General features: G+C 39.6%; 5 protein-coding genes and 1 pseudogene across 9 annotated transcripts; 3 read left to right on the top strand and 3 right to left on the bottom strand.

Annotated features, from left to right (window-relative positions):
* Positions 1-27368: 27368 nt before the first annotated feature.
* epm2a (EPM2A glucan phosphatase, laforin) lies at positions 27369-35124 on the bottom strand. Its single transcript, XM_026319514.1, has 4 exons — positions 34751-35124; positions 33581-33755; positions 30471-30715; positions 27369-29459 (listed from the first exon to the last, which is right to left on the bottom strand). The coding sequence occupies exons 1-4, from the start codon at positions 34995-34997 to the stop codon at positions 29176-29178; spliced, it is 951 nt and encodes a 316-aa protein (XP_026175299.1). The 5' UTR covers positions 34998-35124; the 3' UTR covers positions 27369-29175.
* Positions 35125-36284: 1160 nt separating this feature from the next.
* LOC113137567 (hydroperoxide isomerase ALOXE3-like) lies at positions 36285-38209 on the bottom strand (annotated as a pseudogene).
* A 2740-nt stretch (positions 38210-40949) lies between these two features.
* Positions 40950-45952, bottom strand: fbxo30b (F-box protein 30b). Its single transcript, XM_026319021.1, has 3 exons — positions 45809-45952; positions 42250-44340; positions 40950-41782 (listed from the first exon to the last, which is right to left on the bottom strand). The coding sequence occupies exons 2-3, from the start codon at positions 44299-44301 to the stop codon at positions 41588-41590; spliced, it is 2247 nt and encodes a 748-aa protein (XP_026174806.1). The 5' UTR covers positions 44302-44340; positions 45809-45952; the 3' UTR covers positions 40950-41587.
* A 4377-nt stretch (positions 45953-50329) lies between these two features.
* On the top strand, positions 50330-73334 carry grm1a (glutamate receptor, metabotropic 1a). Its single transcript, XM_026319020.1, has 8 exons — positions 50330-51059; positions 53939-54188; positions 65235-65470; positions 66656-66902; positions 67538-67706; positions 68206-68332; positions 69858-70794; positions 72530-73334. The coding sequence occupies exons 1-8, from the start codon at positions 50330-50332 to the stop codon at positions 73332-73334; spliced, it is 3501 nt and encodes a 1166-aa protein (XP_026174805.1).
* Positions 73335-75376: 2042 nt separating this feature from the next.
* rab32a (RAB32a, member RAS oncogene family) lies at positions 75377-88018 on the top strand. Its single transcript, XM_026319370.2, has 3 exons — positions 75377-75794; positions 83835-84112; positions 86556-88018. Exons 1-3 carry the CDS (start codon positions 75581-75583, stop codon positions 86703-86705), a joined length of 642 nt encoding a protein of 213 aa, XP_026175155.1. The 5' UTR covers positions 75377-75580; the 3' UTR covers positions 86706-88018.
* A 1178-nt stretch (positions 88019-89196) lies between these two features.
* Positions 89197-122416, top strand: adgb (androglobin). 5 transcript variants are annotated; one of them, XM_026319083.1, is made up of 35 exons: positions 89197-89359; positions 89781-89937; positions 90089-90181; positions 91327-91398; positions 91594-91770; positions 93752-93891; positions 94807-94887; positions 96610-96773; positions 98471-98547; positions 99377-99551; positions 99945-100038; positions 100301-100448; positions 102701-102746; positions 103766-103877; positions 104075-104138; positions 104305-104412; positions 105224-105326; positions 105534-105672; positions 107732-107846; positions 108683-108850; positions 109262-109400; positions 109748-109879; positions 110846-110939; positions 111644-111775; positions 112017-112170; positions 112538-112725; positions 112994-113160; positions 113956-114137; positions 115432-115543; positions 117756-117913; positions 118956-119111; positions 119271-119319; positions 119434-119533; positions 121674-121857; positions 122037-122416. In XM_026319083.1, exons 1-35 carry the CDS (start codon positions 89289-89291, stop codon positions 122238-122240), a joined length of 4455 nt encoding a protein of 1484 aa, XP_026174868.1. In that variant the 5' UTR covers positions 89197-89288; the 3' UTR covers positions 122241-122416. The 5 variants fall into 5 exon arrangements, with proteins under 5 accessions (XP_026174868.1, XP_026174870.1, XP_026174869.1 ...); XM_026319085.1 differs by having other exon boundaries at positions 109745-109879; positions 113956-114113; XM_026319084.1 differs by having other exon boundaries at positions 109745-109879; positions 119446-119533.
* The last annotated feature ends 7478 nt before the right edge of the window (positions 122417-129894 follow it).

Here is a 129894-nt window from a genome sequence, read left to right as displayed (position 1 = left end):
TCTCTATAGTAAACCCATTTCTCAAATTTATTCATCTATACAGCACAAGTGCTATACAGGAAAATAGGGGAAAGTCAATAAGGATGCAGATAATAGCAAAGAACAGGAACCTGGGGCCTGGAACGAGGTGGCGTCTGTAATTTTAGTCTTGTCATCATTGTGTTTGATTGACATTACCTGAGATGACCAGGGGATGGGGACTCACCTGTCAGGTCAATGGCAGACAGACCTCAGCTGTCACTTTGTCAGAGAGAACCAGCTGTGAGATTTAACGGACATATATACTGAACAAGATCTTGCAGGAGCATTAGACCTTTTCCACATAAGACATTTTCATACATTGTAGTATAAAAAGCACAGATGTAAATAATAAAATTAATGACGCCTGAATCCTATTTAGTTGCTTAATTTACAGGGTCTAGCATAGTTCATGCTGGGTCACTTGGACACCAAGACACACCGTGAGTCTTTAATGTTATTAGTAACACTGGTGGATCATACTTTATGATGGTTATGGATAAGATCAGTCCAGTGATAAAGTCCACAACAGCTACAGTTCAGCTTTAGTTTATCTACAGAATATGTTTTATATTTCCTAATAAAAATTGGATTTGAGTGCTTCCATAACATTACCTTTCCTCAGAGTGCACACTGGAAGTTTTCTGTCAGTAGAAAGAAAACTCAGATTGCATATAGTATAGGAGTAGTGAGCAGACAGAGCTAAGTGACAGCTGCAGCTGGAGGAGCCCTTTGTCAGATTTGTGAAGGTAATAACACAGAAAATACACGGGAGTACACTTTCTTGCACAGAGTGTAGTGTAGACAATTTTTTAAATTATTTTTTGAAAATGGGTGATTATGTTATAGTTCTAAATGTTAACACATAATTAGGACATTAATAGTAGATTTCTGCAGCAGACTGATCAGGATGTTTATAGAGTTCATAAATCCTTTTTTTTTTTTTTTACCCCATTGTCCAATAAATAAATACTTAAGAGGTTTAATGTTAATAAGATTATTAGTTCAACACACAACAACAGTAGCTACCAGCAGATTTTTCAGTTATTACTCAATATGTTAAAAGCTCAGTATTAACCAGGGACACACACTGAGGAAAATTTGATATTTCATGGTGAATGACATGAAGTTACTTAGAAACTGAAAAAAAAAATGTTTCAAAAGACCCTAACAGAGGTGACAGTCTAAACTCCAGGGATCAAGGATGGGACTATTTGCATACATGTGTGTGATACAAACACATAAGAATACTTAAGATGATCTGATTCTCCAACAACACCAAGAACCATGCTTCATGGAGATCAAGCATATTTTTTTTGACAAATTGGGTGCTAATGATCAAAACAACTGACAAAGACCTTTAAAGAGCCCAACAAATTCAGCAGGCAGGTTGATGGGAGGAAAAGAAGTTGCCATGTGTCAAAGAACATATAATTACCAGCTGAGAAAAAAGGGAAAGATGTCAGTGATTATTGTAGGTGGATTTGTATAAGAGTGGTTTGATATGCTCATTTAACCTGCCACTAAGGAGATTGTATGGCTGTATGTTTTTATTTTTCTTGACTTATTTTAGCTGCATCCTAAACTCTCTGCTTCTCAATGAGCTTCTCTGACTAAACTTTATAATACATTGTAGGTCTTCCAAAAACAAGGCTGTTAAGATGCAGCTATTTTTTTTTTAAACCAGGTAGGAATTAAATTAGAAATTGAAACAGAGAAACAACAGTGATGCTACAATATAAGAAGAATTAATAATGTAGCTAAAGAGACAGGAAAGATAAATAGGAAATCATGCTGACAGCTGGTTGTGGTCTGTTTTGATTCAGTTCATTTTAATCAATCCTATTGTGAATAACTGAATAGTGATTCATATTCCTCACTCAAGCTCTTCCCTTTGTAGTATAGTAGGTGAGCTGAGACAGTAACTGTCTTTGCAAGTTTTTGATAATAACTGAAGGAGTAATGCTTTCAATTATCTGCAAGTGAGTACAGGAGCTATCATTCATTTTGATTTTCTCTAATTGTGTTTCCAGTGCTGCCAGTTAGAAATGATCCTGTGTGCACCCTGAGGGGCTAAACCCCATGCTATGATGCATTTCTGCCCACTCCTTCCCACTTCCTTTTCCTGCCTTTTTCCTGTTCATCATCTTCTCCAAATATACTTTCTGTAGATGTTCCCAAGCTTCCTCGAATGGTCCTGTTAAATTTTAAGCTCCTTTCTTACTCCACACCAGCCTGCCTTTTAAATTTACTATTTGTCTTTCTCTTATATTGTGCATTATCTCTTCTTGATGAGGATGACACCTACATCACATCTTTCTCTCTTCTCAGTACTGCAGTTTCTTATAAAAAAAATCAGCAGAATTCAGCTGTCAGACAGCAAACACAAAGCAATGGTACAATTAGAAAGACTATGATGCATATTTTTATGTGCAGTGAAAAAATTAGGAAAGAAGTAATTGTGATTTACTTCATTGTGAGTGATGTAGTCACTCTTTACATATCATTTTGTTTATAAAATGTAATTGAGGTTAGCTGTGATCAGGCCCTTGACCTTATAGCATGAATATTGTACAGTATTAGTTCTGTCCTAAGGTGTGGGGAGAAGTATTTTATCTTTTTCTGCTACTGTCTGCTTTTTTACTTATTTATTTTTTGTTCTCATTAAAGGAAATGTGGGAGACTCAGCAGGGTAACAGACTTCAAAATAATATGAACATCTCATGGCTGCAATCTGAGTTTTCCCAATTTCACCCTCTTGCTCCCAATACATGTTTGTATTTCATTACTTATGGATAAGAAGAGTCGTCAGGGAAAGTGTTGCCCCACTTTGTTGGCTGAAGTAAAGCTTCATAGACCCTTTCCATTGCCGTAGTCTGAATGAAATAGCTGAGAATCTAGCTTCTGCATGGGATACAGATTGCAGGATGAAGCTTGACACGACATAGCACCTTGTTTTTGTTTCCAAATCCGCAGGTGAACAATCGGTGCTGTGCATTGGCATCAGCAGTGCCAGAGCTGCCAGCTTGTCTTTTATACACAGTTATCTGCAGGTGAGGGAACAGCGAGCATGGAGAAGTGGAGCAAACAGCTAAATATAACATAAACCTGTTTACTGCCCGATGATCAGCAGTGTGAATACCTCTGCGTTACACCTGGCTGTGAATGGGGGACATGTTTGTATTTTTAATTGCAGTAATACAAATGTGAACACAGTTGCTTATATGATGTGTGCTTTTTGTGCAATGCAGAGCTTTGTGCAGTTGCAGGATTGACTGTTGTTTAAGTGTGTTATGGTCTACAGCTTTAGGGAGTTCTACTTTGGGAGATGTTTGTTCAATCTTTCCATTAACTTTTGAAAACAACATCTGCTTTGGAGAATTCCTTGTCAAGCACTGGATCTTGAAGCAAGAACCATTTAATATTGGCTCCTGCTGTGAATGAACAGTCATAATACACAGTTTTATGGGAATTTTAAAAATGACAAACACTGAAGGCCAAGAAGTTTTGTCATGCCGGGAGATTTTTCAGACAAAAGTTTAAACTGACAAAAAAATCCATATCAAATCAAGCTAAAGTTTTTGGTACCTAGTAGCAAATAAAAAAAAAAAGTATGTAGATGCATAAAATTTGCACTTTAGCAAATAGTCTTCATGGGAGACTTTAGTTATGGATTTTCAGGGAGAGTTTTGGAAAATGATTCCAGCTTTGTAATTAAAATTTCATCAAGTAATGAAGCGGACCAGAGGCTAAATGAGCATAAAGGTTAATCATCTGCTCAATAGCTAGAAGGTCACTTCTTGTGTACTTTGGATTATGTGAGATATTAAGTGTGGAAAGGCTGCTAATATTGGCTGTGCACTGACATGAAACTAATGGACATGTTAAGTGTGAGCTCTGACAAGCATTGTCAATTAAAGGTTAATTGTTAATTATTACCAATAGCACAGCAGGAAGGAAACAAAAATGGTTTATAACATTGAGATGGTGTGAGATTGAGCTTGTTTGAGGGGCTGAGAGAGAGAAAAAGTGCCAGAACTATGTAATCCATGTGTGCGTGCATGTGCCTCTGCATGCATTCTGCAGTCTTATTAATGCTACGTGCTTATTATCATGCAACCTTTGTGCCTCCGTTCAAACCTATTGTAGGGGAAGTGATTGCAGGTGAATTAGCCAACCCAGAGAGTCTTATTGGGAAACATTTCAGTAATCACCTAGTGGTCCTCTGCATTAATGAGTCTGTCCTTTTCTTTTCCTTTTTACTTTCTTCCACCTCATTTTTTTTAAATTGAAATTGCATGAATGTCTCCGACATTTCTCTCATTTTCTTGCACTGATTCCTTCATTCTCCTCACCTTTTCTGCCATTGCACCACTATCTTTTTCATTGCCCCTCTCTCATTCTCTCACTCACTTTCCTTATCTTCATACTTTCATTTTGCTCTTCAGTATATGAACAAGAAAATAGACAATCTCACTGTTTTTTTTTTAAGGCCATCCTTGAGGAATATATTTCTTTATATATCACACTGTGAACCAAGGAAAGTACATTGTTTCCATGATAGTGTGTAAAAGTAAAAATATGTATCCATAAATGCCTTCATAACTGCTTACAGTAGTCATTTTCTAAAATGATGTTCCATTTTTGTGACTATAAACACAAAACCACATCAACAGTCCAAAGTGCTTTGGCCACAAGCTACAAAAAGGCTTTGAAGCATCACATAGTCACACAATAAAAAAACAGTCTGCTAAGCCTAAGCTTCTAAATTTTGCTTTGTCTTCAAATAATACAAACAAAACCGAATATGGGTACTAGTAAGTACCATAACAAGTGGGAGTCTTAAATACCTGAAATTGGTATTATACTTTTTATTTTCTTGCCTGGTGCAATCTGGTGATGCAACTCTTTATGTAGAAAAGCCTTGATATATGGAAATCTATTTTTCTTGTGAAAGAGCAGTAGTCATGTTTGACTAGTTGCCATGGCTTGCGAGATAATAGACTTGCTGTCAAGACTTAAGTTTGCATGAATTATGGCATGAATTTGCCGGAACTGATTACCAGCACATCTGAAGACTAATTATAACTTCATTTTTTTTGAGGTACTCTGAATTGGAATCTGTTCAATTCACTCGAAATGAAAATAAAATTATACTCTGACTTTAATGCATGAGTCTGTTTTACAGGATACAACCTCATTTCTTGTTTGTTACATAATAATCCACAGATTCACCTCTGCATCCTGAAAGGTAATTCTTCCCCTTGGTGTCCTATCAAAAACTGCAGACCCATACACCTCCGTGAGGTAGATGCCAGTTGCTGTAACATGCTCACAGTGTGCGGTCATTATTGATTTAGTCTAATCCCTCCCTGTGAATAGGATTTTCTCTGTCTGACGTTGTACAAACCACTGTTTATCAAAGACAGCAGAATGTATCACAAAACCCAGTTGAATTCATCAGACCAACAGCTAACACTGATCCATGCTAATCCAGCCAATGACAGGTCTGTCAGAGCAGCTTGCTATGGTGGCGTCTGGTGTTCTGGGGTGGAAAGGACGGCCATTGTTAAAGGCGGTGACCACCTGCGTATAGATAATGATTTCAAGCCATTTTAAAATTTTTCTACTGTGCAACTGATCACTTTCTGGACCCATGAGCAATTAGCATTTGTCTGCAAAACAGTAATTAAGTAAAACCTCAGAAGTAGCTTTATTGGCCAAGTCTGTAGCTCTGGGAAATTGTGGATCCCAGAAACCGGAAGGTTTCCACAGTAGATACTGTGGTGTTGAGGATGGTGAGAGGGGAGGGGGTAGGGGAGTTTCTCCAGAAATCATCTATCATCTCTGCAGTCTGGAGCAGGTTCAGCTCCATATGGTTCTGACTGCACCAATGGACCAGCTGTTCCATTTCTTGCCTATATGTGGACTCATCACTGTCCTGGATCAGACCAAAGACTGCGGTGTAATCCGCATACTTTAGGAGCTCCCAGAAGGGTCTCATGATGTGCAGTCATTAGTGGAGGTAGAAGAGTAGTGGGGAGAGAACACGAACCTGGGGGCACCAGTGCTGATGGTCCAAGTCTTGGATGTGATGCTCCCCAGTCTCACCTGCTGCCTCCTGTCATTCAAGCTGGTGATCCACTGACAGGTGGAGCCTGGGCACTGTGAGCGGGGTGAGCATCTGGAAAAGGACTTCAGGGATGAATGCTGAGCTGGAGTCCACAAACAGGATCCTTGTGTATGTCCCTGGGGAGCGAAGGTGACGCAGGATGTTGTGCAGTCCCATTTTGACAGCATCATCCGCGGACATCTTTGCCCGGTAGGCAAACTGCAGGGGGCTTGTGATGTATGTACACTTTTTTTTTTTTTAAAACCATATACAGTACCTCTTCAGTTTACCTCTTCTCACTACTAAATGACAAATTGTTATCTGCTCCCAAGTTGAGGACACTTCAGGGGCTCTCTTTGCCCATATGTGTGCAGTGCACACATTGTTTGTGAACACTGCAGTGTGAAAACCTGCTTACCCTTTTGTTAGCATGTTTATGTTTTTCAGGCAGGTTGTGGAGTAGCATGGTATTAGGCTCAGCATGTGATGTGTGCCAGGAACCTGCTGCCTTATTTTACTGTTTTTGTTGTTTCATGCTAATGTGATGGCCTCAATTGTGCTTGTTGCCCATTTCAGAGAGAAAAAATGAGAAGTGATGTTACATACTCCATTGCTCTGCCCATGTGCCTCATTCTTCTCCAACAAACTAATTATAACTGCTGTGTTTTGGTTTTTTGTCAGTGTGTATGCATGCTGCCGTAGGTTGTGTGCACATGTGCGCGTGTGTACATGGAGTGCTGATGGCCATGGATAATGATAGCGATGTTTTTCCTCTCTCTTCATTTTCTAACCTTGTAAATTAGTGTCCTTGTTTGTCTGGGAGCAAATCTACTGCACATTGTGACTGTCTAGCCACATGGAAGATGGGCCTCAGCTGAAATAAAACCAGCATCCTCTGCCTGCACAAGAAAATAATTGATTTTGTGTGTGTGTGTGTGTGTGTGTGTGTGTGTGTGTGTGTGTGAGAAAGAGAGATCAGTTTGGAAGATGGATCACATGTCAAACGAATTTTGACATTAATATTGGGATGCTAGAGAAGACCTAGTATAATGATGTGCCACCATGTTGCATGTACTATGTAATAAACAGATGCAATATAAGTGGTGTTGTATATGTGTTGTGTGCCATGTGTTTATTGCTGTTGCTATTGAAAACTGATAGTTGTTGCTTTTGCTGGTCCACATTGACTGAGGCAGTATTCATTTCCTGTTTACCAGTTGAGACTATTTTCCAGAAGAGTTAAAGGCTTTATTGAACTTTGCTACTCTTTTAAGGTTCAGCATCACTCTGGGAAAGAGAGCCACTATAAAGAATCATTTTAAATGAGATGTATGTATGTTTTAGATGAAGTATTATGTGCCTTATGTGCCATAGTAAGTCCTAGCCCAGTTACATTGCCCAGCAATGGAGACTTGAGACTTGTGGGCTATGTTCTCCAGCTCTTTGTTTCTGAAAGAGTCTCCCTGTCTCATACTTGAATGCACAAGGAACAGGAAAACCCCCCTTAAACAATAAAAGGTTAAATATTCTGCATCGTGAAAAAAAATCTGATTGCTTTAGTGGCATGCCGGTTTTAGTTCCCTGAAGCACTTCATCACTCAAGCTAAAACACACTAGTCAGAAGAGCAATACGGAAACACTTGACATTGCTGCGCCCGTTTTGCATTTTCCATTTAATAAATGTGATGATAAAGGACAGGATAAGGATAAACAACCATAATAGAACAGTTATCTCAAGAGAAAATACCTTTTGCCTTTTCTGTTTGAGGAGGAATTCTACCTTATACCAATTTCATGGAAACACAAGAGATCAAGATGTTTAGTTGATACTTTTTGCAAACAGTTGTTTGGATACAATATAACAAACTGTCCTTTTTTTTTGTTTGTTTTTTGGAGCCTTAATATAAGTGTGGATGGTGGTGGCAGCTTTGTAGATTGGAGAGAAAGCCTAAGGCACTGGCTTGCCTTAACAATCCAATTTACTTCCATGGAAGAAGGCCAGAATACATCATTACCACTTATTGCCTGTTCTGTATGTATCTATCTTTGGACTCCCCCAGCTCTTTCCCTTAATGAACAATTCATCTGCAAGGTAGCAGTTTCAGGCTTTGTTGATGCTGGGCTACTATTCCATTTAAAAAATTCAATCCAAATAACATTCTTTGCAGGCATTATTGCAGCAATCCTTTATTTGCTTTTTAGGTATCATATTCGTATTTGGCATGTAGCCTCAATGACAGGAGGCTATTGTGCCCTTAAGCACAATATCATCAAAAATGTCATTCTTGCCTGAAAAGTGAAGTTAAGCTGTCTTGCTGTTCCAAACATTGTAATAACTGTGGCAGCTGGATAGCACTGTTAAATGTCATGATGACACCTGGTATTTTGGGAGGGAAAGAACAGCTTTTGTTAAAGGGGGAAGGCCACCTGTGTACATATAATCATTTCAGGCTATTATGAACACTTTTAAATATTGGACTGTTCACTTTTTGGCCTGTGCAAGAAAATTTGTCATTTCTTTGAAAAACAATAGAAGTTGAGAGTAAGAAAAGCCTCAGATATACGCTGAATGACTTACCATGTGTACCATAGTATAAAAAGAAAAACATAAACAGAAAGGCAGAAGTAGTCTATACACATTATCAACACCAGTGACTTAAAGGGTTAGCTCCACCCAAAATTAACTTTTATTTATTGCTTATCAAATTGTCAACAATTGAATGTATTTTAAAACTATTGTAGTGTAATACAACAGTACTGCAATAAATCCTTTCATCATAAAGGTGATAATTTCCACTTATGTTGAAACTGATTTTGCAGATTCAACTATATGATCATTTTGTGTGTTGTATTGTGTTGTTTTAAACTGACGTGTGCTCTATTATTACGCATCATTTGGAGAAATAAAATATTTTTTATGAAATCAGTTTTAGTAAGTTGTAATTTTAACTTTGCTAAACATTTAGAGCTGCCCGTGTTTTACGCACAATGTTCATTTTGTCCAGGTAGACTCAGTTTGTTTGACATTTTCATCATCTAAAGCAAAAAAAACAACTTAATTTATTCATTTTATGTCCAAAATGACAGTGATCCTCAATCCAGAATCCTCAACAGCCATGTTTTTACCCATTTAAGAGTTAGAGATTGCTACCATTAAATGCCATGAATATGTAATTGGAGTCTGTACTGTTATGATGAGGAAATTATGGGGAAATTGAATTTATATGAGCATACACACACATAGTGGCGCACACACACGCAAGTTTTTAATTGCATCTATTATGTACCTAAGCCAACTTCTCCTAGGCCATGACAGCCCAGCGAATATGATGTGATAGGGCTGTTGTCTCTGTCCAACACTTCCAGTCCTGTGAAAACAGGAAGGACGTAATAATTACAATGACTTTATTGTACTCACTACAGACATTATTCTGACCAGTAATGGCATTCCTCATACCCCTAACAGCTGCTGTGAGGGTTGGATGCAAAAGTTAGAAATTTGTTCTTAATACCACTTTTGAGCAATTTAATGAGATTAGGCCAAAAATGGGCCAGTGTGACTATTCTAACAACCCCCAACCCCCCCCACTTGGTGTCTGTGCTGAGATGAAGTGAGGCGGATAAAGGTTTCACAAATAGAATGAAACATTTTCACAGCAAACTGGAGCCATTGGACTAAATTACAAAGCCAAACTCTGCTGCACTATAGTAAAGTACTCTCATCCTCACACATGTCCTTTTTTCCCTCCATCTCTAAATAAAGCCAGTTCTACCCACTGTGTGAACCATTTCAGGGATACTTTCCCACTCACTGATCCATATCTTGCTGAAACAGTCTTTTGAGAAATGATGTGAGGAACACAAAATGCCACTTAGTGACCAGAGCAGTTTACAGAAGCGTCTTAGTCGAGGATGAACTAAGCTGCTGCATGTAAAGTGAACTATGAAACTGTATTTTTTTTTTTTTTTTTAGTTGATTCAAGTAATTTTAGGGAAGTAGATGTAAGATGAACTGAAGCACCTGAATATAAGGGGGCTGAAAGTTGTTTGAAAAGTCAAAATTTCTCTCATTTAAGGAATGGAGCCTAAGGATTTTGCACTAAAATGACAAAGCTGTTCTCCAATCCCTGCATTACCTAGCACTATTGTGTTTGAGAAGCAGAGAAAGAATGAGTCACTGTTTATGAGTGCAGTGGGTTCAATTTTAGGTTGATTTTTTATTTTTTATTTTTTTTCCCATTTTACTATGTTCAGTGCCAGTGACTGTGGGGACTCAACATTCCTTGTGATCAGATGCTGTGGCCACCCATGTAAATCAATTAATTTGAGGGTGCAGATTTGGTTTAAGGTAAAGGTTAGTGTGGGGCAAATAGTTATGGTTAAGGTTATTGTAAATCTCCCAGAACTTAATGTAAGTTAATATTAAGTTCCTATAAGGAATGAAAAGAAATTTGTGTTTGTGTGTACATTTTGTACTCAGAACTGTTTCCGGTGCCCAGAGTTCATACTCACCTGCAGGGAAAAGTAGAATTTAAGTTAAGTTTGTGGCTGACTGGATGAATTGCTTATCCCTCTCTGGCCTGAGAAAGGAAATGCATTTATTTTAAAGGTCATTTACTACGAGCTATTGAATTTCACTGAACATAGAACCCAACACACACACACACACACACACACACACCCACACACCCAAGCCTCAAACTGAAAAACATAAACAGATGTGGTCCAGTGCGGTCACATCCTGATCAGATCCACACAGATGTCTGCAAGGAAAATTGCTGGTGTCAGGAAGAATGAGAGGAAAAGCATTAGCCTGCTGATAAATACAGAGGCACATGATTTGAGATGTGAAGAGGACAGGTAGAATTGAAGGTATAATCTCTCACAACCACGAAATGAGAAACTGGGGATGGAGGTGCTGAATATACAGGGGACAGGAACTTTATATCTCTGTCAGGGTTAGAAGGTGAAAGACTAGAGGGACTTTATACCACTTTGTAAAGCGGCTCACTACTTGTCCCGTCACTGTAAAAGTAAGTGCATGTCTAGAAATAGTCTCATAACGTGTTATCTATTTGTTACCCAACATGTAGGTAGATGGAAAATTAGCAAGACATGACCATACACTTGTCTCTGTCGTGCCCCCAATGAAATGTCTCGTAAAGGATGTGAGGAGGGGTTAACCTCTGGATAGTCTGCTAACCTTCTCTCCTGAGCTTATTTGCACTTAATGAACACAGCCAATCGTTAATTCCTGACAAATGGACACCAGCCTGCCCAGCAGGCACAGAGACACATCTGTTTTGAGCTCCACATATTCACTGAGCTGATGATAATAGGAAGAGAGTTATAATCAAGTTCGTCTTGATGTTTTAGAGAATGTTCCACTGAATCTGCTGCCTGGTGCAGAATTCATAGCAAGCCATATGCCCTTGCACATTCTCTGTTTCTACTAATTGTATTTATGATAAATACAGAGCACTTAAACATGGCATTCTTCTTTTCAACATCCTCTCCTATAATGAGGTACCTGGCTGCTTAACTAGTTGGTTAAACAGCCCATGCTGCTGTAATGGCATATTACAGGTGTAATTACTGCATGATGTGCTCATGATGATCTGAATACTGAGCAGAGAGCCTATTCACAAGCTGAGTGAGAAATCCTTTGCAAGAAGGAAAAATCAATGTATGTCATTTATGTCTTGACCGAGACCCTGTCTGCCATATGCAGCATGTCGAAATGAACCAATTTACCATGATGCTTGAAACTGAAGTCAAACCTGCATGTCGAACCATTTTCAAACTCTGTGCCTCCACGCAGAGCTTTGACCTGCACAATTATTCAAAGTGGAATGGATTCAAATAGCCCTCTGATGAAAGTGGCACAGGCTTTAAGTGTAGGGGGGCAATCATGGCACAGAATGAGAAACTGAAGTAGGGCAGCCGTTTGCTGCAAAGAGATGAGGATCCAAGCGGAATAAAGAGATCCTGCTCAAGGCCTGAGGGCGAGAGCAGAGCCACTGTCCTGGAACAGAGGGGCGCATTCAGGACACTGGCACATTGACTTGTGCTTTTATTGTTTTTTGCATGGAAAGAGGGGCAAGAGCACAGAAACTCACACCTATGGGGTTATTAACAGTATCCTTTGCTCTGCCTTTGATGGTACTGTGTCTGGCCTGAACTCAGATGTTTCTTTCCTTTATCTTCCTCTCGGCCCATTGTACAAAAATCAGCTGTAACTGTGTGTATTGTGTGTATTATAGAGGTTTTAGATTCGTCCCAAAACAGTGTCAGTGGCAACATGCTGAACCTTTGTACAAAATGGAGCAGTGCCAAAGTTGCAAAGCCTGAGGCTAAATGAGAGTAAATCAATATTGTTTCTTTTAACATGGTGGAAATCATTTGTAAGCCCATCTCAGAGTTTGTTGCCTAACTCCTGCCTGGTTTTTCTGTTATCATTGCTGCTGTATATGTGCAAATATACTGCCAGTATGGACATTTGGGACCTTGAGATGATTTAACTTAACTAAATTTTGAAGTTGGCTAATAGCTAGTTCCCCATGTGAGTTTCAGATTGGCTTGGCTAAGTGTGTCATTTAAGCACAACTAGAGCTTATTACACAAGGATTTTCTTCAGTATTGACAGCAAAATTATAATTGACAATAAATGGTAAACAGGACCAAACAGTATCTGATTCCTGGGCAGTAATCCAACTTCTAACAGCAATTTCAAATCTCACCATCTTTTAAGGTAGGGCCAAAATGTAAGTTATAAAATATCATGTCAGATTTTTTTCAACAAAAATCTCTCCATGTTAGCGTCAGCCCTGCTGATTTACATTTTAATTAGACTTTAATAAGGTTGACACAGCACAGACAGCAGGGAAATATATTGTACATGTATGAAAACAAACTCTGTATTGTGTATTCAGTCAGTGATGTTGTCACATAAATATGCCTGGTAAATTATCGTAAGTGTACAGCAACAAAGAGAGACAATTAGTTAAGCTTCACAACTGCCAGATCAGTGGTGACATGACATTTAATTCCTGGTGTTATAGTGTGGTGTCACAGTAATGTACAAGCTGGCATCCGCTTATTAAAAGGAGACATTGTGGTGTGTCTTCTTCTAATGTGACTGCCTATTATTCAGCAGCATCCTGCATCACTTCCTGGAACATATTTAGGATTGGGTCTGATTTCCTCCCTAGAAACCATAAAATATGATTACCATATCTATTTTTTCCTCTCACCCTGGTTGCTGCAGAGCATGATTGAGTATTTAAGAAGCTTGGGGATAGACAAGCTTCACAAAGACATCAGGACTATGCATTGCTGCAGAGCTCTGATAGATGGGATGCATCGGGATGATTTGTTGTGATTGCAAATACGTGGCATTTTGCAGAATGTAAATATAGAAATGCTGAAACAAACATGGCAACAGATTTGAACAATTTCAACATTATTATTTTTTGGTTTTTAGGGCAACACACGATATGGGGCCATTACGTTACATTGCATTTGATAAAATTTGTAGGTACATTTTCTAAAGTTTTTTTTGGATTCAGAATGCAAAGCAGTTTCTTTTGTTGCAGAGTAGTCTAACTTTTTTTTTTTTTCTAAATGCATTCTCCAAATAATTTTTCTCAGTGAGGTTTAGCTGTTCTATATTGCACCTCTCTCTGAATCAGAGAATACAGCATCCTCCCTGCACATCCACTCATGGCCTTCACAATGTGGCTCGTCAAATGTCTGTTTAGCTGTTGACACCAGTGTGAAAAGGAAAAGGTCACATGTAAAACAGTTTGTTTGGCATGGCATGTTATGGTATTTTTGTCATACCAACCTGTTTTTAGTTTATTTTTTGACCATTTTGCACAGGCTTTGTGGAACGATTTTCCATCCAAAACCAAACCTGTTCAGCTTGTGTGTTTGTGTCCACGTGCTGTATATGAAAGTATGTGTTTTTGTGTAAGAAAAAAAATAATAAGAGCAATTAGCTATATCTTACTTAAACGTGTGTTACCCAAAACAACAACCTCCTCATTTCTCTGGGCTTACACTTTGAAGCCATCTGCTCTGACAAGCATTCAGCTAGAGTAAAATTGTACAATATAAGTTTGTGTATGTGATCTGGCTAAATAATTGTTCATTTACATTAATGTAAGGTTGTATTTCTCTTTCATTGTGGAGCAGAAGTTGTGGCTGAAATTACATAATTACTGCTGCAACCAACTCTAGTTGACGTTATTGTTGTTCAAAATTGAAATCTTAAATCACATACACAACTTACAATGTATAATGCAAGACGTGATAATAATGTCTCTCTCTTTGTTAAACAGTCATAAACCTTTAGACTCTGGAGACTACTCAGATACCCCAAATACCACTGCTGCAGCAGGAACAAGCTACAATAGAATTGGCAGACCATGGAGGGAGCATTGAAAATTGGCTTCAGTCTGCACTGAGGGAATGAACAACCTCAGTCTGTGCTGTGACTATTTCCATGTTTATCAGTAGTGTGGACCCCATGGTTCTTCTTTTTACCTTAATCTCGGAAACACCGCAGTATTTAGTAATATAACTCATTCAATCTCATTTCATTCATTCATGTGTATTTCAGCTGCTTAATGTGTAATTGTACTATAGGTAATGTCAGATACTGTATATCATTAAGTACAATTTACCTGGTCACGGTGACAAACTGCCAAATTCCAGAGCATTTCTCACCTGAAGAATACATTATCAAGTAGAAACCTTTACTACTACTGCTCATGTTTGCTCCAAAGCAATTGCTCTTGAAGATAATATAAATCTCCAGCACAGATCATGAAGCTAGTTTTCTAATATGTCACTAAATACTGTAACCTAAATGAAACGCGACTTGTATGTCTCGTATAGGATAAAACAAAGCAGGTACGTTATATTTGAAAATTCAACTCACAACATACTTAAGCAACAACAGTGTTTACCTCTGTAGCACACTGTTAGCAGTGTTACCCAGCCATTTTAATACTTGGGCATGCAGACACGTGAGCATTTCTGTGAAAGGTTGTTGACATTATAACACCCTGTAGATCACCAGCTGCTCTGGTACACAGACTGACTGTGATCTATCACCAGTATTACTGTTCCAATGTGTTTTCTGATACACATAACATTATCTCTGGTGTCATCTGCTCCTAGAGACACACACACACACACAGACAGACACGGCACATAGTCTCAGTTTCATTCAGTAGTGGAATTTGGGTAATTCTTTCAGTGTGTTTGTGTATGTGTGTGTCCATTGTGCTGTGTGTGTTACGGGAACTGGATGCTGATACGTGGGTGGCAAATGGGACAGATGCTTTCCTTGTCAGCCTGCTCAATATCCTCCCTTTCTCACCGTATTGTGTCCATGAAAACGAGCAGCAGACAGATATTAAAACCTGATGCGATCGCCAAAAGCCCTCGCAATCACACACTGAGAAATCTGAAAACATCTCAGAAATCTGAATGACAGAGATTGAAAGGATAATAAAATACATATACTGGCAAAAAGGAGAAATGTGAAAGTTGTGTAGTTACTGATAAAACTTTCCTCGTCACTGAAAGGCACTCAAGAACAAAAATATCTGATAAATCAACATCATCTTCCCTGTATTTTTCCAGTACCAGCACATTGATCTGTCTTATCACATTTTATTTCAAGATATTGACACAAATTTTTTATTCAGTAAACAAAATCTACAATGGGTACGAGAAGGTCACACCCCATTGGCAGATTTCTTTTTTAAAGAAAAAGAAGTAATACTAAAATTTTTGAGTAAATACCATATTTTATTAAAAACTAACAATTCACTGAGACTTCTATGTTGTAAAGAAATATGTAGAGACAGGAATTTATCAAGAAATAACAGACTAAAGATGTCTTTCACTGGCAAATGAAATTTGGTATTTAGATCTGGGTCATAGATGTGTGATGATTTTTTTCATAGTAAAGTCTAAAAATGTTTTACTCTTATCTGATTTGATTTTTATATGTACTGAACAAAAATGAAAATCTCTTTATAGTGAATAAAAATCACAACTGCAGATCTGAATGTGCCACATTGTCTGCATATGTGCGAACAAGTAGAAAATGCTCCTTTGTCTTTTTTATAGTACGTTCAGAAATAACTCCCTGCAGGAGCCTAAATGCTATGCAGAGTTTTGAACTTCCAAGGTTACTGGTTCCCTCTCCTAGTTGTTCTGTCACTTTCCATTTTGAAACTTCTACCTCAGTCATTCACCAGTATCTTCACTTACTGTACATAAAAATGACCAAGCCCAATCAGTTGTACAAAATCAGCCCTCTCTTCTCATTCTTCCAGCTCTTTGTTTCCTCCCCTCTCTCTTTGGGCTCCATGGTTCCCAGCAATCAGTGCCAAACATCGTCTCTGCCCCCAAATTACCGAACTCAAGTCAAGAGCACTCATTTCAAGCACCATGCAAATAGACAAAAGCAGTGCCAAATCCACCACTGTGGTACATCTGTGTTGGTTCTTTGTTTCATCTGTGTGTGCGACTGTCATTCCTTAATCAGACTTTGATGTGTATTCTGTCAATGAAACATGCTGGGTAGTTCTCTCTCCCATATAAGACTGGCTCTATGTGGATCCAACTTTTATCTTTCATCCAGCTCTTGCAAATTTTTGTCTTCTCGTGTCCTCCCTGTGCAGTAGTGGCGTTGTTTGGACAACACTGTCAACCTCAGATCCGAGATTGTGATTAATGAATGTTGATTGATTTCAAAGTCACAATTTACATCATTCCCCTCCCATATTTCCCTTAGCATTAATCTACTGTTAATCACCTCTTTCAAACTAAGATCCCAGTAACAGAACTCTAAAAGGGCAATTGTTATTTTAAGGCAAACACAGCCCAAACCCAGTTTGCATAATGAAACCCAAGGTTGTTTGTGGCGAGTGTGTGAAGCCATTAAAATTCTTAATTCATTTCAGTCCTGGTTTGATTTGATGTAAAATGCAAAGGTTTTGATTAATCACCAACCTTGCTCACCAAAACATCTCTTTGTTATTCTTTAAGAATACGAAAACTAGAACTACTTAGAGAAATTCATTCAGCTTGCTATGTTGCCTGCAGGATATTTTTAGTGCTGACACACAAGAGTGTTTATTAAATGAAGCACCAGGCTGTTGAGTACTGTTATGTAAGAGTGCATAACTCTGGAGCTGTTGTTGAAATGCCCAAGGTGATAAAACCTCAGCATATCGTAGTGGTGTGAGTGTAACATTATTTTGAAAATATAGCCCATTTGCACATGCTGTTGAAATCAGGGCGATATTTGACATGGCAGTGGGTTGAAAAACAGGTGGATGGGTGGACATGTCAGTGCAGCATGAGTACTGAAGTGGTAGTAGAGATAGATGCAGTCACTTGGGTTTCATCAGCACTGTCAGTTTTCTAGGATTCACACCTGCCCTCTGCTTCTTCCAGAGAGGAATGCATCATAAAGATGAGGCTGAGGATGTGTTAGTCTGTTGTGTGCAAATGAAAGACGGGCACTTTGGGAGGAGGTTTTATGCCTTGAAAGTTTGAAATGCAGTAAACTAGAAAACCTTGGTGCTTGACAAATCTTCTGAGAGAAGACAGTCATGCCTGAACTGAGTATTGTCTGTGTTTATTTGTCAAGGAGTATCAAATTGGTGTGGTTAGTTTCTCTAACACGGGCCAGACTTTTGTTGAGAAAAGTAAAATGTTCCCATAAATCTGTTCTTCACTTGGTAATATTTTTTTTTCCCAGATCCACTGTGTATTCACACAGTGAAAAGCTTAGGCCACAAATGCAGACTGTATACTTCTGCATTTGTATGTGAGTACTGAATCTTAGCTTATCAAAGCATATCTTACTTTATCTTATCTGAGTCATTTTTGTAGTGTGGGTATAGCTGGGTATATTAAACACATTTTTTGGAAGTACTTTTAACCATTAAGTTTTGGCCTGATGTAATCATCACCATGACCTCGACAACAATGAACATTTAAAAAAAAAAAAAAAAAAAAAAATTTTAAATCACATTTTATTGGCAAAATAAGCTACTGTGAATTGCTGAACGTGTGTGGATGGTGGTTGGGGGTGGTTCGAAGCAAGAGATGGTGAAGTTCATGTTTGAGTGCGTCTCTTTGTGTGTGCTGTGCTGCATCGTTTACTCTGCCCACTGAAGCACAGACTCGAACGGTTTCCAATTTTCTACCTGTGAGGATGCCAAACTAAATTAACAGTACAAATAAAACAATGAGTCAGTGTTGTCAGCCCTGGCACCCAGCACTCGCATTCTTCCTTGACTCTCACTGTCTTTAATAGACATTATAAATTATCTGTCTATTTAGAAAATATAACTTTAAAGGGACATGTTTTCAGCTTGGCAGTTGTGGAATAATGTCTAATGTATCTCAAAAATAGAGGAAAAGGCTGGAACATAACACGCATTGGTTGACCAAATGTGTATATATATATATATATATATATATATATATATATTTTTTAATCTGTTAAATCTGTCATTTAACTTCTTCTCTTCCATTTTAATGAGGACAGACTTCTTTTTCTTTCTTCGTTTTCTTCTTTCCTTTTTTTTATTTAATCAAAGATGTTGATATCCGAACTCAGGGCTTCAAATAATTTTACACACTTTGTAACTATGCACTGCATATTTGAGGGACACAGAAATCGTTAGTGCTGCAAAAGGAAATAGGTGATTGACAAGGAAATGTTTTATTCCAACTCCATCTCTTCAAGGTGAAAAGTTGACAAAAGTTGGCAGAGGCAGACTTCATTGTGCTTTTTTAATGGGCTGGAAACAGGTACAAGGATGAGTGAGTTGTCTACGTTATTCATGGTGCTCACTTGGTAATGGCCATGTATTATTAGGGGAGACAATGAGAGTTGGAAGCCAATAATGTCAGTATTCAGAGAAACAAGCAATCTTCATATGGCTATGCAAATTTATGAATGTGGAAAAATTGCAAATGCCCCTCAAAAAAAAAAAAAAAAGAGAAAATGGAACCATTTGTGGAAATGTGAGGAACATAGAGAGTTTGAAGAACAGGTTCACTGTGACGCTGCCTTTACTGTCACCGTGTGCTGTAGGCTATTATCTGTCCAAAGAGACATCAGTCTGCTGGAAATGTGACATGAAATTACCCACAATCCCCTTCTGCCCTCCCATCAACTTGGCAGTTTCACAGCCCCCCAGAGTTGCAGGATAATTTAGGTACGGATTTCAAGTGAAACTGTGTGCAACTGTGTGTGCATCTACGTGCGTGTGTGTGTGTGTGTGTGTGTGTGTGTGTGTGAAGGAATGAGAAAGAGATAACTCGTATACTCAGGTTGAAAGATTGACACTGAATGAAACTTTCTGTCTGAAGTTAAAGACAGATAGGGGAAGTCCAACAAGAACAAACTTCTTCCTGTTGGTGTTTCATTTACACATCGGTCATTATAGACCAGTCTGATTTGGTTTGACAGTGCCTCATTAACAAATATGTAAACTTCACCAGCAGTCCTCCCTTAATATGCCAGCTTTCCTAACAGTATATGACAACTTGTGGTATCATATTAGTCTGTCTTGCAAGACTAATTTCCCTCTGAATATCACCTCCAGGCTTTGCTACCATATTCTGGCTTAACAACCACATACTAAAGCCTCTTAGGTTGTGCCTTACTAATACCTTTTGGGACTTGATGTTACCAATATATTCCTCAAGTAAGTTTTGAACACCTGGCTTGGTCCCTAGACTAAAGACAGGCCTCATCTACCTCCCATCTGTCTGGCTGTGGGGTCCAGATGTGCTGATGAGGAACTGTAATGAAGGAAAGGTGGAAACCAGAAATTCAGCATAAGTGATCAAAAGTATAAGTGATCAATACCAAAGTGTACCAGCTAAAACTCTCATAGCCACATTTATACCAAAAACAGTTATTTGTTTCTGTTTTAGAACATTTGTATTCACTTACAACAATTTTACAAATAAGTTTAAGTCATTGTTTTTGGGGCACCATGTTCTGTATACAGTAGCTAATTACTTTTTTTGTCTTGGTCTTACTTTATTCATAAGCATTGGCTCATGTAGTTCACACTGGACACAAATTCTATCACAGCTTCACTGAGCAGCTATAAGTATGGACAAACCAATCTTCTCTGATAGCAGATAATGAATGCTGGCCTGTCACTGGTGATTTATATGTCTGGTGGTCTGGGGTACTGGCAGCCATATGTCTGCTCATCCCCACACACACAAGACCATCCTATTAATGATGTTTGGATGCATCAACCAAAGGCACTGTAAACATATCGAATCGACTCTTAGTGGTATCGACAGTATCGGAGCTTTTTCACTTTTCAACTTCTAGCCCTGGTAAACAAGCATAACAGTAAAGCCTTGATTTGTGAAAAAAAACTCCAGTAAAAGGTGGTTTTGCCAAATCCAGTATGACAAATGACCACACTTCACTTGTATACTTCAGATCACTTAGGTTCAGTATGTGTGGGATTAGACTTTAGAGAGAAAATCAAATTAGCTGGTGGACAATCTAAATTTCCCATTGTACTGAGTAACTCATTATCTGATTAGTACCCTAATACCATGTAAATGATAAGCTGCACATCATCAGCTCACTGTGCTCAGTGATTATCTCAAATATATATAATTTCATCATCTATACACGCTTAATCCTTATTCAGGGTCACAGGGATCTGCTGGAGCCTATCCCTATTTTCTTCAGGCAAAAGGCAGGGGTACACCCTGGACATGTCATCAGTCCATCACAGGACCACATAGACAGAAACAACCTCACACACTGACACTCAATCCTATGGGCAATTTAGAGTCACCAATCAACCTGACATACGTTTTTGAACTGGGAGAACATGCAAACTCCACATAGAAAGGTCCCTACTGGGTTTCAAACCAGGAATCATCTTAATGTGTTCTTGACAGTGTGCCATCGTGCTGCCTGAAATATATACATGTGCATATAATCTTACTTAACACCACTGTGTAAATGCTTATTTTGATGGTCTGATCAGTTGAGGGACCTTCTTTAAGTAAACAGAGACTGCTTTTCAGCAGCTCCTCTGTGGTGAAAAGAGGTCAGTGCGTGCGTGTGTGTGCATGCGTGCGTGTGTGCGGCTCCGGTCCATCTGTGTTGGGTTGTTCATTGCAGCGTAGTAAATGTTATCTCTCCTGGCAAGGAGTCCATGTCGAGTAGTGCAAGTGTGACAAAACGAGTTTGAGTCACGCTCTGTTGTCTGTCAACACTCTTCAGATCACCCTCCTTTCCACTGTGGCAGGCTGGGTCTCTGTGGTCATGGACAATCCATGCATACTAGTCCATCAGTAGGAATCAGGGTCACTATGTTGGATCATATTTTTTAATGGAATAGCAGCCTGTCCTAGGATGAGTAATGAAAAATGACATTCTGGGACATGGTTTCATCAGAGTTGATCATCTCGAACAGATCCCAGGTTTAGATACTACAGTTTTGAGATGTCATAAGGAGTGTGCACAGAGATTAAGCTGATTGTATTCCAAAGATAAAATTAATAGAGTTTTGGCTGAAATTAGGCATATTGATCTTGTTCTTCTACCAAATGGTAACATGTGCTGCTATACTGTACTCTATATATTTATATTGTACAGAGTTGGGTTGTGTCAGGAAGGACATCCGGAGTAAAACTTGTGCCAAATCAACCACGTGGATCAATTGATTGACTGTGGTGACCCCTAATGGGAGCGGCCGAAAGACAAAAAAATATATATGTTTTACAAAGTTGTGGATACAGTGAAAAAAGTTAGGGAAGATGTAAGTGAGGTCCAAATTAGAAAAGTCATGGCAACCTCCTGTGTGCACAATGGGTTTAATCATTCTTTGGATTTGGCACAAGGTAAAGCATAATTCATCTTTATGCAGGAGCAATTCACTTGTCAGCAAGAGAACAGTATTTATAATCAAACAAAAGTTAATGTTCAGAAATTCAGAGTAAACCACTGATACATGACATGGTAGCCTTTTCCTGCAGAGTTGAGCTAAAATTATGGACCTGTCTTTCACTGCATCATTAAGTGCTCACTGATCTCATGATTGCCATGTTAACTGAGCTTCAGCTTTGGCATCTGCCGTCACTGATTGAGACAAGAGGGAGAAACTAAGGAGGCAGGCCTCTTTGTCATGCATGGCCTTACAGTCTCTATTCTCTTTGTCTGAAGGCTGGCTGGTCTAATTGGGTGCTGAAATGTCTTCAAACGAGTTCCTTTCACGAAGTAACTTATACCTGTCCAGCCTTAAGTTCAAGCAGGTTGACATATGAATACAGATTGTACATGTATGCACACCACACAGACAGCATGCTTATTACATTTTAGATAGAGACATTTCACTTCTTTGTTACATGTCACCGCTGTTGTTGATGGATTAGTGGCTCAGGAAACAATTTACAAAAATGAACTGAAAGAAAAAGCATCAGCGCTGACTTGGAGAGGACAGACAACTGATTGATTGTTTTGTCAAACTGTCAAACATGCCTATCCACCTCCCGAATCAGATGATCAGTGAAACAGTTTTGAATGAGACCATCACCAATGATTTAATAATACTATCTTAGGAAACCTGAGGCTCAAATTTATTATCCTGTAAATCTGCAGCATGACACTGAAAAGAAGCACAGTATCTTTTCCCCTCACATACAAAGAGCTTGCATCATAAATCATTTAGGCAAAAGTAGTTGCAGTGATCCAGTTTTGATTCATATTCTAATCAAAACCCTTTTAGTTTGATTAGAACACAAAAAACAGCAGAGGTTTGATATTGGTTTAACAAATCAAAACTTGAACCCAATCAGCTAACCATATTAGCCTACTTATTTTTGAGTGTTGGAATGTACTTTAATTTACTAAAGACAATTGTGAACATGCTTTTGCCATATAGATTTATAGTTATAAAGTCAAACATACCAGACAGCTAGTTATTGTCTTTTAATAATGCTATATTGTAAGCGGTATTAAACCTTTGATCATTTAAGTAAAATGTAATAGCCTTGGACTACATTATAGCTTTTTGTGGGGAATTAATTATGTTAAATAATATGGATTTAATTCAAACTCTGAATTCTATTAGACCAGGGATGGGCAACCCATGTTTCTCAAGGGCCACTGCCCCGCGTGTTTCTAACTACATGGGCAATCTGTGCATACAGACCACAGTCAGGTAGTTCATTTCTATATCTTCCAGCTTTATCATTAAAAGATCTTTAATGACCAAACATAAGTCATGCAGCAGCTTCTCAAATGCTTCCTTCATCCTCATCCCGTTTTCTTAATTCCTTGTATGAAAAATGATATATAGAAAGTGAGTGTAATACAGAGTTTAATCAGGTCTGTGTGCAAAGAGCCAGAGCAGAGCCCCAGGTAACAGATGAAATTATTGATTTGGGATATATCTCTTTTAGCCAGGTCCAAGGTTGTTGAACCTACATCTACCTGTGAAGTGTTGTCAGTCTGTGCTGAGCAAGATTAATGACACCCTGCCCATATAGACCTGCCAAACTTGACTCAGTGTAGTAACATTTCATGCAGTTCATACATAACATAACACCACATGGGCACAAAACACAGCCCTTACCATATTATGCACTGTGGCACAGTCGCTTTGTACCCATGTACATACCAGAATTATGACACTGATCGATGGCAGTAGCAGTATGGAAGATGGAGAGAACCACAGAGGTATTGACACCAAGAAATGGATTTTACGGGAAGCTGTTCAGTACAGTTGCAGAGTGACTGGCTGTGGTGGGGACTTCCCACAGCAAATAACTTATTCATCCATTTCTCATTTTGTCTCACCCAGCACTCATCCATTCTCCATGATTAACAGCAACGCGCTTCAATTGAGAGCAGTTTTCTCATATCGTAAATGGAGGTAATATTTACACCCACCAATGCTCATCTATACTGCATGAAGTTGAAATTAAAAATCCTTTTGTAGTCCATAAACAGACGCTACAGTCATCAGTTATAACTTTAACTTCACACACGCATGTCTGTCAAAACTCACACACAAACGCTTATAGCTGTTAGCTCTTAGTTACATTTAGCAGCTTTCATCCATCTAAGCATGAATTTTAACTACAAACATTCAATCCATCCAAAGAAATGTTTTTAAGATCAATTACTGGCATTAAGAGAAACCTGGAGGAGATTGTTTACCAGAGCTGATTGAAAACTAAAGCATTAAGGAAACTGATTCTAAATTTAACAAATTACGTTTTGTTTGAGACCTCTACTTACAATCATGATGAATAGAGGTAACAAAATTTTAAATGACAAAAATAAAAGCAAACCTAATAAAAATTACTCATTCGTCGTTAATCTTTGCTTGTAGCATGAAATTTAGACATCTGTATGCATATGCTCATTTGATTACCAATGTAAAGTGTCCAAAAAATAAAGCATAATTTAATATGTATATGAATTATTTATGCATGACAAACCAAATGTGTCTTTTTGTTGCTAATTAGATTAGAGGTTTATGGTTTAATGCATCTATAAGGACGAAATCCATAATGGGGGAAATGCACACAGTAAAAGGCAACACAGTGTCCTTCACACAAGTCTCTGCAAGGCTTTTGATAGAACAGAACATAAGTGCATCCAGAGTGAAGGCAAAAGCCCACCAGCTGATTAAGAATTAATTTGGGTGCATAGTTTATGTGTTATTGGAATAAACAGTTTTCAGAGTGTATTTACAGAGTTTGAATGAGAAATGTCGGATCTGCATATGTCAGCCCAGTTATTGTTATGATCCCCTGGGAACACAGGCTGGATATTATTGACTATCAGTAGGGCACTGCCACTAGTTGCTTGTGCAGTGACTCACACTGCAAATAATGCAATAAAGTTCAGCCAGCCAATAGACCAGCTGAACAGATGTTGTGTGGTCACTCTGCACTTGAAGTGTAACCCACAAATACATATATTTTTTTCCCAAATACCTACAGAACATCATACAGAATAAATGACATTTTTATAATGGAAATCTTTGCAAAATTTAATTGAGCTCTCTTATAACTTCCACCAGACTTTTTCAACAAACCTCACTTCATCTTCTTTGTAACAGCTTCTGCAAAAGCATTTGTCTGAACTGCTACAGTGCAGGTGAAGTGTGAAGAAATGTCAGCATTTTCTAACAGTTTTTGCTGGTTGGGAAATGTTGACCATTCTCCACTGTCAGTCCACACAGAATTTATGTCAAGTCTTGAAAGATGGTGTATCTGGAGGAACATAGCATATTTTTGCTGTACACTGCTGTCCATCTTCATGCAAAAGGTTTTCTAGCTTACAATCTGAGATTTATTTATTATTCAAAAAGATTACCCTGCCATCCCCCTGATTTGTTGACATTTTTTCTGTGTTTCCAGCTGACAGTACTCATGCCTGTTTGTCTTGCACAGAATGCCTCATAGTCAGATGTTGTTGAACTTAAGAGAATAGGACAGAATGGAACCTTATTGTCCACCAGAGGGGAAAATTGTCTTCGGCTCACTAAAATATATGCACTAAACACATGACATGTAAAACAAGTAGTATATAAAAGAAACGCACACATTTTATTGTAATGAAAGCTCACTATAGCAGAAAATTGTACAGCAGTAAATTGCACAGATAGACCTCACTCCTCTCCTCCAACACGGTGGGGCTGCTGCATGTTCGAAAAAGCCTACATCTCTTCACTTTTCTGTCTGCAGTCAGTCCTTGACAGCATGGCTGGAGCTCCACATAAGACCAATATCAGTGAAAGTGTTAGTGGGTTTTTCTTAAGCACACAGTGATCCCAGAACAGGCAAATGATATAGCTGGACTTAGAATTGATTAAATAAATTGACCAGCGGTCCCTCAGACCGACGTGATGAATAGCAATCATTTGTGGCTCTTTGTATGTGTGACTTGTGGGGTCTGTGCAGGTGAAAACCTTTACCCCTCAAAGAGCAGAGTTCATGTTGAAAAAAAAAAAAAACATGCATCTAAAGGCTTGTTGGACAATTTACTCTCCAAAGCTGAATTAGGACGTCTGATTATATTTACATATAATTTCCGAGACAGACAGAATGGGAAGGAAGAATTAGAAGAAACTTATGTTGAGATGTTCTGTTGTGTTTTATTATCTATAATAAGTATGTATGTGGTTATTGCTTTTGATGTGAGTGTTAAACAGCTGGTGTACTGCAGAAGCACATATAAAGAATCTACATTTTATTGTATATTTGTTTTCCAATATTATTCTACCAAACCCAGCAGCCACATGGAGCAGGATATAAATTGAAATGAATCTGCCCAGTTTTGATTGTTTCCAACTATCTTCTGCTCTTGGTGTTTTTGGGTGTGCTGAGGGAGTGAAAAAGTGGGCTTTGTTGAAGTTGGGGACAAAATTGGCCTGGTAGTTAAAGTTTGGCCAAGTTAACTGTTGTGCAGTGTCCAGCAGATTCCAGTAGTATACATGGACAGTCTCTTCTGCTCTTTGATTTTATTTCCAATTAGTAACATAGCTTAGGTTAGCATGACAGTCACGGGTAAGCTGCTCTCCTGTATAGCTCAGATGGATTATCACAGCTCATTATGGAACATTTTACAGCAGTCCGTCACAGCCGATCCTGTGTGTTCCACATGATGCCTAGTGTACTTGCTGTCTTCAATGGACTGATGGGCTTCATTTTTACAGCTAACAACAGAAACACTGGTGAGATTTGCCATTTCAGCCATTGTGTTGATGGTATTTGGCAGTAAATTGTGGGGGTAGTAGCACTGGTATTTCATTTTCATCTTGATCATTATCTCTGCACAGTCAAACAGTGCAGCATGTGTGGAAAATCTGTATTTTCTTTTGAAAAAATGATGTATATTGCATTTTGTCCAGGTTTTATGTTAATGTGTGCAGAATTTACCGTTTTATGCTTTTATTTTGGTGACTATATACCATATACTGGACATGAATACTGAGGCTCCTATTAAAAATGTCTAATACTGTCAGAATATTTCTTGCTTTCCACCTTGTATTCATCAAATCACCAAGCACTTTACACTGTGCGTTACATCCTTAAAAGGTTGTTATTCTTAAATGTTTATTTCACTTTATTTTTGTTTTTTGTTTTTTCTTATTTCAGCTTTTTAGTAGACAGAAAAACAGGAAACTGTCAGTCTAAGAGTTTATAGATCCATAAAGGATAAAGGTATAAACAGTAGGTGTACTGCAGAAGCAAATATAAAGAATGGGTTTGTGAAGCTCTAAATCAGTAGAAGGAATGTGTCTGTAAAGGGAGGAACAAAAGGAATAAATACGAGTTGAGGGCTTGGAGGGACATTGCAAGCCAAAGCAATAGGTACTTCACAAGTACACAGTGGGCTCTATTGGCACATTCTGGATTAAACAGAACTTGAGAGATATTTGTGCTTCATCTCCTGCACCATAAAAATCCATCTGCATAACAGTTGCAAAGGCTTTTTAATGCTTACCATAATAGTGCAGGTGATTGGCAGATCCTGGGAATCATATGGACCACAAATGCTTTATGATGCCAATCAGAAGTAGTAACTCAGTGGAATACATGCGACATTTAATCAATTACATTTGTATTCATCAAATGACAAATCACAGCACCCATGCACAGAGAAAAAGGTATACACACACATTACTTTCCTCAACCCAGTCTTCTAAAAAGAAGAACAACACATTTATTTATCATTTCTGGCAATATTTTTAGAACATTTCAAAATTCATGGTTAGTTGCTTCTTGTTTCACATGCGAATGGCTCGATCCACCCACCAATCCCCACTGAAATCCATAGGATGCTGTGTTCTGCAATGACCTATACTGTAGAAAAGTAACATGAATGTGTATGACTTGTGCTTGGGGGGGGAAAGAATCTTTCCTCCACTCTAATACACTAACTTGCTTAAATCAGGGACAGGTAGCAACAACACAGTATCTTAAAAAGTAATATATCCTCAATAAGAATCTAGGCAGCAGTTCAAAATTAACAGCATTCCAATAATCACTTATTATGTATGCATTAGAATGGTGTTGCAAGGATATTGTTTTTGTTTTATTTAGGAGATGGTTTAGAATAGCATCTGCCGGATAAATAAAGACGAAATGCTATCGGGCTCTCCGAGAGAGCAGCTGTATTCTTCACTGTGTGTGAGCTAAACATATCTTTGCCAGAGAGGGAGAGGCATTGTCGTTTAGAAATTGATTTCTTGCTTTGGAAAGGAGTGCCAATTCCATGCAGCATTAAGAGCGCGTGGCAAAGATATCATTTTTGTTTCTGGAGCAAAATAGGAGATTGTCTTACATGGTACACAATCATGCAACAAAAAAAAAAAAAAAAAAAAGAGTTCATATTTCTCTAAATCTTTCACCTACTTCCCTCTCACCTTAAATGAGAAATCTCACTTTGCACGATGTGTCTGATCTTGTTAAATTTTTTTTTTTGTAGCAGTTTTATCATTTTACTTAATGTTCCTCTCATTCAGTGCTGTTCAACACATCAGCTAAAATCTGCCATCTCAAAATGGTAACTCTATTTATTATTACAAAAATGCCAAAAGAGCAGTTCTTGACACCTGCAGTCATTTAATAAAAAAAGCTACTACCTGAACTACCCGTCCTAAGCTTACTCTAACTGCGCAATTTTCAGTGGTATGTACTAATGTAAATGGCAGACATTAAATGCTACATCACAGTAGGATTAATTATTTGCTCGGGGATGAACTAGATTTTTAGATCCACTCTGCTGAAGTGGGTCGTTAGATTTAAGTAGAAAGAAGTTTTTGTTATTATAGGTGATTTAACCTTCTGATACCCTCAGCACTCACTATGTAGTATATTTTTATCATGTCAAGAATCATTTATTCTTCCAACAGTTCATTCCAGTGGCACTTTCTCAATCTGTTCTGCAAATTCTCCTTCATGTTTGAATTCTTAATACAAAAACACTCAGGCTCTCATGTCTCTGGGTAAGAGATGGATGATCGCAGATGTCCAAATTTCTGAATGAAGTCTGCCTGAGCTTGGACTAAAGCCTCCTCATCTATGTACACCGCTGACCTCCTTGCTGCAATAAAGTACTGCACCTTCCTCAGGCTCCAGCCCAGGACATACATTAGCAGGCCACACACGGCTGCCGTCGATCTGCCGACTCCAGCATTACAATGTACATAGACGGTGTGACCGTTCTCCAAGAGCCCATGAAGCAAGAATACAGCCTGGGGCAACATCCTGATACGACCTACGTTAGGAGATAGTAAGACACAATACATGTAGAGCTGGTGATATTCTGTTGTTTTTTGGTTTTTTAAATCTAATCTCTTAGTACTTTCTGACTTTTCTACTCTGTGGCAGAGTATTTACAAAAACGGTATGTGGAATCATCATCAAAATTAAAATGTCAATGAAATTATGTGACTCATTCACGTTTTAATAGGTTTTTGGTCAGAAATGCAAGTAATATACTGTACGATCACCTGTGTAAATGAACTTGGATATCACTTAATTACTTTTATTTGGAGAAGAAACTTTAAAGGCTGCTGGCAATTACCAGTATATTTCATATATACAGTTATCAATTCTTATGCAGGTTGCTGAATACCACAACAAAATGCAAAACCGTCAGGAATAAACGTATCATGAGGTGCACACTAGATCATATTACATACAAATTTCTATTGACAGAATGTCTCCAAAAACTGCCTTTGGTAGTTTTAGTTGCACTGTGATTTACCACAGCAATTTTTTCTTTGTGTAAATACACTGCAGTAGCATAAATAGCACTTTGTGGCTGACACAAAAGATAATGCAGAACAATATTGTAGTGTATGACTGTTTCATTCTGCATTAAAAAAAAATCTTGAAAGGTGCTTTCTGATAACTGTACTGTAGATCACAGATCTTTTTGTGGCATATTTCTCACATTTGTCTAATTCTAGAAACTGTTAAAAGTGTCTGTCCTCACAGAATTTCTGACCTTTGAATTATCTGAATGGAAGCTTCAATTATCTTTTCAAAAGAAGAATACACAGCACAGTGAAGGCTGTAATAATAACGAAGTTCAGAACTTTTCAGACAGTACTGCATTTCCAAGTGTCTGCACTGCCAATATGTGTCTGAGGAAGATATTGAGACTGCTTGAGTTCACAGCTCCAGGCTGTCTCTGTCCCCCCATTTTGTCTTAAATAAACAGTATTCTTAAAGTACTATTGAACACAGTACATAACACATCTATCTACAGAATTCTTCATACCCTCAGTGCTCATATCAGGTGTGGGTAACCACACATACACCAGGCCGCTGTCTTTGTACAAATACATCATGGTCTCTGGGGTCATGGGTTCTGCGGGATTCCGCCTGCAGCCGTGAGAGTTGTTGACCACATCCCAGTCTGTCTGGAAGTTCATCACTGCAGTAATGCCCAATTCATGCTTCATCTTGACTGTCACGTGTTCTACCTGTCGAGGGCAGCTGCCTAGCCAAATACGTGGCAAAACCCTGGGACAGTAAACAAAAACACAGTTATTGATTATTTGTATATTTGTGTTATTGTTATACATCATTCTAAAGCTGTTGGTTGGTTTCGTTTTCACCTCTCCCCGATTCTTTCCCCTACCTTTATTTATGCCTTCCTCTTAGCAATGATTTTTTTTTATTGATCTGCTTCCCCCCTAATTTTCTTCCTGACCACTGTGGTCTGAGGCAGACTCCATTTAGCACTCATTAGTATGCATAAAGTCAACAAATGGAGGAGGTGACGCATAAAAGGAAGGAAGGGCACAGTTAATCTGTGATGTCTGAGTGACACCGCAGTGAAACTCCTGACCTGCTGTTACTAAAGTACTTTTTTTTTTTTTAACATAAAAATCCCTGCATCGTGTCAGTTATGAAAAACGTTAATCTCATTTAATCCTTTTACATAGTTTTTACACGAAATTGTAACTTAACCAAACATACATAATTATATCTTAATGTGAAAAGGATGTCAGTTTGTCTCTAGTGTTTAGTTCTTCCAAGTTAATTTTAAAAATGGGTTCCGAACTGAAAAACATGTTGTAATACCCACTTGTTTAGTTAAATATTAATGAAAATATTACAAAAATGGCTGTAGGTCCCTACTCATAATCTCCTCTGATTATGAGAGATGTTCTAGTGAGTGAGTTAAAATCTCTTTGAATCATCTGAGTTACTGCAGAGGTGAGTGTACTGTATGTGATCATTTGGGTTCCATTGATGGAAAGTCTGAAAGACTAATTTAAAAAGCTATTAATAGGAGAGATACAAGAGCACAGTGCTTCCTACTGAACACGGGTCCTTGACATAAGCCTTGTAAGGTCTTCGGACACAAATTAAAACCTGGTGGTAGCTGCCAAGTCTGCTCATTTTTATGCAAGTTATGTGCTCGTTGCCTCAGGGGTACTGGGCTCACTTCTACTGTGTTTGGTATACTATGGCACACAGTTTGTGCTTTATAACAGAAAGACATACAATGGTGGGTTTTTAGAATATGCTGTATGTTGTGTGGGCGTTTATCAGCTTAAGTTCATTTTTGATTTAAAGATGAATATGCATGCTCCAAACTTTCACTTTTAAATTGTTTATGTTGCAGCTAACCCTAGATATTGAGGTAATTATCTGTAGTCCACCCAGCAAGTCTGTCACTACAGCTGTTTCAACACTACTGCAAATTCTTTGATAAGAGTTCAGCTCCATTTTGACTGGAGCACAGTGATTTTTAAGGCAGCCATTCAACCTGCAAGCTGAATGAATTGAATTTAGCCAAACGTGTCACAGAGAAAGACTTTAATAGACTTCTGAACAAGAAAGAGACTTTAAAGAAAACTAATGATAAGTGCTTCCTTTGGCACAAGAATAATCATCAATCACTTGTACTGTACAAGTTGCCTTGAAAATAAATGAATTCCTTTCCACTGATATTGCCGACAAGGTTGAAGAGGTGATAATACAGGTGATAGCAGGCTACCTTTTCTAAAGGACAATCACTTTCAAAGTGACATTTACCAATTACAACTAAAAGGGCGAGAGCAGGGTTAAAAAACAAAGGAGTGATCAGGTATAAGAGGGTGACTGAGCCTTTGCCTTCCCTGTAAGAGAGAGAGAAGAGGTTAGTACTCAGGTTTTATCATGAAAGGGTACTTTGACATGACTGCCGGACCCTCTTTCTTGGACACAGCACTGAAGATGAATTTCCTCTGACAGACATAAAAGCAAGACAAAGCAGAATTCAAACTTACACTTTGGATATAGATTATATCACTTTACAAGAGAAGATTGGTTAGGTTTGAAAACTAACAAAGATAAAATAGCTGATGCAGAAAAAAATACAGCATCACCATGGAAATTCAGTGGCCTCGAAGACCTCAATATTTTTCGCATTATTAAATTTGGTACATAAATCAGATTTCACATAACAAAGGCAGAAAACTATATTACTGCAGTGAGGGGAGAATGATGGCTCTCCATTTGTATTTACTGCAGGCTATGAGAGGGGTATTTGGGCAGGTTGTAATTTGTTTTTTGTTGAACTACAGATGTGAGATAATATGTGAATGAGAAAAATAATATCAGAAAACCCTCAAAAGTGTAGTTGAATATTTAGAAAAATATGTTTTCCTGCTTGCAGAAAGCTGAGATCTATATTATTCGCACACTGGTACAGAAAAAATGAGGCTACCTTCAGTTGCCAATTAGGTTACCTTAGCATAACATCTAGAAATAAATGGAAAAGACCTTTCCTCACTATCCGAAGGTAACAAATTCTGCCTCATTTAAAACTTACAAATGAACAATCTTATTTTTTAATCTGTACAAAAGTATTAAACGGACAAGTTAGGATTTTATAGGCAGTTAGTGTGTGTTTTTTAGCCTGGCACAGCCAGCCAGTGGCACTTTTGTTTATGTATAGTATATGTTTTATTTCAGCTGTTTGAACATTAATTATTCATCTTCCTGCTGTAAAAAGTTAATGAGATGAAGTACAGACAGAGTCCAGGTTTCTAAGAGGTGTCATGTTTCATTCATTTCATTGGGCTATGAAAATGATAAAAATACATTGTAAAATATCAGTTTGACCTTTTTTATGTTTTAATAGTTAGTTGGCCCACCCACACCAAATCCAAATCCAATTTTTCTCTCAGATCTAAAAGAGAAAAAAAAAACAACCTGAAACTCTAACACTGGCAGACATCTTGCTAAAGTGCTCCTTGGCATTTTGCATTCAGGGTACAGCACTGACCTACTGTATGCCACATTGGCTACCATCAGCCAAAATGGGTGTTTTCTTTTCTTTAAGAAATGTAGACACTCAACAACATCATGCAAAGAAGGTTTTTAATGTATTACCTGGAAAAATGTATGGCCCTCTGACCAGCCACACTGAAGTAAAAGTTAGTCGTGTGCTTCATTTCATCAGTGTGTCCTGTTTCCTCTATCCAGTGACCAATCGGGTGGCAGTACACTCCATCCACCATGTTCCTCTCATCATATGTACAGCATCTGTCATGGCTCGGACCACTACCTGGTGCCAAAGACGACAACCATGGTGCAGGTTAGTGGCCGAATACCTCATTTACTGTGTATGTAGGTAATGTTATAGTGACTTTTGCACGTAAGACCTAATCTACATTCTTATGGAGTTTTGATGTTTTCTCAGTAGAGAAAACAACCATGTCGGTTCGCAATATTTGCGTGTCTCCCTGGAAAGTTAGTTGGTGGGGACTCACTAAGCCTGTTATCTCAGCAGCTTGTGGTCCAGCTCCTGAGATGACAGGCCAGTCAGTGGGCTCCATAGTATTGGGGACAACAGTCTTATGAAAAAGCCCTTTGGTAATTTAACACAGGCTTTATTGCCCATAGTGTTTTGAAATTTGTTAAAAGTCCTTCTGGAAAATAACATTTGGTCTCAGAGTTAAAATATAATATTTGTTGCTGCCAGTTTGCCTGAAGGGAAGTCTGAATATAACAAATACATGTTTTATTGGACAGCTCTGCCTCTGTCTACTTTGGGCAGATATATCACATTTCAAGAAAAATAAGTCTATAAAAATGTAAATAAACCAAGCAGTGCAGTCTAACTTAAAATGTGTTTTACTTTTTAATGTACACAGATTGTAAAGTATTTTTATTGCACTCCCTGTCAAAATACAATCCCTGAACAGACTTTGTATCAGTGTTTGTTGCATTTTTAGAATTAGAACACCTTAATTTGTTTGTGCATTTACTTTGACATGTGGTAGGTCCTTAGGGGCCACCGTACACCCTCATAAAAACACATTTATTATTTAAGCACACAGATGCGCTTGAATCCAAGAAGCAGTGAGCGTTTAGTAAATAAGTGTCACTTTATCGCCATCATGCGGCGGCTAACATACATTACATAATATGAGCAAAACATGGCGGCGTTATTTTTGTCTTTTGCTTACGTTACCTTGGATGGAAATGTATTTAAATCAGTGTGGCGTCTCATAGGAAATATACTCATGTACTTAACGTGGCGCCCAGGATCATGTGTACCTTCCCAGATATACGCGCCCCCGAGTCTCTTGATGAACTTGAACCACAGCGTGTCTTTACAGGGCTCTGCCAGCTGCACGTCGCTGATCCACAGACTCGGTTCCTGTGTTGACAGGAGCTTCTGTGTGGCTCTCATCGGAACCGCTCGGTCCGGGTCCCAGTGGCCCATTTCCTCACGCGAACCTAAAACAAAGACCTCTACATCTGGAGACTCCGGAGTGAGAATCACACCGAATCTAAATAACATTGTTGCAGCCGTATTTAAATGGCCTCAGTCGTGATTGGGTTATAATAGCCTGTATTATAGCTCTTGTATTAAGTCCGTACACCACTGCATGGTGTAGTCTAAATATAACCGGCTCTCTTCTTGGATAGTGTAGTTTGCAGCAAAGAAAGGATAAAAAGAACGAGTTCCCACTCTGCCCCGATTGCCGGACACCATACTTCAGATTATGCAACACTGGTGTAATTCAGATACATCTTCAACTAAGAATTATTCTGACATAACTGTATAACTCTATCATATCTATCATATTTTAAATTCACCCATTCACTCAGTATGATGTTTTATTAGGCACGTCAAAATAAAACTAATTTAGTGTGTCCATGTATTTGTCCAACCTATTTATATCAGAGGTTATGGTAAATAGATGAAACACCCCTCTGTACAATGCAGTACAAGCAATACTCTCCAAGGTGACCATGCAGTACAATATCAGGTAGAGGAGGCTACACTGTGCTGACACTGCACTGACAGTCATCAGGAAAGCTATCTATTTACATTGTATGGGTACTGTTAGAGTAAATTATATATTAAAACATGAATCAAGTTGGATCAACACTTTTTTTTTGTTTCATAGTACTGAACTCTATAAGTATCCAGTAATTATAACATGCAAGTACATTTATTTTCCTTTCCTTTAGCCACTAGTCCAGCACCTACCTTCCTAAATTCCCTCATTTTACTTTGGCAGAAAAATATGCTTCGGTCCTACTTGGGCATAAGTGCTGCATCTCACTAGTTTCATGTGAGATTTTTTTTAAAAAACACAGACAAATGTATTATGAGGAGTACCAAGCAGCTACATTTCAGCACATAAAGTCAATATCATTAGTCCAAACTGCTCATTTCAGTCAACAGAAGTCTATGTAATACAGAATACACAAACATAACTTACTTAACCTCCTTCTTCTGTCAGCATGCAACAACCCACTACTGTCGCCTGACCAAACCCAAAGTTTAATGCACACCCAGCATGCAAGATAGGCATAAAAAAATGTATGGATGTTGTTGAGAAAAATGACTCTATCAGGCTAAGTTGCTACTCAACGTATAGTTGGTCCCTATGTTACCACACCACAGGCCCACTCCTTATGATACAACTAAAATATTGTGTTCTTCTTCTCAAGCATGCAACACATCACTAATACCTTGCCTATTGTTAAATTTAAAGCATAACACAGCTCCCAGCATACAAGAGTTGTTAAGAAATTCATGTATGCAATAGATGAATACGGGATGACACCCTCAAGCTTAGATAGTTATACTGTTCTCTATTTCAGTGGGGTTGAGATACGTGTAGGGTACGTCAAGCTGCGAGTTTCTTGTTGTAATTGCTTCACTGAGGTGGGACAACTCTGCTTGAAATTCTGTAATTATCTGGTGTTTTGGGGCAGGCTCATCGAACTGTTCTTCATGATGTGAACCCAAGGGAACCTGCAGAAATGACAAAGATAACACAGTAATTCAGACTTACACAGTATTTTATTAGTATGACATGTTTTGAGCAGGTTGGAAATGTAGATGAGCTTTAATGACACTACTTTTTGTGTGTTCATAAACACCAAACTTACCCTGTCAGTATATTTTTTTGAAAGCACCCAAGAGTGTCTTCATGCTTGACTGCCCCTTAGTGGTTGGAGGTGGTTTGCGCAGCAGGAGTGTGACATTGAGCACCCAGGATTGGTGGTCAGATTGTATTATGAAAAAAAGGTTCAGTACGTATGATTTTGTTAAAATTCCGAGTCTCACAAAAATGTGTTTTTGCTCAATGCAACTACTGCCGTCACTGTGCAGAGTGATGTGTGACACTGTTTAAATCTCAGCTAGTTCAGCCATGATGAAAAAAATTCTGATACAAAAAATAACAGGAGAAAAAACATTCAATACATTTTAAGTATTTGATCTATTGTCAGTTTTGTTTACACCAGAGGAAGTTTTCCATTTTCCCGACTATTCAGTCTCACCTGCCCATTGTTTACTGCAGCATGCTGTGCTGTCACTGTGAAGATCACCATGGTGATGAACTTGATCACTTCCCCAACAGTATGAAGGTCTGCTGGGCACCCTGATAGTAGCACCATTATGAGTTAATCTCATTTGCTGTCTGCATTTAAGGATTTAAAATACTATAGGCTGGCTCTGAACATAAATTCAATACCTGAGGCTTCGTTTCCTAAGAAGCCATGGGTGAATATCTCACCAATCCATTCATGCAGTTCAGTGTCTTTTTGCACGTTACTGTCTGAGGGATAATAGTACTTCACGATTGCCTTCACAAACCTGACAAACACAGAGCAAACAGATCTTAAATTCTGTGCAGTCAAGAAATGAAAGTTACACTTGCAAAATTGTTAAATTTCTGAGCAGATGCTCAATAGTCTTGAATCACTCTGGAATCTATCTGCAAGTGGTTGCTTTAAAAAAGTATGTGTCATAAGTCATTAAACAATACAGAAAGCACATTACTACAGATCATAGCTATAATTTCATACTGCCATTTTTAGTAACCTGTTGATGATGTTCCACAGCTTCAGGCCATCGTCCCTGTAGTAAAAGTTGGGGATTGACTCCAGTCCTCGTGCAGTGATGTTTTCTGGCAGACAGAGGGAGCTGTAGGTCATTTCTGAGAGAGCCCCTCACATCCAAATGAACTCTAATTATCAGAAAATACAGAAATAATAAGTATTGGATTACCGCAGGAACCTTAAAAGTATCAACATCTGAATGTTACACATACATATAAAGATCCATACTATACTGAAAATCCCACTGGATCCAAAAATAGCATTGCGGGCAATAATATTTATTTGGAGAGTTTTCTGGAAATGAGGGATCATCAGCTGAAAGACAAGATAAAATATTAAATTCAAAGTTAAACCTCTAAAAATCATCAGTAACATCAAAAGAGCCAACCAAACAAACCCTCACCAAATCACCTTGGTTAGGCCAAATGTATAAGCTCCTCTGCAAACATTTTGGTTCTAAAACTAAAGTAAGGATGTTTTTCTTATCTTAGCTTATAACTTACGTGTTTATGTGTTTTTTCATTTTTAGATGTTGTTCAGCTCAGTTTGTTCACTTCTCCCTCCGGTTCCAATTAAAGTGACATATATGTGGTCAAATGTTTCCTCATTTGTCATGTCGCCTGTTGTCACCTCTAGCTTGTAGTCAGCCATGGTCATTCAGCAGCAGTTCTCTATGGATTGGAATAAAAAAAAATTAAATGTCTAAACATTGTAAACTATATCAATACCATAATATGCAAGCAAAATCTACATTACCTGAATTTTCGTTTTCGTAAAGTTGATCTTATCTTATCTTTGTCTTGCTATTCTCAAATTTGTCACCTTTTTTATGTATCACCATCTCATTCTCCTCCTTCTTTTGGTTTAGCAGATCATTTATTTCTTATTTGTAAAAATTCAAACCACTAGAGATGGTTTATGTGTATTCTTTTTCGTGGAAATAATATTTTATCAAATTCACATGCAGATCATACCTACCTTGTATGACCCGTTTATGTAATCTATTTCCTTTCCAGTTTTGTCTTTTAACTTCTGGTTGCTAGTCTCAGCTACTTTAAATCAATTAAGAAAGTCTTGCTCTATTTCCCTGCAGGCACAATGCCTGTATTAGTCAAAATGCAGGCATTGTGCAGTGCAGTGCAGTTTTTCTACACTTCTTGATCAGATAGATTGGTTATAATAATAAAACTTTAGTGATCCCTGACGTTTCCTTTAGTGCTATTATCAGGTCAGAAATTTAGTTTGACCAGTACGTTGGTTTATGACAAAATACCATAGCTGTATAGCTGTGAAATGAATAACATTCCCATGACCCTCAGCTGTTGTGTTTAGGGCTTATGAGCAAATGTTTGCATGCTAACATACCAAAGGTTCACATTATGTCTGCGTGATATGAGCATTTTAGCAATGTCACTGTGAGAATTAGCTGAAGTTAGCATTCAACTCGAGGCATGGCCTCACCACCTGCTTGCGTGTACACAGACTTTTAGTTTTCACGTTTCTATTTTTAATAATGCTAATGTTCATTAAGAAAGTATTATATATACAGATGAATAGAAAAGAGTGGATTCAACTATGATCTCACAGAGTTCATCCTAGTGCAGTTAGGCAACACATTATGCAGATTAAAATTCAGATATATAGAAATATATGTAAATTTATAACCACTCCAGGAGCTTTAAGTCTATTAGCTTTTAACAGCACAAAATGCAATCATACTGAGTGAGGAACCTTGTTGAAATGTGGTTTTGCTTCAGTCCCTTTTCACCATAGCAAATACACATACAGCAGCTCTCTGTGGCGCTTCAGTTGTTAAGTAAAGGATTTGAAGCAAACGTACTATATGTTAGCCAGAAGCACTGCAGTTTTCTTTCTTCTCAGAAAGGGTCAAGGGGAAAGGTTTCACTGTAGTGGGCCTGAAAGAATTGGATCATTGGAACAGCCAATGGGTTCAGTCAGAGTTTACTGCCACTTCAAATCAACAGGCAACTTGGATGAGCTGGTGCACCGCACAAATCATATTTTCTCACTCAGGAGGTCCTGAAGCACTCTCATGAAGAGAGCCTTGACTTCTACACATGGCCTCTCAGTCAAGTAGCCAGTCTCTGCTTCTCTCTCCTGCAGGAAGCACTGCAGTAACTAATAATTAAACCATCCACTCACCAAACCCAATGTAACTCAAGCACACATCCAACCTTTTCACCTTGATAATCAGATGTGACAATCCCCTGTATAGCAGAAATTAGAGAAACTTTTGAAACCCCCATTATACCTTATAGAAAGCAGTACTGCACTTAACGCTTGTGAGCTGTAGTTACACTCTGGACCCAAATAAGATGGTTCAAATTAGTGTGCATAGGTATATGTTATTGCATTGTAGTTGTAGTGGGTTATAGGAATGCAAAGCATATATTTTCATCTGTAGCTGGATTCAAACATCTGCTAATACACTTGAAATGCAGAATAGGACATTATTCTGTTTTTGTGAGTACAGCCTTTAGTGCATGCCAATGAACTAAGGCTTGGGGGATATGTATATTGAATAGCATGTAGCTTTTATTGCTATTTATGTAATGCTGTGCTAGCCAATTTGAAAAATAGTAGAGCCCTGTTACCATAACAGATACACATACTGAGCTCTTAGTGGAGCTATGTGCTAATAGTACAAAATAACATTTTTCCTCTCACCAGGAAGGAAAATAAGAACAAATAGAGGTTGCCCTATCTTGGACCTAAAGGAACAGTTTTTTTTTTTTTTGAACAAATGATGGATTCAGCCTGTAGTTTACCACTATTTCAAATTAATAGAACAGGTATGGTGCACAAATTACCCAACACATTAGCAGAACCAGAGTAATGTCTTCAAACATGTTCCTGAAGAGTCTTGCATGTTATGTCGTGTTAAATAAATATCCCAGTGTGTTTTTGTAGGTGAAGGTCTACTTGACCACTGTTTAAAACGCAGCTCAGTCAGTTTGAGATGACTGACTTGGCCAGTCAAGGAGATTCCACCATTCTGAAAAACATCTTTAATTGGTCATGGTAATGAGTTGTCCCCGTTTTTCTCTATTCTTTTCTCATCTGTTTTTGAAGCTCACCAGGGTTTTGCATTTTGTGGTGAATCCTTTAAGGCCATGTCATGAACTCTTCTCTTCACAAGAAATCTTCTACTTTTCCCTTGCATGCCTGCCATTTTTCAGAATATACCCATCTGTTTGGAAAGCAGATAGGTTGCTGCCCTTATAGATACACTTACACCTACAGTACCTACACTGTTGCAACAGCAACATGGCTGTTCATTCTAAGATGCTAGCATTTGTAACTAAAATTCAGTACATAGTAACAAAAGTGTTATATGCAACAACCAAGGAAAACTTTAAAGACAAACATGTAAAACTCTATAATGATTTTATTAAATAGTAGCAAATCACATGCATCAGGCATTTGTCATATTAATATCCATCTGTTTTGACTCGCATCCTGACATCCTATAAACCCAGACAACAAATTTGCACTGGGGTAACACCCTTCTTAGGGAACAAAAATACTAGATCATTCAGGATCACAGGTCAACATAGCAGGAATTAGCAAGTACTGTGTAAAGTGCAGGAATAACTTATGTCCCAAAAAATAATACAATATAACCAAAACTTAGCTTTTTTTCCCCCACAGTTAGTGCTGAAAGGCAAGACAGTGAAAACATTTAAATCTATTTCCACTCCACCACTATTATATAGACTTATATAAATATATTGTGCATATGTGTCATCAAGAAAATATACTTTCTGACCACCATAAGGGTGTATTTCCTGCAAAAATCCATGAGAACCTAAATGCTTAATTTTTTCCCCCCCTTCTATATCAACACACCTTTATTGTGGCAAGTAAAGTGTTATTTTATTAAGGCCTCTTCATAATCTAGTATAATACACAAAGTGTTAATTTTCAAAAACAGAAAATCTTTAATTGCAACATCCATATAATACCACAATGCCTCTCGTGCAGCTACAAGAGATCAGCCTTGTTTGGTCAGGTGTTAACATGACGCAGGACGCGGCGTAGTGAGTGGCCATCTCGTGCAGTACACATTGCAGGCAGGGGTATAGGCTCTGTCTTTTGCTCCACTATGTTGAAGAGGCACTTTTTAAGATGGTCTGACATGCTGGGGAGATCAGTGAAACCCCACGACAACACGGGGCTGAAGGCAGTGCTGAATCTCCACACCTGCAACAGAAAGTAAAAAATAACAGTGGAATAACAGCCTTACTTGTCAAAACATTTTGCAAAGTTGTTTGTTGATTTGTCACTTGCAATTTCTCCCACTTTTCAGTCTTTGTGTTAGAATAAGCTAACTGTTGCTTGCAAGCTACATATTGTAATAATAAGAAAAAAAACTTTATTAATTAGTATATTTTACTTTATTAATTTGGATGCTAATTCAATTCAATAAAATTATGGGATATTTAAAGGTTTGCTTTTGTAAAACCATTAATGTAACACACTAGCAATTTAGTCGATTTTTTTGTATGTCTATAATATTGAAATACTGTAAATCTATAGTGGCACATCATTTGGACTGTTGCCTATTACAATAGTTCATAAATCTAGGAAATTATTTTGTGACTTTTTTTTTTTAAATTGTACAAAACAATGGACATACAATATGTTTACAGTACTAGTTTTCAACTCACTCTATTTTTGATCTGCCATGACACAGTGCTATGAGGACCAGGGCCTTGTCTTCGCTCCCACTGCAGTTCCACAATGCCCCTGGTCTGGAGGAGACGGGCACACACCTCCCTCATAGTCCGTGACACCAGTGACAGCTGGCACAGGCTAAAACTGTCCAGGAACCTGGCTATGTGCCACAGTATCTCAGTGGGCAGCCTGCTAAATTGGTCAGTCTGGGAGACATTTGGAAGTTTTGTCTTTGGGCAAAGCTGAACCCCAAAGGACCTGAGGTGCCGGTCATGGACCACCCTGGCCCCTTGGGTGGATGGGTAAAACCTCCGCTGGGAAAATGTGCAACCATAATATGCCAGGGGGCAGCGGTGCTCCATCCACCCATTAAGACCAGCGTGAATGTCACTGTGGACATTCATAAAATGGGAAGAAAACTGGTCCCGGCGGAATGACTGACCACACACAAAGGGGAACATGTGTTGGTAGCGAGGGTTAGGAGGGAGGTAGCGGTTATGTGAGACGGCCTCAACTTCCAGAGCTTCCAGGACAAGGCCAAGTCGGAGAGTGCGAGATGGGCTGGGGTAGGAGAGCAGGGGGGCAGCATGATCACAGGCAGAGGCAGAGGCCATTTCACCCACTCGTGTGTTGGTTACTAAGATTGCTGCAGGGAAGGTAAAAGTCTGTGTGCCGAAGTCAACACAGTAGCCATCAACATAGACTGTATCAGAGATTCTTCTACATTCTCTGGATTCTTCTAAACAGAAGAGCAAGGCAGCTGTGATCAGATCAATCTCTCCTAGACCCATGGGGTCATCGTCCTGCTCCAGATCTGAGGTGTCCACTCCTTTGTCTTCCATTTTAGGACGCAATCTATAAACTGACCTATCTGGGATGGAACCTGTCCATCCTTTAGGTAATGTGTATTGGCCCTGGTCTCTATAAAACTGATTGTTGGGGAACCTCTGCTCGGGACCATGGTTTTCTAAAAGAACGAATCCCCTATCTTCCAGGACCACATGACCAGCCCTCTGTGCCACACCCTGGCTGATGTGCGCTGGAGATGTCATCTCATGCATCACTTGCTCCTGAGAAACAGCAGCAGTAAAGTCATCTGGCAGCTCAACCGAACAGCTTGCTCCTGATAGTGGTCCATTTGTTCGGTTGAGGATCTTTGGATCCAACCCCTTCAGAGCCCCATCCCCACTGATACAGCTGGAACAAAAACCTTGCTCCTCCATCTCTCTTTTGTTCAAATCGGCTACTGGTGTTTTGTCCTCCAGTCCATTCTGAAGGTCTCCACTGCTGCTCAGTCTACTCTTCAGCATAGCAGCTCCTCTGTTCACACACTCGGTGCTGTTCTCAACAGAGCTACTGCTTACAAAATCTAAAGCAGCAGCTAAGCTTCTTGCAGTCTCAACTGTGGCCTCAACGAGTTTACTGAAGTGCTCCAAGCCATTAATTCCACTGACAGTTTTCTCGATAACAGAGTCAGATGGGGCAGATTGTGGCTGGCATGAGGCTGATGACTGTGAAGGTGACTCAATAAATGAGGAGGCCTGAGTAGAAGATGTTAGCAAAGCTGCATCTGTTGCACTGTTCTCCTTTGTAACAGGGACAGGTGGTTCTCCCTCTCCAGTAGGTGCCATGGCAATTACCTTCAGAGATTCCAGTAATGTACGCTGGTCCTGAAGGGCAAGTGCCATGTCCAGCTGCTCCACCTCCTCCACCCCACGGCTCAGGCTCTCATAGGAAGTGTAGTCCAAGCAACTAACGGGCCTTCTGTTCCACTCCATGGTGCAGCACACCACTCCAGCTGGACACACCTCAAGGTGTGCAGACATTTGGCTACGCACCAGGGTAGTGGGGCAACCATAGCCACTGTTTAGGCAGGGAACCCTTACCAGTGGGCACATAAGTTGGTGCTCATCAGCTTTGCAGCAGTGAAATACAGCCCCACAGACTAGGGGACAGGTAATAAGATCACAAGAAAAGCCTGGCTGAGGTCTGACCATACACCGCTGGTTAACACAGGACATACAGTGAACATGCTCTTCCTCCATCTTCAGAGCTGAGTGGATGAAAAGCTTTTGATGGAAACTCTGAGAAATCCAAAAAAAGCACAAAAAGCAAATCATTTCCATGTATTAAAGACAAAGCAAGACAAGACAAGGCTTTATTGGTCCCCAGGAGGGGACACACACTGTTCCAATATGCTGTGTCTGAGCTTGTGTTAAATGACAGCTCAACGGATACATAACATCAGTACAATAAGAAGAGAGGAGAAAATTATTAAAATAGAACAGCATACACAAGAAAGAGATGATCGTAAGTGCAAATCATTTTGACCTGAGTAATAATGCGTAATAATAGTAATATTTAATTAGTATTATTCTCTGTTCTTGTCATATTAATGTGTCATAATAAACATGTCATTTTAAACACTATGGAAAAATACTTTAGGGACTGTGAAACAGTGCCCCCACTCCATCCTTTCTTACATTTGGGAAATAAGAGTAATGTGGTTCATATTAAGTCATTAGTTATATAGACAGTATAATGCTAATATATAGGCAGTATAATGCTAATAATAATAATGCTAATATATAGGCAGTATAATGCTAAAGCAGAAGTTTGACATCAAAAGTATTGTGAGATTTCCCATTAGTATAAAATGTGAAAATGATGTTGATTTATTGTATACAGATATATTGCAAAACCTGCACATCATAAACATACTACTGTAGATATGGTTAGTATGTTGTATGCAACTAGGATACAGCTAATGATACAGTAGCTGAGTAATGTGAAAAGTCAATATGTGTCATTCTAGTTATTTTTACTAAATTTCTTTTCAGCTTCTTGAGCAGAGGTGGGCAACCCTGCTCCCTGCTGCTGATTACCAAGACCAGGTGTGTTTAGTCAATCAGAAGCTAGAAGATATCAATTAAATGTGTCTTTCCTCACTCGATCCTAATCTGAGATCTTCAAGCTTGTGACTGACAGAACACACCTGATCCAAGTAATCGGTAGTGGGCAGGGCAGGGATAGATGGAAAACAAGCCTTCGAGGGACATAGGTTGACCTCCCCTGATCTAAAGGCTATAGTGAGAAGCCACTCTTTGTCAAATCTTTGACTAGAAGTATTATATCAGTGCAGCTCATATGAACAGTAACCCTACAACACATATATAGTCACTGAGCCATAGTCAGAAGTCGCGTTCACTGTTCTTACAAGTGCTACAAATAAAGAGCAAACAGACAGCTGCACACCCGGAATACACTGTAGATAGCTAATGTTTCAGGTAGTTTATGATAAGTTTTATAGCACACGAACCCCCGATAAGAACAGAAGGCTTCGCCACTGTTCTTGTAAACACGCCCCTGCTGCAAACCAGCGTGTTGTCAAATGTTCTTCGCCTTTAAAGAAACTTGTTTTTGTAACAATGGCGAGCTAGCTTACGCTGACCGGCTAACGTTGGCTAACAGCTAACGATAGCTAGCTCGGAAGTTCAACAGTTCACAACAACAGCTTCATGAAGTTGGATTAACATGCAAGTCGTTTCTCACCTTATCGTTGTGTTGGCATGAAAAAGTGTGGCAAGATACACCTTATCGTTTCATGTACACACAACTACCAGTTACAAGTAGAAATATCTGTGTAGACAGAGTGCTAATGACAGCTAGCTACAGCTCTTCTCACTCAGCCTCCATTTTTTTTTACCCACGAAACTTTATTGGCTATCAACCATTTTTACAGTGATGGAAAAAAAATAAGAGGAAGTAATATTTAGTAGTGTTAATTGGTGCTTATTTTCAATTTTATTGTGGTTTTGTAAACAGTAAAACTGAATTGGCATTTGGAAATAAAGATTTAATAACTCAGATCATCCTTTACATTGACTTTAATCTCTGTGGCCCTACATTTAAAATATGCATTTTTTTAAACAAAATTTGTATTGGTAAATTTTAACGATTCAACTACTATATATACCTACAAATCTGTTTTATTTCCTTTTTTGTACACTTTATATCAACCATGAACATTTGTAGCATGCAGTAACCTGTAACAGACAGGAGAGGTTAGTGTTGGACTGTTTTTCCAACACACATTTGAAGCTGGTAACTTTGAGCTTGTGCCTTAATTCATTGCTGCTAAGAGAGACATGGCACGTTTGGAGGTCGGGGTCACCTACAAAACAGCACCCCTGTAGGGGGAGGAGCTGACTCATGGACACATCAGCAGGACAGTGCTTAGCAGCACTGAATACACTTGTCATGAGGTGTTGAACCAAACCCATGCAGCAGAGCTGTCATCATTTATATGATCTTACAATTTGAATAATGTTTCTATAAAAATCAAGCCTGACTCTTCCCATTTAAATCTTTATATCTTTGAACTAAATAAGGAGATGAAAAAAAATCACACTTGTATTTAAATCTCAACTATTGCATATAACCCAAATTTAGGTTTTAAAAATGCTTACTTCCACAAACTGAGTTATATAGTGTATTAACATGTTTGGTGGATTTTGCATGCGAACAAAATGCACTCATGGTGTTTCTTTGGATTTTCTCTTGGGTTGTTTTTCATTTGTATGTTGGTAAATCCAAAATACAGTATATGAATTCAAGAAGACATAAATGTGTAGTTCACTTGTTCGTGTGCTACTTTGTGAGGTTAACTTGTATCCAGGGTGCTAGGCAACCATTGCAGTCTGATTTTTAAGGCCTACTGAGAAAACCAACGCTGAAAGGGAGACAGTAAGAGGTCTACCATGGAGAGACCAAGCATCATATCACACACACACACACACACACACACACACACACACACACACACACACACACACACACACACACACACACACACACACACACACACACACACACACACACAGTATTTGACCCTGTGCATTGCTTTGTTCGTTACCAACCCATGAGACAGATAGTATATGGGTGGAGGAATAGATGAAACCTTCAATATATGGAAGACTATCTGCAGCAGTTTAAGCTTTTCCTTTTTTCAGTGGTAAATATTATGGGAACAATGAGTTTTTTTTATGAATTCCTAAATAGCCTTTAATATTTAAGACAGCCTTGCACTCTATTTTTAACTAGGCTTTAACAGATGGGTTTCAATAGTCTACTTTCTCTTTTTTGAACGTTGGATTTTTTCCCCACCTGCTGTTCATGCAGTTAACGTTTGACTCCATCAGTAATGGTGCTGTTGAGCTTTGCAGCCTGCCTTCATTCCGACCACCTGTTTTGTCTTCTTGGAGGAGCCCGGGGCTGAAACGCACTCTTTCCTCTGCACGTTCTTCAGTCGTTTAATTTGACATTTTACACAACAAATCAAATGTCTATTGTCACGCTGTTAATAGGCCGTCAATCCTCAGTCGATTAAAGAGACAAATGATGCTCAATACGTGCTATTTCCTGATTCCCCCGAGTTGCAAGGCCTAACATGACTAATGTGCTTGCCTACTGATTGATCGATGGGGTTTCTATTTTGAAACGCATGTCTGTTTTGTTGCTCGTCCAATTTTTCACAACCAACGATGGTGACATCAGAATTCTGCAGGAAAAACACGCCGAATAACATAGTGGAGAAAGTGCAATATGCATGTTTAATAAAACTCACAGTGATGACTATAAAAAAAATTAGTCTGTCTTGACCAATATCATATCATCCTAATAATAATACTCCTTCAGTCATTGCTGGAAAGCCTTGTGGTCAACCCACGCAGACTCCTCGAATAAACCGAAAAGTGCCGTTGCCCTGAAGAGTGTCTGCAGCCTCTCCTTCTCAAACGTGTCACTTTTATTCAGGTTCAATATCAGATGCTCGCTCCCGAAGCCCCGGGCACCAGCATTGCCACTGACATAGAGACTCCTTTATAGTTTTATTTGTGATTTATACCGCCTGGCGTGAGTCATGACAGGACCGCACCACGTAAACTACATGCCCCCTGGGAGTGAACCGCGTATCTTTGCAAGAGATAAGGCGAAGGATGAAGTACACCATTTAGTCTCGCTTACTGTCTTCATCGCCGGGTGGTGAAGATTCTGCTCAGCCTGCCAATATACCAATCGATCGCTCATGTGAGTTAAATATATTTTGGCCCACACTAGTTTATATATAGGCTCAGACCTCAGTGCATAAATCTCAGGCTGGACTGGTGCGTAAAGATCTGCTCAGCAAGGTGAAGAGTGGCAGAAATGAGATTTATGGCTGGTCTGCGCTGACCTGATGACTGAAATATCACCAGTGATCTTTAACCAAACGCTAGGTGGCGCGATGCAAACCTTTGACTACTGTCCGTGGTACTAAAAGGTCCATTATAGCTCACGTTGTGTATAAAAGGCCAAGTCATAGATAAAGTCAAAGAGCGAAGATACAAGAAGAGCAGCTATGCTTGGTGTTTGTGCCTCCTTAATGTCAGCGCTTATTAACAGTTCAACATCCTATAGTTTCCCTTTAGTTACTGTAAATTGTCCTAAAATATAGTTCCGTCCTAAAATAATTAAGTTGTCACAGACACACAGCATTAATAACAGGATAGATGGCAATAACGGGACCCCCTCTGTGCACAGTGACACACAGAAACATATTCATCCTGCTACAGGAGCACTGCTAGAGACCTGGCGTTTCTCCAAACAAGTCAACAGCGGCGGACACGTCCCTACAGTTTCCTTTAACCTGGTGTTTCTAGGCTGTACATTTCAACCTGCTCACATCGGGATGAAGAATGAAAAACCCTGTGTCGAGATCATACTGAAATATTATATATATTGCACGAAGGACAAGCGTAAATACTCCACTACTGTAATTTTATAATTTGTTAGACGTGACAACAGATTTCGGTTTTTCCCGACTAATATATATATATATATATATATATATATATATATATATATATATATTGTGGGCAGATCTTGCCCAAAGTGCATATTTTTACAGCCCCGCATGTACAAGAGGTAAATACTGTGGGGATCTTCATGTTCATTATCGAGGGGAGAGAGAGAGAGAGAGAGAGAGAGAGAGAAAGTAGTGGTACAGCCAAGGACCACGCGCTATAGAAGACAGACGAAGGCACGCGACATGTCTGAAGGACTGAGGTAAGTTTTATAAAAAAAAACACACCTTAATATTTATAATATACGTATGATGAGATCAGGACAACGGAACAGATCGTTATATTGTAGCATAGGGTATTACTCTATTAAATTTGACCATTCTTGTTATGCTTCTTCCTAAAGATATCAGCTTAGGTCGTGTATCATTTGTTATTTATTTTATTATTATTGGCATCCTCTAACTTGGGCTTTGGCTGCACGAGAAATGTTTAGATCGTAAGGTGCGTTTTCAGAAACAGCCTAGGGTCTAATATCTACACTGTATCCATCCTCATGTGGAATTCAAAATAGGAGTCGACTATAGGAGGTTTGTCGACTCTCAGCTTGATTAGAAACGAGCTGAGTCAAATGAAGAATGTGTCTGTGAGGGCATGGCGAGCTGCAGGCAGCAGTCCCAAAGACGTCCTTGTAACGTGTTTGGAAAGCGCGCTGTCCGCGGTGCTGAAACCTCTGCCTGATTTTCTCAATGGACAGCAGGCACAGGACATTCATCGTCTCCAGACACAGAGTGCTGGTTGATTGTAATACAGCGTGATAGCTGGAGGAATTGTAAAGTACCTGGCGTCTCCCTTAGGGGCTAGCCACCTGCTCGATTGGGCAATTAGCAGTCCTGCTCAGCCACTGTCCACTGATCAGTTGGGTGTGAGTTAAATGCCTTGCTCAGAGGCACCTCGATGGTAGCTGATAAGAGAGACGTGAGGATAGTCACCAGCTGTAGGAATGTAAAGCAGGGCGTTGATGGAAAGGAGCATGCGTGCTTTGTCAACTCTTCCTACAAAAACGTTTGGCCTCGTTTCTCCTGCTTGCTTGTCACTGCAGTTTGTCTTTCTTCTGCAGGTGTGCGCGGATATGGTCCAGGTGTCGCGCTCACAGATCATGGTCGCTGGGATAAAGGTCGATGTACTGACTGACAGCAGATAGTATGACTGCACAGCTGGCACGGCTCACACAATGTGGCACAATATGGCACGCGTAAAGATGGGTCTCTTCGCTCTCCTGTGGCTCCCCACTTGTTTCTTCCGCGTCCTCGTGCTCTCCCACAGCAGCAGCATCTCTGAACGGTCGGTGGTACCCCGCGCCGCGTCCCGCTCGGTGGCTCGTATGGATGGAGACGTAATCATCGGCGCGCTGTTCTCCGTGCACCACCAACCGTCTGCGGAGAAAGTGGCCGAGAGGAAGTGCGGAGACGTCCGCGAGCAGTACGGCATCCAAAGGGTGGAGGCCATGTTCCACACGTTGGACCGGATCAACGCCGACCCAAACTTGCTCGCCAACATCAGCCTAGGTTGTGAGATCCGGGACTCATGCTGGCACTCCTCTGTGGCCTTGGAGCAGAGCATTGAGTTCATCCGGGACTCCCTCATCTCCATAAGGGATGATAAGGACGGGCCCAAATGGTGCATTGATGGCACCCCATCCAATCAGCCTCCACCCTCGAAGAAACCCATCGCTGGAGTGATCGGACCCGGATCCAGCTCTGTGGCCATTCAGGTGCAGAACCTGCTGCAGCTCTTCAACATCCCACAGATTGCATACTCTGCTACCAGCATAGACCTGAGTGACAAGACTCTGTTCAAGTACTTCCTGAGGGTCGTGCCCTCAGACACCCTTCAGGCGCGGGCCATTCTAGACATTGTCAAGCGGTTCAACTGGACCTATGTGTCTGCGGTGCACACTGAGGGTGAGACCCCCATCACTAACTTCCCTAACTGGAAAACCACCATAGTATTCCAGTAACTTGCCAACAACCATGAGTTTATAGTGGCCTCATCATTCATTGTGGTAGTTTTGCTTCCCCATGGCCTCACTACAGTATTTTTATTGATTAGAGTTCTGAGCCCAAGAGATACATGTATGCATTAATTTTACTTCACTGTATTTTTTAATTATATTCCGGATTATTATACTCTCATTATACTCAAGAAATTTTGAGTGTCTGATAGTGACTTAAAATCATATTACTGTGTAACCTGGCAAGATAACATAATATTTATGTTAAATCGTTGTTTAGAAATGACTTCAATGGAAATGAATGTGTATAGGCCAATTTTTCATAGCCTACATCCCCAAGAAAGGCCACTTTCCATTTGCCTTCATGTGTGTTTGTTAAGCGGAGCTGTAACTTGATGACAGTGATATTTAAACACTGTCACTTCTCCATAGACAATATCCACCTCTGTCCAATATATTACATTTATGCTTTTAAGATTAGGTAGTTGCATCCACTTGTACTTGTGTTTTCAGCAAAACATCATCCCACACATCCTACACAGCTGGGTGTGTATGGAATAAATATTGTGCAATAGGGTATGGACTATAAGTACAGTGTATGTTGCATAAACACTGGATGGTCACTGAGAAATGTTTAATGCTACTGTCTGCTTCTCCTTGGCACTTTGTTGTAAAATGTATTAGTATGTAGAATCAAAGCTGGGAGTTCTTGGCTGTGTTATCAAAGTCATCAGAGTTGCAGGTTTTAAAAGTTGATATCTAGCCAGGCACATGAGGGACCGTTTTAGCATTAACAATTTAGTCGTTCATTTAAGAAATGTTAAATGAATTCCATGCTTAAGTTAGGAGGATGTAACTGGGATGAAAAATGACATTACCATTTCAAATTTCAGCAGATACATATAAAATTAAAATGAATGTCTTATCTCCTCAAAAACCCTAGGAGTAATAATATTCAGTATTTCATGCCATGATAGGCTCACTTTCTTTCTGAGACCTTTTCTTTCTGAGAACTTGCTCTTGCTGTTTTATGGTGAGGACAGGAGTTAAACTAGAGAGACAGATTTGGTAGATAGAGTAATTACTTGAAAGTGAATTATGTCCATGACTTTTCATTAAAGTCATGGTGAACCATAGTCAGTGATGTGCACCCAAAATTATGACTGACAGCTACATTACCCAGGATACCTCTGAGGAGCTGTGGACTCATGGGAAGTGTAAAACATCTTTGGAAAGTCCTATTATAGTCATGTTGGAGAGGGGCTTTGACACAGGTTGCCATGAGATAGATTAAAACAGGGAGTTAGGGAGCTGTAGTACCTGGAGGCATGACTAGGTGGCATTAGTTGTCTGACCTTCAACATACCTGCAGGGGGATCCTCTGGGACTAAAGTTATAATTTAAAAGTAATGAAAGACAGGTCAGCCAATGGATGAATTTGATTGCAAACAGCATCACTTAATAAGCTACAGGGTGAGTGGTACAAGTAGTATGCTTTCCAACACATTTGTTTAAAGCATTAACTATGTTTTGATTAGAGGTAAATTATACTCTTCTCTCCTATATACTTACATTCTGTAAATATAAATCTATACACTGAATATAGGTTTTGAGAATTAGACTTCACATAACTTACCCGATGCTGGCTTAAGCTCATGAGTTTTCTCTCTCCACCACCTTAGATAAGTTATAAATGCAGCTTGTTGCCCATAGCAACAGCTAGGGCTGTGAAATTGCATAAATTACCTGTCTCGATTATCATCAGTCTGGTAGAAATCATCAAAGCAGGTTTTCGGTGGTCATTGTTAAATAGGCTGTCAACTAATGCACCACCGCCCACCTGTCACACAGCCCAGATGGAAAGAGTAAAATAACTGGATATCATCATTTCAATTTGGCAGAATGAAATGAGGCAATTGAAATATCATCAAAGGACTATTGGAAAACCAACACTTGAGCTCATTGTGGGCCAGAGTAAATGTGTTACTGCGAAGCCTACTTCATCTTCTGTCTTCCTTGCTCTATAAAGCCATTCCATGTGCAGACAGAGTACTTGCTCTTCATCAGCCATGTAAAGGGAAAGCAGTGTGGAGGCCCTCAGGAAACCCGGCCTCTCATCAAGTGGATTGCACAGCAAATGTGTTCAGATTTTTATGGACAGGGGCTCTTAATTTCCTTCTGACAACATGCACATTCAAACATACACATAGACACATGTCCAAGCATGCTCCAGTGATTGGTTTTTCTGTGTAATCCAGCTCTCATTCTACGGAGCCATAGGCTTTATCAACAGTCCAGACTGTGACACGTTAGTCAGGCACTACAGTCCACATTGAAACAGAAGATTTAGACACAAACAGCTTTGCAGTGCTCTTGATTGGTGTGCATTTAAACAAGGATAGCTATCTCCACCCTTTTTAGTTTTGATTGCAATCAGTAGTCAGTAAACTCTCTGACACTCATTATCAGAGGATCAGAGCTTCAACTTAGTCATGGGTTGATGCCCTGAATATCTGTTGTGGGGTGTGCTGTAGGCATAACAATGATTGTCCATCAGTGCAATAATAACAAGTTTAATGTGTTTGCATGTAACAAATCTTTATTTCTTAAGCATTGATTCTGTCACTTTAGTTAGAAAATAATGCCCCACTTTTTTATCTAACAATCAGTGAAAATAACGCAGCTAGTCTATTAATCACATCCATAAAGGCTAATTTATCAGACTATCAACAGTGAAAATACAATTCACAAAGAAAATATCTGATTTTTTAATTTTAGTAAAGACAGAATGTTTTCTTAATAACAGTCTATTTTCTTAATCACCTATAGGAAACTATGGGGAGAGCGGCATGGAGGCCTTCAAAGAGCTGGCCTCACAGGAAGGCTTATGCATTGCCCACTCAGACAAAATCTACAGTAACGCAGGGGAGAAGCACTTTGATCGCCTTTTGAGGAAACTACGGGAACGCCTACCCAAAGCTCGTGTAGTGGTATGTTTCTGCGAGGGCATGACGGTCCGAGGTCTCCTAATGGCCATGAGGCGACTGGGAGTGTTTGGAGAGTTCCTCCTTGTTGGCAGGTATGGAGGTTATTTATTTATTTATTTATTTTTTTAAATTCACAGTTGAGAGAATTTCTCTGGATGGCAGGAAATCGCTTAACACGCTGGAAGGCTGTGAGATGCTGTGTTGTCTTCCTGATGTGCATGTCACCAAGGCAACCAAAAAGAATTAGACCACATACCAATAGCACTGAATAGAAATGTTCTCCGGCAATGAATAATTGGTATTTCTGTCGCAGACACAAAGCCTCCAGTCCATTGTCATCTTGTTTGTGCTCCCTTATTTGGCTGTTAAGGCAATAACAGTCATTCCTTGTTGAGCAATCAAGCAGAAACACTCACACCTATTTGTATACATAAAGACCATAGTGAATTATGGTGAACTAACAATCTCTCCCTTTGTGAATGATCCATCTCACTGGATGTTTACTCCATCTTCCTCTCATTTTCTCCGAATAATCTCTTTCACTGTTCGTCAGTGCTATATGACAGCGACTGAGTATAGCGGTAGTCATTAGAAGAAGACAAGTCAAGTCGTCTCACACTCTTATACAGCATCACGTTACACCATGAAATATCCTTCAAGGAACATTCACAGTTGTCAGTAAAATCCACAGAAACCTTGATGCTACTTTTCAGTTCATTCATAAAAGATCACACACCCATGATTGGCACCTGCCTATTCTAAGGCAGTTGTCAGCTGTAGGTTGCATGAGGAGGACACTGAGAAGACAGATAAGGATGTCCGAAGTCTGTAGCCTAGCTAAACAGTACTCGTTGTCCTTGCTGAACACAGCATGAGTGCTTAGAGTTTTCTGAATGTGCAGAGATTAGGACCTGTACAAAACCAAATTCAGTGACTAGTTTTTTTCATTTGTCCATTGACACAGGACAGTTGTATTCAAAGACAGTCGAACACAATGATGATTTTGGTCTTTTCTTGCAATGTGTCAACAATATATACCTTTTTGCATTAGATAAACTCTGCCAATTGGTTTTTGTCATAAACAAGATTCTCTGGTCTGATGGACACCTCTCTGCTGGCTGACACTGCTGATTTATTTCATGCCATTGCCATCGTCCTTGAAGAAGCCTTATCTATTTTCTCTAATATCTTCCAGTGGTGGAAATAAAGAGAAGATAAGTGCTGCCCTTACCAGTATATTTTGTTGTATGTGTTTATATTCAGTACATACATGCATATTTAAGTTCTTGCCTTGCAGAACATGCCTTTTAAATTATCTATTATAATGACACTCTAGGGATACGTTCCTTCCCATATCTCTCCTTTTCTCTTTCCTCCATAGGAGATGGAAATGTGGGTCTTTTTTTAGCTTTTGTGGAAGTCTCTATGGGTGGAGGAAATGCTTCTGGGTCACAGAGAGTGAAGGAGAGAAAGACAGAGAGACAGTGTGTGGAAAAATGACAGAGGAAGTGTAGGCCAACACAGATGCCAAGCCATGTGTGTGTTTCCTGGCATGTATTGAACAACTGAATTATGTTGGCAGACAGGTATTAGCTCATCAAATGGGAGCTTGTTTTCTTTATTTAAGCTTTCACCACAAAAGAAGCCTGTTTCATGATGAGCGTATAGGAGCACAGAGCGCTACAGGGAGTCGGGAAGCTGTAAGGTAAAGACAGTGAATGGCAGAGCAGAATACAGACACGTTATACATCTAATTGAAAATTCAGCATCTTTTATTCCAAATACAAAATCCAGTTTTATACTGTTTTGGTTTACCAGCACTTTTTTGATGGAAAAGCTCTGACATCCTCGAGTACATTATCTGTTCAGCACCAAACATCAGAAAACATTAGTGACTAGTTGATGGACATAATGGAGCATTGTTCAAAAGGTGCCCAGAAACATGACTGAATGTTTGCGAACAGTCTGCAGTGCTTTTTCTATTGCTCCACAGTGTACACCTGTGGCTACATGAAATACATGTAGACCTGCTCTTCAGAAAAGGGCCACATGTGACCCACTTTATCCCTGACCAGCAGACTCTATTCTGCATCACTTCAACACTTTACCTCCACTCTGTTCTGCTGTTGGCAGTCAGAGGAGCGCTTGTCTTTCACTCCCTATCATGTCAATCATGATTTTGCCAATCAGCTGCCTCATTACTCTGTGACTGCACATACCCCCACACACACTAGCATGCATAAAGAGACAGCAGTTATTCCACTTGTATACTCTGGCACAGCAACACAGACGCGCATTGCCATCATAAATTATCCACTTCATTCCAATCAAGAAGACACTGATGTCCATCTTGTTGTTGTGTTAAAGTACGTTTCAAAGTGATTCTGTTAAATAAGAGACTGAGTTTGCTTCGGTAGAATGAAATAGGAAGCACAGAAATAATTGTGTGACTGATCTGGAAGCCAGTTGATGAACACATCTGAAAAATTCAGAAATAAACTGGAGGAGAGAGTAGAAGATTTGGATTATTTGGGTGTGGAGCTCCCCTGCCTTTCACCCAAAGAGAGCTGGGATAGGCTCCAGCAGATCCCTGTGACTCTGGTTAGGAATAACCAGGTATAGATAATGGATGGATGGGTGTGGAGCTCTGCTAGTCTGTCTGCTGATTAAGGCAAAAGTTGGGATGGAAAGATGGGTCAATAGATTTGTTGCTGCATGATATAATATCACCATATTAACAATGGATAAAATCACTATGTGAAATTTGTAGCTAAATCAGTAGAGAAATAACCACTTTTCAACAGGTTCAAAAGGCGTTTTACTTATTTGCTGAAAATATGGCAATATTGAGGAATGCCATTTGATGCAATTTGTAATTACAGCCTGGAGGAGATCAAGTGTTGTTCTTCCTGCTAATCTTCCTACCTGTCTTATTCTGCTTTGCAGTACAGCCACATGACTTGTAACGAGAGGTTAAAAGATATTTCCTGTAAAGCTTTACTGCAGATACCAGGAGCATTGTTCATCTTTATTTTACTGTTGTTCAAACCAGTATTGGATTCATTTTTCAGTGTGTGTGGTGAGCGGATATTACAGTCTTGGAATATATGACAATCCTGAGGGAATATGCTTCATGCCACTTGATGCTGCAAAATGCCCAAGGACTCTTTGCCTGTTATTTGACCACAGAGAGCAATATACACAAGCAGATGACTGCCCATATTATTACAGATCCAGCACCACCATGTTCTCATTACCAGGCTTTGACTAGTGCATGCAGCCAACATTTTTCTGAAGCCATTGCTCCATTAATTTTGCACTTTGTAAATCAGTTAACGAGTGGATTGTAATCACAGTCACATAAACAAGAAATCTTAGTGATTCTGGATTCTCAGATTGTTAGTTGTGACTGTGATGGAGTGTGTCTGAGAGCTGAGAGGAATGCATTGTATCCATTAAAACATCTGGCAGCATGTGCGTTTTTAACTAAGGTTTCCCTGAGGCTTGAGACACCATTAAACTCTCTTGCAGTTAAACTGAGTATTACAGTAAATCTCTGAATCCTGAATGTTAATTTCCACCTACTCAGTTATATAAAGATATTGCCATGGAATACACATCTTTCTGTTAAGCTGCAGTCTGCAGATTTGAAAAGTAGATATTCATTTACAGCACAGGGTCTTTTGTTATGAATTCTTCTACAGCCTTTCCCCGTATACCAAGTCTGGTTTCTGAATGGCAGGATGTAGTGAACCCACCTACCCATTTGCCCGCCCGCTTGCTCTCTTGCAATTAGCAGCATTCGTTTTCTCTCTCCCTCTAATGCTGCTTGAATGCTGTTATTACTAAACATCATTTGCATAAGCTGCTTTTCCACATGTAACGCTCATTTCTACCCGTCTTACACAGTTTTGGTCTGGGTCCCATTTTAAATGCTCTATTCTTGTTTTGTGTTTTATTCCTGACAAAATGGACACTGAGACCAGAATGTGGATGTTCTGTGACTGTAATACCTTGGCACCAGTCATTAGCAGGGTGTGTGTCTTTTGAGACTATGCTGAGGTGCAAAGAAAGCTGTGAACCCATATTGTGTGTGTCATATGCATTTCTGCATTTGGCTGTCCTGCTCAATTTTCTGTAACAAGAGTTACAGAAAAGCTCTGAGCTTGAATAAATGAAACGTTTAGGGCGTTACAGACAGAGAGAGAGAGTGGGGGGAGAGTTGTGGCACGACACATTTAGCTGCCTTTTTCCTGTCATCTCTAAGGCTTTTATCTCCTCCCCATCTCAGGAAGGAGGGCATGGAGGATGTGGAATTCTGCCTATTGACTTCTTCTTGTGAGTAATTTGGCAAAAAGCGAGCATGATCAAAAAGAGACCTTAGCTCTGGCATCGAGTCTGGCAACAACGCCAAAATAAATTAGCATCTTTTTCATCCAGATTTGTAGCTATACAAGAGGTTAAGATTGAATTTTTGTTTGTAGGGTTTGATGTTATCCATCCTTCATAAAATCCTCCTCAATCAAGTATTTTATATGTTCAGATTTATAAATACCAGGTGAACAACAAGCTCAAGCAAATCTAAGGCTGCAGAAAACAATTTTTTTGGTAGAAATTGGTGGTTTTTAAACAGTTCCAGCTTGTTGTCAAGAAGAGGGGATTTTCTGCTTTACACATGGCAGGACTGTGTTTAGACTAAAATCCACATCATCCACTGTATAATTCTCCTCTTCTCTGGAGATAATCTCTCACTTTCCAGAAACGTCTCTTGTCTTTTGTTTGATTCCAGTTAGAGCAAAATAGTGAGTGATACATTAGTTATGAATGTAAAGACTCAGAGAGCAAGAGAAAGTGTGGAGTGCAGTGAAAGCTGGGGGTGGGGACTGACAAAAAAGGCAGAAGAGAAGTGAGCACTGAGCGTCTGTCTTTACATTATTCTCTCTGTGTGACATGTTTCTGTCCTTAGGACCCTCCCCTCTAAAACAATCTGCATCAAAGTTTACTCAGAGTTTACTGGGGCACGTCATAGCAGGAATGAAGCACAGGAACATTTTTCTTAGCAGGGCAGGATTTACTGTACCAGGAGAAATGAAAGCCTTGTGTTCTGCTTGTGCCACAATCACCATAGAGATTTTGTTTGGGCTCATGACAGAATTGATGTGATTGTCTCACTGCAGATCTGTCATTCAGTCTGTCAGCAGGGCTCCAAACACAATAGTCCTTTCTTAAAAAATATGGCTAACATCTGAGAAATTCCAGTAACAACAGTAACAAAGATTGTAATTATGAAATAGGAGGGCACTGTTTATGATCATTCAGTAATGGAGCTCTGCTTGTGACACTCGTACACACATGGATCCGGAGAGTTTATTGTAGCTGAGTCAGGATCCATGATTGCATCTGTTTATGTTCCACTAAGCAAGCGACCACAATGAGTTGCATCTGAATATTTATTACACGCCTCTGATGTTAATTGAAAGCAGCCACATATTGTCAAGGACATTTCTCTTTTTCCAATTGTGTTCCCTTGTGTGAAGGGATGGCTGAATGACATTGGAATGATCAAAAATAGCACAAAAATTGCATCTGGACATAGTTGTCACATCATGATTCACACAACCTGAAAAGCTTTAAGACAGCAAACACTGGAAAAAGCAAATGACTATGTATACACAAAGAGAATAGTGATTGGAAACCAGCAAGTATCAGCCAGGGCACTGTAAAATGGATCAGCAATTATGTTGATAACCAATTAATAGTTTTAGTCATTTTAAATGCAGAACTTCCACACACTCTCTACTTTAAGCCTTTTAAATGTGCCTTTTGCCTCTTTGTCACTGTAAATTGAACAACCTTAGGTTCTTATACCCATTACCACTAATTAGAAATTAACTATTTTTTGGTGCTTTCCAACTATTTAAATTTTAAATATAGACTAAATGATTAAGTGATTGTTTATATATATATATAAATATATATATATATATATATATATATATATATATATATGTAGATATAGATATAGATATATACATAATCATGCTTGCCTATAATGCAAATAGTTGTTAGTTGTCGCTCTAGTTCATCCATACCTACATCTACATGAAACCGGAAAGAGGGATCTTGCTGTTGCAGTAATGAGGAACAAATATACCAAAATGGCACAGAAGAAAATACAGGACTAATAATGAGATAATGTCACCCAACTGTTACTGCTGCTGATAGTCAATGCAGAGACTTTGTCATGATGTTTAGCAGTGAAATGATGTCCCCTGGTAGTAAAAAGCAAAAAGTGTGCAGTGTTCCCTGTCACTGGAAAGGAGACTGATCTCCCATCTCAAACTGGGGCATGATGAATAAGTAAAAGCAGCCTGGATAGGCTTTTAAAGGCTGCCTGGCTCACCCAGAGCCCTCCGTGTCACCTCAAGAGAGTCCTCCTGCTGCTGCCAAGTAGCTAACCACCACTGATTTAACTCTACAGAGTCACAGAAAGAAGAGAAATTGAGGAGTGTGAATGGGAGAATATAATATACTGAGAGAGATGGTGAGTTTTGGAGCTGGAACATTAGTGTTCAGTTGAGGAGAAAAACTGTATGAAAAATTATTTTGCAGTCATGTTTCAGACAAATTAAGACTGTCATAAGATCAGCATCGAGGTAAATGTATATTCACATACATTGAAATAAACACAAATATGATTTTGCATTTTCCATTAAGATTAAAGACTTTATTCATGATTTTACTTTTAAGAATTCTATGTTTTATGATACCAGTTGGTATTTTAGCGATATGTCAATGACAGTCATATAAAAAAATGTATTAACTTTTATTTTAACTGACATAGAGCAATCAGGAAGCTCTTGACTCCTCTATCCTCCCCTTCATCTTTTTAAAGTAAGTCTTCTAATTCATCCTCCAGGGGAAACAGCGCATGTGATTAAATCTCTGCCCTGCCAATTAATTCATGGTTTTATAAATATACAAATGTGCTATCAAACTGAAACTAGATCATCCGGGAGAGTCAGGGGAGCTCTCAGTCTACTCACTGTTGTATACTGCTCTATAAAATACCCAGCTGTTGGCAGGCTGCAGTCCTCTAAACAATGCCACGCGTCATCATGTCTCTGTAAATCATCAACATTCACACATCGTGTTATTAAGCATATGGCTCCAAAGAAATAGCAGGATTGTGATTTCACTTGCACAGTTAATTACTGACTTACGTGATTCAGAAATGTTGCTGTAACATTGAGGTTAAAATAGAACCGAAATTTAATTTATACTGGTTTTACTTGTTTAGTTCCAGTTTATCTGTGGTGTCTTGTGTAGATGTGCATATGATGCATTCACAGGTCACAAGTTGGAGGTCAAACTCATGGTATGTCACCCTAAGATCACATGCTCTTTACCAGGAACTCTTAATGCTTTTTTTTTATTATTTTGACCTGGATGGGATTTAATGAGTCTGCCATCTCTAGAAACAGTAGTGTTTGCTCAAATGCTCACAAGAACCCATAATTAGCTTTTCCTGTTCAAAGTTTGAGACCCGAGACAGTAGTCACGTATCACAAATAACTACAAATTGCACATACATTTGCTAAAGAGCTATTGCATGCTCATGCATGGGATGTGAGCAACAGTGTGTCAAAATAAACATGAGGACATTGTCTAATATTGCAAATTGTTGCTTGCATGTTGCAAAATGTGGTAACGGGTCTCTGGGTTTTAGGCTATGGAAGACACACATCTGGTCAGCAAACTGATGAGCATTTAAACTCTCATCATAAGACCTACTTATTCTCAGAAGGAATTTGAATTCTTCAAATACTCAAAGACATATTGGATAGAATTATTGCAAAAGTAACTGACACTCAGTATTGTTGTCTTATGTCACGAACATAGGCCTTCAGTGATGAAAGTTAAAACTAATGTTAATGATTTTTTATATAAATCATCTCTAGTGAGTATAGCTTTATATTCATGCCTACTGCTTTGTCTGTATTCAGAGCAACAGCAGTAAAGCAGCAGCGTTGATTCCTTAATCTGTTTAAACAGGTGTTTCTGCAGTATATCTGACTCAGGTTATGTAATAATGGGCCTTCTGATATGCAGTTTGAAGCCGCAGAACATTGAGGTGATTTTAAATCAGATTTTGTCCCATTAGGCATCTCTTTGGTGGCCTGAGACTTTTGACGAGCTGTTTGGAGTTCTGCCAGACAGCACAATCCTGAGAGAGGAGAGCGAGAAGAGAGACATGTCATTTTACTTCATCACAAACTCCACTGTGAGAAACAGTCAAGCATGTCTTCAATGCCTTAGGCATTATTCATGTAGAGTGTCTCTCCTTCTATTTTTCATCTGTTTTCCACTTTTCTGAACAAACATGTTTAATGCTGGATTGAATGAACCACATTAAATGCAGTTACCCTGTCAGGTAAACAGATAAACACTCGGACCACACACACAAATCTAAGTTTCTGTGTGTGTCTTTATGTCTCTGTTTGTATTGCAAACACTGAAAGGGAGAGGGTGGACAGGGGCAGAGGCAGAATGAAGCAAATGTGACTAGGATCGATGAAATTCACGTGTTTGACTCTAAACTCAACTAGAAGAGTGAAAAGTATCGAATATGTTGTGATCTTCTAAGACCATACTGCTGCATACTGTTTTGTTGGTTTGTCCTTTCACTACTGTCCTTTACTATTTCTAAAGGTACTGTTGCATAGAGTGACTAGAAATATACATGTGCTTATACATATAACATATGTATATACATACATATAATTTAAAGGACTTCAGTATTGGGTTTAATTATTCTTTTAACTTTTTTTTTTTTGGGCATAATTCAAAGTATTTTACATCTTCCTGGTACTGTAATGTTAGTGCACCAAACGTGACAATAGTTCCCAACAGATGCACTATTTACTCCTGTTTGATCAACATTTGCAGTACCCAGCTGTTTTAGGAACTCACTTGTCTTTTTTTTTTTTTTTTCTAAAGTGAGCTAATCATTTCTGACCTGTTTTCGAAGATTGACGTCAGTGGTGGGAAGCAATTGGTTTAGGGCTGTCAGAAAGGGAAGTCAAAATGTTTTAGGATGTTGAAATTTTTTCTTGGTTGTGGTTTTGTCAAAGGTTTTGCTAAAAATAAGAACAATCTAAAACAATGCCAACATCATCCATTAGGTTTCCACCTGTCAATGTGCACATAGTCTTTAATACTAACAAGTGAGCTTGTTATGGTTTAGTTTTGAGATAGAAAGTTCACTTAGACGTGATTACTTACAGGGTGACAACAGGATTAGCAACACAGACATCAGGACAACTGCAGATGCTTTAACAATTTCTGGATGATATGGAGCTGTATTTTTAAAATAATTATCATTCTGTCTTTGTCCTGTTGTGCAGTTTATGTAGGAATTCATTAAGACTTTAAGCTTGGTGATACCTACACTAACGCACTCATTCTGGGTTTATTTAGTTGAATCTCTGCATCTTCTTGACAGACGGTAATTGTGGACAGAAAGGTCAGAGACTTTGACCTGCATACGTGCGCACACACAAGCACACACATCCTTATCCATCACCCAGTACATCCCATGCGTGCAAGGTAATTGGTTCCTTGGTGAGTTATACCTAATTGGTGTGTAGCTGTCAATAGCTCAGGTATTTCAAAGCAGTACCCTGGAGCCCACATCAGACACAGAGGGTAAAATACATCCAGAAATCTTCACTGGCTCAGATCTAGAGAAGAGGAGAGCCCAGAGTGGTGGTGTTTATCTGTGAATTTGCTTTTCATTGTCCCTCCCATTGGTGTTTTTCCATTTGTCTTGTCCATTGGTCACCCATGTGTCCAAATTAGCTTGGTAGGGTAAAACCTCTTGCATAGTGTTACAGAAGCAAGCAAGCTGAAGAGACTGTGTAAAGCCTACAATTACAGCTGAGGGGCTATTGTTGAGATTTCCTTCCTCTTAAATTGCCAATTGCTACAGTGGACTGGAGATAAGCCTCCAACCAGTGCTGCTCCGCTAATTTAACATTGCACAAGAGTAGAGGCTGTAGTCTACCTACTTGTAGTGGAATCTCATTATTTAAATGAAAACAGCACGACCTAAACTTTAGCCTTGGGCATTGATGTTGTTGTTTTTCATGTTTTACTGCTGTTCGAGGGGAATATTTATCTGATTAGTCAAAAGACATGGACAAGGACATGCAAAACCCATGTGAGATTTAGCCCACTGCTGCTCTATGTCAGTGCTGCTTCCTATCTCCAAATGACTTCTCAATCCCTCTGTTTTCATGCTGTGCATCCTCTATAATATCTGAAACTTCAGAGGTGAAAGTTGCCTCACTTTGCTGATTCAGATCCTTCAGTTCATTTTGCAGATTTGTAACCACCATTGATGTTGCTAGTTCAGTTTTTTTCCAAGCCTAGGACTCACATCACTTTTCGAATGTGGAAATAAGAAATTCATTATGTAAGCTGGTACAAGCTGTCATAATCAGTTCAGTGTAGAACTAGGTCTATGCATTACTGTACAGTACATAAGGTTATAGCTCAGCAGGGCAATATATGCAACAGATTAATCACAACACTGTTTATGTGATTTTCTCAGCCTTTCAGTGAGTCTTCAACCAGGCAGTAATATATTCTACATTACTGTTGAAATGACAGCTGTGGAGAGAGCTGCACTGTGAAAACCTACAGATTTAGTCAACGACAATGGACAGTCAGTATAGTCAGTTGGGTTTTAAGATTTGGTGTTGCTTGTATACGCACGTCTGCTGCCCTGTCCTCCTGAGAAAAGTATGAAGCTACCCAGTGAAGTAAAGCAGCATTAGTGTAACCTGTTGTGTTTACTTTGTGTGAAATGCAACTACTGTGTCGGTGATACTGCTCTTATGAAGCGTTTTATGGACTTGTCAATCTGAATCAGCAGTTAGGCGTAAATTATTATAGACAACGGTCCAATATAAAAGAGATACAATGGCAAGAACAGAATATTATTGCTGTCTGGCAGCGCCTCTCGCTCTGAATTATGACAGCATTTAATTTGTGCTCAAGTCATTTTATAATCTTTCTCTGTTCCCCCAGTGATCGTAACATTAGAGCATTCTACTTGTCTCTCACTCCTGCAGTGATGGATGGGCAGACCGTTATGAGGTTGTGGAGGGTTATGAGCAGGAAGCAGAGGGAGGAATCACCATGAAGCTGCAGTCGGAGGTGGTCAAGTCCTTTGATGACTATTACCTGAAGCTGCGTCTGGACGCCAACACCCGAAACCCCTGGTTTCCTGAGTTCTGGCAGTACCGTTTCCAGTGCCGCCTGCCAGGTCATACACAGGAGAATAAAAACTACAAGAAGGTCTGCTCTGGTAGGTGACAACAGAGAAAATAAATATATTGTTACTTGTAAATAAAAGCCGGTTTGTGGAAAAAGATGTTGTTCCCTATTCTTGCATTTTGTTTTCAGTAAGAGTAAAAGATGAATTTGGACCAGAGTGCAAAATTCAATAATAATAAATAATACCAAAAACTGTATATTTATTTCTGTGGTTTCCTTTCTACACCTTTATTCTCATAAAGGTGATCAGGGTAAATTAAGTTCTTCAAATTTATTCCCAACAAATCCAATCAAAAATTAAAACGCAATCAAATGAGGACAGCAATTAAAATGACATAAAAATAATTAGCTTTGGCATGCTTTTAATCAAATGATATCAATCAATGTTAAATCAGTGGTACAGTCATGCTTGCTTTTCTACATCCTGCGTAACACACTTTCACACACCTCTTTTATTTCAAAAAACCTTTGAGGTATTAAGTGCATTTTATTGCCACTGCTATGATGATGATTTGTATCAGAACTGCACTACACCCTGTAAACATTTGACTCTTCCAGCACAGGAATAGTTTGACTGATGCTTTGCTGAACACAGCACTCTCTGTAAATGATTTTGTCATATAGGGAGAAGTCTTTAACCTGTCAGTGTCAGTCTTTCAGTTGGTGTAAGGATTGCATCAGTCATGGAGCAGCGATTTGTTTATTCTGTTTGAGGAAAACAAACAAAATGGACTTCAACCTTCTAAAAAAGAGGCACAGAGGAATAATCACCAGGCATTCACTGTTCACCCATAAAGCTAAAATATGCTGAAAAGTTGCTGCTCTGTTGAGATAGATCACACCCAGTGTTTTCCACTCTATATGCATGTTTTAAATTCACTGTCTCAACAAAGAGAACTGTAATGAAATGAAATCCTTTGAAAAACTGACAGTGCCTTAAGTTGGAATTCACAGCCCTGGGATTTTCCCAGTCAATTATTGTTCTCAACATCTGTTTCATGTTGAGCTTTATGGACGTCACATTGTAATTTCCTTGTTTCCTTGCAAAAATATTTTGCTGCAATAAGTTCTCCATATCTGGTTCAAATTTCCATCATGCATTTTTTTGCTGCACAATATTTCCTTTGCTTTTATTACCACAATGCAACTGCACTTTGAATACAACACAAAAGACCAAGCAAACCATTCAATATCCTCTTCTTTTTCCCTTTAACAGGAAATGAAAGTCTGCATGAAAACTATATTCAGGATAGTAAGATGGGCTTTGTCATCAATGCCATCTATGCCATGGCTCATGGCCTCCATGATATGCACAAAGAGTTGTGTCCAGGGCAGACGGGGCTCTGTAGGGCCATGGACCCTATTGATGGCAGCAAGCTACTGGACTACCTACTAAAGACATCCTTCGGAGGAGTCTCAGGGGAGGAGATTTATTTTGATGAAAATGGAGACACTCCAGGAAGGTAAGAGGATGAGGAGGTTGGTAAGAATAGGAAGAAGGCAGGAAAATGGAAATAGAGATTTTCATTATAATCTGTGAATTTCCCTCAGCTCACACTCTCCTGCCTATTAGCATGTATGTCCATGCACACACATGTGCACCAAAACTGAGTATGAAAGGATGTAATTAGTTCAGACTGGAACAGATTCAGTGGATAGTCCACTAAGGCAGCCATTTTCAGCTCCCTTCAGCTCGACAGACAGCATTTGACAGTCAGAAAACACTGCCTTGTCATTCCTCTATCAGCAAGATGTCAGGTGGAGCACATCCTGGTGCAGTATAAAATCAGGCTACAGTGTGCACTGGCATGAGCTCCTGATGTCACACTAGCAGAGTTGTAAGTTGTTTAAGTGATTTTGGGTAAAAAAAAAAAAAAGGTTACACTGTGGAGTCGTTATCATTAAATTACCTGTCACTCTCCACAGCTCTCCTACTTCTAAATCTCCCTCTTCTTCACTCTTCTGTGATCTTTAACTCCACTCTGTAGTAAGGGGGCCCACATCTTTCTTGACTCTTGTTGTCTTCTTTACTTTCACACTTAAACTAACTTTTGCTCATCATTGCCCTCTGTCTCTCCCTCTCCTTCTGTCCATCCAGGTATGACATCATGAATCTACAGAGTGTGGGTGATGGTCGCCATGACTACATAAACGTGGGCTCCTGGCATGAGGGCATCTTGAGCATCGATGACAACAAGCTGTGGATGAACAGCACCGACATGGTCCGCTCAGTGTGCAGTGAGCCCTGCTCCAAAGGACAGATTAAGGTAGGGATCCTACCAATTCAAATGTTCAGTGTTAAATGAACTCTATCAGTCCTAATTTGCTCTGGAAAACCTGGGCTCTGTTTTTCAAATTTGGTTATTTGCCATTATTGCAATGAGACTTGATGCTTCAAGTTTGTTCTTTTTGGTAATCATCAAATGTATCCCTAGATGGCAAGTAAACTTTTGGGGTCTTACTCTGTCCTACATTTGTATAGGGGGAGGAGTGTGCATCCTCTCTCTTGGCTGCTCACACTTGCCCCTCTATCAGCTTTGTTTCATTGCCCCACTTATCACCCTGCTTTACATATCACAGTGCTAGTAAGAGCCGAATGTAAAAGCAGCTTGTTTTGCATGTCTGGGGCTCAAGAAAATGATAATGCACCAACATATCCATGTCTTTGATAACCCCCTTATGCTGATTAGTCAGGTTGCTTTGGATGTGATGTGCTTTGTGTCATGGTTTGGTCAGTGTTGTCACGTTGTTGATGTCTATGTGCAGGTGATACGGAAAGGCGAGGTGAGCTGCTGTTGGATCTGCACCACATGCAAGGACAATGAGTATGTCCAGGATGAGTTTACCTGCAAGGCGTGTGAGCTGGGATGGTGGCCTGATGATGACCTAGCAGGTAGGAAAGTCCAAACCAATTCAGTAATGCTTTCATGAACAATGCTCATCCGTCCATCTTGGTTTGTACCAACCCACCAATTTCATGTGCAGTATTTGTGCATAGCTAAACTACCTTTTGCCTCCCATCCTTGTCAGGACATTTACAGTATTTCGTATCACAGCAGTCTCACTAAAACAGCACAAGCCCTTACTCTCGGGCTATTTTGTGCTCTCGAAAATCGTCCTCCCCCCATCAGCCTGTTCATACTTCACACCCTGGCACCTCCTTTCACTGACGCTTTTCATCATCCGGGTCCTATGACCCTGCTCTCTTAGCTTTTTCAACCTTCACACCATTCTCCCAAAAGTGTCACTGCTCACTTCCCTCCTCTTTGCTTTTCTGTCTTGTTGTGACCCAGTGGTTGTTTTGACAGCGATTTATAGTGTTGAGAGGAGCTCATAGTTCCCAGGTGTAAAATCCTATTACTGCCATGAGAGGCCTGGGGATACATTTCAGCAGTCTGTCGAGGAAGTAATTCTCCCTGCACTCTCATTACATGTCCTCTATCTGGAGAATACTAATGGAGAGCTTTAGTATCCTATTCACGGAGTGAGGATGTACTATCCATATGTTCACTCAGGCTCATTTAGGGTAAGAGTTTCTTTCATTATGTTACTTGTTTCCCTTAAAGTCAAATATGAATTTGCCATATGAATTTGAAAATGTCCAACACCGGGTTGAGCTGTTTTTGAATTATTCAGCGGTCTCCTCACAGCGGTACAGGTTTTAGAGGAATACAGGATTTGGGGATTGCATAAAAATGGATAAGTGCATTTCATCTTTGCCACCTCTGCACACAGTGAGGGTGATTCCTTGGAAAGCAGTTCTGGGTGGGTGGTCAAAAGAAAACTGCTTCCTGCAGTGAGATTCAGACACTTTCCCCTAAGGTTTCCCCCAGTGTGCATTTAAGTAACACCTCCAGTGTAACAATTGGTTTACACCTTGATATTTGCATTAGTGACTTTCGCATTTTGTGTTCAAAATAGCCAAGCTTCCTGAGGCAAGACATATGACAGGGTTAGTATCCACACTAGAAGCGGGTTCCTCTCTGCACAGCATCGACTGTGATGCCGGCGTCTGTAATGCTATTAGCAGCTGCATGTAATTTATGGAGTGTTAAACTGGGGAAGTCTAGGAATTTCAGTTTACTCCCATTAAGCTCTGCAAACTTCCTCTGCATGTTTCCAAAACGAGTATGTAACTAGTACACCATGACACAGATGACACACATGCCCACGTCTCTGCACACATTTGGCATAATATGAAAATGAGAAAGAAATCTGACAGAACTGGAGCTTTGGGATGTGTATGATGACACAGGCAAATTAATTCGTGAGCAATTTTAGGCCATCTTGGAAAACTGCTGTCCTCTTTCCCACCTCCCTACTGTCTGCTCATGTCTCTGTTCCTAATGTACCTTTCATTCACAAAAATGCACTATGCAACCAACAATGCAACATGACATCTCCTCCGCTCTTTCCAGGATGCCAGCCACTGCCTCTGAAGTATCTCGACTGGGCCGATGTGGAATCTATAGTTGCAGTTGTTTTCTCCTGCGTGGGCATCCTGATCACCTCCTTTGTCACCTTTGTGTTCATCCAGTACCGTGATACACCCGTGGTTAAGTCCTCCAGCAGGGAACTCTGTTATATCATCTTAGCTGGCATCTTCCTGGGTTACATCTGTCCATTCACCTTAATTGCACGACCTACAGTGGCCTCTTGCTATTTGCAGCGGCTTCTGGTGGGCCTTTCATCTGCCATGTGTTACTCTGCCCTGGTGACCAAAACTAACCGCATTGCCCGCATTCTAGCTGGCAGCAAGAAGAAGATCTGTACCCGGAAGCCCCGTTTCATGAGTGCCTGGGCCCAGGTGATCATTGCTTTTATGCTGATCAGTGTGCAGTTAACTCTGGAGATCACGCTCATCATTCTGGAGCCTCCTGAGCCCATCAAGTCATACCCAAGCATACGTGAGGTCTACCTCATCTGTAATACCAGCAACATAGGCATGGTGGCACCACTGGGCTACAATGGCCTGCTAATTATGAGCTGCACCTACTATGCCTTTAAGACCCGGAACGTCCCAGCCAATTTCAATGAAGCTAAATACATTGCCTTTACAATGTACACTACCTGCATCATCTGGTTGGCCTTTGTGCCCATCTACTTTGGCTCCAACTACAAGATCATAACCACATCCTTCTCGGTCAGCCTGAGTGTAACAGTGGCACTGGGTTGTATGTTCACACCCAAGATGTACATTATCATTGCCAAACCAGAGAGGAACGTCCGAAGCGCCTTCACCACATCGGATGTGGTGCGAATGCATGTTGGAGATGGAAAGTCTGCAGCTCAATGCGGGAGCAACAGTTTCCTGAATATGTTCCGGCGGAAGAAACCCGTATCTGGAAATACTAAGTGAGTGAGCTTTTGTTTTGTTTACTTTGCTATATTTATGTCATTTTCTGGGGTGATTACCTAGAGAGAAAGTCATGCCTAAGCACTCTAATAGTGCAGAGAGCTGTCTAAAGTTTATCTTAAATTTTAAAATAAGATTTTTTAAAAATAAATCATTCTTTATTTATTTGCACATAACATACAAGTGCTTATTTTTAGTGATATCACAAGAATGTTTGGGTGCTTATGCATGGTGCTAATGGTCCAATTTTAACTTCCAAGTACCCCAGTGTTTGCAGAGCAAAACTGATAAATTGGTTTAGATGCAGTAAGCATTGAACATTGATATCTATGGCACATCCCCCTCCCCCTGAGAATGAAATCAGTAAAATTAAGCTAAATTTAATAGAAAACTCAAAGTGGAATGTTCTGTTGTCATTGATTTAAAGACAATGGGCCACACTAACATGTCAGTGATTATTAAAGTGTCGATTTCACACATTTAAACTAGCTATAAGACTTGCACGTAACTTTTTTTAGATCCACAGCAGTGGCACATGGACAGGTGTGAAAAGTAAGGAGTGGGGCAGAGTATGAGAGTGATCCCAATATGTTTACGTGTTGTCTCTCACCCTTGTTATGCAGCCTTCTTCTAACCCTTTAACTGAGAAGCATACTGCAGTGTGTCAAGGCTGGCAAATGTTTTAGCATGGGCGGGTCATTCAAATCCTTTCCTGGAGAGCTGCACTGTCAACTGAGGCACTGACTTATTTTATTATTATACAGTACAGTTGGGTGGGGTATGTAGACACTTACCCAGATAATATTAAGCTGATATAATAAATAACTGTGTCCTTCCATAAAGCTGAAAAGCTCAATTTTCCACACATTTCCGCCTTGTGCAGCACACATGCTGCTTGGCACACAGGGGAGTTTTCTAGCGCACTGTGTGGAAATGTATTTATTTTATTTATCCATGGCATCGACTTATGCTTGATTTGGTGAGTGAAAGAAAGAAAAGTTGTAGCAACTAAACTAAAACGGGCATTTTAGTTTGAGTTGTTTTGTTCTCAGTAACAAAACCAGTCTGGCTGGTTAATGGATCTGAAAAATTGGAGGTTATCATTTGCCTCCATGCTCCTGTCACTCCTGAACTGGTGATGGCAGAAAATGTTTTTGACAGTGCTGCCCTCCAAGAAGGAGATCTGCCACCCTGCTGCTTCTGGTTTATCCCGAATTAACCTCACATTTAACTTTTCTCAGCATGAACGCCCCTCCCCTGCTCACCTCCCTAACTAATCACATTAGAGCCGGTCCTAAGTTTTTCTACACTAAACTCTGTGTCATCTTCAGGCTAGTTTAAGCACCAGCAGACATACTCACACCAAATGCATGTGCCCCGTTTTAACTAGATACACAAATAGTTTGAAGAAAATGAGACAGATGGATGGCTCCAAATTTTGTAAGCTGAAGCAATTGGAAGATCATAATGTTGTCTGCAGCACATTATGAGTCACTATGTATGTGAAGTGCCACAGCTGAAAAAAGTAATGCTCTGTAGAGCTCATGAGTGAACCCCTTAGCAATGCTGTTAATGTCAAGGCATCTGGTTAAACTGTATTTTAACATGCATCAGAGATGTTAAAATGCTGCTGCTCTGTTGTGTTATGTTGTTGCTATGTTGACGTTGCTGTGTTTTCTGCCTCCACCTCCTGGTTTCCTGTGATAGTAACTTGGGTCTTTATCTCGTTCATAGTTCTAATGGCAAGTCTGTGTCATGGTCTGAATCAGGTGCAAGACACCCTCCGAGGGGGGGGAATGTGTGGCACAGACTGTCTGTGCATGTGAGGAAACAGGAAGCCGGCTTGAATCAGATGGCGGTCATCAGGCCCCTAACTAACACCCCCGACCCCCACAGTTGCGAGCCCTCCACCTGCGACCTTGGCACAGACCTCGACCCCCCCCAAGAACCGCCTGGTGCTAAGCCTCTGTACAACCTGGTGGAGGAGGACGACGAGACCGACGTGCAGCGCCCTCTCTGGACTCAAGCTTGTTCTGGACAGATGCGAGGGCTGGAGTCCGATTTAGATAAACCGGCATCTTTTTTGCCCTCTCATTTGACAGGCCGCACCACAGAGAAGTTGCAGGGGGCTGTGGTGGACACACACAGCTCCCACGTCCCTGTACTGAAAGACCACTCCACCAGAGAGGTAACCCCTGCCAAGGAGCCTTTGAGCTTGACACCCTCTCAGCTTCCTTTGACCCCAAAAATAATGGCATTTGAAGAGGAGGGGCCTGAGGATGAGGAACTGGACCTATTACAAAGCTACATTTATGACGCCAAGGAGGAGGGGGAGGACGGGGAAGGGGAGGATTTAAACAAACCAACACTGGAGGATTCCCTGGCTCTTTCTCCTCCTTCCCCCTTCAGAGACTCAGTGTGTTCGGGGGAGTCTGGCAGCAGCTCCCCCATCACGGAGTCGATGCTCGGTAGCCCTCCAAGCTCAGTCTACACCTCAAACATGCTCCGAGACTACGCACACAGCTCCTCAACACTGTGAGAGCAAAACGAGGGCTGACACAGTAGCTGTCAGCACAATCGTACGCCACACAGGCATGCATTTCCACATAGAGGTACACACACACGCAAACATAGACAGACACATACAACACTATCTTAATATTTCTCTTTTTAAGTTTTAAATATTTATTTTTGCTCTGTCATTGGCTTGCTCGTATTTATTACTCTATTGCTTTTATCGGTAAGAGGTCAATCCAAACTATAAGTAGAAAAACACTTGGAATCATCCATGAGTGCTTACATTTCTGAAGGGCTGTCAGAGCACAAAGCCTTTCTCTGATATGTAAAACTGGGGGCAGTGCCAAAACTAGTCAGCTCTGATGCCAAATTTTGATGAATTGAGTAACACTGCGAATCAGAGTGAAGAATGTGTGTGGTTTTTCCAAGAGAAAGAGAGAAACACATTTGCGTATACATGTGCAAAAGTGCTCTTACGAGACACACCCAGAGACTTCACTTCATGCCGGTTTTGATCAGCTTTGCTTCTCTCTGCTGCTCATGTACAAGCCTGTCCATGAGTGTAGCAGCATCCACAAACTATCTGCTTTTTGTCTACTTGCAATAGTTTATTTCACCTCAGCTTTCTCTTATCAGACCTCATCGCAATTTAAATATTTCAGAGTTAAATCGAGAAGAGTGCAGTAAGTTGGTTGAATATTACTTTTCTGTGTCGCGAGGTGTGCTCAGCATCACAAAAATACTTTTACTGAACTGAGATTCTGTGCAGATTTGAGCTGTATGATATGTGATATGGATGTGATGTGCCAATCAAAGTCAACCTACATCCCTGCTTTCAATTTTCACCATGTAGCTGATACAGATTAGCACGACTGTAGGTGATGATGATGTTTTATTTTTAGTTTACACTCCATCATGACCCTGAGAGCAACTTTTCTGAGCACGGGATGTGATACAAGAACTGCTTTTGCTTTCCATGCCGTGTTGATATCTCTCATGTTTTCTGTTTGCTGTGCCATTGTAACGGAAAACACAGTACCTGTACAAGTTCTCAAAGTTTGTAATACTGTTAAGCCATCTCTTGTTTTTCACACAGGTGGTATGTTTGTAATACTGATAAATGTTTCTATATTTAGAATATAAAGAGAGAAAAAAAAAGAGTTTCTACATTTTGAAAGTGTCCTCAGATACTTGTCAAGAAGCAGTGTGTTTGGTTTTTTGGGTAACTTTTAAGCTAACATGAGTTGACTGTATCCTCTTGAAACTTCAGTTTTAAAAGTAACCAATGATTAGTTGCTCCTTGTAATGAGATTATGTTTCAGTTTGATTTTTTTTTTTGCTTAAATCTTGCATTATAAACTTAAGTAGTTTACTTGAGGTTAAGTTTCTTAGTTCTTTATCGATAAGAATGCAAATTACTTCAAAGTAAAAGACTATACAGTACATAGTGCTATTGTATTGTATTTCCCAATGTTTTTAGTCTATTATGGTGTAAGTTGTTAATTGATTTAAAACAATGTAAAATATATGAGGGTGCCACCTGTTAATACTGTCAAAACTAGAATGAAAATAGGCCTTTGTGTTTTTGGGCAAGCTGGAAAAAAAAAATGCTGTAAAATAAAAAAAAGTATTTATATTAATGAGACTGATTACTGCCTGTAATACCCAGAAAGCTGGGTTCTTATTAGGTTGGAGAGAAAAAATCGCTTTACTTGCTCAGCTTGATCAATATTTGTTTAGACCTTCCAAATAAGAGTCTTGGGGGACATTAGGAGTCTTTAAGAGGTTTTCAAGGCAAGTGGAGAAAAATGGATAAGTTTAAAATCCCTCCCCCTTGTCTTGTTTGGAAAAGGAGAGTAAATCTCAGCCTCTGTGTTGGATTAGCTGATGGCATCACAGTTACCAACATGTGTGGTGAGTCTGAATGGGGGAACAAATAAAAACCACTATATAAACCGTGAAGATATTGCTGTTATCGCAGCCACAGAAGGAAGCTTCAACATAATGTATCACGTTTCCCCTGATATTTCCGGGTCCTATGACTTATCAGGTGGTTTCTTTGCGGCGGCGGCGGCGGCAGCAGCAGGAGGAGGAGGAGGAGGAGAATTAGAAAGGGGGAGACAAATGTATTTTCTGTCGCATCTGGCCTTCAGCTGTCTGACCAGCCCCATCCAGCTCGGCTCCTCACAGGAAGCCTGTGTGAGCGAGGACAGAAAAAAAGCAGAAGTTGTGTGAGTTTTGAGAAAAGTGGTCGGTGTGAGTCTGAGCATGGCCGGGGGCTCGGTGTCTGAGTGTAAGGAGTACTTGTTCAAGGTGCTGGTGATCGGAGAACTGGGCGTCGGGAAAACCAGCATCATCAAACGCTACGTGCACCAACTTTTCTCGCAGCACTACAGGGCGACGATCGGGGTCGACTTTGCCCTTAAAGTGATCAACTGGGACAGCAAGACGCTGGTCAGGCTGCAGCTGTGGGACATCGCAGGTAAGGAGACGCTCAGCTACTTTCCTGTGTCAGAAATCTGAACCAGATGCTTTGGATACAGTGGGTGTGTAGCCCCCTGCTCTTCATACGAGACACTTTCACTTTCACAGATGCACCAACATTTCGCAACAGGTTAGCGTTTCATTGTAAAATGCTACATTTTGTCACTTGTCAGTTTTAATAATCAAGTTGTTGCAAAAGTTAAAATTCAAAGGTGATCACGTGACCAAGGACGCAGGGTAGGAATTTCCCACAGAAAAGACCTGTTGATCGTGTCTGTTTCCACTTTATGATCACGGCGGATCATAATTGTCAGAGGAATGTAGGTCACGTTGTTATTACCCAATGAGCGTCTCAATGAAAGTCTTGTACTATTTTCTCAGGGGTTTAACATTTTGTTTGTAACCTCTCTAGTTATAATTGAGTCTCTAGCACTGTAATACTCTTCAGATGTCCCTGTGTGCCAAGGCCTCTTGGTATCCTCGTGCTTCCGACAGGATTTCAGTAAAAACCTGGCAAACACGCCAACCTGCGCATTCCAACAGCTTGGGTAAGCAGGCCCAGAGAAAATCACAGCCGTGTAAATAAAAAGTTTTTTTTTTCTTTTTCCACACACGCAGGCGGCCCCCTGCTCAAATTCTCACCGTTTGTCATCTCCAGGCACGAAAATAAACAGGGAAAGTCTGAGAGAGACACGCTTGAAAAGAGAGAGAGAGAGAGAGAGGAAGTGAGAAGTGAGCAGAGATGAAGCCAACAATAAAGGGGCTGATGTTTAGAGCACACACGTGTGGAGGGAGCACTTTGACAGGTCAGCCAGCTGTCTGTGATACATCTGCAGGATCTTATAGCTAACAAAGCATCTGACATGCAGGCTGGTGAAAATGGTTGAGTCACGTAGATAATTTGCTGTGGGAATTTTTACATAAGGTGCAATCAGATCACATGTCTGCTTTGTGTGTCTGTGTGTGTGTCTGTGTGTGTGTCTGGGGGTGGGGTGGGGATCTTCTGTCACGCTTATACCACCTACTGTGCTTGTGTGACCCTTAATGGCAAACGGTCAAAGGGCAGTGTCAGACCTGAAATCTTGCTGTGGTTACAAATGGCAAACACTTTATATGAATTGTGACAGTTTAGAAAATGCAAATTGTCTTGTCTGTCTGGTGAGTCATGGGGTGGGCAGCAGTCAGGATCTCACATGTGCAGGGGGACAGCAGAAGTGGTTAATCATTCTCTGAGGTGTCATTCAAAGAGGGAAGTCTTTGTGTGGCTTAAAGAATTTCTGCAGCACGTGAATATGCCTACAAGAACACAGACACAGCAGCGTATAATCAATTTGATTACTAATCTATCCTTTTGAATGGGCTCTCTTTTAGTTTAGAATATTTAAATGTTTAAAACCCAGTCGGAAGATATTTGCAGTCATCCCAAAACAAAAGCTGAAGATCCATCTACTGTCATATGGACATCTCATTGGAGAATTTCAAATAAGTTCAAGTAATCAGTTATCAGAATTTTGTATCAACTAAAGACTAAGACAGTTTTACTGCTAAAAGAATAACTGGCCACAAAGTAATTGAGTTGCATGTTTGTTAGATCTCACAAACTAACACAGTTACAAAGCTGTTTCTCTGATTTTGCTGTTCAGAGGTGGAATGATACAACGGCATTATGGCTGGACTTTGGGTTCACAGGTTTCTGATATAAGAGCCACCCAGTCATGCTGATTGCACATAAAAATTTAAAATAAAGCTTAATGTGACTTAAGGTCATGTTAAGCCTGAGCTAACTCACATGCCTGGAGTTATTTAGAAAAATTGCAGCTTGTAGAACACGTTCACATTTAAAAAAAAAAAAAAAAGCTTCTCACCAAAACAAGCTTTTCCCAGATAGTAATAGTGGTGAAACATCACCATGTGCAGTGAATTTAGCCTGCACCACAGAGGACATTGTTTCAAGTACAGCCTGTTCAGAAGTGGTAGTTAGAGCTTCTCACCTGGCTCTGCAGTAAATTGTTTTATTGAGTATCCTGATAGTCTGAAAGTCAGCTTCACATCCATTGTGTCTATACACTATGTGAGCTCTGATTAAACACTGGAATTGTTCTCCTTTTCTCTACTGGCTGGCTTTATGGGCTGTGAACTGCTGAGATCCCCTTGCTGAGGTGGGGCAGTAACTCAATAAGGAGATTTCGGACTGTAACCTCAGAGAAAAGCCACTTGATTTGTCTAACTTAGACTTAGTTGAATGTCAGAGTGCTGTTTTTGCACAGGAGTCTGTCCATCTCTCTCATTGGGCCCGTATGGACAAGAGAAACAAACGTGACTCCGTTAAGGTACATACGGGCATGTGGGTATTGACAGGCTTGGAAAAAAAAATGTGAGCCGACCCTTTAATGCTCTTCTTGTTCAAACAGATTAGCCTTGCCTCCAGATCGCTTCTATTATTATTTTCAACATGGCAGCGCAGGTTCTTTCTCTCTCTTCAATCAAACAACTCTCATATGCTGAGACAGATGAGGGCAGATGGTTGGAAGCCTGCTGTTTTTATATTTATTCCATCGCCTGCAGCACTGACAGGAAGATGGTGGACATGGATTGGAGCGGGGTGAGGGGGGGTCGTCATAACAACTAGCATGTCTCCCACCAACTGATTGGCAGTGTGGGTAATGTTCCCCCACTACCATTTGGGTCCTGGCAGCATGAGCTCAGTGTGCAGGGGGGGGGGCATTTGTGACTGAGTGCCAGCAAAGGCCGTCTGCCCGTCACAGGCAGACAGCAGTCGATCAGAAGATCTGCGAGGGTAAATAAAACAAACACACACACACACACACACACACACACAAAATCTCGTATCATTCATACAGACAAGGAAGCACACTTGGGTGAACAGAGCCGTTTAAATGCACACATTGACCAGAAAGAAAGTTAGATGACACATACTGATACTAGACTTCATTACTCACACCTACACCAAGGCCTGGCCTGAGGACACTGAGGATAAAATAAGTAGTGAAATGTGGGTGTGAGAGGACTGGAAGCTTGAGGTGTATTTGCAAAGTCATTAAGACCAGCCATTAAGCCATTTAATCATGCAGAAAAGAAGGAGGAATTATCTTCTTGGTAACACTGAAGGCAACCTCAGAGTTGCATTGTCTTTTACCAACCTTAATAATGATTACAGTCTGGGTGGAATGATAGTAATCAGAGACTTACACGAGATGGGGGGGGGGGGGGGGGGGGGGGTGGGCATGGAAGTCAGTGTGACACTTCTGACTTTCCCACCCCTTTTCACCCAGAATTGCTACTCTCCTCTGGATTTGTCTAAGTCAGTGGACAGGATGATTACCATCATAGAGTGAAAAAGCCAGCACCTTGTAGGACCAAACATTTCTGTAGACACAGAAGGTTGCACATTATGTAGGCAGTGGTTCCCATGACAGCGATAACCTTTAGTTTGGGGAAAAAAACAAAAAAACAAGTTTACCTCAAAGCCTGACACATGGTGAACTCCTCTCACTCTTACTGCCATCTTCCAACAGGAGCTAAAACTTTCTGTGCTCAGCAAAACTGGAAGAGTCTATACCAAGAGGGACCTTTACTGTAATTTCCCTGCTCTTAAAGTGACAGTGCATGGTTTTCTTGGCATCTTGATATAACATTATATCTGCTTTGTTGATCATTTCCACAGGCATCTGGGTATGTCTTTATCTTTGTGCATTGTTGAGGGTTGGTAGTAGTATTGGGTCACTTTTCTCTCAAAAGACTCTCTGTCACTAAACAGTTTGAAGAAGTCACATGTGATAATTCTACAACAAATGTTATCACTCTGAGCAAAATTCTTCCAACCTTGTGCCAAGGCTTTACATTGATCAGTCCTCTAAATGCTTAAAGGTTGAGGATTTTCCCTCACTTCAGAGTGTTCAGTGCCAAAGGCTGGAGTAAGCTGTAGTAAGTCACCTCTCACATGCTGCTCGGAGGAATTTGAACGTGCCAGTCATGTGGTGTTCAGTCTCTCTACTGCAGCTGGTGCTGAGGGCCACCTTAATGGCTGGGCCCTGCGCTGTCTTTGTTATTTTAGTTTTGTTGGGAGGGCGTGTGGGGAAGTTTCACAGCCAGTTGCCTCCCGACAACAGGCGGAGACTGCTGCTGTTGCTACTGCCATGTCTGGCTTGGACAGTTTCTATGGTAACCCACCCACAGGAGAGCAATGTGTACGACCGTAGAGGAAACCGGGGTTGCTAGGGCTATGGATAATGATGAGACTTTGCTTTCTCTTTGCTTCTCCCACACAACAAACAGACGATACCGTGGCTGCAGCTAAACCGTCGCTTCTTTATCAAGCAGCTCTGTAAACTGCATATTTTTGAAGCTTTCACGTGTTCATAAACAGAGCGCCTAATTGGGCTTGAGGTCATGCAACACTGTTTATCTGCATGGTGGACTGAACTGAAATGTCCTTGTTCAAAGCCTTTGGAATTCCACAGTAGTTCACTGTCTCTCATTACTGACAGATTCAGATGTCCTGCTCTTTTCGTTAGTAGGCAGTCGCCTCATGTCGAGCGTGCGAAGCAGCAGTAGCAGCACACGTCTTTGTTCTCGCCTATGGTCTCATGCTCCTTTGTGGTATTCACTGAGTAAATACTCTATTGTTCATACAGCTCATTCCATTCCTGTGTTACATCCTGATTGGGTTAGAATCATGTGACATGCATTAACACTATTTAATAAAATATTATTTGTCCATTCTTTAGAAATAAATGTATTTCCTTTGTAGGGCAGTAGTGGATGTATTGAAGAATGTACATCATCGGTACAAGAAACAAAAAAATACACCAGAAGAGCATGAACAACATTAAATCGATATTTACTAATCCATCACCTTTATTGACCTCTATCTGTGAGCAGTAGGAATCGTGGCGCTGATAGAGCTGAGCTTCCTACACGAATCACTAACCTCTGCTCTCTCCTGTGCTCTTAATGTCAGATCTTTACAAAAGAGGGAACCGGTTGCAAACGAAGGCAACATAAACTTGGAATTCAGACATGAAGATGACCCATTACCCGCATTAAGAGTTATGAATTGGCCAATAGAAACTTGTTTATTTTGCATCCAGTTATTGACAAAACTGATTTTATTTTTTTTTTCTGACAAAAAACATTTGGTTTCCAGAGCAACACTGGATTAAGTAAAAGTAGTAGAATGGTTATCAGCTCTAACTTAAAAGGTGAGGCATCATGGGACTTGCTGTCATTTAATGTTAGTGGCTTTGGTGTGGAACCTCATGAATACCCTGTATAACTCATTACCGTGTACAGCAGTCAGCTTTTACGTGTACATGCACATCTGCTACAGGCTCACATCAGTGATACTGACTGATGTAAACGCTCGTCCAACCAGCCCGCTGTCTCCCAGGAGGCGTGAGGTTTACGTTCAGACCGGCTCTGCTCGCATATCGACCCACCAGTACAGACCAGTGAAGTGTCATGGCCACCTCAGTGCTTATAGACCGGTTTGTCTTCAACTCCTAAAATAAAATAAATGCTCACACTTATTCTCAGCATTAATGAACTTCCTGGTGAATTCAGAACTAGAGTCAGAAGATTTGAATTATTTCATTATGCTGACTCCACAGAGCACACAAAGACGTGCTGTTTGGGTCAAGTCGGTGTTCACAGGGCAACCTTACAGGTCTGTGCTTCGTGTAAACCAGTTAAGCCACTGTTCAATCACTCATCCATCTCTTCACCTTACAGTGAAGCCTTTCTCAGATGCTATGAAAGGCATGAAAGCCTGTGATTATTTCCCTGCTCAGTTACAGGTTTATGTTTCTTTCAGATAGCTGAATAAAATAAGCTACAGTGTATTGTCTCTTTAGGTTTGCTTAGTTCTAGGAAGTCTGTCTCTGTTCTCTCTATTGTCCTGTGTCTGTATTAACAAATACAGCCTAAGAATATTTGAAAATCTTCATATTTGCTTCTGTGGTTAATATTGTTCAGTCACTCCATTCTCATTAAACAGTTATGTTACACTTAGATCTTACAACAGAATAAAAGAAAAAAATGCCTTGAAAATAGTTAAGCCAGTTATTTCTTGTTTATGTTCTGCCTTCACCTTCACTGTAACGGATGTATGAACGCCACAGCCCTGGCAATGAAAGCCTTATTTCAGTCTATCAGCTCTTTATCCCACTGTGTCGTGTCTCTAGTGCATTCACCTGGGGTTATATCATCTAAAATTAGACTCTCAATTATGAGCAATTACTGTCAGGCCTGTGGGCCCCACAGTGTATTCACTCTCTCGCTCACACCCGCACTGCGCCACGCCACTCCAGTTCCTTGCGTGGTTGGGTAAGTACCTTCGCTAAAGTGAAAGTATGCTTGGAGAAGTTGTGCTCACAGTTCCTCATTCATTTTCTTGATTTATTTCTCAGCTGTGGTGAAGGCTGTTAAATGTCTAAAGCAATATACACTTACTGTATATTGTAATGTATATTAATGTAGAATTTGAGCAGTGTAGCGAAAGTATGTGTCCTGTTATAATGACACTGAATCATAATTGTATTGTAGCATTGTATTTCTTTACCAAATGAATTATGCTTCCACATGAACACAGCAGCTCAATAAACCTGGAACCACATTAAATTCAGATTTAGAATGATGAGTGATGACAGAGTGGAGCTGGTATTGGTACAATATGCAAAATGTTAAAAAAACAGGAACCATTTTTGGAATCTTATGCAAGATTGCATGCAGTGCATGACTGGCAACTTTTTTGTTTTTTTAATATATAAATAGACACATATGTCCTCAGGAGAGAGTAAAACCAAATCTAATCCTCACTTCTAATGTAAAACACCTTTTTTTTTTTTTTTTTTTTTGTGCCATGTGTGGAAAAAAAATGTCCAGCTGTTTAAATTTTAAATTTCAACTAAGGCTGAGTCACAGTTTCTCATCTCAGCTATAATCTGTAACTGCTTGTGCTCAGTTCCTGTAGGTACAGGCATTATCAGAACACCTGAGAGCCTGATGACTTGCCTCACTTTCCACTAACACACTTTTAGTTTCATTTTGAGCTAACCAACTCCGGCCGCTGCTTTGTAAGCTCTACATCGGTCAATAACGTGATCAGAGGTAGACATGGATACTTTTGATCACAGAGGTATACGTGAAAGTGAGGCCCTAGCTCTTGCAGGTTAACCATAGGTCATAGATTCACTTCCCTCTGTTGATGTGCTGGTCTATGCACAGTTAATTTTAAATTGTGTGCAGGCATAAAGTATGTTAGAGCATTGTTTTCTCACCTCAAAGATCTGTTTCCTTTCACTTTAAATGTGTTAGGGAAAACCTTGTTAAAATTGGAATTAGACATGACTGTAGTTATTAAAGTTTAGATTTACTTGAACTTATTTTTATTGTTGTAGTGGCATTAAAAAAAAGGGAAACTCACATGTGCTTGAATAACTGTACTGATAGTTTTAACTCTCCTGATGTGACTCTAATCAGTCGATTTGAGAAAAGTACCAAACAAAACCCATAAGTGGTCCAGTTCTGTTTAAGAAAAGGTCTTCTGAGATTTATAGTGACACACCACGTCCTGCTGGTATTTCCTTTTACTTTGCCTTTGTGAAATATCATCTCAGATTTTCTCAGAGAAAGACTACAGAGAATAGACTTATTGTGGCAGATTACTTCTGCCATTCACTGTGTGCGGATTAGGCCCATAGCGAATGAGGAAAAGTAGGTCAAATAGGAACCGTCTCTATCGTCATATTTTCGGCCACATGCAGAGCAGGAACGTTCTGTTGAGTTTCCATGAGTTGACGAATTGGAGAATTGAAATAGTGAATGTTTTGCCATTTACTGTGACCAAGCTCAGGACTAGACATTTGGTTTCATGCTGAAGAAACTACTTCAGCGTTTTGGTTGAGATGTTTATTCATATCTGCTTTAAATGGATTCACCGCCTCCATATTTTTTTTTAATCATTCACACACCAGATCTGTATGCAAATAATCACCTGAATTCTCTGTGTGTGCCCCAGGTCAGGAGCGATTCGGAAACATGACGCGGGTGTACTACAAAGAGGCTGTGGGGGCATTTGTGGTGTTCGATGTGACAAGGGGTTCCACGTTTGAAGCTGTGTCTAAGTGGAAGCATGATTTGGACAGCAAGGTGAAGCTGGCTAATGGCAACCCCATCCCCTCAGTGCTGCTAGCCAACAAATGTGACCAGAAGAAAGAGAGTTCTAACAACACAGCCCTAATGGAGAATTTCTGCAAAGAGACTGGTTTTCTGGGTTGGTTTGAGACCTCAGCTAAGGTGAGAGATCGGTAGATACACATTAAATACACCCATGCACTTTTACATACCTTTTTCTCAGTGTCTGTCTAATAGGCTGTGTTTTTAAATATTCTTATTTCTGGGTATGCTACACTATAATCCAGTGCTCAACAGCATGAAATTACCAAAGTTAAAGTGCATATTAATGCTGAAATATCTTGCGTCTTGAAGATGGAAATTTCTTTTTAAAGCTCCTCGAGCCCAAACGTGACTAGTAATGGGCTTAGATCTTATTTTCCACATGGTTATGTTTGTGGTAAATCAGATAAGAGCTTTCAAGTGCATATAGAAGAGATGAAATAAAAGGATCCATCTGACCTTTATTGTGAAGATATATTGCCACTTCACTGAATTGCTTCTTCGCCAGTGTTCAACAGTGATCCTTCTAAATGCTTTTATGACACTACTGTGGGGATTGTGAAATAATTAGACATAGTTTTGGTTTTGTTAAACACTTGGGACTTCATTTGCATAGCACATTCAATCCCAAATTAAGTGTTAAATATGACAGAAGATAATAATATAAGAATAAATGTTGGGCCTGCAATGAGAGATCTAATATTTCTGAAAATTCAAAAACCTTTCCATGTGTGAAAACCTTTTTATCCTGCCGTCCTTCCGATTCATGCATAAGCTGTATGGATATTTGTCTTCACAAACAGTCAAATGATCAGTTGGACAGCTGTAGCGATGTGGTATCCTGTGATTGTGTGATGTTGCAGCCTGGAGCTGGAAGGGTTAGTAGGATGAGGCTCTGAAAGATAATATTCTGTAGTGTTTCTCCCCTGCTATGGTCTTTGAGTCACAGGTACAGTGTTACTGTGTCTTTATAGTAACACTGTGCTCTTGCACTTCTGTTTTTGTGAGTGATATTTGATGAAGTGAGATAATTTTGGTTGCCTCTCACTTCTAAAAAGGCTCAGTTTAGAGGTACATTCATACGTGTAATAGCTAGAACATACCTGACTATTTATCATACAGTGTTCAAAGAGGAATTCAGACCTTTGAAAAGTTAATGCAGTGCAGGTACTTAAGATATCAAATGGAAAGGTACGTAATCTCTGAATGAGTACCCTGTAAACATTATTATATTATGGCATCAACAGGTCTGTATAATGTTGAGTAGTTTAATTTCTAGAAAATACCTAATGGAATTATGTTGCTTTGTATATAAAATTGAAATCTGAAAACTATAGCAGGAGAATAAATGTAATAGAATAAAAAACATATTTCCTTCTGAAATATGGTGGACTTATTTTCTGTGTTGTAAAGTTTGTTTTGAGTAGTGAAATGTAAACTGTCTATGCTATGATATTCAGATATCAGACTCATGAACAGGTAACACAAACAAAACGCTGTTTCTACCTGGGCATCCTCCTCTTTCCAGCGATGAGACTCTAGTGTTTTCCTGACCTTATTCTGCACTAACAGTTGTCTTTTTCCAACTCAGCCTTTTCCTGGAAACTTTAAAAAGTCATTAAGTCATGCCTGTGAACACACACTTCTACATATCTTTATATTTGCACGTTGAGAAATGTGTTGAGAAGTTTTGGCAAGCCAGAGTTACATTCATTAGCTCAGTGCAGATAACCTTAGGCCCTGTGTAGTCATGTGCAGTGCCGTGCGAAGTGTGTGAGTCGAGTGCAAAACCTTTCTGGCTGTGTCCTGTCTGTAAGTCCAGCAAAGTGTTATTTGTGTACCCATCATGCTGAGACACATCAATGTGTGATTGGAATAATGCTAAGGAGTAGAAACCCCCTTTCTGTTTCCATGTCCCTAACTTCACACTTTCTAAAAGGTCATACAAGAAAATTAAATACACTCATGATGATTTGTGGTGTTTTGGGCTACAGGTCTGCTAATTATTCAAAGAACTTTCACTGTTTTCACTGTAGACTTGGGTACATTTTCATTGCTTGTAGCCAGATCTGTAATTACTTTCTAAAATAATAAGCAGGTATATTTTCATACTGTGTTTTTCCTTTACTGAAAAATCCCCAGTCCTCTTTGTCAACATCTTTGTTACTGTGGAGTCTGGAGAAAGCCTATTAATATTCATTACCTCTTCAACCCACAGGATGACAGCTTTTGGCCACAGTGTGAAGGACAAAAGCGAATGATGCTTTTTACCTCGTCTCTGCTTGCCACCCGGGAACTGTCTCTGTCTCTTAGCGATTGCTTCAACAAGCTGGTTCATATGAGGGGTTTAGTGGACTTCCAAAGCAATTCAGAACAGTAGCACTGTGGTGTCTATAAGGGCCTGTGATAACTATTAAATGTTGTTTGCTAAAAGCTTCGACATGCAGGCTGAAACTGGGAAAAGGCCTAATGTGTGCATTGTTGCTAAGGTGTAAAGCTGTAGTATTTTGTGAAGTAAAAAATATTATCATGGCTTTAACATACTGTGTTGTCCTTTTCGTAGGATAACATCAACGTGGATGAAGCTGCACGTTTTCTGGTAGAGAATATTTTGGCTAACGACAAAGGTTTGCCACATGAGGAAAGCAATGGAGACCGGATCAAACTGGACCAGGACCCTGTGGCCGCTGAGAGCAAACCAGGCTGCTGCTAATACTCAGTCCATTTATATTAGCATTCTGCCTCCCTTTGGCGGGGTCCAATGCTTGCACCCAGCCTGTGGCTCTCCCCTCTAATGCAGCCCTGCAGAGGAATATGAATTTTTGGGTCTTCAAAGCTCCAGGAACTTCTCCTCATTGCACTGATGCCCAGTTCACCTGCACATCCACGTTTCTTACTGTAACTTTCTCTAGGTTGGAATAGAAGCCCAATTTTATCTTGTTGCAAATGTTATCACTGCCTCTACCTTGGTATATACTTTGTCCCACATCTCTAAACCACAGGATCTTTACTATTGTTTTTGTCTCATTGTATAATTATTTCAATGTATATCTCACAACAACCTATAAAAGCCCCAACCAGATCTCCATACCTGAACCTTGCTTCTCCACCTATTGTCTGGACATTCAGTGATGCCCTGCACTGTATCACACCTGAGACGGGTTGAAAACTAAGCAGACACTGAGAAACACATTCTAGAAAACAATCTTTATCTTCTTATATACTGTCACTTTGGATTGTTTTCTCTCAGTGATTCAACATGTGCTTGTGAAACAAATATATTTTGTGTAATCTGACATCTTTCTTCAGTTTACATGGATGTTAATGTTCCTTAAACAGTCTTTAGTGCATACTCATGTTTGTGTTTCCAGCTGTTTCCACGTTAGATTGCTGTGTAAAATGCGAGCAAATGGGAATCATAGTTTAGCAATATCATAGTGTTACTGTATCTCATGTTGCTGTTATGAATTGTCGTCTCTATGCCATATTTTCTAATAGGAGGGTTGGTCATAGGAGAGTTGTTCACACTAGAGTATTTCGCAAAACAACGATAGTACTATATGATACACTGAGAAATCTTTGATTGTCTTTCCACCAGTATGAAAATGTAGATCAGATTTACAGTATGTATTATTAAAATGTCTTACATTATACCGCTGATGAGATATTATAAACATAGTCAGTCAGGACTACAGGAGTAAGGACTACACTCTCTTGTACATAGGGATGGTACATGAAATAGTGTTCATATGAAGGATTTTTTTTTTTTAAATATGGAGAAAAGATTAAGTTTACATTTGAAAATACTTTAAATCTAAAACAAACTATAATAAACATTTTAACATTTTTTTTGTTGTCAATGTTGGTTAGACTGATCATATGTATTTATCCCTTTGGTTAAATGTATTTTATATGTGTAATAAGAAAACATTGGAACAGTGTTGGTGGTGCCCATCATTCTCCACATCATTCGTAATTCATCCAATCTTATAACCTGCTGGGAATAAATAAATAGTCTCCACGATACACCTACTGCACAGTATCTGGGTTGAATACATTAGAAATATATTTGTTTTTATGTCACAGTTTGGTGTTCAATGCCAATGTTTCAGATTACGCAGTTTATTGATTTTGTTGGCCTGTAAATTGCTCTGAAGTCAGCTGGAACAAGGTAGTATGTTTATTCTCATATTAACAGGTACTAGTGTATTGTACAAGCAATAATTGGTGCAGGTGATTGCAGATTCTTGGGGGAAAATAATTTAAATCTAAAATGGCAGCAATTTGGAAGTATCCCTTCAGAGCAGAACTGCTGCATAACAGTACGAACAGACATCACCTTAACTACATTAGAAGGATTGACATCAGTTTATCACTTTTAAAACAGCCCTAGCTAGTAGTCACTCCACAGAAAATTGATGGTGAATTATAAGATTACACTGTGTGTGTATATATATATATATATATATATATATATGAAAAGTCGCCATTGGTAGAGTTGTAAAAAGATTTAAAAAATGTACGCACATCTGAGAAATGTCAAAATGTTTTGGGTTTCCCTTGGATAAAGCTGTATGATTGAAAGTTACCACTCATACCCTGTGTGTGTGTGTGTGTGTGTGTGTGTGTGTGTGTGAGTGTGAGTGTGAGTGTGAGAGAGAGAAAGTCAGAACCTTGTGACTCCATTCAAGAAACTGTGTGATAGTCATCAGACACTACACTTGTGCTTTTCCACAAACTGCATTGTTACCCAGGCAGGAATGCATGTCATTTCATGGATAGTGTAGTCAGGTACTTGCTTTTAATCAGTCTTTACAAATCTATGTTTCTATGAGCTGCATGTTAACAGACCTACATAACTATGTGGCCTTAAGGAATTGCCACCTGTGCGATAATTTTATCAGTGGTGCCAAGTACTGATTCACCTCTACAGCACACTTTTATGCAATATGTTGGATTGCATTGGATTGCAATCTATTCAAGTGTTTCTAATATTTTGTCCACCTGCTGTTAGTTTAAATACAAAGAAATAAAGCAGATGGTAAATTTAGAGTATAAACATTTTACACCACTAAATGATCTTTTTAGGATAGAAGGACATATTTATTATAACGGAAAATCCAGTAACACGTGCTCAGCAACTATCAGGCCCCGCCCACTTTAAAATTCCGTTGCTTAGCGACACGTAAACGTTCAAGGGCAGAGACTTGTTTAAACCAACGCAGCTTTGAGACGCTAATAACTAACTTCTGTGTTTCTTGGTCAGTTGGTTGTCATATCTTTCACCAAACTTGCAATGTCCAAGGCACAGCTAAAGAAAAAGGAGTCCACGTCCAGTAAAGTCTCTCTATCTGACCGACAGACCGAGTGAGTTTGGACAATTGGCGTTAATTTAATACAGCTGTGGTTAGCAGTAGCGTTAGCTTACTGTTTTGCTACATATCGTTAACCAAAGTAACATATTTAGGAAATGTGCTAACTCGACCAGATGCAGAACAACATAGTTTAATTCTGGCTGTTTTTTTTTTACTGAAAAACGTGCACCTTTTCTGTTTATCTGTCTTATTGTTTTTTTTATGTGTGGCTGTAAGTCTTGAGAAGACAGTAATCAGCATGATAACAAAATGAGCTAGCGTTAATAGCGCTTTCACTATGAGAGAATCAATAAGTCATTCGATGGGGTTTCCTTAGTCTGATTCTATGCTACTGATAATTTTGTTGCTAAATATTGACAAAAGAACGCCAAGAACAAATGAAGTGAATTAGCTCCTGTGTGTCATCATTTCAGAGCAACGTCCCCAGTCACTTCCTCGGAGAGCCCAGGAGGTGTTCGGGGATGCAGATTCCCCATTTGGCCTGAGTGGAATGAAGCAGACGTCAACAAGGAGAGATGGGACTCAAATAAAGGACCTGAAGATGGAAAGACAAGCAGGAGTCCCAGTGCTGTAAATCCTTAGTAGAAAATATGTGATGTATAAAAACATCTTGTAGTGTATTGAAAAATGTGTAATTTGGTTCAGGTCCATAGCAGATACTAGAGTTTTTGTTCAATGTGTATCTTGATTACATTTTCACTCTTGTTGTTTTTGTTTGCAGCCATTTTTTGAAGATTCTGAAGGAAAAATTTCATTACCTGCATCTTTAAAAGTGCACTCCTGGAAGCGTCCTTTCGAATTTATTGTCACCAAGGTAAATTTCATGTTTTTATAAAATAACATGGCCTCTAATGGAATAATAACAATTTGGCAGGTGTTTCCATGGTACTGTAAGTTGACAAAAGTGATTGAGACTTGGACTAGTATACATTTTACACTTCAAATATGCCGAAGTTAATAATAATGAACAGGATTCTGCATATGTCTCATGCAGGTATACATATATTAGTGAGAAAACAAATTTGTACTTTTAATATTTAAGTAATTTAGTGATTTAATTTGTTTAATTTAGCAAGTTTATTTCTTTTACCTTGTAAAAATACATGTTCGTGCTTGTCCCAAAAAAAACACACATTTTTTTTGGATGTTTGATCAGATAAAACAATAACTATATCAACAATAACTATATCAACTATATATATATATATATATATATATATATATATATTTACACATATATATTTACACATATATATATGTGTGTGTGTGTGTGTGTGTGTGGTTAAGGAAATCGGCACTCTAGTCATCTCGTTATCTCTAACTGAACTGTTAATTGCATCACTCCACAGTGCAGTGTTGAGTTTTGCAATTATTGGAAGCTTTCTGCTTTTTGAATAAGTCCCTGCCAGGTCACATGCTGCCTTTGTGCTCAAGATGTCAAAAGCATTTTGTTAATTTCATACAAGGGAAATATGGGCTGATCACAAAAGCAATCAGCAGTGCAGATTCAGACAAGAGCTCTTCTGTGATATTGCCTCTTAATCAGATTATACCAGTCTGTATTTTCAAAGCTGGAGTTCACTGGAGAAAACAGTCTCCCTTGACCCATAGCTGATCTCTCTTACCATCACCTGACTCATTAATTCATATTTAATTACCAAAATGGTAGTCAATTAATTTGGCAGTCAAATATTCCTAATCACAGACACAGTGTGGCATGGTGAGGTTAACATAGTATAGGCCTTTACTGGTGAAGCTTTAAGTAAGTCACACATTAATGTCCATTTTATACAAGGCGTATGTGACAGCAGTATTCTATTATGATGAAAGATTCTGTACTGATGACACAACACACTATGTAACAATCTTAGTTCAGAAGGTTTCTCTGCTAAACTTTTCCGGCAAACATACAGTATCAATTGCTCTCTCCAATAAAAACAAGGATGTGCTTTATTTTAGGCTCCCGTTGTTGTTGAAAATCAAACAACCTTCGACCTAATCTCCCACAATGATCATCTGATTTGCAGCGAGGTTAGTTTTTGACAGTTCTTTTTTGACCATATACCATTGAGCATATATTAGTTCATATATTAGGCAGGGTGATGTTTGACTGACTTAAATAAATTAGAGTGGGGTAATGCATTATTCAGTAGATTTGAAAGATTGGTTATTATTGGTTAGAGATGATTTCCTGTCTTCACATTCTCTCCCCCACCTTTGATCAAGCTGATGAGGTGGATTATCAGTGAAATCTACATCGTTTGGATGCTGTACAACAGAACATCTACAGAACAAGATGGTTGGAAACCTTGGGAGCACATCTACTCGCTGTGTAAGGTGGTGAAAGGTCATGTGCCACTCTACAACAATTTTGGGAAATACATAGTCAGGCTGTACTGGATGGTAAGCTTGACACACAAACATGCAAACACACATTCACACATACTTATCTAAAGTCATCTGTAGATTTAGATAACTATTTAGTTACAACAAAATTGCTTTTTGGTCTTTTCACTTGATGCAAATGCAAAACATGGTAGAAAACAAAAAAAAGGTGACACTGTTAGAGAGGAAGTGGTTGTGTCTCAATACGTCTTTGTTAGACAAACATTCCTTAGAGGCAAACATGAAGTAATTGATGACATAAGACAGTGTTGTGTTTTTTAACAGAGTGCATGGGATACAGCAGATGCCAGGGGAATAGGGATGGAACAGGGATTGGAGGGTGGAAAGGAATGAGAAAGCCTTATCCACTCAGAGCAAGAATCAATGAGTCTTACTCTTGTGCCAAGTGTGGCTGTGCTTGATACACTGCCTGATGAATAGATAAGGCTCAATAGGAGTCAGCTAGTTCTTAGAGAGCAAAGATCAAGTTGGATAGCCATAGTATGTTTTAGTAAGTCTATGAGAACAGATGACAGAGACTGAATAAGTCATGGTAAATGTGACGGTGGTGCTCTGTGACACTCCTGATTCTTTCCTTGACAAACAAGCATGACACGGTTGTAGGCAGCAGTCCTCTTGCCAAACACAGCACACTAACAGATGGTTGTTGAGATGTCATTAAGCACCCAGCCCTCAATCCCCCATTCCCATTTCCTTGCCTGTTTTCTTTTTTTTCATATTCTACTCCTTTTCTCCCAAATTTGTTATTTATTGCCTTTTTTTAAACTTTCCATCTGTTTCCTCCTTCATACTGCTGTGAATGTCCATCCTATCTCCATTTTCTTGCCCATTTTTTTGAATGTCCTGCAACTGTCTATCTCTCTCCTGTAACGTGCCCTTTTGCACTGTGTTTTACTCCATCTGCAAACACATCAAACGTCTCCTCAGGGATGGTTTGACAAGAAATGGGATGAGGGAGAGACACAGCTGCGAACAGTCAGTCATATTATCGCCTGCTTTTGCTTACAAGTAGTGTGAAACTCCCTCAGACGGCCAGAAGACAGGCCACATGTACAGCATGTAACAAGCTCTGACACTACACGGGATGCATATAGACATAAGCATAAGGTAACGCTAAGGTAATGCTAGGAGAAGTGTTGGAATATGTTTTATAGGGAGATTGAAAAGAATCTGCGCAGCAATGAGAGCTCTGTTGAGAGAACAAATTTCACAAAATGCTATAGTATAGACTCAGAGAAGCCTGTCAACACACATTACCATTAGATCCTAGTAGAGGGAACAATACCAAAAGTTTAGCCCATGAGGAGGAATTTGGGCCTGCCTCTGCAAGTAGTGTTGACATGAGTGTACATGTATCAAAAGAATAAATCTGCAGATTGTAAGATTATGGAGTCTATGTAAGACACTTGTATGTGTTGATGTTACCAGTCAGCTAGTGGTCAGTCAGATGATGTATTAAGGAAATAGTGACACAGCATGGATGAGAAAGTTGATGGTGTAGCTGATGCCCAGAATCACATGGCTTTATCTTGAAGTAATTCATTGTAATTAAAACACAGCTTTTTAGACAAGAAACTGATGCATAGTATTTTTAAAAATAATCAAGTTAGATTAACTTATGGGGAAAGATACTTTGCATTAAAGTACATTTTATTTGTTTTTTATTCTTCAGCATGTGTATAGCGATATAATGTGGAAATTAGTGTTAGATAAACCAGCTTAGTGATTTTTATAGGTGATGGCAGATGGCATATCTTCACATTTAACTGTTGACAAAAAAGTAAAAATGTCTTTCAAAATGCTGAACCCTTCCTTATTTCCTTTTCTTGACACACTTTTCTTCTTCCTTTCTCTTGCTTTAGTACTACAAAAAAGGAAAAACTGATTTAAAGAGATTGGACAATCTGTTAGAACTAGCATTAGATGTGTATTGATTGTTATAGTGTATTTTCACTCACTATATCTGCCTCACTTTCAGGGTTGTTGGAGGAAGATAATAGTAGATGATTCCATGCCATTTGATGAAGAAAACAACCTTCTCCTTCCTGCCTCCACCTGTCAGTCAGAGCTGTGGCCAATGTTGTTGGCTAAGGCTCTCATTAAAGTGGCCAATACAAAGTGAGTTAATGTACATTCAAAAACAAACAAAAAAACATTTGTTAAAAGTAAGTAGGTTAATGGACAGACTCAGCCATTCTGAGTATATATCCACTTTGCACCCTGGCTCTTGCCTAATCTGTGCCTTGGGCTGTGTTGACTGACAGACAGTGTGCATGTTCCACTGCAGTGTCTGCTGGAGGTTGGGACATAAATGTTTCATCCAGGACAGGAAACAAATGAGCCTCGCTTCAAGTTAATCATTTATAAGCCATAGTGAAAGTTCTTTGCACTGAAATAGGAGCAAATTTTGCTCAGGTGTCTCTGGGGACTTTTCAGATAACCTGTAGTCTTGTCAAATAAAAAAAGCTGTATTTCAGGTCTTCTTGACTTTGGTGTTGAGTAGTGGTTTTGTATTTGTGAATAGTGGTATACCAGTCAAGAATAAATAATTTAATGTCCTTGGGTGTCAAGACTGTAGACTGGACAGGTTGACCACAAGATCCCAAGAGGACCAATTAAAGCTGCTGCAGCAGCAGCTTTCTACTTAAAATTTTGAATAAACGATAGGTATTCACACACCTCAAAATCAGTTATGGAGCTTTGTAGGTTTCCCCGTAAAAGGGAAATTTGAAAACATTGCAAACAAAGGCTAAGCCTGTATTAGTTACACTAAAAAAAAAAAAAAGTCCAGCTAATGTAACAATGAACAGTTTTATTGTACTGGTGATCTATGTAAGCTTGTGATTCTCACATGCTAAGCATACTTTATACTCAGTTTTTCTGTAATGGAATTATGACAAAACAAAAATTCTGTTTGAGAAGGATGCAAGTGGCATTATGGTGTAGCTTGAATGGAGTGTCTGATTTGGGGTATATGCCTTTGCTGTTTTTAACTGTTGCAGTTAAATTATTTTTTTCATGTTTGTTTTTCAGTGTAGTGTCCGGTGGGGAGATGGGTGATTTTACCTTTATCCACATCCTTACTGGCTGGATCCCAGAGATCAGTCCTGTAAAGTAAGAGCCTTATTATTCTACTACACTCTTATGTCTTTGTTTCATATGCTTTGTCTTCAGTTTTATTTCCTTTAAAATATACATTCAATTTCACTTTGTCCAGAACAGGGTAGATTTGATCTCTTCCTTTGCTTTATACAGACAAAGACAGAATGAGAATCTAATCTGTGGCAGTTTAGACAATAAAGACTAGGACACTAGATGCAGTCACTCCTTCTGACAAGCTGTACATACCTTTTCTCTCAAGTATAATACTTTATGAAGTTCACTTTAGCTGAATCATGGTGAGAAGTGTATCAGTTTACCTCAGTATGTAAAGTCACACTTTGGGACTGACTGTGGTCTAAAATGGAAACACAAGGGATATATAATAAAAGGGGAGGAGTTGCAACATAGAGTGGAGAATCTTAGCCTGTCAGTGATGAAACTTTAATGGGGCAGCAGTGTTTTGGAGTGCTGCTGGGGAGTGTTATTTTCTCTAGCTCAGCAGGCTAGCTGCTGTTAGTGGGTCGCCTGGGAATCTATCGACACATACAGGCACAGAACATGACTGTGTGCATATGCCCACAAACACACCCTTACAGAGGCTTTTATTTACATTGAAAATGAAACACTTTCACTAATGTTTTGGTTGGTTATGGCCTTGTTTATACTGAAGATGCATTTCTGCAGTTGTACTAACATATCTGCTGCTAATTGGTGCTGGTTGGCAACCATTATCAGCAATGACTTGACTGTTAATCGACACAGAGCAGCCATTATTATAATTCAGAAAACCATATCCAAAGTTGGATAGTATATCATCAGCCATTGTTGCTGCCATCCATAACTGGTGAGCTAACAAGAAGGGGGGACATGTTGTTTTGACTGTGGTTCTGGACATACCTTGGAGACAGACCTGGTGAAACAGAAGTCATGTACATGTTGTACAGCCAGATGTCAGCCAGTGGGTAGTGAAATGAGCTAGCAGTGGGTATCTCTGGAATCACAAACCACAGTGGGAATTTTCATACTAGATTTTAACATCCTCCTCACATGAGCATGACAGGCTTAGGCTGAAAATCAGTAAACCGGTTCTTCAAACAAACAGAAAAGGGATGTCTTTCAAATAACATAACATATCTCTCTACCTTTTACTTGATAAGGTGATGCTCATTAGTTGCAGTAATCTAAGATAATCTAAGATAATAGCCTGACTGTGCAGAGCGGACCCATAAATTTGATTTTTTTAAGGTGGCTAAGAATCAACTACAAAGTAGTGGTTTTGCTCCATTTTTTCATTATATTGTATTATGTCTGTGATATTCAATAAAAAATGTAAAGAATGTGTTGTTCTGGAGCGAAGATTGCATTATGTTTTACTCTATAGAGGGATAAATGCTGTTGTGACTACTGCAGCCCTTTATGGCAAGCAGAGAAACAGAACAGGTACAGGAACAGAAATTGTAATATATTCAGAATTACTGTAGGTGCAGAAACAGCACACTGATAGCAGAGCTGCCATGGTGATGTAAGCAAGCCCGTAAACATAAGAGCTTGACATCTCTGCTTGTCTGCGTGTACAGAAGTTGGATTTTTGAACTATGCAAGAATTCACCAGAAAATTTTAGAAACCAGCTTAAAGATGTTTAAGATTAAAATGTTTTTAATTATTATTGTGAAATTTAAGAATATTTATAACATCTCCTGGCTGTAGCAATATTCTCTTTAATGTCCTGTCAGGTCTATGTTTTTGGGAAAAATTTGGGATTTCTTACAAGACACCATTCCTATCTTTGCTTACCCGGATGAGAATTTGCCTGAGACAGAGCCTCAGACTGCCGATCCAGCTTCAGGGAGAGAGTCCAGCCAGAGTTTTAACAAGAGTCAGCTGAGCAGAGAGAAAGGTAAATGTCTAAACTGTTTGAGAGTGAGACACAAGCACACACATGCACAATTATGCATACTTGTGTACTTGCAAACATACATCTCAATTACACACCCTACTAGCATATTTACAGTAATTGTATCAGTTGACTCAGTCAGCTGTTTGTATGCACCAAATACTTATTTTTTTCTCTGTGAATTAAGTTATCAGTGCGTTGTTTGAAAATGATCTGTGTTGTATGTGTGTATATATGTACAATACATTTGTATACATGTATGTAAATGCACATTGTGTGTAAATTTTTATTTTCCTCCCTCAGCATTCATTATTCAACTAGTTTGAAGCATGATAAATATTTCTTTGTCCTACTGAAACTTTGACTTGGCAGTGATTCCATTTATATGTAATAACATTGAAATCTTTACAACGCAAAATTCATATTATTGCTCTGTTGATTTAATGGTCACTGTCGGGCACAGTACCTAAATTTCTAAGCAGTGTTATCAGTCAGCAAGTGCCCTTATGCCTTCTTCCTGTCGTTTTAAACATCACTTCCTGGATTCCCACGCTGCTGTATGATGTAGTGCAGGGAGGGTTAACACATGTATGATGGCCTATAAATAAACCAGCAGAGGGAGCACTGGCAGAAAAACCTCTCAAATAAAATGTGATTATCTGATGAATGCAGAATTAAAACATGTCCCCTGAAAAGAGTAAGTGCCTCTGAGTTGTTTCAGGTCATGAGGCTGGGGAGATAATGGCTCTATTAAGGTTGTACAATTAATTTATAGCACGATTTGTCATTGAGATACAATTTTGTATCAGCATCACCATACTAATCATTTTTGGCATTGTGTAGAATTTGTACTATTAGAGAAGCAACATAAACTTAAAATATTGGAAACTCAGTGACACAAGGAGAATTATGTGGAGACACGTTTTTATTTTTAGTATATTGTAATTTGTATTGTGTTCAAATTATTTTACTCAAAAGTTGTATTACTTCACAGAACATTTATATTTTAGGGTAATAATTCACATGGTGCTTGGTTAAAAAACTAAACACGTACATGTTTATCCTTTCTCATTGTTTTTGGTGCTAACTGTTGTATACCGGGGGCAGCATGGTAGTTTAGTGGTTAGTGGTTAGCGTTGTTGCCTAACAGCATGAAGGTTCCTGGTTTGAAACCCAGCAGGGACCTTTCTGTGTGGAGTTTGCATGTTGTCCCTGTGCTTGCATGGGTTTTCTCCAGGTACTCTGGTTTCCTCCCACAGTCCAACAACATGTATGTCAGGTTGATTGGTGACTCTAAATTGTCCATAGGAGTGAGTGTGAGTGTGTGAGGTTGTTTGTCTCTATGTGGCCCTATGATGGACTGGTGACCTGTCCAGGGTGGACTCTCTTGTTGCCTTACTTGTTGAGGACAATATTTTTTCACATCTCTACAGTTTTTTCTTTTGCAGATGTTACTTTGCGTTGGTACAGTCAGTGGCTCATATTTTTACTATATGATATATGTTATCTTTGTCATTATTTTCAGTCTCAAAAAAATCTATATCATGACATGCTGCACAGTATACAGCAGTTATATACAGTAGTATTTACATTAGTGTGCCTATTTGCTTTTGTGAATTTTGTACATTCCTTAAGTTATGTTGGTTAGATTATATGGTCGAATAAACAGTTCATTTGTAGTCTTTTTGTGTGTTTCCCAGGTACCCCTGAAGTAGTGGTGTGTGCCAGCTACTACCAATTTCAGCCACATAACAACTCCTTAGGGTTTGTGCACATGGTATGTCTTTTAATGCTTTATCCTCTATTCATTGTTGTTTATACATACTTGCTTATTCAATGCAAGATTTGTACTTCAGCCACATTATTATGAAATGTATATACATATATGAAAATTATATTTCATCTACTGTGTATTGCAGTAAAATCTTCAGTGTAGATGTTCACATTATGATCCAAATACTCCATTAGTCTTCTTACAATCTGGAACACCCAGAATACCCAGATGAGCATTTCACCGAGAAAGGACGTCACCTCTAATTTATGTCTTGTCAGTTGTACATACATTTTTTTGACCCAGATGAACTTAAATATAAATATTTAATTAACAAACGCATTGTCCAGATTTTACCCAAACATATATAATTGAGTTTCAATACATTTTAAAATGTCTGTCTTAGTTACCTCTGTTATATAGCATAATAATGTGAAAATGCAGTGGAGTGCCATAGTACCAGTGGGTGGTGGAGATGAAACATAATGGTGCTTGTGATCTGGGGGCATGTTGTGTTCTATTTGGATGCTGTGCGAGGCTTCACTTGTTCTATTATTTACACTCATGCTAAACCTAATTGGTGGACACTTTACAGTTTTGTTTTTTTTTTTTTTTTTTCCTGTTGGAGGTGTTACATGATCTCCATGATCTGATCTTTGATCAGAATCCCCTTTCAGCAGTTTTACATGATTCACTTGTAGAATTGGTTAAAGATGACAATTCTCAGTGTAGTACAATAAGTTTTAAACTGTGTTTTAAATGAGTTGTGTGCATGTTCAAAGGTGAGTACTGTCTGTGTGCTTTTTTTTCTGTTTGTCTTTGTGTGGAATTGCAGGCTAATTCCTCAGAGTTTCTTCGCAAGTATGGTCTCTCATGGCTGTACAGCCATATTGTCTTGTTGACCAGAACCAGAACATGCCAGTTGGAGGCACCACCCAAACAACCACCTTTGCCCCGATGGAAACGTATCCGCCAGCGCAAGGAGATTGTAGTTACTGATGAACCACGTAGTGAGTGTGACAGGAAAAGGATGTAGAATATAAAATGTTAAAATTAAATTTGAAGGTTGGACAAGAGAAATCCAGGAGGAGGATACAGGGGAGGATATAAAACAAGTAGAAAAACACAAATTGTGTGATAGAGAACAGGTGAATGTCATAAATAAATATGACTCGAAAGAAGAGTGGTAATACAGGGTATTTAGAACCTAGAGTTCATACAGTACCACATACAGAAATGAAAATAGGAGGTACAATATCTCTGTATTGTAAATAGCTGCTGGCTCTGGCTTATCTGACATCAGGTGATCTCTGAGTGAAAAATAAAAAATGCAGAAAGAGTCATAGTGTGAAAAAGCAGTTCTGGCATGGTGTCTGAGGATTATTTCTATTTTCTTTTCACAGAGCTCCCTTTGTCAAAACCAGAGCAGTTCATTGAGGTTGCCAGCCCCTTTTTCTCCTACCACATCAAGAGCAGCGTTGGCACAATTGCAGAGCTGTGTGTACACTGACATGATCTCAAACTTAGAAATTAAATGCAATATATCTTTTCTGTTTTTCTGCACATGAAGTATGTTGTAGTCTTAGTATTACAGTATATACTATAGGCAAGTTGCTCTGATCTCTGATGTGATAAACTACTTGGTGAGTGTAAAGAAATATTGCTTCTAAATATGTTACTGCAAGTTGAGATTCATCTGTTGACGATATGATGCGTGCACTGTATGTGCATGTAACATGAATGTGTCTTTGTGTGTCAGGGAGGCCATACAGAGTGCTCAGAGGAAGACTTGTGGATCCCTTCTTGTGTCTATTGCTGAGAGCGAGGAGACTGAATGCCGTGAAGGTCTTGAGCCTGATGCAGCTGAATGCACCACTAATTCACCAAACAGCACTGACAAAATAGAGGTACATAGAATTAATGTCTGCTGGGGCAGAGCTAATTTATATATTCAGCGTGGTTGTGTTTGACATTTTATGTTAAATGTTAACTGTGGTTTCCCCAAGCCCTTTATTTCAGTTGTTATGAGGATATGCGAAGCCCTGGGTAATGCTATTTGTCCAAAAACTAAAGATGTAGCAGCTGCCTGAAAACGTTGTTGCCTTTTTGTGTTGTTTACTTGTTTCCTTGCTGATTTTTTTTTTTTTTTTTTTTTTTCCCCCCCTCATTTTCTTGACCCTCTGTATGCCCTGTAAGTATGCATTTGAAGGCTCATCAGAATTGCTCTGTGTGTCAGTGACAGCAAGGCTGCCATTCTCTAGTCTCAAAGTCACTTCTTCTGTCTCCCAGAGGCACTTCTGCACTAAAGAGAGAACAGCAAGGGAAGGGAGATGAGGGGGGTGGGTAACAGCAGCAGAGAGACAGGCAAACTCTGAGATTAGGGTATAATCAAAGGTAAAGAGAAATAAAAACAGGGGACAAGTAGAACTAAAAAATGGAAACAAAGTGACAGTTGGACAGGGAGAGATAAAAGCAGAGCAAGAAACGGAGAGAGGGAAAAAGGCAATCCGTAGTGTGTGGTGATGGTGAACAGGGTCGCATGGGTTTCATACAGGGAGAGGTCGTGTCCTGTGCTGATGAAAAAAGCAGTGCAATTAGATGGTGAGCCATCAGTGTCTGTGTCTCCTGGGGGGTTCATTATTACACTTCATTTCTAACATTCTGAGAAAAAAATAGAGTTCATATTAATCACCCTCTTGTGTAACTGTGACCAGTTATAGAGTTAGACTGTGTGTGTGTGTGTGTGTGTGTGTGTGTGTGTGTGTGTGTGTGCGTGTGTGCGCGCTCGCTCCACCCGCATGAATTGGTTTTTAGATGTGTGATGTGTACATTTATACTGAGCATGTATTCCCACAAGGGGCACGTATTGAGATAAGGTACATCAAGTTCTCAATGAAGTGTCATATGATGTTCCTAATAGCCTCAGTGGCCTACTCACTCAATTTTAGTGTAGGTTAAAGCATTAGATTGTGGTTTAAGTCTACCATTTTAACCTCCACAATGCTTGGAATGTGGTTAATCGCTAAATCACCAAAGCAGTTTATGGTTTTATTGTACCTGTGCCAGAGAAATACAGCATCCATGTGGAACAAGGGGAGAGTCTCTTGGAGAGCAAAGACTTAATGCTGGCTGTGTAAAATAAAGCTCCGTAAGATGTGGAATTAAAGAAATCTGGCCTTTTCCACCCATGAAACCATGATTATAATTTGATCATAGAAAAATATAGTTGCCTCCTAAGCACCTGTTTAAATGTCAAAGAGCCAGGATCAGTGTTAGTGTCCTCATACTGCATTCAGACAAGCAGTCTAAAAGAATGTCATAGTGTGGCTGGACAAGACATGCCATGCCTTACAGCAAAGTTATATGCACTTTTGTAAATACAAGACACACAAGCACATGTATTTTTGTTGCAGGAAAGTGTTGCCATAGAGGTGGAGAGGAGGTAGTCACAATGTCTCTTTCCGTCTGTCTGGGTCTCTGGGTACTTATTCAAATAAGCAGTGACTCACGCACACATAGAGACACACAAACTCATCCTGACTCATCAGAGTCTTGGCTGAAGTTACTTCGAAGTTACATGACCGAAGTTACATGACACAAAGTGATCATACTTATTCAGAGCCCAGTAAACTGTTGGATATTCAACAGGATTCTTCCTTATTGATGATGTTTGAAAAATATTTAAAATGAGCAACCTGGAGGTAAAATAAGTTTAGGTAGTAGGTAAAATTATACTGCCTGAATCTAACTTTGTTGACAAAGTATCAGGAATCCTTTTCCTGACCACACTAACGTCTACCTTTTTCAGATGACACTTGACAATGACTCATTAGCTATATTTCTTTGTGTTGAAATCTGAGCTATTGAGTAATTCTCCTCCAAGAGAAATAACATACTAAACAGCATAACTCCTCCTCTGTCACTTACAGTCAAAGTAAATTAGAGCTGGTATTCCCTGGTGGTGTTTTTAGCAGGGGAGGAGCAGTGCTTGTCACATTAAACCGTGTCTCGTGTTCGGCGAGAATGGCGCAACACCACAGCTGGCATGGAATCACTAGAGGGCGGAGGCGTTTCTCCGGCAGTGTTACTCTATCAGCAACTCACTGTTCATGCCTCTCTCACCCTGTCTCTCTTTTTATTTCTCTCCCTGTCGCTCCAGGTTACTATAGAGGACAGAAAGAAGGACGATGACGACTTCTCCAATGGTAAAAGCTCTCCCTTTGCAACGTTGGTTCCCTCATTCCTATTTAAAAAATAATTTGCAACCTATCTGTACACAAGAAAGCCTTACTTAAGGTCAAATATTATGCTACCAGAATGGGCAGATGCTAACATTAGTTGTGATTTATTGGAATGATCATTGTGTTAAAGAATTTCATCAGTTGTTGTTTTAAACAGCATCTGGGCAGCACAGTCAGCATATGCATTTTGCTCTTTGGCCCCCTACATCTTTCTCCCTATGACTCCATCGGTCGGCCAAGACACTTTAAAGAAGATGGAGCCGAAATTATGCTTTATGACAAACGACCAATTCCCTGCCTTCTCTCTGCCCCTGTTTAGTTGCTTAGTAACACCTGTAGTTTGAGTGAGCAGACCACCATTTCTCATCAGCAGAGACACTGGCACAGTTTACTGATCAGACGCCTGCTTTGAGTAGAGCTCGGGGGCAGAGCAACTGTGTTTTTTTTTTTTTTTTTTCGTGGGAGGGGGCAGGGTGTGTGAATATGTCTTTGACTTTGCTTTGCATGCATTGAAATAGTGGGAGTCAGCTGGTGGGAGTATGGATATGCATGTGTGCTTACACTATGCCATTATGTGGGAGTTTGACCCATTCAACTCCCTGTGTTTAAGAAAATGATTTGAATCTAGGATAACTTGCTGTGAGTCACAAGAGGAAAGGCATTTTTTTGCTCTGATAATTTTGAAATGGGAAATTTTGCAGGCAATTCAGTATTCATTGGTATTAAGCACAGCATAAAAAGCACTGGTCAACTCAGATGCTACTTAGTTTGATAAGGACATGCTTTTTTTATTGAGAAGCTGCAGATTTATATTAAAAATAATGGATCTTATTAAATAAGGTTTTTGATAATCCATCTTTCAGTTATGGACCTATATAATGCAAACCTCCTAACTTTAAACAAATGTTTAGAAATATTTATAGATACATTCTTGAACAGGAATTATGTCACCCTGACAAGTGGAATTTGAACCTTCCTTGCAGATCAGCGTAAAACTGTGACACAGGACTCTGTAATTAAGGAATTCTCAGCTCCTGTCATGCCCATTTTCAAGGAGACCTGGGTTGACTTGGATGACTTTGCTAAATGCTTTCAGTAAGACACGCACACATACATGCTCATGCACACATGCAGACACATTATGTATTAAATATGTTGCTGTGCTGATAGAGCAGTTGAACATAGATATTTGTGATTAAAGGATTGTTGAAAGCTCTGGAATTATGTGATTAAGATTAGAATTGCTTTTATTACGTAAGGTCAAACGTAACTGGTATTACTTTAACTTCCAGAACTCTCTTGGTGTTTCACAAACCACAAACATACTCTCATCATATCCAAAAATCTCAATTTAAGGTGCAGTATATATTACAACATAACCCACTGATTAATTTATGCATGTTCAGAATTGAGTTCTAAGCTTTCCATTTATTTTTCCACATACTTCTGTGTTAGTGCTTTGACATATTATAGCTGTTGGTATTAGATATATTGCTATTAACTGAGCTGCTGTTGTCTACAGAGCACTGTCTTGTCCAAAACTGCAACAAGTAGCAGCAACACTGGATTGTCTACACACTCTCTTACCACTGGATCTCTCCCTGTGACATCTGCTCTAGCAAGCACACAAGTATCCACTTGCAAATACACTTTAATCCACACAGTCCCATTTACTGTGTATGGTCCAACCGAACCTTTCACAGTGTATGATAACTTAAGATTGTTTCTGTCAAGTTACTACAGTATTTGTAAGGCCAAGAAAGAACCTTCATGTTAAAATGTTTCTGTTTTTGTATAAAAGATGGTACAACGTTTCCTAGCGCAAGATTTAGTACATTTTTTTCAGAGCCATCTGTCTGAAAATCAGACCATGGTTTCTTGGCTCTTGAAGCCGTAAAGTTCTCAAAGTACGGCCTGTTTTTATTACATGCATTACATATACACAACTCTAAGAGTGACATTGTGTATATTTATGTGTATTGCGGGCCTTTGTCTAACTTTCTGAGTGTTTGTGTGTTTACATGACTGCGTGTAGGGAGCTCTAAATCTGCTTGTCATTCTGGAGACATGCACTCGCTACCTCTTCTCTTGTCCTCCGTCTGTCTTACTCTGTGTCTTTCTGACTGACTGCTTTTTCTTACATTGCTAAATTCACCTTCTTGGCCTCTTCTATTCTGATGCCACCTTAAATACTTCTTTAGCTCACTTGGCTCTTATTATTTTCCTGAATTATCCTCCAGCTTTTACTAAACCACTGTTTAACAGTTTATCCATCATCCTTCCCTATGGCTTTCACTGTATTCCCTCTTATTTTCCTTGTCTACCTTTGCATTGATAACTATGGCCAGTGTATATAAAGTGTATGTGTGTATATATGTATATATATATATATATATATATATATATATATGTATGTATGTATGTGTGTGTGTTCTCTCAAGTGTCCAGAGGTGAGAGGTACCCATTACCTGTATGTTGACAGTCTACAGCCTTCCCAGATTCTCATCAGCCTCTCTGCTCTGCTTCTCTGGGGAACTGAGGAGAGTAAGGGTTTATATATATATATACACACATACACACACACACAAATGCATAATGCTTGACTCAAGTTAATAATAACCCTCTGTCTTAACATGCAAAAACCATATCTACATGATATTGTGTACAGAATATGCATATAGCATACAGTATTTAAATACTAATAGTGTATGAGTGTGACATGCATTTTAATTCCTTTTCAACACTGAATAGAAAAAGAAATGCCATCAGCATATAGATCTGCAGTACTCATTGCCCAGCCACACCTCTGCAAGAGTGTGCAGTCTCAGCTGCCTGTTCTCACCATCAAGACCACCTCCACCAAAGCAGCCATGCTTGACTTACCTCCAGGGTAGGACAACATTGGTGATTTACCTTTCTATCCCATATCAAGTGTATTTTCTATGTAGTCATAACAGAGAATGAGTTCTGCTTAAAGCTACAAGTGAGCAGAGGATAGCTCCCCATGTCAGATGCTCTGAAAAGCAGTAAAACACATCTGTCCTAGTCTATTAATGGGTGTTACTTGGCCTAGAAGCAGTGGGCCTAGTTTCTGGGGTCAGGTGCAGGTATGCACCAGTGCAATTACCATTGAGCCATAATCACACACATAGGACTTAACTTATCATGCCATATGCCACATGGTGCACTCTTTCCAAGAGCTGGTATTTCCATGCTTTTAAGCAGTAATTATTTTAAAAAAAACAAAAAAAAAAAACACTTTTCTATTCCCACATTCCTACATCCCTTTCAGCCCTACTGTATCTGGTACACTGTTTTACCGATATTTACATGTTGTTGCTAATATAGTATATGTAAAAAGCTCTTGTCTTTCCTACTTATCCTATTCTTTTTATGTTTCTATTTTCTCTGCTCTGTGTACACCTTCTTTTTTCTTGTTGGTTCCCTTTAGGATACTGTCCCCTTCTTCTACAGCTCTGCCTTAGTGCTCATCCTTCTATAGTTAGTCTGTGATACCTAAACTATGTAAAGCTAATAGGGCCAAGAAAGTGGGGTTTCACTCTCTCATGCCTGACAAGGACCTATAAACTCAGCTTGGTACTTGACCAAGAGGCTATTAGGCTACAGCTCTTTTGACTGTTTGACCGACTCAGCATTACTTGACAGGAACATAGTTCAACTATTAACTCTGTGTTATTCACACAATAGAAAAACATTTTGAAATTACTTTTCCACAAATGATTTCTTCCTTCTGAAGTGTCTTTTCTGCACCCTCTGACAAAGTGTTCAACTTAGCAAATAATCAAATAAAATAATAAAAGGATTAAACAAAACCTTTTAAACTAAATGACTTATAAGCAAAGCATGAAAAAAATGTGTTTTGTAGTCGATCAATAGTAACTTTAAGTAAAGTGGTTTCTGAAGAGTGGAAGGGATGGAAGACCGATTGGAAAGTTTCAAACAGCATAATAATAATAATAATAATAAATTTTATTTCATGGCGCCTTTCAAACTCTCAAGGTCACCTTACAGAGAGAAAAAGGAAGCATACAGCATGAAATACATAGAGTGCATTAAAACAACAATAACAACAATGCATAAACAGAGGGCCAGAATGTAAAGGCAAAAGTGCAGAGCATCCAGGAAGTGGGCGATGTACAGCAAAAGCAAATTGAAACACAAAAACCCAGATGACAGAACAACAAATATGAAACAATATGAGACAATATGAAATAGGCAGAGGGTGGTAGAACATCACGGGCTGCTTTGGGAAGTTAAGAGAGTTAGGTGGAAAACGCTATACGGAACAGATACGTTTTGAGTGATGATTTAAAAGTTGATAAGTCCGGAGACGACCGGATGCGATGAGGGAGAATGTTCCAAAGGCGGGGCGCAGTGTGGCTGAAGGATCTAGCGCCCATGGTGGCCAGGTGCACTGTAGGGGTGCAGAGGAGAGTGGAACTGGAGGAGCGGAGAGTACGAGGCAGAGAATAGATATGAAGTAGATCAGTGATGTATGGTGGGGCAATAGAGTGGAGGGCTTTGTAGGTGAGGAGGAGGATTTTATAGTTTATACGGAAGGACACAGCATGTGATGGTACAATTGAGAACTGAGAAAACACGATTTTCTCAAGAAATAGACCAAAATGGGTAATTTTGCAATAAGCTTGTTGTTACACAATGAACATTTGGGTCAAGGTGATGTTTCTTGATTAAAGGAGAGACAGTTGCCTCCTTAAAGCATAAGGGAACGATGACTGTGCAGAGAGAGATTGAAAATATGAATATGAGGTCCCAAAATAGTCCAAAGGTCCTTAAGGAGATCTGTATAGCATCAAAGGAATAGGTAGTGGCCTTTCGAGCTTTACAGTGTTACAAGCCAAAAGGGTAGACTAACAATATAATGTGTGCCTGTTTTTTAAATGCTCACTTTGTTCTGTCTCCTATAGGCGCCATGTGTTGTCCTTCCACACAAAGGCAGCACTGGGCTACCACATCCACCTATGCAGCAAGACAGCCTTCCTCTTTGGGGATGAAGAAACCATAATGTCACAACTTACCAAGGTTAGCAAATTCTGCTGTTATCAGTTGAAGTGGACTCTTTGTGAGTCTGACAGATCACTTCAGTTTGTTTGGAGTAATAAAACTGTACAATTATTTTTTTGTTTATTTATCTGTGCTATTTTCAAAAGGAGAAGTCCACAACAGATGAAATATTACCAAAGAAAATTACATTGTCTAGCTAAATACACACTGACCAATCAGGACATAGATACACCTTCTTCCATCCATTCTACTCTGCTGTTAACTGCTGCTACTAGATAGAGCTTCACATTTACATTTCTGGTGTAAGGAATGATCCACATTTCATTTTAGTTTCCCTCTGTCATTTCAGTTTATGGGTATACTATGTTTTCATGTGTGAAACAATAAGCACAATGGTGGATCAATCCATCCATCATCTCCTGCCTACACTGTTACATCCAGGGCCGTGGCAATTCCAGCTGACATTGGGTGAGAGGCAGGGTACAGCCTGGACAGATCACCAGTCTTATCACAGGGCTGACATGTAGAGAGAAACACTCACACTCTCATTCACACCTATGGGCAATTTAGAGTCACCAGTTAACTGCAAACTGCATGTCTTTGGACTGAGAGAGGAAGCTGGGGAAAACCCATTGAGACATGGGGGAAACTTGTATACTCCACACAGAAAAACCCTGGGTTGAGGTTCAAACCCTCTGGCTATAAACAATCCAGATGTTTTACACTAACAGATTTCACCAAAATGTGTTAGTATTGTGAGCATCCTGCTCTTCTGATCTATTTAACATGCATTTTTTGAGTCCCACCATTAAACTAAATTTAGATGCTTCCCCACTGTGTTCCTCTTTTAACAGGAAAGTGCTCGTTTCACTGAGCAAGCCTTGTCCATGTTCAGGGCCCTGTCCAGAGTTGTGGCTTTCTTTAGTGATGAGCAGGACCAGCTAGCTGCTAGAAGAACCCTAGAAGTGGCTCACTGTCCCCAAAACATCAGCACCACTCTGGAAAAATCAGAGCACCACAAGGTAGCTTGCTTATGGTGATACTGTGGATACAGTGAGTGCCTTTTATATCTTGGTACTTGACAGTTCATCTCCAAGAAGATAAATGCATTGTTCATATTTTCCATCTAGTGTTTAGTTCCAAATGGATATATCACATTATAGTACAACTGTAACCATATAGCATGATATACTGTTCTGTGGTTAAACTAATGAATAATGTGAGTTTAACAACTCCCACAATGAAGAGTAATATGGTTTTAGGAATTATTTCTTACATATGTAAATGTAGCCCATCATGCTTGTATAGTTGCAGTGCTTTAAATGACAACTGATTTAAATAAAAATGCAAACAGACATACACAGTAGTTAACTGCAAACAATTTTTTCTTGTCTCCATGTCCGCTGTTTGTGTGGGTGTGCATGTCCGTGTAGGTGTTTAACTCTGCAGTTTACCACATGCTGTGTGAGGCTCTGGGCAGGAAACTCACAGCAGAGGAGCAGTTTGCTGTATTGGCTCTTACTGCTGACCCTTCAATCTTGGCCGGGGACCCCAAACAACATTCTCCTACTTGTATGTGTGCCCTAATTTTGTATGTTACATATGTTTGTGAGTATATTCATAAAACATGGTATATTGAGTGTATCAGGTTTAACACAGTCACACATCAGTAACTCTGGCGACCTGTCCAGGGTGTACCCCTGCCTTTCACCCAAAGAGAGCTGGGTAAGGCTCCAGCTGTGACCCTAAATAGGAATAAGCGGGTATAGATAATGGATGGATGGACATCAGCAACTTAAATTAATTAATTAATTCTCTATTGTTTTAAATTCATCATCCATTGTATGGTATTTCACAGTTTTCATAATTTAATATTCACTCATAACACAGTTTTCTGCTGTTACTTTGCTTTTAAGTAGGTGCAGAATCAAAGCCTCCAGAAAACTGGAAGGACAGGAAGCCGACCGATGAGGAGGTCAAGGCAGTCACCCTTCTGCAGGCCGGATTCAAAGGGCACTTGGTGCGAGAGATCCTTAAAGCCTCAAAACCTGGTACTATAAATGCATTGTTACATACACATAGAAAGCGTCTTTGTTCACGTATCATAGGCAGTTTGAAATCTTATTTTTCATCTGAATAGTTAAAAAAAAAAGACAATTCAAATCTGCTTTCTTCTGTTTTATATTTGTGGATATGGTACATGAACACACACAAAACACATTATGCTTTTTAAATTTATTGATTTAGCCCAATGGTATATATTGGGCCTCTGAGCAGGGACAGATATTTTTTGAGACCGCCACCCTCACTTAATACACCCTGACAGACGAGGGCTTGCCACACACACACACACACGCACGCACGCACGCGCGCACGCACGCGCGCACACACACACACACACACATTCTTATTCTTTCTATTGCACTATTTTAGTAGCAGTTATATTTTTGTGCAGGTTACAGGCAATTTCAATGTTTTTCTTTTAATATCATTTTCCTTCAGAGCTTGTGGTAATCATTTTAATTAAAGGTCCATCACTTTGAGGAAACACACTGGGTGAAGCATTGGGTGACATTCCCTATTTATTCTCAGAACCTGTAGCTAAGTCTGTCTTCTCCAGGCACAACACATGACACTGTCATCATCTGAATGACTTGGACAAATAGGATAAATTTCAACAGCCAACCTTAGCGCTCCATAAAGGCAGTCTCAATGAAAAGAGAGAGCTGTGGCAAAGGATGTGCAAATACACACTTATTCACAAACACATACAGATGAACATATAGTGCATGTTTTTGACTTCATTTCTGTCAGAGTAGCTGCCTGTAAAGATGTGAATAATCTCCTATTACCTCTAACTGAAAGAGAAAGAAATTAATTCAGCAGTTTGTTTTCTTCTCTGAAGTCAGCAAGTTATACTAATTTTAATGTGTTTGACAGCAACTTGAATTGTCATTCATTATTAATGATGGCTGCTTTTCTGTGTGTGCATGTCTGTGCATGCTCATGTCATCCAGGCATGAAGGAGAACCTGAGTGCATCTAAGATCCTTTCACACATGTGGCAGACGGTTGAATCAGATGCAGAAAAGCATGCTGTCTTCTTGCTACGGTAAATTAAGCGTACATTTTTCAAAATACAAAACTACAGCTGTGTGCATGTATATATACTTACTCACTTACATCGCACACCTGACTAGCTTAGAAAATATTTGTTCACACAGCTGTCATTATCTGAGAGAACATGAGGCACTCCTAATACAGTCCTGTGTCAGTGCTGTATTCATTGTATGGCATGCGTTTAGCCTCTCTGTTGCACCGCATGTCCAGAATGTGCTCCCTCTCCTGGTTGTGGTGGCCTGTGGTGGCCATGCAGGAAGCATTTTCCACATTGTGTTCCATCTTTTCCCAGTGGTACCATCTGCTGTTTATCCTCTCTTCGTTCCAATCAGCTAGCAGCGTCTGCCGAATGACCCGCTGCCTGGGGAAGTACAGTATGTGTGTATGAGCTAGAGTGGGGGTTTTCGGGTGTTGTGAGCCTTGGAGCATGTGTTTTTCTTAACTGACAGAAACATCACTTCAGACGCAGTTCATGCTGAGATGTGAAGTGTATCTAGTTCTTCATTGTATTTTTTTTTTTTCTGGATATCAATCTACACAGCATCAAAGTTATGTTTGGTCCAAAAACTTTGTGTAAATTATTTTCTGAGGTTTTATATGCATAGATTCAGTTGGTTCGAAGTCTTTTCATGAATTGTGATTTTAATACTTAATTTAAAATCTTTCTTAAAGTGTCCCTTCTGTATTTCCTTATAGGTATATTATTGACCACTCTGAGACAAAAGCTGAACTTTACCCCTGTCAGCAGGATGAATGGACCAGGATCACTTTTGCTGATTACTCCGTTGCTCTCCAAGACACAGCCAACTCCTGGTTCTTGGTCTTTAGGTTAGAAACCATTGTAACTTAAAGGTTAGGCTTGCCTTTGAAGGAGAATCCCCAGCCTGGTTTGAAAAATATAATGTCCCCTTTTCACAAAATAGCATAATGTTGCCTTTAAGCATTGCACTCTGCTCTCACTTCTCCTGGTAGCTAATAGCTGAAAGCTAATATTGGAATACATTTCACAGTTTGATAAAAACAGTGCAAATGTATGGAATTTGATATTTAGTTATTTTTATGTGTAAAGGGAAGTGTTCCTGGTTCCTAAGGAGATGCTGCTGGTACCAAAGGTCTACTCCCCAATCCCTAATTGTTTGCTGCATGTCATAAATAATGATACAGGAGAGGAGCTGGGCGTAGTCTTCAACAAGATATTACCCCATGTTTATCAACCCAACAAGGTCTGTGGACGCTTTAATCCTTGCACTTCAAGCTTTCATGTACTTGACAATTTTTGCAATTATAGAATATTAGCACATACCTAGTTTTTCTACTGCCATGATAAACCCATTTACTTTAATCATGCTTCCTATCTGACTTTTTCAAAAGCTTGGCACAAACTTGTTGATTGTTTGGTGACCGGACTACCTAATATAATGCTGTTGGCAATATTTCTAGTATTTAGCATGTTTCTAATATTAATCAAATCCTAAAATGAAGCAGTAGTAAAAGTTTAAAGGTTAAAGTAAAGGTTGCCTCTGTCTGACACCTGTTCCCTGACTATAAAATCTATTTTTATTTAATGATTAAATTTCTCTCTTGCTCCAGCTTGGCTATACCTTTGTAGCAGACGCAAACACATCTGAATCACCCCCTCCTGGTTCAAAATGGAGGATGCGATTGATTGGCTCAAGAGAACCCCTTCCAAAACTGTCCCACGAGACTCCACTCAGTGTGTTCTCAGTGAAGGAATTCCGGGATTATTATATTCCCAATGACAAACACCTTATATGTCGGTGAGATAATGATAGGGTGTATATTTCATTTGGTTAAGTGAAATCCTCATTATAGGATTTGTACTGGTTAATTGAAATTTATTGTTGATGATGGTGTATCATAAAAAAATGTTGTCCAGTACTCTAACTTATTCTTGTGTACACTGCAGTATGTGATCTGAAATGTTTGATTATTACAACCTAGGTGACCTTTCAATAAAGGTGTTGAAAAACCACTATCCTCTAATGCCACAACAGGTACTGACAATAATTTGAAATTTTTTCACAGTTACTTTGTGCAGGTGACAACAGACGTCCTCGGAACAATTCAGTTTGAGACTTCTAAGCCAGACGTCTTAATACGTCTGTCCATTCTGGACCAGGAGAAGGAGGTGATTGGCAAAACTGGGAAGGGTCATGTGGTAATTCCCGTGTTCTGCTTCCTGGCCAACAAAGGTAAGCAGTCAATTCTTCATGAAAACCTGTTGTTTTTTTTTTTACTACTTCACACTACACTGATGTTAACCATTCCCAAACACGAATTAGCTCGATGTTGAGTTTAGCAATATGATTTGTTTAACGTGTCACTAGTGTGCTGGGATTAGTGATTTCAAGGACAGTATTTTTGAAGCAAGTGACAATATGTAAGCTTAGCTGAATTTTCCTCTGGGTAGGGTGTTAGAATGGTTAACTGAGTCTTTATTTTGGAATATGTCTGTCATCACATTGCAGTACTTATCCTGTTGGTGGAATAGACTTTTTTATATATAGGCAGTATTAAGAATATAGATTACCTTTTTCCTGTTGTGGCTCAATTACAAAATATATTCTGCCTCATGTAGGACTCACTTGTGGAAATTAACAAAATCCTCTAAAATTGATCTCTGTTTATTCCTTCTGTTTTCATTAAATTTAAATTAAAGTCAGAGAAATGTATTGATTGGTTCTTTGTGTTGTGAAGAAATAGTACCTTTTAAAACAAACAGCCATAATAAATATCATTATTATTCTGGAGTAGTATATTTGCACTGAGCTGGCTTTTTGCTGCACTAGATTGATCAACAACCGAAATCTATGCAGACAGTAGAGGCGCTGCATGAGAGTACTCCAAAATCTGCCTCACCAGCTCTTTAGCCTGCTGTTTAGTTGATGTTTCTTCTACATCTTCTACTTCTACAAAACAGTACAATGAGATCACTCTTGACTTTTCTCAGACATGGGCTTAGTTTAACACCTCCCTTTCTGTTTCAGTCCCCAGTTGTACAGAAGAGAAGAACCAGAAGGGATGCCCCAGCCAGGACAAGCGAATCAAGGTGGTAGACACTCCTCAACAAAAAGATGGGAAGGACGGCACAGCTGGAAAATCAGACTTCTTGTCTGACCATTACCAGCCTCCTACTGAGACTATGGTATCACTGACAACTGTTTGCGTGGTATCTACTGTTACTCAAACACTTCACTGATCTCACTTGTACATGCACACAAGCGTGCATCTCACTTTCCCTCCTTGTCTTTCTCACCCACTTACTTGTTGCCTGTGTTCATATCAATTTTTCACTGCCAGATACACATAACACCTTACTTGAAGGCATGCACACACACACATATATTCACATTAACTCACACACGCCCACATGCATCTCGCACAGATTTTTGCAAGAGGAGAGCAGCAGAAACTGGAGGGGTGGTTTTATTGTTACTGTCAGTCTTATCAGTGCTTGTCATAGAGCAGTGATTTGTGCATGATTTATGAGTCACTCTATTGTCTAAAGATCCTTTCTCTAAGATCTGTCATTTGTATGTACTATTGTCATTCAAATACACAAAAAACTACACTCCACTGTACACATCCATAAAATAGAAAAAATGAAACAAAGTTCATTTTTTGCTATAATAACGGTCAATAATATCAATGATACAACCAATCATTTTAATGTTTCCCTAGAAACTAATTACACCCTTTTCTGCAAAACAACATAACATCTTTGAGACATCAGTGGTAATGAGACAGATCACGTCAAGTCCCATAGATCAGCAGCAGGCCGGAATAAACAGCTATTGATCAGGAGTAAGAAAATTGATTAGGACTTAGTGCAAAGGCTTAGTGATTAAAGTGGTGTTCTGCACCACAGGGACACACACCAGACATACTGATACTCAGTAATGCTGGATTAATAGTGGAAGCTCCCATAGTGTAACCTGTTTGTGACTAAAATGTACATGTAAGCACAGTGCATAATAACAGTGATTTTCTGCAACATGCATTTATTAAGCACTGTTGCAACTATAAATATTAACCTTATATGAAGTAAGACTGTTTATATGGCTCATTATCATTTTTTTGAAGCATGTGTCCTCCTCTATTAGTCTGAGTCTCACTTTGGAATGTTGTCTAAATTATGTCTTTTATGTTTAGTGTGATGGATGTGGGAGTTACCACCCCTGATATAATCTTGGCTAACAAGGCCTCTGCCTCCTCTCTCCCTTTGTGCCAAGCATGTCATAGGGCAGAGAACAGTAAAAACAAAATATGTTGTTCTTCCATAAGATCTCTCTGAATTATGAGCATTAGTGAAGTTACGCTTTATATTTATAAAATGAATACATCTCATATCGGCTTTTAGTTTATGGTGTTGTATGCCCCCTATGTTAAGCTGTATGTCTTTTCATATAGTTCATGTAGTGTGTGTCTCTACATGTGTCACTTTGCTTATCTGTGTTTCACAGGGCCATAAGTATGTGGTGCAGGCGGAGGTGCTTTATAAGAGCTGGAATTTGGATGAATTGGAGATGGCGTTTGTCCATATGCTCAGAGACCTTGAGAAGAATGAAATGAGAGGTACACACTTAAGACAGTAACCAGCGCCACAGCAAACAGTATTCCACACTTAGCCCATCGGAAAGAGAAGAAAGAAAGTCACTGTTTATTTATTCCTTGAAAACATAAGAACCTGCTTAGTTATTTTAGTAAAGTTACTTCAATTCAATTCAATTCAGTTTTATTTGTATAGTGCCAAATCACTTGAGTCTTGGTCTGGTCAAAATATCGCCAAAAGTCACTGTAATGGGCCACGAATCAATATCCTTTTTATTATTGTGTTTAAAACTTTTCAGTATTTTAACCCTTGAATCTGAAAGTATTTTCTAATATGCCCTTCTTGTTTGTTTTTGCTTTATTTTTGTTTTCAGTGTGAAATATGGCAGCTATTCAATAGGCAGTGTCAGGGGCCAAGGCATACTTTTTGTTCTTTGCTTCCACTATCCAGGGGCCTGTAATCACAAGCTTAATGAAAGCCAAATGAATACGGCTGCTTTTGCAGATCACAGTGTGTGATTTCTTGTGACCACTGGTCGTTGGCTGAAGCAGTAATCCTGTCCTCTGCCACCAACCCTGCCTCTTTGCCTTTAATCATGCTGCACAAATTGGATCAATTGAAAAATCAAGGCTTTGAAATTCGCAGAAGCTTCTTAAAAATTCGGAGGGGATGAATTAATTGCGGCATGGATGAATGTTGATGTGGATGAGGTGCTGCATGGGTGACAATTTGCATGATGGCCTTAAAAGAAAGGCCAGTCTGCTGCCATTGAATTCCCCATCTTTTTCCTCTGTTGCACCTGACAATGCTTTCAGTATTTACCCATTCAGTTTGCATGGCTTAAACTGGTGTGTGTGTCTCTGTGTCAGTACCAGAGCATGTGTGTCGTTGTGTGGGAGGTATTCCTAAATGAGCAAACCAGATATCTAGATATCATATGTATATATTTGTATTTATTACAGTAATAGTCATGTTAGATGAGCAGAAATGGTTTGTTACTGATTACACATGCTATGTCTTCATCTAGTTGTTTGACATTTTCCATTTCTTTTTCTGTGTAAGGGTTGTAAAAGTTTTTTGCCAACGCTTGCCTGAGTTTGTCCACGTGGATGTGTAAGCCAATGTCCACACAAACCTCTTGTGTTTTTCCAATAAGCTTGTGAAAGTGGGTCAATGGGAAGTCAAACGAAGTTGGCTCTTGCCCTCTGGTGCCCTAGGAAATATCTCAGCGGGAAAGTGAATTAATTTCACCCAGTTTAACTCTGTCTCAGTGGTGAGGCTGTGTCCTTGATCATGCTACCTACATGCCACTTGGCTATACATGTACTACATGCCAAGCCTCTCTTTAACAAGCTGTTTTCATACATGCAATCAAAATACTGCATGTTTAATGCATGCACAATTATGCATCTCTGCTTTAAACTCACTTTTGTTAAACCAGTCATCAGTCAGTTAGCTTGCTTATACAGTTGTACCAGTAGTTCTCAATGACATTTCTTTACTTTGCCAATAAGAGAACACATTTTAGTGTCTAAAGAACAATGCATTTGTTGTTCTCAGTGAGCATGCACCAAAGCTGTTTAAACGGAATGGCAAGGTGGCCGCTAAATAATGGATTATTATGCTTCTCCATATCAGAGATGTGAGACTCATAGTTAATGCTTCATCTACGCAGGGAATTGGCTTCATTTTAGCTATGAAGTACAACAGTGCCATCTAGCACACAAGTAACCACACAACACATGCAGTGTTTGCCCACACTCACACCCCCTATATGAGATAAGTTTTACTTGTGTTGAGTAGAAGGAGGTGTTTTAGCCTTTCATACTATCATTAAATTGCTCAAAACATGACAAAAGCTAACAAAAACTGTTAAGTGGTCTTTCAATTTCTAAATTATCAAGACTTTCTGTTTCCTTAATTGTTTATTTTAATGTTAAAAATATGCATTTCAGGCATTTTTCAACTTGTATGCAAAAAGCTAACAAAAACTGTTAAGTGGTCTTTCAATTTCTAAATTATCAAGACTTTCTGTTTCCTTAATTGTTTATTTTAATGTTAAAAATATGCATTTCAGGCATTTTTCAACTTGTATGCAAAGACAGGCTGAAAAATTAAAGGTTTGAACTCCATTATTATAGTGGAATAAAAGTAGACAGAAAAGTAAAAAGTACAGAGCAGCCCCTGTACATGATGATAGGGGAAGTGAATTTCTAATCTATTTTCAAAATGTAGTATTCAAGACTGAAGACTTGAAGCATTCAACTACCACTGACACAATGAGCCATGATGGGTACAAGTCTGGCACACCCAAAACCAACCGCAAAGGTGAAGGTGAGGAGAAGAAGGCGAAGCCCGCTGCTGTTTCCAAATCTGGCTCCAGGCAGGAAACGGTACTACAGCACTGTGACATACAACAACAAAACAGTCAGCTGACAATTAGGACCAATATTAAGTACATGTATTTCATGTGTGTAAACTGAAGAATGAGCTATTGAAGGATAACTTGTCTGGGTTTCATTCATTTTGATATTGTTATTTAAATGCATGAGTCAAATCATTACACAATTACATACGTTGTTACCAATTTCACAGAATCAAACAAACACTATGCATGCTGTATTTTATGTAGTATGGTACAGTGGTATTTGTCATGTAAAATGTAGTAAAAATTAGTGAAAGTAGTTGCATTAACCGTTTTGAGAGGCGGGTGTTGAGGTACTTTAGTGAAGTACATACTTAACTCCTTTTCATAGAGTCTAAACCACATGCGATGAGACTGCTGACACTTCTTTTGTAATATTTTTAGTTTGCTTTATCAGACAGATATTTGCATGCTTGGTCGACTCTGCTGTCAGCCGCTCTGAAATGTTAACAAAGAGAGAGAAACTGACATCAACCAAATCCCACAACAACCAGGATGACCTGCTTGCATTTACACTGAATAAGAGTCTTGTCTGATCACACACTATAATCTCATGATCAGTAATTCTCAGTATAATGTTCTTGGTTTAGTAGTCAGGACCACAGCTGTTTGTCTCTCATCTGTGTAATAAGTGGTTTTTATTCTCTACTGTGTTACACCCTGAAACCCTGAACACAATGAAATTTGAAATGTAGATTTTGTGAATAGTGGGTCCCTTCAATAAATTTACATTTTGATGAATATATTTTTTTGGCATTGGTGCATATTAGTGAAGGTAGAGGACACACTGATCTCTGAAAAAATATGCATTATTATTTAGACAAGACAACTGTATGATCCTAGGTAATGATGATTTTGATTGTGAATCAGACTGAGCTGCTCACTAAACGAGATGCACTTATAATACGTGGTGGTTCATTGATCATCAGCTAGGATGTTAGTGTGTGACCATATGTATAATTTTTTTCATTTGTGTGTGCGCTTTGTGGTCTGTATATATGTTTCTGCAGAGCCTTGACCTGACTAAGCCACACTGGACACTGCGTGTGGTCAGTGACAAGAGCAAGACAGAGAGTATCAAGGTGAAGAAGGACAGAGAGAGAATAGACCAGATTATAGCCATTAAAAAGGCTTGGGAAATGGCTGAGCCAGGCCGCTCTGCCAAGGTAACTAGGAAACTATATTTGGAAAGGTGATTTATCATCAGTTAAATTAGTTTTAATGAATTGTTCCAATTATGCTGTATCTCCTGTAGAAATATGAAAAGTGTGATTTCAGTATGTTTTTAGTACTAAAAACTGAAGTTAATTTTGCTCTTTCTTTAGGCTTTACAGTCTCGTCTCCGGTTTCTTAACCAAGTCCATAATCAAACAGGTGATGAAGATACTAATGCAGAAAGCAGAGAGTTAATATATACACATAAATACATGCATATTTTTCCATTACTTGTCACATACTGTATCTTATGGTGATGTGGTTTTCTAATAGTTTCTTTTACAGCTGGTTCTAGTTCTAGTCCTGATGCCACTCAAAAATTGACTGACACCTCCTACTCCTGCCCTCCCATGGACTACACACCCTTCATCAGGTGCTCTGCCACACCCTCACCTTTTATTCCTCACTTTTAGACAGCATGAGTGTAAAGTTACAATCATGATGAGGTTAGACTGTAGCCGCTAGAAAGTATGTGGCCACATAACCTTATACTTGAGAATTTTCATTTTCTGTTTGTTGGGTCACTGTGGTCGCTTACCTACCTCTTTATAATGGACCTTGGTTCAGTCTGTTCCAACAGACAAATTCACAGACGGGCAGAGATGGATAAAAATATAAAACAGCCAAGTAGACTCACCATCACATTGTATTTTTCCTGTGGGTGGTTTCTTTTTTGTTTTTCTTGTTGAACTCCTATGGGTAATATGAACAGTGCGGTCCAGTTGCTTAATGTGGTTGTTGGATCAGTCTGCTTTCCTAGATTTGTGAGCTTGAATTAAGCTTTAGCTCCAAGGTCTGACTCAACTGCAATAGTGGTTTGTGTGTGCATAGGTGTATATGTTTCGTATATGCGTTGCTATGTTCACCGTACCAGCTGTTCATACAGTACCTGCTGGTAGTGATTTCCTGTGTTGTTGACCTTCAACAGCAGTGTAGCAACACTGTACACTTTCACTGGGCTGACAGGGCAATATGGAGCTACAGGGAGAAAATCCATTGTCTCTTTCATGATTAACTGGAGCTACATCACAACCAAATGTGTGGAATCACAGGATGAATATACAGCAGCTCTACTACATATTTGTCTCACAGTTAGTAAACACTTAAAAGATCAGCAGAAAAGTCTTAACTGGGCAAAGAATATTAACCAATTTATGGAGTATGAATGCACAATTAGTGTCAGAAGTACCTTTCTGAGTTTTATGCTTGTCAGTGTGTAAAGTGTCAACTTTTGACAGTGTCATTGTTCAGAAGGGAAGAGTCTGCCTCCACAGTTCCCCCTGAGTCTCACATTGCTGTCCCTCACACCTTGTCTCATTCCCTCCCTCCATTTCTCCCTCTGTCCGTCCCTTTCCATGATAAATGAGATGATATTTGGGTCTGTTAATTAGAGAGCTATTTCAGGACCCCAATGAGCTTGTCGCTCCAATGAGATGTGCCCCTCTCCCATCATCTCTCCATCCTCTCCTACTCTGAGTCTCTGTGTGCGTATGTATATGTATGTGTGTGTGTGTGTGTGTGTGTGTGTGTGTGTGTGTGTGTGTGTGTGTGTGTGTGTGAGTCTGTGTGCTAATGGCTGCTGACACTATGGCATGCAATCCAAGCAGAGAAAGAGATCCAGAGGGGCAGTCTATTAGAGGACTCTGTTTAGTCTGCAACACAGCCCTCTCTTGCAAAGGCACAGCACAGTGCACATCATGTACACATGAATACCATCTTTGTGGCATTTGCACACACATTGTTATACGCAACGTGCGTGCAAGGTTGAACAGGGTAATGTTAATTCACCAAATGAACTCCAGGATCACCTCCACTGGCCTCCCCTCTTCATTAAGGTCAACTTACAGGAAATAGGTAGCTACATTTAGCACTAATAATTTCTCTTTTAATTCCTTGGTGTGTTAGTGACTGTGTGTGCATGTGTGCTTTAGAGGACTGCTCCCAGTCATTTTACTTTCTTGTTCAAACACACACACGTTGACAAAGTGCTTGCCAATTCTGTTTATTTCTGTATTTCTCCGTTTTTACTTATTTTGTACACTTTCCCACAGATAAATGTAAATTTAGTTATACAATCCAGTGTAAACAGTGAAATACCCAAATATGATGGTTACAACCAGAATGAAATAGACTTCTCAGATATCAATCAGTATATACAGCATGGAATATGAGATATGGCATGGGACTGTATATTTATAATTTCCGCTGCCTATCTCTGGATTTGACTCTGCCTGTGTCCACGCAGTTGTCAGTTGTCCCATCTCAAAAAATAGCCTGCATAATTTGCAACCTGGTGGAATTTGATAAGATTTGACAATATTTTCTAATATCTGATCATCAGAGTTTGATGGAACATGTGCAATTTCATAATTCAATATTGATTAGGAGCCATAAATAAACTATCCAACATGAACATGCTTCTTAAAGAGAATATGAAAACAGTTAAACAGCTTGTGTTGCATTAAATTGTTGTTCACGTACACATTGTATGAAGTCCTTGTGTACGCCTGTAGGCGCCAAAAGGATTTTCCAGCGCTGATGGACTCACAAATGGAGGAAATCCGGCAGAGGGAGCGCTTAGAAAAGATCCAGACCTACCGTTTGGTCCAAGACAATCTGCTGGAGCAGCAGAAACAACTGGAGCTCAACAGGAAAAACATCATGAAAGACCAGCAGATGATGGCTGAAAACATGCAGGTCAGTCATGGCCGAGACAGAAGTGTGTGTTGTCTGAGATAGTATGTAAAAGATGTAGTCAGCAAAATTATGTAACTTTTATTGTCACAGTGAAACAGAGTGAGATAGACTTGTCAGGTTTCTTTCCCTCAGGTTAGATATCAGTGTAACTTCTCCGAGCCTCTCTTTCTTGTCTCCAGGCAGCCTTGTGGGAGCGCTCTAAGAAATTTCACGATGCTTGCGAGGCATTTTATAGCCGTCAGATGGCGACTGTAAAGAAGGAACAAGAAGCGAGATCAACTCTGGAGGAGGCCCAGCAGGCAGTTCTAGAAAAAACAACCCCCGCCCCTGCTGCCAACCAGCAGCCCAACAAACGTGCCAAGACTGCTGGCAAGAAGAAATGATGGTCATTGGCACTGACTTCCAGTCTCAGTTCTCCTCTCAGACAGCTCTCAACAAGTCTATTTGAACACAGAATGATCTTTGTTCGTGTTTAGCATTCTAGCTTGTAGCTTGATGAAACAACACTTGAACAAAAGTTCATTGCTACACCTATATCTTTCACCTGTAACCTGTATTATCACAGTTCCTTTACAATATAACAAATACAATAAATTCTAAATGAAAAATAAGAAAATGGCTGTTGCTGGTTGTGTGCAGGCATACACTCAGACTGCAAAATTGAATCTCATCTGCAATCCATGGCTTTGACTTTTCAGCCCCAAGTATGCCTGATTATGTTCTGCAAATCTTTTGTTTTGTTGAAGGTCACTGTATTGACTGTATGATTCTAGGCATCCTGGATACGGCCAACCTCCCACAAACGGAGAGGTACTGACTGGTTGATTCATTTATTTGTGCTGATAGAAACTAGACAAAGGCAAAGTTATGTTAAAAAAAAAATTAACATACTGTAAATAGTCTGCAGATCTTTAGAGCAACATGGCACAATCAGTTACAATATTTCCTAAAGTACATTTTTAAACCAGGTTTGTATACACCTGTTGATAAACATGACACTTTTCTGTCAAAACAATTTGATGTGGTAAGGAATCTGCCGTTTGTTTGTGGAGAGCATCACGTTGTCTCCATCCTGCAGTCAGCTCATCAACTGAGGAATGGGAAGTTAAATTGGAAATGAAAGGGAAGAGGGTGCCATCTAGTGGCTGTGAACATTAATAAATTCTCATTACCAAGCCTGCACTGTGCTATTTTCAAGGTTGACAATAATGAATAGTTCAATATTGTGCTGCTACGTTAGGGAAATTATCATAATGCTTTGTGTGTGCATGTGTTGGAGTGGGGGGATGTGCATGTGTGTAGAAGGCAGCAGGATGAGGAGTTATTTGTGGCTGCTTGTATGTGTGTGTGCAAAGTCATCCTGCAGTAATCCACTCCCGCTCTAAAGCTTCTGTGTCCTGCTGCTGAGATCCTTTATTAAAAGTTCCTTTCTTGTAGGAAAAGCCTTCCCTTTCTTTATGATTCTTCAGCTCCATTTGAAATATAAAACTTATGTATAACATCTTAGGAACTCATACAAGGATGCTGTTGACATAAGCACTGGTTTCTGTGTGTAAATCTCCACACTGGTTTGAGTATAAATGTATCCACCCAGTGTTTCGCTCATTGCTTATGGTTTTAGCTGCTCATAAATATGTGCTGCTTTGTGTGTGTGCTTCTCGCTCCATTTTGTGTGTCTGTTCAGTCTGTCAGGCCTCATCTAGCCAACTACTATTTCTACCCTTGTAACTGCATGACAGAGCAAATCCTGAAAGCCTTGTTCCTGGCACAGAGCATTCACCTCTTCTGTCTGCACCGTCCCCTCTCGCCCGCTTCTTCCCTTGCTTTCTAAAACACTAGCTGCTATTTGCTGTTTTCCATACACCTAACCCCGCCCTCCTCCTGCAGGAGCTTTAGTAGTTGGGTCTGAATGGTATGTGTGTTTTACCATTGTGTTGTTAGAGAGAGAGGGAGAGAGAGAGGGGGGGGGGGGGGAGAGACCACCTGACACTAATTGGCAGTGACGTGTGTGTATTAACAGAGAGGCTGTTTGTTAATTGGCAGCTGTTTGATGGTGGTTTGATGCAAATGTGTTGTGAGCGACAGAACAACTGGTGTAACCTTGACAACAAGGACACCGTCAAGAATTTTGTGTGCGTGTGTGTGTGTGTGTGTGTGTGTGTGTGTGTGAGAGAGAGAGAAAGAGAAAGATCGTTTGTCTGCATTTGAGTTGCCGCATGTGATAAGAAAGTATTTGATTCTTAAATGGGCCCTTATAGTGGGATGATGAAATGAAGTGAAATTAGATACGCATTCCCCAAGAAGCATGTAGACACTAAATTTAATTTCATTTTCATTTTGAAGACAATAGTTCAAAAATGCCCTAATTGCTTTCTTTGCTATTACTTTTGTGAATGGCAAAAGTACATTGTTACTAGTGTGCATTCCTTTAATGGTGTCTCCCTCCTTTTCAATGACATCTCTTTTGAATATACAAACCCATCTCCATCCGGAAGGTTTTACCTCTGGATGGAGCCCTGTAACAGGTCTTCATGCTAAGAGGCATATATTCTACCACTTGGCAAGAAAGCAATGAAGTGTACAACTCAAAATATGGAGCTTGAAAGTGTGAATTTCCCAATTATGCAGCCAGTGGTTTTTGTCCATAAGAATGTGTGGGCTGGTTTTGCATTCAGTGTGTGCAAAGAATATGCTGTGCCCTTAAAATCTCCCAGATCTTTATGCTAACTTCGCTCCTTTTGCTATTTCATTTGCCTTTCTTTGCTTTGCACAGGCTCATGCGTTCCCCCACACATCAATAAAAACACAAATACACACACACACACACACACACACACACAAACAAGCATACACTTCCAGCTGGCAGGGGGTAGATACAGGGTCCTTTGGCTTATTGCCTCAACATGATGCAGCATTGTCCTTTTGTTGTTATTCTCTCCCTGTGGGACTGAACATCTCCAGAGGTCCGTCCTCAGAGCCAGCTGTGCTGATAAAGGACAGGAGAGCAAGACTTTGAGCGAAAGAATCATATGCATCTGCAGCTCAGCTCAGATGAGGAGGAGTAAAAGCCTTTATGTTGACAAAACAATGAAGGGCAAAAGGTGAGGGCTCACAGATGAATTCCCAGGCATTGCTGCCTTTATCAACTCTCTCTCTCCCTCTTTATAATGAGCACAAACACACATACACACCCACATTCACAATCTGTAAGCAACGCTGGAGGCTGGACAGAACCCCAGACATGCAGACAGAAATGCTGACCTGTTTGAAGCCTCATTCTTGTAACCCAACTATTTCTCTCACCTGTCTCACCTTCTTTGGCTTCACTTACTCCTCGCTCTTCTTTGGCCCACACTCCAGCAACACCAGCACCACCACCTCTCCCTCTCTTGAGCCAGCACAGAAATGCTCTGCAGACAACAGGGGAAGGGGATGCAAAAATCAAATAATGAGCCAAGAGAATAGACACACACACACAAACTGCAGCACTTCAGATTTGTGGGTGCAGGGGGAATAAAATGCTGAATACAAGGTCATCATCACTAGAGAAAAACAGCACCTGTCATCAGATTTAGATGCCAAGAGACCTATAGCATGTGAAATCCTATGTAAGAATGTGTTCTATTGTAACTTACACCGATTAGCTTTCTAATTGTCTTCCTTATTTCCCTATGGCCCTCACTTATCAGTGTCTACAAGAGCCTCCCTGAGGTACTAGCTAATACTTTGTTAAGATTAGTCTATTCCTATCTGAAGGTCGGGCCCAGTCGATATTTAAGCAGGGCTGTGGAACCTCATGTCGGGGTGCCCCTAGATAACCTGTCTATGGTTCAAGTCTGTCTACACTTACAGATTTGACAGTGACAGCAGAGATAGGCGAGTTGTTATTCAAAGCACAGGCCTGGGTTGACAGCTGTCCCTCACTCAGCACATCACTACACAACTTTTACAGTGAAGGGATCAATGCAGTGTGTGTGTGTGTGTGTGGGTGGGTGTGTGGGTGTGTGTGTGTGGGGGTGTGTGGGAATGTTGCTAAATGTGTGCCCATACATAATGATCAAAGTTTTTTTTTTTTTTTTTTTGTATCCCAGCTGCCTTCTAGGATATTTTGGTCACAACTACATCCCCTGACAGTTCTACTAACCGCTCTTGATGGTAGGAGCCAGTGTTGTGTGTTTTAAGGTTGTGTGTCTGTAGCTATAATGAACAAGTCATTATGTTTGTCAGGGTGCAGCAGATGTAACTTCCTGTTTTTCCACAGTGTGTCCAAAGTGTTTATTTAAAAAGATCTTTGAATACCACTTTAGATCGTCCCAGGTGTGTGTGTGTGTGTGTATGCAAAGATGAAGTAATGTATTCCACATGCATGTGGGGTGAAGGAACACTTTTGTTTAGAGCAGCCCTAATCATGGACCATTTGATGCCCCACTTTGAAGCACTCCCTCAGCTGAACTATGGATGAAGGGTAATCTAATAGATAGACGGCTGGATGGGAGGATACACACAATTTCCTTAAATAGCATCACAGCAACTGCTTGACTCACAACCTAATTGCCTCGTGTTTGGGATGATTGCATTAATTCAGCGGTGTGGACTCAGTTTACACAGCAGAGCTGTAGTGTCAGGTTACTAATAAAAAAGAAGTCTAAATTTCATCCTGCTTTATTGGATTGTGCTGTAGCCTTTGCCAATCATAAGGGATAATTGTGCGGCTTAATTTACCATCAGAGGCTCCAGAACGAGAGGAACCCCTAAGTAAGACGGCTCATACTTCACACCACTGTAGTCCTCCGGGAGAAGGAATTTAACTTTCTTCACAATCCGCTTTCAGTGCTTATGAGCTGGGGATCACTGCACACTCAGATTGGGTGATGAGTGTTTTTGTTTTTCATTTTTTGTGTGTGGACAGAAAGGGCTCTCTGTGTGTTGCCACACAGCAGCTCAGCGACACAGATGTGGGCATGTTAAAGTGCTGATTCCATAAAGTGTGAATTGAACTGAAACCAACAGGGAACAGGAGCCATTGATAATCTGTCCTGTGCTCAGCATTGATTATTGCTATCTGAGGACATAAAACATCTCCCTTGCTCTCTCTCTCTCACACACACACACACACACACACACACACATACATGCACACACACACACTCTTCTCTGCCTTATTTTCCTTGTACTTACTGTACCAGCCTCTGTGTGTATATTACTCAAGAGGATAGAGATACTTTCAGGTTTCTGTCCAAATTAACACCAGTAAATTTGCCGTAGCCTTTCACTGACTGTATTGAATTTCTCTCTGCTCCTTCCGAGCGCTCAAGCAGTAGTAGTGGTCTCCACTCATTGAGCCAGTGGCTTTGAACTAAGGACAAAGTGCTATTCAGCTCTCATGTCTCTGTCTTCAATCTCTGGTTGACTGGTTTCAGTAAACTTAATTTTGGCTGCATGCCGACTGCAGCTTCTTTCTAAGAATCTGTCCTTCCAGAGGATCTGTGTCACTGCATTGGTAACACTGGCAGCGCCCTTTCCTCTAATAGTGGCATCCATCTGCTTCACTGTACTGTGCGTGTGTGCGTGAGTGTGTGTGTGTGTGTGTGTGTGTGTTGATGATCGGCTTATCGCCTTGGTTGATTATTGGAATTGATACCAGCTGTGCCGCCCCGAGTGGAGACAAGCTGACATTGTGTCAAGTCCATCCCCAGAGCTGTTTGCACAAACATGCCTGTATGTGTTTTCTTTCTCTCTCTCTCTGTCTGTCTCTCCCACACACACACACACACACACACAAGCCCCAGACTGCAAGTTGAGTAATTTCTGGCTTGTTAAGGACCTTGACAACAATTATCCACATGTCTAACTGTTCTCCTGTTGGAGATGGCTCTGCTGTCACTCATCTCTTCTCTCTTTCCCTCATGAGATGTCATGCCAGGATCATAAACTCATGCTTCTATTAGACCCGTGCTTTTTGATTGTGGCTGCTACTGTATGTGATGAAGGCTCTATAGTGTTTTCTATTTCTCTGCCACCTCTCCTCACCTCTATTATCCTCGTATCAATATTTATAAAACCCTCAGTAACCATAGGGGCTGGTGGTGGCGGCTGTGTTGATGGCCGTGTACAGATGTATGTCTGAGCTTTGTTACCTTCCGCCTGCAACACATCTACAGTACAAGTGTATTTACAGGTGGGATGTTTGACATTGAAAATATCCTCATACTAAACCAGGTAGATACAGTCAAGTGTTCCCTCAAGGGCATGGGCTCATTAGTTTCCTTAGCAAGGCAGTTTGTGTGTGTGTGTGTGTGTACATGTAGTGAGTTTGTAGTGAGCTCTTTGCTTTTTTACTGCTCTGCGAGTTAGAAGTTCACTTGCATGAGTGTCTCCTGCTTGTTCCTTTTAATCCCAAACCCCCATCATTCTCTGCTGTAAGTAATACTCTGCTCTTTGTGCTATACTGTATATACTTGTTTTTTAAGAACATGGTGTTTGAAAGCCACTGAGAGACTTGACGTCATGACCTCAGACCCAGGTGCGCTATGATTCGCTTGATTAACTACAGCTGTCAGTGAGGGTGGAAGGTCCTTGTCCCTCGAGTCCGTCTGCATGACAGGCAGGCACCCCGTCTCTCTGCGTCTCTCTCTGCGACCTGCCTTTGTCCCCCTGTGTCCTCCTGGGTGTTTCACTTTCTCCAGACAGCACTGGGGCCTTGCTGCTGCAGGGGTCAGACAGGGCTGACTGTGATGCTGAGTTCTTGGGCCGCAGCATGGTGCTGGGGATGGATCGGTTTTGAGTGTGTACGAGTGTGACAAGGTCTATCCGTGTTAGGTCATCTGTAAGATTTTAAGTGGCTAAAATCAACTAGAGGTGAAAAGTCTGTGTGTAAGGACACTTACTCTTTGTGTATACGTACTGTTGGAGTGTTTCCTGTTTATGTAACCCCACACTACTTTTGCCTGCTTTAATTTAGTCATTTCAGAACAGAAAAATGTATAACATGTATATGTATACATGTATATAATCAGGCAACATAGTCCCACAATGTATGAAAGAAGTAAGATGCATGTACTGGAGATCTACAGTATGTAGGCATATATCTTCATGCAAACATCTTCGTAATATATGCAAATTTTCATGCATATGTAGGTATTTTAACTTAACTCTGCAACCTGATGTCTGTAAATACACTTCACCCACTACTGTACCAGTGTGTCTGCATAAACAGCATGTGTCAAATGTATATTGATTTAGATAGAAGATATTTTGATTCTATGTTTAATTGATTAGCTCAAGTATTGTCTTAAACATACTTGTGCCGTTGCTGATGGACTGTATACATCTGAGCAAAGCTAGTGGGCATTATGTTGTTGTACTAGCTACTTGATACAGTTCGTCATAGCTGTCATGTTTTAGATCCTTCTCTCATCTCTGACAGGGAATCAGCAGTGGATTAGCTCTCTGCTCATGGACATAACAGCTGATAGATCTGTTTGTGCTCAGTTGCATATTTTCTGGGATTGTTGTGTTATGTTCTACATCCAGCCTGCAAGAGACAAAAGGTTTTATAAGTAGAATCAGTTTATATAAAGCAAAGTATGGGCTACTTGCGAGAGCCTATCTGTTGCTGCTGCTCTTAAAATTTCAGTGTGAAAATTTAAAAAAAATAAATAAATACAAACAAATAATTCTATAGATTATGACAGAAAATATTTGTGCTAAATATTAGTGAAGTTGGCCCTGTGATGGACTGGTGACCTGTCCAGGCCTATTCCAGCCAAATGGATGGATGGATTAGTCAAGTTTGTATATGCACATCGCATTGACTTCAGATGGGATTCACTCTTCTATTCCTCCCTCCTCCTCCTTCTTTTCTTTCTGTCCTGTCCTCTTTACACTTTGGCCTTTGACAGCAAACAAATAAAAAAAATAAGGAATACAGCGCAGCCTCAGTGGAAAAGCCTTATCAAAGAACACAAACACAGCAGTCAGACTCTATGTACAATACACACGCACACACATACACACTGCAGCCAGATGAATGGGCTA

The sequence above is a fragment of the Mastacembelus armatus genome, chromosome 24 (assembly GCF_900324485.2).
Source record: "Mastacembelus armatus chromosome 24, fMasArm1.2, whole genome shotgun sequence".
Lineage (NCBI taxonomy): Eukaryota > Metazoa > Chordata > Actinopteri > Synbranchiformes > Mastacembelidae > Mastacembelus > Mastacembelus armatus.
The sequence above is the reverse complement of the archived record's forward strand: the minus strand, read 5'-3'. Positions and strand labels throughout refer to the sequence as shown.

Excerpts from the sequence above, each read along its gene's own strand:
- epm2a (XM_026319514.1), bottom strand. The coding sequence starts at position 34,997 with ATGTTATTTAGATTCGGTGTGATTCTCACTCCGGAGTCTCCAGATGTA. Across the intron at positions 33,756-34,750 it reads GGGCGCGTATATCTGGGAAG|GTAGTGGTCCGAGCCATGAC; the intron begins GTACACATGATC and ends CTTTGGCACCAG. Across the intron at positions 30,716-33,580 it reads AGGGCCATACATTTTTCCAG|GGTTTTGCCACGTATTTGGC; the intron begins GTAATACATTAA and ends TTACTGTCCCAG.
- fbxo30b (XM_026319021.1), bottom strand. The coding sequence starts at position 44,301 with ATGGAGGAAGAGCATGTTCACTGTATGTCCTGTGTTAACCAGCGGTGT. Across the intron at positions 41,783-42,249 it reads CATGGCAGATCAAAAATAGA|GTGTGGAGATTCAGCACTGC; the intron begins GTGAGTTGAAAA and ends TTTCTGTTGCAG.
- grm1a (XM_026319020.1), top strand. The coding sequence starts at position 50,330 with ATGTGGCACAATATGGCACGCGTAAAGATGGGTCTCTTCGCTCTCCTG. Across the intron at positions 66,903-67,537 it reads AATGGAGACACTCCAGGAAG|GTATGACATCATGAATCTAC; the intron begins GTAAGAGGATGA and ends CTGTCCATCCAG. Across the intron at positions 68,333-69,857 it reads GCCTGATGATGACCTAGCAG|GATGCCAGCCACTGCCTCTG; the intron begins GTAGGAAAGTCC and ends CGCTCTTTCCAG.
- rab32a (XM_026319370.2), top strand. The coding sequence starts at position 75,581 with ATGGCCGGGGGCTCGGTGTCTGAGTGTAAGGAGTACTTGTTCAAGGTG. Across the intron at positions 75,795-83,834 it reads GCAGCTGTGGGACATCGCAG|GTCAGGAGCGATTCGGAAAC; the intron begins GTAAGGAGACGC and ends TGTGTGCCCCAG. Across the intron at positions 84,113-86,555 it reads GGTTTGAGACCTCAGCTAAG|GATAACATCAACGTGGATGA; the intron begins GTGAGAGATCGG and ends TCCTTTTCGTAG.
- adgb (XM_026319082.1), top strand. The coding sequence starts at position 89,289 with ATGTCCAAGGCACAGCTAAAGAAAAAGGAGTCCACGTCCAGTAAAGTC. Across the intron at positions 105,673-107,731 it reads ATGCTTGACTTACCTCCAGG|GCGCCATGTGTTGTCCTTCC; the intron begins GTAGGACAACAT and ends TGTCTCCTATAG. Across the intron at positions 119,534-121,673 it reads GACTACACACCCTTCATCAG|GCGCCAAAAGGATTTTCCAG; the intron begins GTGCTCTGCCAC and ends GTACGCCTGTAG.